We start from the raw sequence: 114,785 nt of genomic DNA on the forward strand, positions 1-114,785 counted from the left end.
GGGGGTTGACAGGGGTGGTTGTACATGGGCCCCCACACACGGAGGGGCCTACACTAGCGGCCCCTCTCTTCACCTGCCGCTAGTGTCCACTCTGCTTGTGTAATGTAGAGCGCAGGGGGCGAGGCCACACTACACAGTGACATACACACAGCCACCAGCTGCCCCGCATTCTGGCTCCGACGCAGCGGGTAATGGGAGAAATGTCATGACGTCTCACCCATACTGTAGTGCAGGAGAAGAGCTGGGTCTCGGAGCGGTCAGCGGCGTTTGCGTCAGGAGCGGGGATTCAGGTAATTTTTTTTAAAACAGCTTTTTGGGTGATAAGTAGGCACTGTCACTGCATAGGGGGGGGAGTGCAAACAGGCGTCACTGTATAGGGTGCCTGCTACAGGGCTGACTGTATAGGGGGGCCACTTCATGGGGGCACTGTATAGGGGGGGTGTGCTACTAGGGGCTATGCATAGGGTGGGAACACTACTGGGGGCACTGCATAGGGGGGACTACTACTGGGGGCACTGCATAGGGGGGGGGACTACTACTGGTTGCACTGTATAGGGGGGGAACTACTGTGGGCACTACATAGGGGGGACCACTACTGGGGGCACTGCATAAGGGGCACTACTACAGGGGGCACTGCATAGGGGGACTACTACAGGAGGCACTATATAGGGTGGACCATTACTGATGAAATTGCATAAGGGGCACTTCTACAGTGGTCATTACTACTGGAGGCATTGAGGTGAATAGAAATAACACATATTTCCTTTTGGAGACTGTCCTAAGGCTGCACGGGGGTTCCCAAAGTTTTCAAACCCCCAAACACAAAATCGGCACTTTTTTCATAACTCCGTTCAGACGCAAATCTATTGGGTCAAGTAAATTGCAATGATTTACCTCACAACAAATACTCTTCAGATTTTAATACGGGGATACATTTTGCCAGCGACAAATAACGTCACCGGCTAAAGTTTACCACAAAAAAAATTATTTCTGCAATTGATTGAAAATATGCCCCACAGTGCATCAATGCATGCATTTATCTGAGAGCATAATGTGCAAATTTAACTTACCTTTAAAGACTTGAGGGCCTTGTATATGGCCTTACACGTCTCGGGTATGATGACGCCCAAAGCCTGCGGTGAAATGAGGGAACCAAACTTAAGGTCAGCCAATGATCTTCCGGTAGCTAAAAAGCGTAAGGTAACCACCAGCCTCTCCTCAGCCGATATCGCCCTCCTCATATTGGTATCCTGTCGCTGGACAACAGGGGTTACAAGCCGCAACAAACCCTGAAAGACCACCTCGTCCATCCGCAAAATATTCCGGTAGTCATCTGGATTATTCTCACGGATTTCCATCAACAAAGGCATATGGGACAGGGTATCCCTACGCAGCAGCCATTCCTTTGTCCAGCAAGAGCGAGGCCTCCTCCTCCTCTCGGCCCTCTCCCTTTCAGACAAGATTGCGACTCCTGCGTATGCCAACATGATTCGCTGATGAATGGGTTCCATGTCAGAATAGCACAATACACACACTTTGTAAAAGGCAAGCCAAAAACAAAGCGGAGCAAATTGGCAATGCAACGACGTTTAGCTGGTATAAACCAAACCAAACTAGCCACAGAGTAAGAAATGCAACGTTTTAAAATGGCCCCCACCTTTTTATTCCCTCATGGTAGCCCCACCCACCATATAACACACACACCCCTCAATAATTGTTTGGACCAATCATTGTCATTGGATCTTTTTGTCATTTAAATACTGTCAGATTTGTCCAATGTCGTTCATCGTTCATGAAAAATCGTTCAAATCGTTTACAAAATCGTTGACAAAATTGTTTGAATCGTTCATCATTCATCTGACATCTGACCGTGTGTATGCACCATTACTCAGATTCCCCTCCAGCGTATCCCGATCACTACTGGCCACAGTGATCGGGCACCCAGCCGGACCCCCTCCAAAGCAGCTGCTGCTGCTCCTGATAGCCAAGGCTGCTACCTGCGTGAACTCCCTCCCAGCACGGCTGCACTGTTGTCTTACCGACCCGGGCAGCCGGCGGGATCACCACCTCCTTCTCCACTGGCGTGGCTGTGATCCGCACCAGCTGCTCCTCGGCTGCTCCCACCCCTTTCTTCCCCGGCGCTGCCGTAAGATGACAGAAGCAGCAGCTGGCTCTGTCCCCGGCCGCTCCCACCCAGGGCTGGCGCATCCATTAGGCAGCTGCCTAGGGTGCCAGCCACGAGAGGGCGCTATATAGTCCTCTCAGGGAAAAAAAACAATGAAATAAATAAAATAATAATGTCGTTCTTTTATAAGGTATAAGCGGTGGCTGCAGGTCTTAACAGTCACAGCCGCCGCTATGCCTGGCCCCACTGTAACCCCATCACCCCACACTGGCCTGTCCTTAGCTGTTAGCAGCACCGCCCAGGCTGTCCAGTACTAGCATTCACTGTGAAAGCAGCATGGGTGCCGGTGCTCTTCCCCACGGCTCTCCTCCCCTCTACCCTGGGGAAGACAATATGACTGACAACAAGGAGGCGGGCTGAGAATGATCAGGGCTACAATGTGCTCGTACACTTGGTATGTACTAATGCAAATGTACAAGTGAAACTATGTACAATATATGAGTGTATGTGTGTGTTTATCTGTGTGTCTGTCTATGTAGTTAACCATACACAAACAAGCAGCAGAATGTTTTACTAGATATATATATATATATATATCTATATATGTGTGTGTGTATATGTACAGGTAGAGAGTTTCCCATATCCAAAATGCTTGGGACCAGGAGCATTCGGATATGGGATTTTTCTCAGTATTTAGAATACCAGGGGGTCCGGCGGCGTAGGATGGCGTGCATGGGAGTCCGGCTTTGTTCGCAAGGGTTCCGGCTTGCGTTGCAGGGGTTCTTTGGCGTCCATGGCTGGGTGCGGGGGTCCAGCGTTGTTCGCGGCGGGGTGGTCCGCCAGGGGTGTAGGAGGGTCCAGTGGCATCTGCAGGGGGCTCTGGTGTTGTGGAAGAGAAGTAGCCGGTGAGAGAATGACTGCAAAGCCACTCCAACCTCTGCAGTCATTGGACAGTGACGTCATCACACCAGGTCACGTCACATCCAAAATATTTCAGTTTTATTTATTTTTAACATTGATGTAATAGGTCATTTTATTTTTATTATGGCGGTGACTCGATACAGGACCTCCGATTAGGGATGGTATACTATACAGTATACTAGGGATGGCCACTGATGGTTTGCAAACCGATGTTAAGGAAACATCAGTTTCTATTGATGTTTGAACCCATCGGCCATAGATGGTACAGCTGCCAATGGCCATCATTACAGTATACCATAAAATTACTATTTTTATGGTGTACGGTGTTTAAAAACAATTTTTTTTATAAAGTCGTGTTGGATAAGTTTTAAAAATATATTCTTGATCTAATTCAGTCAGAAAAAAACCCGACAATTTCGGAGCAGGTTTTGGAAAAAAATGGTCAGTTAAGTGGTTAAAGCTTTCCAGCATTAAAATAATCTCTACAAAGAGGACCCTGTTATATTGAATAATAGGCAAAATTGGAGGTAAATGAAGTGATGGAAACTATTATAACAGTGTGTTCTGATCTGTTTTGGTTTTTCATTATTACAAGGTCGGGGTCAATTTTCTATTATTAAGGGAAAGCATATGATCCAAAAACTGAGACAATATCTACCACCCATGGTTTAGACTTAAGGTTGCAGCAATGCTATTAATGTAGTTAAATATTTCTAAATTATGCTATAATTAACCATGCCATAATAACTCAGTCATTTTAATATCAATATATTATTTTATATTACATTTTAAAAACAAAAAATTATTTCAGTTTGATATTAATCAGTAATATACAATAAAACAGCACTACTTGTAGGAGATATTCATTTAAATTGACGTGCAAGTAAAATGTTAACATGTTAAATATCATCACAAGCTACAATATAAACAAATATTATACCTCACTAGAATATGTACCAAAAATCACTATAATTATTGTACATATCTGTCAGATGCTGGTGAAATATCATCACCAGTAACCTTACATTAGTACAGCCAGAAAAAAAATATATTCAAAAATTATAATGATTAAAAAAAATATTATGCTAAACTTTCATTTGGATCAATTCAATATATTTTGCAGACTGGTAGAATTACCTGGACTTTGTGGGTAAAATATTCTCTCTGTGACCTCTCTTACACCCCTTTTACACCAGAGCTAAAACAGTGGGTTATTGTAGGATTAACCCGGGTAGCTCCTTGGTTTAAAAGGGGAAAGGGTTGGACTGCCAGGTCGAGTGACCCGGCAATCCAACCCAGGTAACTAGCAGGGTTTAACATGGGAATAACCCATGAAACCCTGCAGTGTAAACGGCACAATCCGGGTCACGGTGACTTGGATCGTGCCGCATGCCTGCCGATTGGCCGGCTTTAGTGGCGCTTGGAGGTGACGTCATCTCCAAGCGTCCACTTCAATGCCAGAAAAGCCTGGTCTATGCAGACCCGGCTCCGGTGTGAACAGCGCCGGCTAAATTCTGTGCCTGATCCGGATTGGAACCCTGTTCCAACCTCCGGGTCAGACCCGGAATTTTGGTGTAAAAGTGGTATTAGAAACATTGCAGAGTCCCAATTTTCCTATGAGGTAGTGAGCTTGCAGCACATTAAGTTTACAGTATATTAATAGCTTCTGCACAAGCAGTGTGTCACCGCACAACCCCGTCTCAATTAGAGAAGCATGTATCTGGTACTGTAGCCTGATTGTCTAGCATTAATAGACAGAAGCAACTAAAATATGTAGTAAATGTATCAAATTGATGTCTCACCATTCCAATATAGGGCCTGATTCAGAGGCTTGTCCTGGTTGATAATCTAGTAGCGCACCTGTGAAATTTATAGCTGCTTCTGTTGTCACTACTCGAAATAGTGTAAAAAGTGGTTAATGCAAGAAGCGCTTATTTTGGGGGGGGATTTGTATGTACTAATTACTATTGATACCTGCTGGTCCACAGAAAAATGAATAAATGAATAAATAATCAAACTGCAAACCAAACGAACAAATAAAAAGGAGGTATGTAAATACTTAAATAAAATAAAAAAGAAGAAGAGGATGAGTTACTTTGAATAGAAATTAAGATAAAATAAAATAAAAATAAAATCAAACAACAAAAACGAAATGTGGCTAGTGCAAAATTAAATTAAATTGATAAAGTACCAGTGATATTTAAGCATAAATGTTTACACCCCTTTTGTGGGAATGATAGGTGCCCGCTGCTTTGGTGCAGTGCAAACGGGTAACTGTCCCTATCTTACCCTAAAAGTGGCGTTGTCCTTTGTTGCTGGTGAACATGTGCCGCTTGATGCTGTACTCGCTCCCACTCTGCTGTCAGCGGACTGTACCCAGTCTGTTAGCGGGAGTTGCAGCTCAGCATGCAGCGATCTCCGCTGTGCCTCCTGCAATCTTTCTGGCCTCTGGCTCTATTGATGAAAGGTGGCTGGTGGCTTGTGTAGTGGTCTGGGCTCCAACATGTTTCGTCCACAACGGACTTTTTCAAGGCGCTCGCTCTGAATCAGGGCATTTTTTTTTGTTTGTTTCGGCCTCCAGGCCACTTGCAGAGCTGTGGGTGACCACCCACAGCTAGGGCGAGAGGCCTGGCGATGGCCGCGATTATCGCGACCATCGGGATTGCGTCGAGACCCTGCGGGAGGGTCTCGGCTCTCGCTAGCCCGAGTGGACTTCCTGCTCTGATAGAGCAGGAAGTCCACTACTGACATCACGAGTGATGTCAGTAGGGCCGCCAACAAACGGCAGGCGTTCCAAAGGGATATCGTTACAAAGAGCTTTCCCTCTAAAAAGTCGAGGAATAAGTGGATGAAAATGTAAAACACAATAAAAGAACAAATAATGAAACAGCCAGGCATCAGAGACCACAAAATTCTATGTGAAAATTGGAAGTTCCAGAATGACTGATGAAATTGCTAATATTTCTGGCACCAGAACATTAGATGAACATTGATTACATCTCTGGTACGCAGTTCTATTTACATATTTGCACATTTTTTTCCACGTTATGTAGCACTGATATATAATTCTTTCATCACGGAGTTGAGATTTGTTTGCAGTTTTGAAGTGCTGTGTTTTTATATACTTTACACGGTATGCGATTGGGAAGCCGTCGGACCTAATCCCGACAACGGGCTTCCCGACTGCTTAATCCCGGCAGGGGCTAAATGACGCCTGTCATTTTTACCGACGCCGGGAGACCAGCGCCCGGCATCCCGATTGTAGGGACACCGGGCGCGGATAGCTGCGGGGGTTTAGGGTTCCCGGGGTGGACTTAAGGTTAGGCACCCCCCCTGGGAGATTAGGGTTAGGCTAGGGGGAGGGAGGGTTAGGCACCCCCGTGGGGGACTTAGGGTTAGGCATCCCCCCAGGGGGCTTAGGTTTAGGTGGCGGAGAAGGGTAGGTTAGGTTTAGGCACTTAGAGGGGGGGATTAGGGTTAGGCACTGGGGGGGAAGGTTAGGGGGTAGAATATGTTAGTGAATACTTACCTGGGGACGATCGGAATTTTCATTCTTGTCGGGCTGCCACTGGCGGTAAATCCTACAGATTCCACTTCACACTATTGTCCATGTTTAGATTATACAGATAAGCCTAATTACTTTATATATATGGTATGCACATTATAATGTTCATGAAATTGTCAACACTAAAGACACTTTTTCTTACACCTTGTTACAAAATGTTATAAACGACTGGAATAGCAGTTTTATTAGAAGAATTAGCGGCCACCTGAAATTAATGGAGTACGCTTTTCAGAAGAGACATTTATGGAAATACCTTGTGTAATATTTATCTGTTATTTATAGAAGTATAGCACTTACTACCAAAATTTGTTCACAAATATATCTATACATTTGCAACTATTACAGGATACCTTTTTAAATTAGATCATTTTGTATTTTTGGTGAGTGGCCCTGGATGTGGAATGGAGTAATACGATTGAATTTAGTAGATAGAACTGTGAAATAATGCAACAACAGACCCTCAATTACATGCCAAAATCCCCAATTTAATATCAGGCATCTAACAAGATCTTGTACTATTGTGCTGTGTTGGACAGTTATGTTGCTCATTTGAAGCATGCTTCAAATGTCATCGTTCTCTCTATTCAACAGCAAAACTGGGGGTAGAGAAAGAATTATTTGTCTTATTGTGAAATTCCACTTGCTTGACATACAGTAGATGAAAGCAAATGCCAGAAAACATGCTTAAGAGGGAGACTAATCCATTTAGAAAAAAAAGAGTTCATACAGTATGATTAAACCTAAAGGTGGATTAAGGGAGACCATGGTGTGATATTATTGAGGAACAAAGCCTTGTGAGCTGCATTCCAGGCACAAGCAAGCACACATACATTATTCAAAATTGGCAGAAATATGTATTAAAGGGGTTCTTCACAGATGATCATTTGTAAATGACTTTCCTTTAAGTAGTGTGTGCGGTGTAATTAAGTTCCAACTGAAAGGCTTCCAGATTCCAGACACTGTGGTTATTATGCTGGAACACCTAAAAAAAAATTAGAAATCACTTGGAGAATGTCCTGGCAGGCTTGCAAGAATAGCTGGGACAGTCAGAAGGAAAGTCCTAACGCTTGTAACTGGCAGGTCATGCTTTCATGGACAGAAAACGTTTTTATATGCAACAATTTTTTTTTTAATCATATTTGCAAAAGCTGCGGTGGCAGGGTAAAGCTGAAAATGAAATCCTCTAGCACAGGGGTGGCCAACCAGTCGCAGGCAAAGAGCCCAAAAATATATAGTCAAGCGAAAAAGCAGTTAGCATGCGCGTGCCTGCGGCGCGCAGGCAAAAAATGGGGCGTGGTCTAGCTGTCACATGTGAGGAGACACACTGTCTCCTCACATCGCGGGTGACGTCACCTGCGCACTGCATTACTGGGAACGCTGGCCTCTGAAGCTATCAGAGGCTTCTTTAGTCTCTGATGGCTTCAGAGATCAGTATTTTCAGTAATAATGGGGTTCTACCGAGCCATGAGTCGCATTAGAAGCTCAAAAGAGCCTCACGCGGCTCAAGAGCCGTGGGTTGGCCACCCCTGCTCTAGCGGCTCATCTATAAAAGTGATGTGTACAATAGCATTACAGCTAGTAGGTCACTGCACAGCAGCTTCAGAAGTCCCTTTTACAGAGTTTGGTTGTAGAAACAGTTCATCTGCAGTTGGTTGTGCTTTCTGCTGCCAAGTGAAAACTTAATCAGAGATGTGCCTTCCTCTGCATTGTTTTTGGCAAACTTTACTTAAAAGTAGAATATTCTGCCATTATATCTTGTATTTGTTAGAAATATATATTTTTTGGCAATTAAACGGTTTTTTTAATGTAGTCACATCCTATGGGATCAATTAAATTAGGAGCGAGTTTGCGAAAGTTTGTTTCATGTATACTCGCAGATATTGCGTGAATGCGCGCACCTGAGAAATGTGAGATTCAATTAGGAATGGCAATTTGCGGTGATGTTGCGCAATTTTTCTACAAAAAAGCAACCTGGGAAAATTCCCTGAAAATGTGGAGAAACCATACTTGACCCCCAAAAAGTGGCAACTGAGAGAGAAGAACCATATAGAAGGCTGTTAGTGGCCATTAGGAGAGTACAGGATGTCCCTTGAAAGGTGTCAAATGGCTGATTTTTGCACTTTTTATTAATGCTTGAAATATAACATCAAGCGTTTTTCAGAGTACAGAAAACACCTCCACATACCTATCCATCATCATGTACACCTCCACATACCGGTCCCACATCATTTACACCTCCATATACCTGTCCATCATCATTTACACCTCCACATACCTGTCCATCATCATTTACACCTCCACATACCTGTCCATCATCATGTACACCTCCTCATACCGGTCCCACATCATTTACACCTCCACATACCGGTCCCACATCATTTACACCTCCACATACCGGTCCCACATCATGTACACCTCCACATACCTGTCCCACATCATTTACACCTCCACATACCTGTCCCACATCATTTACACCTCCACATACCTGTCCCACATCATTTACACCTCCACATACCTGTCCCACATCATTTACACCTCCACATACCTGTCCCACATCATTTACACCTCCACATACCTGTCCCACATCATGTACACCTCCACATACTGGTCCCATATCATTTACACCTCCACATACTGGTCCCACATCATTTACACCTCTACATACCTGTTCCACATCATTTACACCTCTACATATCTGTCCCACATCATTTACACCTCACCATACCTCTCACATCATTTACACTTCACCATACCTGTCCCACATCATTTACACCTCCACATACCTGTCCCACAGGCTCAGCTCCTCCTCTTCCTGGAGAAAGCTTCACTCCTCCAGCCACTGGCAGACTCTACAGGCAGCAGCGCTCCAGCTGTGACTCATTGATTCACCAATCGTGGAGCCCGTCCTTGAAGGAGAAGGCACACATCTCCCGCAGCAGCCACAGCCTCCTTGCTTTCCAGACTTCTGTTTATTTGCAAAATCAGATACTGCTGCATCTAGTCCAATCGCAGATAGGGTGGAGCGCGCTCGGAATGGCAGCCAGAACGGGAGCAAGTTCATCAAGAGGCGTTGTGCCACAGACACGTTGAAGCCAGCGGGGCACTGTGGTGCATCCATAAGGGCAGGGCGCATTTTAAATTCAGGCAGAACGCTGCACCCTGCTAAAAAGCCTAGCAAGAATGCTAACCATATACACCATATACAGTATCACATATACATAAATCAGTCACAAACACATATTGACATTGGACTAAGGCTGCGGAGGTGGTAAGCCAAACCTTCGAGCTGACTCCTTCATGCATGGCAAATGTGTATTATACAACGCATTCTCATCATCACCACGTAAATTATCAGGTTACTTAGATTGACTGAACATAAAAGATTTTTATTTTATAAAAATTTCTCAACAAGAAAACTGTAAATTCCAATGAAAATAAATATGCAACAAAGGCTGAAACAGAAAATGTTGCATATTAACCTCTAAAGAGCAAAAGCAAGCAATTTATGCCTATTGAAATACCTGGCTTACACGAGCATTAGGACAGAACTTTTAACTCCAACCTGAAGTGACACAGGTAACGTGGCCACAAAAGCTAGTTTAAATAATGTCCTGTCGAAACCGAATAATTGGGTAGGACAGAATCTGTTTGCCAATCAGGAAAACCTGCACGACGCCATCTTGTGAATGGCAGCAAGACTCCATTTTAGAAAGGAAAGCTTACACAAGCGCCATTTTGTCAAAAATGCATAGTACACAATCCACAGTGCAAAATTGATAAAAGTAGCAATTTTGCTACTCACAACGCAAAGTTGCTAAAAAGTAGCACGAACAGCTTTTTAACAATCTTCCCCTAACACCTACCGACGGTGTTTAGCAGACATAAAATAACTTCCCAACACATTAAAATCACCACAGACTTATATTTGAGCAGTAGCAAAGTAGTGGTGTTTTCCCCTGCATTCACATTAACACATACGCGATGTAGCAAAAAGTAGCAAATTAGTGGTGTTTTCCCTGCACTTCATGTTAAACATAGGACAACGCAAAGTAGCTATTTAGAGGCACAGCCAGCTTTTTAGTGACCTTTCCCAAACCCATACTGGCATGCTCACACACATACACAGAAGCCTTTCCAACTTAGTGCTGGTCGCTAAGTGCCCCACAGACCCTCAAACACACAACACAAGTTAGTGTCATTTCTCCCCGCATACACATTTAAAAGCAATGGTCCCGAGCGCGAAAGGAATGATTATTACTTGGTTTAATCGCAATGTCAGCATATAAAGAAATTAATGTTTTCTGTAACTATGGCTTAGTAAATGACAATTGGACCGTGTTTGGTGCCGTACTGATCTACTCTGTTCCCACAGCATTCCAGTGGCATCGGTGAGGAGATCAGAACATATGGCTATGAAATATGAATGTTAGAGAGAATAACTCCTTGAAATGTTGTATGCCATAGTTAGATTAGATTTATTATGCAGCGGGAAGGTGAACACAATCAGGCTGTTAGAGGCTGGGTTGAGTCTTTGCACTGACCTATGAATTGTACCGTAACGGAAGAAGCAAGAAGAGGAACCAATGAGAACCTGCCAACGTATTCTATTGTTTTGCTTATCCCAGTAGGGGTATATATGTAAGTGCTCTGAAACAAGATGCCAGTCTGCGGTGTTCCTGTTATGCTGTTCGACGAAGGTCTCATTATTGATGCCGGTATCTGGTCCCAGAGCGCACACGTATGTATTGACTGTACCTTATGACCTAATGTTTGTACAATTTAGTTTGCGCTCATTGTTAGATCATAGCGTGGTAACATCTGTACTTTTACCTGAATAATAATCTTTAGCGCGTTGGACCGCTATTCAACTGTCTTAGAGTTTTATTAATGGTATAATTAAACACAACGCTAATTAGCGACATCTTGTGGTCTTAGAGGTTTATAGGCAGGAATGTACTAAAGGTTTATTTACGATTCAACAGTCCTAATAACAGATACATTCTTTCCCTGGTTCTGAATCAGAATTGGTCATAAAAACAAGCCAATGAAGAACCACACCATATGTTTTCCAGAATAAATATTTATTATAAATGAACCTTAACAAAGAAAATAAATCTTTGCATTACAGTCTGAAGTGACACACTGCAGCAGGAAATAAACCACAGAAGGAACAATAAAGTGACTTTTTTTTTAACTTCACTATAGAATAGGTATATATATTTTTTTAATCCAAATCAGAAAAGTACAATTAATTAATGGAATTTGTTGGTATTTACTAATACAAATACTAAAGCAGAGTGCATAGATATGTTAAACTGCTGTCCTGAATGGGAACAAAGACCCCCTAAAAATGTAACCGGAATGTACTAATGAACCCAACCAATTACGAATTTCCCAGTTGTTGGTTTGCCCAGGAAAGTTATACTGCAGCAAAAACATCTGTGTGATACGAATGACAAAATTTGTTTAGTGGCATGTCTACAGCACACTAACATAGTGCCCGAAAGAGGACAGTGCTAACTGCCTCAGGAAGCCAAAACAATGCACTATACGGATTTGTTTTATTAGAGTAAATTATTTACAGACCCATTGCAAATACATATATCAATTTAACAATGGCCACATTGTAACTGTATTTCTAATGTTATAGCTGTAAAGGGCATATTGATGGAGCATATATTGCTTGGACAATTGATGAAATCAGGAGTGTACCAAGGAGATCAAAGTAAACTAGCTTAAATACCCTGTATAGTCCATTGTAAGGCAATAAGTGCAGCATGGATAGAGGCCAGTGCTGGATTGATACTATCGCACGGTTTATCTAAGTTAAATGTACTCCTGATGTAAGTTTTTATTTATTTATCCTGTTACTATTTGTGTTTTCTTGGTTATATTTTTCCCAGTTCTGCTCGGGGAAACCCTGAACCAAATTAATCTTCAGACCCAACACAAAACTAATATTTTATCTCTACTTCTCCCTGCAGTGTTTGCAGTCAAAACACTAAGATCTGTACACTAGAAACTATGGACTATAAATATATATAAACTAACAAATACCTTTGTATAGAATAGTAACTCTGAGTGCTATCTATGGAACATTAAATATTCAGCTTAATTGTTCCTTCATGATTTTTTTCTCATTGTTCTGGGAGGAGCAGTGATCAAACCCAATACACAACTCATAACTGATATATAAACATGCAGTCTTGTCTCCTAAGTCAGTGGCTGTGATAGAGGTTTTCCTTCTTGGGTGGTATTATATGATTTACAACTTTCACATTTCATTCCCAAAATGTGGAATGGTGCAGTAGATCTTGCACTGCAGTCATTGCAGAGAATCTGTGTGAATTGAAGAAAATAAGAAAAGCAAGTTACAACATATTAACTTAATTCTACAAATGTACACACTAATATTGTTTTGTTTTTTATTATGCAGAGGAAAAACAAAAACGATTTTAGAGGCCATAGAGTACAAAGTTACTGATCAGCAATAATACACTGATTTTATCTCTTGGACTAATGCTGTGAGGTGTGTTCATGAGGTAAATGGACTATATGCTATAAATAACTGCTGCTAAAGGGTTTCGTGTTCTATTGCCCTTAGGCAATCTAGGAACAACATAGCAGCTAGGACAAACAGATGTCAGCCTGCATGCCATGTATTGTACTGTACATTCATGTGTTCATTTCATTTAATCTACTATTTTTATTAACCAGCTAGTATTGTAGCTATGGATTCATCATAGAGCATATACTGTACTTCATAAAGCGGGTGGAGCTTATTTGCAGAGTAATTGATAACAGGCAGGTGGATTGGGAAAACACAATACTTATTTATTACATTTGAAAAAACTCACCTAAAATAGAGTTTTAATAAAATGTTGTAATGAATATATGTGTAAACTATATATTTGTGCTGTATATGAAATATGATTTTTTTTAAAATAAACTACAACATACAGTCTATAGGACTTATAACACGGTTATATATTTGAAATGTATATACTACAGTATATAATTAGATTAATAATCAGTGCTTTCAGTTCCTTTGTACATCTCTTCCCATAATCATCAGCCTCTGTCCTACCACATTTTCACCTAATAATGATCTCTTCCACCTACAGTATCATCATTATTCTTTCCCTCCTCTCTCATGCCTCCCTCATCAACTCACTTCTATCTTGTATCCCTTTATCAGCAACCTCTTATATTATCATCTTCATTCTTCATCTACCTTTCTATCATTATTGTGTCCTGTGTTTACTGCAGAAGAGGCTGATGATGACACCTTTGTGTGCAGAGCTCCATGCAGCGGAGTGGGAACTGCAAGACAGTGATCAGAGAGAAACTTCAATTCCCCTCTGAGCAGTTCTGTGTTTGCAGCATTCTGGGGAACGAAACGAGTGTTACTTAAATAATCAGTTGTGTGCATGTGCTGAGAAAGGAACAGCAGGTGCCTTTCATGACATCTTAAGTAATGCTAAAGCTTTACTTAAGGGTAGTAATGGACATTACTTTCTGTAGCCCATTTTCATTCAGCATAGCTGGTCTGGTGTGCGATGTGGCTGATGTTGCCTTATCAGATTGCTGATGCTTTCCCCAGTCACAAAACTGTTTATGGGATTCTTATCATTTGAATTTACGTAACCTCTTGTGCTGTAGTGTCACTGGAGAACGCCACAATATCTGCTTGGTTTAGAGATAAATAACAGACTCTGCAGTACACTATAGATATGTCCTGATACACTATTAGGGGTATTCAATATGGAGCGAAAACGCTGTTTCTGCGATGTTTTAACTCGGATGATGTCATTTTCGCCGCTTTTACTTTTACATCCGAATTCAATTTGAAAACTTTTCGCCGGTGCAAAAAGTATATTGCATTCAATCCTGCAAAAAAGTATCACCAAGGAATGGGTGGCGAAAAAAAGTGCAGAATTGGGGTTTTGGCGTGCAACATTTCGAAAACCACCCTGCAACCTTCAGACAGTCCCCCAAAGGTAAACTGTGTCAAAAAATAAAAAAAAAATACCTCAGAAGACCCCAAAAAAAGCACTTTCATTTTGGGTGCAAAAAAAAATTGGGAGGTACAAAGTTAAAAACTAGCAAACTACAATCTAGGGGGGGGGGAGGCCAAGTATGCCCCAAGTGTTTTTTTCATTGCAGGTGTTTGCGGCAGGTGGATTTTTCACGTTTTTTTAAAACTTCACTTTAGCAACTTTTAAATATGCTCACCCCCATTTTAAAGTACCCCAAATTTGCTGGGACTACTTATTTTCTGCAAAAAAACCTTCTAAATGCTATTCTTCACCACCTTCCCAAATCCCCAAAATAGCAGCTATTGAGCCCGTTTAAAGACCCCAAAAACCTTCAGCAGGGCTAATCGGGGGTATCCAGAGTGATCCCCCATGTCAGGGCATCTTTTTGGGGGGTGTTAGGGTGATTTCAACAAAAATCAGCGAAGTTTTCGCTGATTTCACTTTCGCCGGGTGCCGTTTTTGACAATTTCATATTGAATACGGGTATAATTGGGGGCGCGCGCGATATTTTTTCGCCAGCAAAAGCTCCGATGTGCGGCGAAAACTTCGACACGCATAGATGGCAAAGTTTACGTTTAATATTGAATACCCCTCTATGTCTTCAATTGCTCCAAACAGCCCCTCTCAGTGTGCCAGTCCCTGAATGACTTTTTAGCTGAAAATGTGCATCTTATTTACACAAATAAAACAACTGGAAGCAACAAAACTACTTTGCTAGATTGCAATGACCAATTTCATGTGAGACTTGATATCTGTGTGTGAATGATTCTAAAACTGTATACCAAGTGCTATAATGCAGCAGCTGCTGCTTTTTATCACACCAAGTTCCGATGTGCTTCATCTGCGACTTCGTACAGGTTTAAAACTAATTCCTGTGTGGTTAAAGCTATGATGTTTCACATTTGCCATGTAAAAATGAATGTAGGGGCGGCGCCAACTGGTACCCAATCTCTGAGACCTAAGGAGAACAAGTGAGTTTCCCAACTTAACCCAAAAGAGAATATAAAACAAGAGACTATTTCCAGCACTGAGAAGGGTACTTTATAGATGAAAACTTCACTGTGACACTTCCGCTCTGCAACACTAGTCCCTTACTCGCCATAAATGGGAGCCTAGTAATAGGCAGTGCTGAATAATTCATTCAAAACTGTCTGGGGAAGCGGCCAGGTGCTGTGCTTTAATTATTTGTATTTTTAATTATTTTTCTAACCATTGTTAGTAATACATCATGTGAGTATTGATTATCCGGTTTTTGTTGGGTCATCCCTTACTTGCCATTTGCAGCCCATATTTCATGTTAGGGTAAGAGGGTGTTTGACCACTTACATCTTAAGTACTGACACTTTATCTTAAGTGCTGACATTCCCTTTATCAGTCCTATAATGCTCAGCTCCCATTTATGGAGAGTAAGGGACTAGCTTTGCATAGCGGAAGTGTCAAATGAAGTTTTGATCTTTGAAGTACCCTTCTCAGCGCTGGAGTTACTCTCCATGTTGTCAATGTGAATGGCGGCTTCAGCTTGAACACATTGCAGTGTGCAGTCAGAGTACACGAGCTGTAGAAATCTGCCGCTAATTCATTTGTCAAGAACATTTCCTCTCTTATTATTCATATGCACTGCTACAAACACTAGCACAGGACGTGGTCGGTCTGTTGCCATTCTGGTACTTTCATAGTAAGGATTTTTTTCTCCTAATACAAACACGTCATGGAGTGACACTGGATTGGAGTGTGGACATATTCCTTGCTATAATTACTCCTTTGAAGTCCAGCATCTGTCTAGTGTGTAAAGCTGGGTGTACACTATGTAGTTATCAGCTACTTATATAGCACCAGCATATTCCGTTGCGTTTTACAATTGGGAACAAACAGTACAGGATTTGTCGTGTAATCATGGTACCTGCTGACCATCATATAGTGTGTACTCCCAAATCTGTGCTTTCTGCACATTGCTCATCTCATCCTTCCATCTGATGTGACAATGTGATGTATGATGTGGAATACACACAGGCCTCATTCACGATGGCTGCACTTTGTGTTCATACACACGATCGCACTGTCAAAAGGAGCATTGGATAATGGGCGCGTTGTTCACGTGTTCCTTTTCTGGATAATGGACTGCTACATATATATGTTCCAGATTGAGATTACAGATTTATGCCTGTCTGGTGACACACTAAACATTGCTAGCGAAGTATTGTCTAATGAGTTTCCTACTATTTGTGATTGGGATATGTCATTTTTTATGTTGGTTCAAGATTATAACATTTATCAACAAATATAAAAGTGTGTGATAGTACTATGGTTAGTCTCCACCATTCTACATTAGACATATTGTCCTTACTTCTTTCCAGCAGTCTGACTGCAGTTACTCACTGAACTGCTGCAGTAGTTGCTTTATAACATAGCCTTACATCCTGGACACGTGTGGTAACACACTTTATACACTCTACGGTCATCTGGGGGCTTGTCTTATGATGCATGCTGATTGAGGTTAGCTGCTTTAAATAGCTGCGACAGTGGGAGATTATTGCCAGTCATACAGAAAAACAGAGGTAGGCGGGAGCCTTATATGGCAATGAGCAAACAGAGTATACATGAGTATAAAACTAGGCGTTACTCACATAAACAGTCATATTTTGATATTCAGAGGGCATCGGAGTCTGAGCGACTTCTTCATCTAGTTGGCGCCAGTACCGTGACATATCCAGTGCAGAACGCATGCATAGTGGACACCTGTATCCTCTGCAATTGATGAAAACAGACATTACCTGACCAGGGGAAACATTGACTTAGTACAAAGTACGATGATTATCAACATTATCAAATTCATTTAGATATATATCCTTTTTCCCACAAACTACTTGCATAATCGTTTTAAGGAAGGAATGGTATTGTTTTTAAAGGTTCCTCTAGAATTAATAACAATGTTTTTTGAAAAACAAGATGGTAGTTTTTCAGTTACTGGTGAAGTTCCAAAAATAGTTTTCCATTTTTAAGAGGTGAAACAATACAATACCAACCTTGTTCCCTTCCATGCCAAACCTATGACTGTTTAGGACAATGGGGGAGGAATTCAATTAGCCGTGATAAGCCGCTTTTCTCACGAAAAACAAATTTGTACTTTTTGCACAATCCTATTAGACGCGACTTTTTTCGCGGTTGCGAATTCTTCATACCATTTACAGGTTTAGAATTTTATGGAGACCCTTCCTTTATAGCGCAAAAAGGAGAGCTGCACTTTCTATAACTTTAGTCTACCCAGGACTTAGAACAATGAGATAAAAAGTGACTGTCTAGTAAGATCGCTACCTTATACAATGGTATTCAAAAATTGGTGAAAGTGTGATATGGTCTATATGGTATCTAATATACATACATAAACTCTGTATGGTTTAAATATACTTATTTAATGGACACATAACTTATAGACAAAATTCATATAATTTTTGAATACCATCGTATAAGGTAGCGGGGTTGGGGTGAAAAAGTGCAGAAAAATGGGTTAATTGATGTGGGACATGTATAATTACGATTGAAGATGGCTGTTAGAGGCATACTTTCAAGGTTTTTTTTTTAAAAGCGTCTTTAAATTACACAAATATATACGTACTTGCTTTCTATCATTATTTAACTTTTTAAAAACATGCATATAATAGCCATCTGACACATTTTAAGAACCTGAAATTCTTCTATTACGGACACTAAGAAACTTTTATATTGTTATCTTATATCAGTTTGGCTTTCTCGGGGTACACGCAGATTTCCTCATTGTTACCAATACTGAACGAGGCAAAATACATAAATAATCACGCGAATGCCACTTTGCGACTTTTGTAATGGGATTGTGCGGAAACCGCAGTAAGCAGTATAACCAGGCAATGGGTCTGAAAACTTAGCACACAATAACTTATTATCGCGGCTAATTGAATTCCCTTCAGTGTTGGAAAGTAATATGAATTGATGTCAAGAAGTATAAATTAAATAGATTTCAGTGAAACAAAAATTAATAATAAGAGTTAGGTATAACATACCTTTGTTAACTCTTTTTCTTCGAGGTCCTTAGGGTCCACAGGAATAACCTTGGAGGTATGTGGTTGGAGTGATCCAGGCACCAAACAGTTACAAGCTTTAGCTCCCAGGATGCACTGGGTCCTCCTCCATATAAACCCCGCCCCTGGATACAGGCACTTAGTTTGTTACCAAGCCCAAGGCAGGAGAAGGAAAGAGGAGAAGGAAGGACCACTGTACACCAGAAACACTGTAAGAAGAGGGAATCATTGAAATACAAAAGAAACAAAGATTACTCAAGAACACCAGGTGTGTTAGGGTGAGTGCCCTGTGGACCCGAAGAAAAAAAAGAGTTAACAAAGGTATGTTATACCATAACTCTTATTTTCTTCTTCGGGTTCCATACAGTCCACAAGAATTACCTTGGGGATGACCCAAAGCAGTTCCCCTACGGGTGGGCTCCTGTTTAGCAGAAAGGAAAATCCGGTGCCCAAAGGAAGCAATCTGAGAGGCAAAAGCATCAAAGGCAAAAAATTTGAGAAAAGTGTGGACGGAAGACCATGTGGCTGCCTTGCACAATTGTTCAGCAGAGGCACTACGACAAAACGCCCACAATGGTCCCACAGATCGAGTAGAATGTGTTGTCACCATGTTTGGAACAGGGAGATCAGCCTGTGAATACCTGAGAGATAGGCATACGTAACCATCTAGCTAGAGTCTATTTGTTAACTGGACATCCTCGTTTGTGAAAACCATATAACACAAAGAGTATCTGATTTTCTAAAGGAGTTGGTACGATCCACATGGATACGTAGGGCATGCACCACATCCAGAGAAGCTTCACCTAGAGAGAGGTCTGAAGACTGGAAGGCTGGAACCAATATTTCTTCATTTACATGAAACCGGGATACTACCTTAGGAAGGTAACCCGCCCTGGTACGAAGAACGGCTCTATCCTGGTGAAAAATCAGAGGGAGAGCGACAAAAAAGAGCTGCCAAATCAGAGACACTGCAGGCAGAAGAGATAAGAATAAAAATTGTCTTCGCTGTCAACCACTTGAGGTCTACTGATTTCAGGGGTTCAAATGGGGGGAGCCTGTAGAGCCCTGAGAACCAAAGACAAATCCCCTTGAGCTACTGGAGGGACAAAGGGTGGCTGAACCCTCAGAACATCCTGAAAAAACGTCCTAACATCAGTCAGAGGGGCGATCCTTCGCTGAAACCAAACTGAGAGCGCAGACACCTGAACTCTCAGGGTAGCCAGGCGGAGACCCAGGTATAACCCAGCCTGGAAAAAAGCAAGCACTCGTGAGACCCTAAAACTTCAGAATCATATTTTCTATGTCTACACCATTGAAAATACGAGTGCCAAATTCTGTAATAGATGTGGGCAGAGGAAGGCTTTTGTGCCCTAAGCATCGTCTGAATTACAGAGGCAGTAAAACCCTTGGCTCTTAAAATGGAAGATTCAAGAGCCATGCCGTCAAAGACAGACAGTTAAGGTCCGAATGAAGGCAGGGACCCTGTGTTAACAGGTCCGACCTTAGAGGAAGAGGCCATGTAGTGTTTATGGAGAGATTCTGAAGGTAGGTGAACCAATGGCGGCTGGGCCAAGCAGGGGCTATCAGTATTACTGTGCCACCCTCCTGCTTGAATCTCCTGATGACCCTTGGGAGGAGGGAGGTTGGAGGAAAGAGATACACTAGCTTGAAGTCCCACTTCACTGCTAGATCGTCCACAAAATCGGCTTGAAGGATCCCTGGTTCTGGACCAGTACCTGAGGACTTTGGGACTAGCAGAGGTAGGCCTCAGGCCACAACCCAATTTGTCCACTAGGATCTGAAAGACATCCGGATGAAGAGCCCATTCCCCGGCATGTATATCCTGATGACTTAGGAAGTCTGCTTCCCAGTTGAGGACTTCTGGTATGAATACTGCCGAGATTTCTGGAAAATTACATTCTGCCCAGACCAGGATATTTGTCACTTCCGCCATGGCTCCCAGACTTCAAGTGCTTTCCTGATGGTTGAGGGAGGCTACTGCGGTCGCATTGTCGGACTGTATCTGGACAGGCTTGCCCTTCAGTATATCTTGTGCCTGAACGAGTGCCCTGAATACTGCACAAAGTTCCAGGATGTTTATGGATAGGTGACTCTCCTTGGTCATCTATCTTCCGTGAAAAGTGTGACAACCCGTCATTGCGCCCCATCCGCGGAGGCTGGCATGCGTAGTGAGGAGGACCCAATCTGGAATCTAGAAGAGGCAACCAATGTTCAGACAAAACGTCTGCAGCCACCATGACAGGGAAAGCCGAACCTCTGGAGAAAGTCTGTGACTTTATTAACTGATACTCCCCGCTCCACCAGGAGAGGATCAGCTGTTGCAGTGGTCTGGAATGGAACTGATCATATTCCACCATGTCGAAGGTGGACACCATGGACCCCAGAACCTGCATCACTGAGTGGATAGACACCCACTGATTGTGGAAAAATCTGCGAACCCGTAATTGAAGGGCCAAAATCTTGTCTCCTGGCAGAAATATCCTCTGTGCCAGAGTATCCAGGAGTGCACCTAAATGCACCATCTGCTGTACTGGAGAAAGAGACAACTTTTTCCAATTTATGATCCAGCCGTGCCTGTGTAGGCAGGCAATCGTCAGTCTGAGATGATGTTGTAATACAACTGGAGACTTTGTCGGTATCAGTAGGTCATCCAAGTATGGCAGTATTCTGACTCCCTGACGCCTCGGGTAGGCCGTCATTACTGCCATTATTTTGGCAAAGGCCCGCGGGGCCATTGACAAACCAAAAGGCAGTGCCTGAATTTGGAAATGTCGCTGCAGAACAACAAACCCCAGAAACCTTTGGTGGGAAGGCGTAATTGGCACATGCAGATACGCATCCTGAATGTCCAAGGACACCATAAAATCCCCCGGTTCCTTTGCCAGAACAATTGACCGAAGAGTTTCCATACAGATCTTGGGCACCCGGATAAATCTGATGAGGCCTTCCAGATTCAGAATAGGCCGGTGGGACCCATTGGGCTTCTGGATCAAAATTAGATTTGAATAATAACTCTTTCTTTGCTGATCCAACGGAACTGGTATTATCACCTCTGAACCGAGCATGGAACGAATGGCCTACTGGAGGGCTAAGGCCTTGGTAGGCTCCCTACGGAGGAGCTGTGCAAAAAAACATTTGCGGGGGACCCTTCCAGAAAGTCAGGGTGTACCCTTGAGAGACCACTGCTCGGACCCAGGCATCTGTTGTTGTCTGATGCCAGGTATCCAAAAATTGAAGGAGTCGGCCTCCCACCCTGGGATTCCCCAGAAGGAGGCCCGCCTCATCAGGCCGAGGGTTTGTCGTCTGACTTGGAAGCCAAATGTCTGATTGCCCAAGATCTCTTAGTTTGTGGTCTCCTACAAGAACTGGATTGTCTAAAGAAAGACTGTCCTTTTGCTTTTCCTTGCGGGTAAAATGCTTGAAAAGATGACTGCCTAGGCCTAGGGGTAGTCATCGAAGGCAGACCGGCCGTTTAGAAGCTGCCAGAGTAGCCACAATCTTATGCAATCCTGTGCCAAACAGTATGCCTTCAGCAAACGACAAGGATTCCAGAGCCTTCTTGGAACCTGCATCTGCTTTCAAGGCCCTTTGCCACAGGGCTCTGTGAGCAACAACTGAGGTATCTGATGCCTTAGAAGCTAAAATGCCGGTGTCTAGCATCCACCAAATAGGAGGCTGCCTCCTTGATATAGGAGATAAATGTCAGCTGCTCCCTAAAGGCCTCTGGAAGAGTATTTTCCAGTGCCCCTGTCCATTCTTCAAAGGCCTTGGACAGCCAGGCCGTAGCCATGGCCGGATGGGTAACAGCTCCTGATAGAGAAAGAAACACCTTGAGATAGGCCTCAAGTCTTCTGTCTGTAGGATCCTTAAGGGAGGATGCAGATGGTATGGGCAATGTGGAGCTCTTAACCAGATGTGCCACATAAGCATCCACAGTAGGCGGAACTTCCCATTTAACACATTCGCCAGGTGAGGGGGGTATAAAGCTGTAACCTTCCTTGTAACATGGAATCGTCTATCAGGAGAACTCCATGCTTCCCCGATAAGTTCAGACAGTTGCTGAGATTAGGGAAACTCAGCCTTAACGACCTTGTGGCGCTTGAACACTGGAGCCTTCCTAGGTGTTGACTCTTCACTATCTATGTTTAAAATAGTTTTGACCGCCCTAACCAAGGAGGTAACATCCACTGCTGCCAGCTGGTCCTCCTCTCCTGAGAGAGACTCCCGAGAGGAGCCCTGTACCTCTTCAACATATCAGAATCTACAGGCTGGACGACCGCCTTTTGCTTTATGTACTACCGGCCTGCCTCCTTGCAGCCTTTGCTGAAATGCAATAGGAGACGGAGCCATACTCTGGCTTGAGTGGACATAAATATCCATCCAGGACGATTGCATAGGAGGCATAAACATAGCAGGTTGTAGCTGCTGAGGATACACCATAGTAGGGGTCAGCGTGGGTGTAGATAAATGGTTCACAACCTGCGCCATAACCGGAGAAAAAGTAGCCCAGGATGGTTCCTGCCACTGGTAGGCTGGAATGATGCTGGTGGCTGGAATGGAGCTGGTAGGCTGGAATGATGTGGTGGCTCCTTATAACAGCAACCACACAATCCATCCTGTATGAAATCCTGAGGTGACAAGCCCGCCTGACAGGCCACACATGAAACCAGCACATGGGCTTTAGCCTCCTGTTTCTCCTTATCTTTAGACATAAAAGTAATGTTATGCAATGCAATACAATGTGACAGTGTTCAACCCCAAAATACCCACCACACCTGTTGCAGAGGGTTATGAGGAGAATAGTGATAGTTATAACTGACAGTTATTCAAGAATAAAAAAGGCAGAACTTACATAAGTCACATACAATGCAATTATTTATACATATATATATATATATATATATATATATATATATATATATATACACACACACACACACACACACACACACATATATCTATATATGAATGCAATAGGCTCTTAGTCAACTACATAAAGCACAAAAGCTTAGTAGGATATTGTGCTCCGTATAACCTAGCCACCAAGGAAGAGGTATACAGGGACATTGACCAAACCTCATGAGATCCACAGCTACAGTAGTGCACCTGAAAGTGTCTCTGGGCGTCTCATATACCAGGAAGCAACCCAGACAAGAGAAACCTCGTCTCTGGATCGGCGTCGAAACCTTGTCTCTGGATCGGCGTCTGGGCTGGGGCCGGGGAGCTACCTCCCCTAGGCTGTATCAATCCACCGCGTGCACTGGCTTTTTAGATGGCCGCCGCCACTGTCCCCGGCACCAGAATTATATGCCCCGGTGGTCTAGTGGGAGAAGCAGTCGTCCCTAGGTCCCCATTACAGCGACCTCCAGCAGGTCTCCACTGCCGGAGGTACAGACTGCCACATGGTTCCCCGCAAGCTGGGAACCACCTTACCTGCATCCCAGTGTCTTCCAGCTGCAGCCCCAGGCCCAGCGTCTAGTGAAACTCCACTGGCGCCCGCCAAAATCACCAGTTCCCTGAATGGTGTTGCGGCGCCGGTCGGGGTGGAGCAGCAGCACGGGCGTACCTGGATGCCTAGCGCTGCTTACTCATTTAAAAAACAAACAAAGCTTGGGTGCACTGATCCTGCGCACCAAACAAAAAACTAAGTGCCTGTAGCCAGGGGTGCGGTATATATGGAGGAGGACCCAGTGTATCCTGAGAGGTAAAGCTTGTAAATGTTTGGTGGCTGGATCACTCCAACCACATACTTCCAAGGTAGTTTTTGTGGACACTATGGAACCCGAAGAAGAAAGAATGTACTGTATAACTATAAATGTTTGAATTAAGGGAGTTCTGGAAAAAATTGAACCATGTTTTCTGAAAATCAAAAAGATTAATTTTTTTTAAGCACATCAAACAGCAATATGAATCCAGCATCCTAATGTGGAAATTCAATTGTGCAGACCAGGCAAGCCAAATGAAGGTCAAGCCCAAATCAAAACCGAGGTCAGCAGAAATGATCATCTGAAATCAGATTATAAAAATGTATGTCATGGCTTTGGTATGCAGAAACAGCCCAATTTAAAACAAAGACACAAATGACAGTGTGCATTTGCTTGGACGCTGCTTACTGTATGCAGTGTACAATACTATGATTTACTTTTAAACATTCTGTCAGGAAGCACAAATGTAATTTAGAGTAATGCGTAATACACTTACTGTTTTAGCATATCCTCATAACATGTACTGGTGGGAAGCAAAAAAGACAAGAAATTAGGTTTCACAATGCTCAAAGTATAATAATAAACATCTGCACAAAAGCTGAAAACACACAAAAATAGTGCAGTAAATACGATGTATTTCCTAGCTCCGAAAGTGCTGGAAATGACTGCTTGGGGCTGTATTACAGTCACAGATACTAGAAATTGTACATGCTTTAAGTATGCAAAATGTGTCTTCTGAATTGTCAAAGGCAATATTCTGCAGTTACGGAATTAAGGGGCTGATTCAACAAGGAACGCACGGATGCAGACGCACGTAATCGGTCGATTATTTTGCATTGCGCATGCATCGTAGTGCGCGTGCGTGAACTAGCTATTGCGATGGGAATGGTTTGCAGAGGCTACGCAGACCCAGAGCACAGTGATTGACAGGAAGTGCCGGTTGTGGGTAGTGACGGCACTGGCCATTAGTAGTTAACCATCGATGTTTGTTAACTATCGATGGTTGATGGCCATCCCTACCCCCACCTTGTCCAGTCTCTCCCCTCTCTTCTATTCTGACACTCCCCACTGCTCCTTCCTGCAAACTTCACAATATGCAATTTTGAGCCAAATTAAGCTACTATAAGCCAAGCAGTTCCTTCCACCAATGTAGCCTTACAAAAGTCAGGATTATCTAATACATGAATTCTTACTTTCATCGTTATATTACTCTGTATTTTTTCCTCCATGATTCTTATATGTATCACATTTATTTAACTTATTGTCATTAGTGAATTTGAGGGATTTATTTTAAAGATTAATTTGTGGTTGTCAGTGCTTTGTTGAACTTAGGTTAAATGACTCCTATTGGTTTTATCCATTTATTTTGTGTTAATCCATTCTCTTTTTCCTTGCTTGGTCTTAATTTTCTGTGTGTCTCATTGGGCTCTCAATGCTTTCAGTTTGTTTTCCAGGGGTACTGTGATTGTTTTGGCCACTGATGCTCCAAGCATGAATAAGCATTCTCTTCAGACATCTCATGTTGTTTTGGTCATGTTTGCAAATTTTTCTAATTATGATGCTTTTGTAGCTGCACTCACCTTCTTTGCTTCTTAAAAACCTTTGAAATAATTTGTAGTTATATTTTCTTTAAATCCATGGTTGAAGGTGCTAAGTCTCCTTTATTCAAATCTTCCTTTTTTTGCACAATTTTTTTCGTTTCCATACTTATTCTTTATTTTGAGTTCTATTTAATCTCCATTTGTTCAGATTTACATTCTTTCTTGCTCTTCTATCAAATAAATATGGGTTTCCAACTTTCCATTCAGAATTGTTGATTACAGTAGGTGTTGTAGTTTCTCTTGTTCATATCTTTGTGTTTTTGTTGTGAGTATTGAACTGTCTATCTTTGTCTCTGCCGAGTCCATGGCTTTTCTTTTCCTCTGACTGATATAATGTAAGGATTTTTTATATGACTGATCTTATGGTTTTGTGTTCCTCTTTGGGTTTTCATTTATCTTATTTCCTTTTTGCACTGATGTTTTAGGCTCTGTAGTTATCCTTGTAATCTTTAAGGTGTCTGATATACTTTATTTCGTATTGATGACTTAATCTTCATTAATTTTCGTTAAATGTATTTGGGTTATTTCCTCTAATGTCTTGTAATCCTCCATATATTGGATTGGAGTTTGCCCTAGACAAGCGCGATTTCCTTCTCCATCTCCTTCCAGGAATTTTGCCTGTATTTTACAAGTAATGCCATTAATTTGGCTGAGCATTTATCCAGGATGTTATTCCATTGCTTTAGAAAATTCTGATCTTTTGAGATATATGTTTATACTCGTATATATTCTTTAATAATTCTAAGAACTTTTGGGATGAGATTGTGCTCTATATATTTAGTAAGAGTGGTAGTGTCCCACCATTGTTTTATTTCAGCAATGAATAGGTCGACACCAAAAGGTCGACATGTTCAAATGGTCAACACATCAGTAGCCGACACAAAACTGGTTGACATTACTTTAAAAAAAATTCTACATTTTTGAGGTTAGGGAGAGAGTTGGGCACTTGGGGGAGGGTTAGGTTGCCAGAGGGGATGGTTAGGCACTAGGGAAAGGGTTAGGTTGCAGTTAGGTTTAGGCAACCTAACCTTGTGTCAACCCTTGGTGTCGATCATGCGAGCATGTCGACCTTTTAACCCTGTCGACCTATTTGCCTCCACTGCTCAAACTTGTTTTTCCAGCACATCCCACAGATGCTTGATCGGATTGAGATCTGCTGAATTTGGAGGCCAAGTCATCACCTTGATCTCTTTGTCATGTTCCTTAAACCATTCCTGAGCATTTTTTGCAGTGCAGCAGGGTGCATTTTCCTGCTGAATCAGGAAATACCGTTGTCATGACGGAGTGTACTTAGTCTGCAACAATATTTAGGTAGGTGGTAAAATTATGCACACGAATGCCAGGCCCCAAGGTTTCTCAGCAGAACATTGCTAATCACAATTTGTGCTGCAGTAGCTCTTCTGTGGGATAGGACCAGATGGGGCTAGCCTTCGCTCCCCACACACATCATTGAGTCTTAGGCGCCCATGATCCCATCACTGGTTAACCAGTTGTCCGTCCTTGGACCACTTTTTGTAGGTGCTATCCACTGCATGGCGGGAACATCCGACAAGACCTGCCGTTTTGGAGATGTGCTGACCTAGTCGTCTATCCCACCTTGAATATGCACCCCCTGTCTTCTTGAGCCACATGACCTGAAGAGAGGGCTTCCAGAATCCACTAGAAGCCTCTTCTCAGCACAATTAACTAATCCCTCTATATAAATATAATCATACATTTGCCTAACACAAAATAAATTCACTGAACCACATTGAGAAAGGGGGTTACATAAAAAACGGTGTGTGTGTGTGTCTATATATATATATATATATATATATATATATATAAAAAATGAGGGGCACTCACCAGTATTGCACATATAATAAAATCAAACTTTATTCCTCACATAGTCCATAAGTGAATAATTCTCCTCAACGTTTCGGTCCCATCCGGACAATCTTCAAGAGATACATCAATGCAGCCTCTACAGCAAAATCCAACCAATCCTTATGGATCCCAAGTTACTATATATATATATATATATATATATATATATATACATATACACACACACACACACATACATATATAAACACTATCGTTCAAAAGTTTGGGGTCACTTAGAAATTTCCATATTTTTTTCAATGAAGATAACATTAAATTAATCAGAGATACTCTTTATACATTGTTAATGTGGTAAATGACTCTACTAGCTGCAAACGTCCGGTTTTTAAAGGAATATCTACATAGGTGTATAGAGGCCCATTTCCAGCAACCATCACTCCAGTGTTCTAATGGTACATTGTGTTTGCTAAGCGCGTTAGAAGACTAATGGATAATTAGAAAACCCTTGTGCAATTATGTTAGTACAGCTGAAAATGGGTTTGCTCATTAGAGAAGCTATAAAACTGGCCTTCCTTTTAGCTAGTTGAGTATCTGGAGCATCACATTTGTGGGTTCGATTATACTCTCCAAATGGCCAGAAAAAGAGAACTTTCATGTGAAACTCGACAGTCTATTTTTGTTCTTAGAAATGAAAGCTATTCCATGCGAGAAATTGCCAAGAAACTGAACATTTCCTACAACGGTGTGTACTACTCCCTTCAGAGAACAGCACAAACAGGCTCTAATCAGAGCAGAAAGAGAAGTGGGAGGCCCCGGTGAACAACTGTGCAAGAAGACAAGTACATTAGAGTCTCTAGTTTGAGAAATAGATGCTTCACAAGTCCTCAACTGACAGCTTCATTAAATGGTACCCGCAAAACGCCAGTGTCAATGTCTATGGTGAAGAGGCGACTCCGGGATGCTGGTCCTCTAGGCAGAGTGGCCAAGAAAAAGCCATATATGAGACTGGCCTATAAAAGGAAAAAAATTAATATGGGCAAAAAAACACAGACATTGGACAGAGGAAGACTGGAAAAAAGTGTTATGGACAGACGAATCGAAGTTTGAGGTGTTTGGATCACACAAAAGAACATTTGTGAGATGCAGAACAAGCGAAAAGATGCTGGAAGAGTGCCTGACGCCATCTGTCAAGCATGGTGGAAGTAATGTGATGGTCTGGGGCTGCTTTGGTGCTGGTAAAGCCATGCCATACCCTGTGGACTGCGCTTGATTGGAGCCAATTTCCTCCTCCAACAGGACAATGACCCAAAGCACACCTTCAAATTATGCAAGAACTATTTAGGGAAGAAGAAGGTAGCTGGTATTCTGTCTGCAATGGAATGGCCAGCGCAGTCACCAGATCTCAACCCCATTGAGCTGTTGTGGGAGCAGCTTGACCGTATGGTACATAAGAACTGCCCATCAAGCCAATCCAACTTGTGGGAGGTGCTTCAGGAAGCGTGGTGTGAAATTTCTTCAGATTACCTCAACAAATTACCGTATATATTCGAGTATAAGCCGAGTTTTTCAGCACATTTTTTGTGCTGAAAAAGCACCCCCTCGGCTTATACTCGAGTCATGCCCGCATGGTACGCTGCTGAGCAGCGTACCATGCGGGCCGCGGTGCAGACTGTGTCACTGTGACACAGCCTGCACCGTGTGTGTAGCGCTGACCGGACGGAGTTCGGTCAGCACTACACACTGCTAAACACACAGCCGCCGGAGCCGGCAGCTATGTGTTTGGTGTAATCAGCAGCCGCTGAGAGTGTGTCAGACTCTCAGCGGCTACTGCTGCTCCCACTGCGGGAGCCATCTTCCGGCTCCCGCAGTGGGTAATGGGAGAGACGTCGTCATGACGACGTCTCTCCCATTATTCAAAGCGGCGGAGGAGCCTGTAGCAGCGTCGGGACCAGGAGCGGGGTTACAGGTAAGTGTTTTTTTTTTTTACATTTCTTTCTACTGGGGGGCTACTACCGGGGGGTACTACCAGGGGGGATATCGCTACTGGGGGCACTACCAGAGGGGGGATTAATAATGGGGGAACTACCAGGGGGGGGATGTTGCTACTGGGGGCACTACCAGGGAGAGGGGGAATACTGGGGGCACTACAAGGGGGGATGTTGCTACTGGGGGCACTACCAGGGGGGGTTAATACTGGGGGCACTACCAGGGGGGGATATTGCTACTGTGGGCACTACCAGGGTGGGGGATTAATACTGGGGGCACTACCAGGGGGGGGATGTTGCTACTGGGGGCACTACCAGGGGGGGATATTGCTACTGGGGGCACTACCAGGGGGGGGATTAATATTGGGGGCACTACCAGGGGGGATGTGCTACTGGGGGCACTACCGGGGGGGTGGATTAATACTGGGGGCACTACCAGGGGGGGATATTGCTACTGGGGGCACTACCAGGGGGGGTATTACTACTGGGGGCACTACCAGGGGGGGATTACTACTGGGGACAGTACCAGAGGGGGGATTACTACCAGTAGCTGCTGCATTTCCCACCCTAGGCTTATACTCGAGTCAATAAGTTTTCCCAGTTTTTTGTGGTAAAATTAGGTACCTCGGCTTATATTCGGGTCGACTTATACTCGATACAGCTAGAATGCCAAAAGTCTGGAATGCTGTAATTGCTGCAAAAGGAGCATTCTTTGACGAAAGCAAAGTTTGAAGGACAAAATTATTATATCAAATAAAAATCATTATTTCTAACTTTGCCAATGTCTTCACTATATGCTCTACTCATTTTGCAACTGATTTGATAAATAAAAGTCAGATTTCATGTAACACACGAAATTGTCTGGGTGATATATATATAAACATACATATACAGTGTGTGTGTATATATATATATATATATATATATGCACACACACACCGTTCGTACATATAAACACACACACTATATATATATATATATATATATATATATATATATACACATACATACACACACACGCAGCAGTGGTGCTTAGCTAGTGAAATGTCTAATATTTTAAACAGTGCAACACCCTCCAAATTATGAGAGTGGCAGCCCCAACTTGAAATGCCTTGCCATAACATTGTGAATCTAAAAATAAACAAAAAGAGAGGCGCCTCCTTGTGCAATAATGTTGTCATCACACCCAGTGATGGAATTAAAAATATGTGCTGGCTCTATACCAATAATAAATTAAGGTAAAATTATATTTTTTGCTTACAAAAATCAACATGGGATGTCAAAGTGGAGAGTTTACCTTCAAGAGTGGAGATACAATGTTCTGCCTAACACAGTCTCTGCTTCATTTTTTGAAGGCCAGTTGCAGATGCAGGGGGTGACTTCCACTGTGTAGATGTTAGCTCTGGATTTGCCCATCATGACATATAGAAACTAATAGGAAGGTGTCAGAGACAGAGCTCAGTGGTAGTAGAAATAGTACAGAGGGCAGTTTATGGATATAAACTTTCATACTACACATGAGTAGGGCCAGGAGGCGCTCATAATAATAAAATGACAGGCATAACGATGCAGACAGGGCTACATCTCATAGCAGACCCAAAGCAAAGCTGGCTATCTAGATAAAGGTATCTACACTCCTTTCCGTTGGTTTTCAGATATGCAGCGCTTAGAATAGAATCACCGGATCATAAACAGGAGGGGCAATCAGCACGCTGCAGTGGAGACAGACGTCCTATTCAAAAGCCGAGACCTCAGCATTTGTTAAGGGATGTATTTACAAAATGTAGGCTCCAGCTGCAAACGTGCCATTGCCTAAAGTGGGATATCAGCTGCACAGTCCATCTGAATGATATATCCTCCATCGATCCAGGGTCCAGACTGGAAGGCCAAGGGGAAAAAAAAAGACACAGGCTGCTGAAAGCAGAGGGAGCTGGTTTGCAGGTCAGGGCTAGAAAGAGCAGGCCAGTTTATACCAACAGAGCGAAGGGTAAGGAGCGGTACCCCAGGTTCAGCACATTGGAGCAGCAGAGTCCATAACAGGTAAGCAAGCAACGTCCACAATCTGGACCAAGTGCGCAGCACTAAATACCATGCAGGCAGCAGACTAGGGACTACTTTCACACACTAAGTCCTTGGAGTCTTCAAAGGCCATAATGAAGGGCAAGAGTATTTGTTTACACAGGTGATTAGCTTCCCAAAACAAAAGGTGAGACATTCTACCTGAAAACAGATGATAGGTCAGATTATTGCAGGGGATCATTGTCCATGTTATTTATTCCATACTAAACCAGGCCTTAGCCCCTGCCACTAGATGTATTTAAGGTGATTATTGTGAGAAATAACAGTTTTTCAGATAGCCCCTGAAAAGGTGCAGGGCACCGAAAAGGCAGCCGGGCACTGCTTACCACATTGATTTGACTTTTTGTATGTTATTTTTTGGCAATTCTGTTAATATATCATGGAGTGCTAGGTTCATAGTTATTTCTGACTGGTGACTTTGCTAGACAGACAGACATATACACATTGTATTTTCCTACATAAATACATTCATACATGGAAGCATAAACACTCAAGAATGGACATTAATTATTATTCAAAAGTTTAACAGTTCCAAATACCAGAAAGAAAAAGAAAATAATTGCTGCTCAGTTATATCATACAAACAGCTAAGCTCACTGAGCATTTTCTCCTACAGTCACTGAGGAGCACTACTAAACAATTTAATGACAAGAGAAACATTGTTGGCAGTGTATAGAAATATAGGTCACATTTCAGTGTAATATATATATAATGCATGTGTGAGCAAGTGGATCAATGGAGACCCGTGTTCCACTTCAGGCATAAGCAAATTCAGATAAAACACTTGTCTAAATGAGTCCTAAACGGAAGTACAAGGACACTAGAACAAATAAATTGATTTTAAACAAGTCTCTCACCTGTGCAAGAGATGTCCACAAGGGAGAACACGTGCTCCGACCCGGGAAGTATGTATATCCTGTAACGTAAATGCACATTTCGGAGGATTATTTGTTTATTCTCCTATTTGTCAAACAAATACAATAATGAATACATAACACACATTTCGGAGGATTATTTGTTTATTCTCCTATTTGTCAAACAAATACAATAATGAATACATAACAATCAACAGATGCTAAAGTTAAAGCATGTTACGCTGGCCACACACAACACAATATTCACATGATCAGAATTCAATATGGCCACACATGGTTGAGCAGCTAAAGCTCTTTGCTAATCAGACTGATATTACTGGACATAGGGGTCATCGTCAGCATTTATGTCTTCTAGTAAACTGAACATTTTCACCAGAAGATAAAATAATTACATATATAAGCTGGGCTTGTTTTATTAAATATAAAACCTAGATATCCAAATCATATATATCCATCCATTAAAAACCATCCTACAGTATATCGTTGTGGATAATAAAATAAACCTCACGCACTGTACCGCCATCTTTGTCTATTAGACTTCTTAGAATATTTAAAAATGTTTTCAGTGAAAACGAAAATAAGGATAAAATGTAACAAGAATGTTAAAGGACATTGTATATTATACTAACAGTATATATATATATATATATATATATATAGTCTTTCCAAAAAAATAAATACAAAAAGATGATATTCTGTTGCCAGGTTGCAGACAAATCTGCAAATTACTGCCTTATAGACAGTCAGAGGGTCCTTATTAAGCTTCCTAAAAGGAATGGGCATATCTATAATCACTACTACAGTGATACACAGTAATGAATGCAGATTCAAACGTATCGTTCATGCTATAGACTTTGCTTGGACAAGTGCTAGTTATTATATTATTATGATATTTCTTGTCAAAGTAAGTGTGGTGTTTCTAAATGAAGCTGGGTACACACTACTAGACAATAAATTGGATGAGTTGTCGTTGTGGACAATTTGTCATTCCAATTCGGCTTAAATCATTTATGTAAATGCACTATTGCGTTCTCCAGTAGGTCGTTCATCGCATCTTCTGATCTGCCTGCAGTGCAGACAGATCTGAATATATTGCATGCGGTGCAGTGCATATTAATAAAGGACAGAACGACACATCGTTCCCTCGTTCATTAAATCTTCTAGTGTGTACCGGCATTCTTGCATGGTCCAGGGCAAAGGTAAATTGCCCCGACAATCGACAAGCTTGCCGGGTCGTCTAGGGTGTACCCAGCTTTAATGCAGGTATCACCATGCCTGACAGGTTATGATTTATGGGCGGCACCAGAAGACACCCAGAAAGCGGCCTAAGGCGAATGGGGTGATCCCAACTCACCCCACAACTTGAGACTGGAAAATTTGTATTATAAATCAGTCTATCCATGACAGTAGTTGATGTTTGTTTTACTAGTAAAAGAATACATTTTATTTATATACTCTTGTCATTTTTTTATTAAAATGTTAGCTCACATCCTAAGTGAGTACAAAGGCTCAGACCTTGGTGAGTTGGAAGGCGGTGATAACTTACTGCACTGATCCATTATAAATGTTGCTCTACCCTTTGGTAAGGTACGGTCTATGGGCCTGATTCAGAGATGGATGGATTTGCACAACCGAACACAAGTGGCTGTGCATATCTGTCCACCTCCGATGTAAATGCAGAAGGTGTCAGACACCTCCTTGATGCATTAGCAATCCCAGCACGTTAGGCTGCTGGAGCTGAAGCTTCCCACAGCCTTACCGGGTGCTGGCCACGTAAGAGGCCAGGAATCTGTCTGTCAATGCAGACTCTGGCCTCCCGTTTCCGGAAACGGTGACTAGGCATGCCCCATTCCATCCCTCAAATGGGGGGTCTGCGAGCGAGATCGCAGGACCTGTTCTGCACATGAACAGAATGGGTCTTGCGCAGACACCTAACAATCGGAAGGGATCGGTATGAAATACCGGCGCTCAATAGCTGCCTGTTCAAATCCCAACGCCGAATCCCTGAAGACTGAATATCCCGACAGGGGTGGTAAGTATACTATTCCTACCCTTCTTCCCCCCTAACCCTATCCTCCCCCCCTTGTGCCTAACTCTAACCTTCCCCCGGGGGGTGCCTATACCTAACCCCCCTCCCTGCACCCTAAAGCTAACCCTTCCCTGGGGGGTGCCTAACCCTGATCTCCACCCGGGGGTGCCTAAAGCTTACCCCCTATCCCCGGGGACAGTGCGCTACTTACTTGACACTAGACGTTCGGGATGCCGATGCCGGTATCCTGATCTCCTTCAAGATGACGGCATTATGCCAGGCGGCACAATTCCGGCGTCGTTATATCGACGTCCGGGATCCTGTCCACCGGCAAATTAACTACATTTTGGACGAACATACATCTCTGAATTAGGCCCCATACACAGTACTTCTATTGCAAGCATATAGACCACTATCTAGGGTCTAAACAGACATTTAAGCGCTGGAGATATATTACTTTTCTTCAGGTTCTGATATTGGCATTACATGAGAACAGGCATTTCAGAACATTATTGCAATCACTTAGATCAGAGAGAGAACAGAGAAAAAAATAGGACATTAAATCGATAGAAGAAGATACTTTCTGACAAGAACTTCGTGAGTTTGGAAAAGCAATCCTGTGTAAATTGTGGGTTTGCTGCTATTGGCATTTTCCAATCTTTCCATTCAGGCAGTCTGGCCAATTGTTTTTGTCTTCTACACTTACCAAAGACAATAATCTTGCTAAATTTCTCTAAATGAAAGTTCAGAGGTAGTTGAATAGGGAACATATCTGCTGCACAGGGAATACTATAAAGCTCTTCTTATTTCTCATTTCCAGTTATTGTTCCCTTGTCTATGCAGAAGTCGTACTAAATAACATGTTTGTTCCAGAGCACAACACAAGAATATTAAAAAGCCATTCGAGGATAATGTTATTTATGGTCTATTTCACCAGAATAGTCCCTAGATGAATTTAAAGTCAGGACACTTTAATTATAAAGTCAGTAATGGGGTCAGACTTTTTTTGGGGGGGGTTCAAATTTATCTTTATATTCAGCTGCTTTTATTCCCCCGGGGTGTTCATTATTTTGAAGTTTCTTGTTCCTGTGTGGCGTCATCAGTTAAATAAAGTTACTTTTGCAACAACTGTAATGTTTTTCTTTACAGTAGGGATCATTTCCTAATTTTATACACAGATAACCAAATTGGTCAACTTTGACTGCAATGACTAAGGCCGGTATCCAATTAGCGCAGTAATTTACCGCGGCTAATTATCTCGCCCCGGGCTAGGCTATCCAATTAGCCCCGATGCCGGCACCTATCAGGGATTTTGTTTTGCCTGCCTCAGTCAGGTGAAACCAAATCCATGATAAGAAGCCATTTATCTCCCGATCGCAGCAGTGAAAATACATAAGTCAGTGAGATTTCATGATCCTATATGTTTTCGTGAGAAAGAGAGTTATGGTATACTTACCTTCGTTAACTCTTTTTCTTCGAGTTCCATAGGAACTACCTTGGGGTATGTGGTTGGAGAGATCCAGGCACCAAACAGACAAAGCTTTAGCTCCCAGAATGCACTGGTCCTCCTCCATATATACCCCGCCCCGCCCCCAGCCACAGGCATTCAGTTTGTAAACAAGCCTAAAGTGGAGAAGGAAGTACAAATTACACTAGAAACACTCTCACAAAGATGAGGGAATCAGTGACAAGACGGAACATATCCCAACTGAGGCCAGGTGCGTCAGGGTGGGCACCCTGTGGATCCTATGGACCTCGAAAAAAAGAGAGTTAACAAAGGTAAGTCTACCATAACTCTTATTGTTTTCTTCAGGTTCCATAGTGTCCACAGGAACTACCTTGGGGATGTACTAAGCAGTTCCCTTAAGGGTGGGGACGCTCCTGAGCAGAGATGAGAATCCACCGCCCAAAGGAAGCATCCTGGAAGGCAAAAGTGTCAAATGCATAAAATTTGATGAAAGTGTGGTCAGAAGACCAGGTGGCCGCCTTGCACAACTGTTCCACAAGAGGCTCCATGCCCCTGATGGTCCCACAGACCAAGTCGAATATGCCGTCACCGTGTTAGGGACAGGGAGATCAGCATGTGTATAAACCTGAGAAATAGTCATACGCAGCCAGCAATGCAAAGAAAAAAGTCTATTTGCGCTGATAAGACACCATTAATTTATAAAGTAGAATAGAATAATCAGGGGGTCTGATGTTCAATAACAAAATATACAGTATATATTTAATGATATGTAACCCAATTAGAATTATAAAGGAGTATTGTGTTGAAGTTACACAATATGGAATATGTGCCTTCACCCAAGCTATTAGAGGTTAGCCTGGGAAACCTACAACTAAATTATATAAAGTATTGTTTTCAGTAGGCTGTTCTTCAATGTACGTGTACAGATGTTCAATATGCAAATTTATTTTATAGCAATAACTTTATTTTAAATTTACCACCTGCATCCTTTCTTCCTTGTTCAGGAAATCTTTGTCCTGGTACTCCCCCGAATATCTGCTTAAGTATTACTCAATGACAGTTATACTGTAAGTTATTTCCTTTTATAGCAGATAATGACAACAAGTATACACAGGGTATTCATGCATTACAATAGTTGCATATATCATACAAACAGTATACATTTACTATAGAATACCACGTAGGGTGTAGAAATATAGTATAAGTTCATAGGATGTCAATATCGTCTTTATATGTTATTAAGTTATCCTCGTTTTAACTCGGTTGTGGAGTTCCTGTATATAACTTTACAGTCACTATTGAACTCCAATCTCCTATAAATGCAACTTTTAGTGTGTCCTGAAAGTTCAATTCCTGCAAAGGAACTAAGTTGCTATTTCTGCTAAATACTTTGCCTCACACTTTAATAATATGTCTCCTGTGAGGTTAGGCAATACCGGGGCATAAGACGGTGTGCAGTATATTATCCTGACTCACATAGGCTGCTGGGGAATTTACTGTAGATAAGAATTTTATAGCCAGAAAGTCTAATAATATCCCTCTTCTGATCTTCCCTATTCACTTTGAATTATGGCAATACACTGCGTCGTCCCTCAGATGACACTGCTTGCTATTCAGTTACTTGACAGTTCTTTAGGACAAGATAAGTAACTTCCCTTCCTAGAGAATGTCCCTGAATTCTCCTCTCTCTAAATAAACTTAAGTCCTTCTGATACCAGTCTATTGTGCTATGGCAACTCAGTATATAATATGAATATCTTACATATCCCCACTGCTTATCAATTTGTTACTCTGCTAGGGTGAGGTAAGGACTTATATTCCGGTAATGTATTTTTACAATCCTCCAGGGACCCCCTTTATGTTGACTGAGTGGGTCTGTGTGAGTGCCGAATAGTGGTTACTAACTGTAGTCTTACTACTGCGGCATTACTCAGCGCTGCTCCTGCCGTTCCTGTACCTCAGCGCTGCTTTGATTACCAGCGCTGCTGTGTCCAGCCTCTCAGGCACTAAGCCAGCTCCGCCTCCTTTTTCGATCCTCTCCCCCAATGAGGGAAGTGGCTTATGGATGATTGCTTCTGCTGCCAAAAACCAGGAAGCGTCTTCTTCAATGGTCGGGACCAACCAGGCACTACCTACATCCGGAGCCCGCTCACCAGGCACTAACAGCCGGAATGTCCCTTAAGACAGTGCCCAGCTCCGGCGCCCACACTGGCCTCACTATCGCTGATCGGGCACACCGCTCCGGGCAGGTCAGTACGATGTGGGCTCTGGAGGGGGGAACAGCAGTCTGCTGCCAAGCGCTAGCGCAGCCTATTTATACTACCTACCGCTGCGTGACCTCCCTCCTTCCCGCTCACAGCTCGAGCTCTCCTACTTACTGACAGCTCGCGCTGCTTCTGGCACCTTCTACTCCTACAGTCCCCTATTGCAGTCACTAGTATGTGCTAAAAAAAAAAAGTCATGCTGTGGCCTTGCCCACTCCCTCACATTCTACACAATAAGTATATACATTACAATAAATACATATATATATATATCATTTATATTCTACCACATATTATTAGGTATATATACACTAAGGTGCCACACAGCACTCTCAATGTAATTTTAGTACCTCCTCCTAAAATATGCCTACTCTGATGTTATCCTTATGTTAATATGGCTACAGATATATTCTATATGCAATATATATTTATTTATTCAGACTAGGACATGCCTAGCCAAATTGAAAACATTTATATTTGAACATGTAACACATATGTAACATTATATGTACCAACAAATACTACATATAAAAATACATAAAACTAATTGAACAACAATAGTGATCACAATGACCCCATGGAGATCTCCAAGTCTAATCTATAAATGTTAGTGGTCAGCACTCAGTATGCTGTGCAGGATTAGACAGTCCTGAATGTCTCCCATGCTGTAAAGAGTGGTGCAGCGGCTGCGCTTGCACGCCGCCCGTATATCCACCTGCGGGTGTCTGCCTGGGCCACAAATGCTGATGACAGAATTGAACGTCAGTAACCTCTATATTTCAGATGGTATGGAGGATTCCCCAAGTGGACAATGGAAAGTGTATGGCAACCAGTGCCAGCGATGGCGAAGGGGTGAATGCACTAAGATAACGATTGTCCTGACGTGCATTCGCATAGGGCTTTGGATCTCCAGAGCATCCAAAGCCCTATGCGAATGCACGTCTGGACATTTTTATATGTAGTATTTGTTGGTACATATGTATGTGTTACATGTTCAAATATAAATGTTTGCAATTTGGCTAGTCATATCCTAGTCTGAATAAATAAATATATATTGCATATAGAATATATAATTAAATATATATATATATATATTTTTATTGAACATCAGACCCGCTGATTATTCTATTCTACTTTATAAATTAATGGTGTCTTATCAGCGCAAATAGACTTTTTTCTGTGCATGTCTTTGTTACACCATAGTATGTGATAGTGTAGGTGTGTATTCACAAGCACACATGTCATTTTGCTGCTATTAACAAAAAATATTTTGGTCATTTGACTGCAAGATTATAGAGATATATATGTATATATTTTTATTCATTAGTGCCAAATCTCTTGTTTTTATAATAAATGCCAGCGAGCCAGTCTGCTTGTTAGCTGGCCACCCTCACTTGTGAAATCCATATAACACAAAAAGCGCATTTGATTTCCTGATGGAGTTGGTTTTATTCTGATGAACAATAAAATATGGGAAGCGACATGAAAGTGCTGCCAAATCAGAAACTCTGCGAGCTGAGGAGATAGCAAGGAGAAAAAGTGTCTTTGCTGTCAACCATTTCAGGACCACTGTGTCCAAGGGCTCAAAGGGAGGAGCCTGCAGCGCCCTGAGAACCAAGGATAAATCCCATGGTGCCACTGGTGGGACAAACGGAGGTTGAATACGGAGAACACCCTGCAATTCTGCGCTGGAACCAAACTGACAATGCGGAAACCTGAACTCTCAAGGTAGCCAGGCAAAAGACCTAAATCTAGTCCAGCCTGGAGAAAATCAAGAACTCGGGAGACCCTGAAAACCTCAGTCATACTTTCTGTGGGAACACCACTGAAAAAAGGAATGCCATATCCTGTAATAGATGCGGGCAGAGGAAGGTTTTCTTGCCCTGAGCATCGTCTGAATGACATAAGTAGAAAAACTCTTGGCTTTTAAGACAGAAAACTCAAGAGCCACGCCGTCAAAGCCAGACGAGATAGGTCCGGATGTAGGCAGGCACCCCGCCCTAACAAATCTGGCCGTGGATTGTCTATGGATATACATGTCAGATCGGTGAACCAATGTCGCCTGGGCCAAGCCGGGGCTATTAGTATCACCCTGCTGTCTTCTTGCTTGAACTTTCTGAGAACCCTTGGTAGGAGGGTGATTGGAGGAAACCGGTATGGCAACCTGAAATTCCACCTCACCGCCAGAGCGTCCACAAAGGCGGCTGAGAGGTCTCTTGTCCTGGACCCGTACCTGGGGACCTTGTGGTTGTGATGTAATGCCATGAGGTCTACATCCGGTAGTCCCCACTTGTCCACCAGGAGCTGAAAGAAGTCGGGGTGGAGAGCCCATTCTCCGGCATGTATGTCCTGACGACTTAGGAAATCCGCTTCCTAGTTGAGGACTCCTGAGATGAATATTGCAGAGATTGTTGGAAGATGGCGTACTGCCCAAACCAGAATGTTCGCCACTTCCCTCATGGCTGCCTGACTTCATATGCCTCCCTGATGGTTGATGTAGGCCAATGTGGACTGAATCTGGACTGGCCTGCCCTGAAGGAGGTCCTTTGCCAGAATGAGTGCCTTGTGCACTGCACGAAGCTACAAAATGTTTATGGGCAGGTGACCTTCCTGAGCCATCCATCTTCCCTGAAGGGTGTGATGACCTGTCACCGCGCCGAATCCTCTTTTTCCAATTGACTATCCAGCCTCGGTCCTGTAGACAGGCAATGGTCAGCTGGAGATGACGTTGTAACTTCTCCGGAGACTGCGTCAATATCAGGAGGTCGTCCAAGTATGGCAGTATCCTGACTCCGTGGTAAACACTCGAGGGGCTGTGGACAGACCAAAGGGCAGAGCCTGAAACTGGTAATTTTGCTGATGAACAGCAGACCTCAGAAACCTTTAATGAAATACACATCCTGTATGTCCAGGGAAACCATGAAACTTGGGCACATGGATAAACCAGTTGAGAGATTTCTGATTCAGAATAGGGCGATGAGACCCATTTGGCTTCTTAATCCAAAATAAATTTGAATAACCACCACCTTCTTTGTTAGGCCAGAGGAGTGGGGATTATTACCCCTGAAACCAGCAGGGCACATACAGCCTCTTGAAGGGCCAGGGCCTTCACCGAGTCTGATGGGGGAGTTGTACAAAAAAACTTCTGAGGGGGATGCCTCTGAAACGTAAGGGCATGTCCTTGAGAGACCACTTCTCAAACCCAAGCATCCAGTGTTGTCTGATGCCAGGCGTAGGAAAACTGGAGAAGTAGGCCTCCCACCCGAGAGTCCCCAGCGGGAGCTGCACCATCAGGCAGATGGCTTATCGTCTGTCTTGGAAGCTGGACGTCTGGCCGACCATGATTTCTTGGTCTGCGGTCTGACCTTCCTACGGGAATTATCTTGTCTGGAAAAAGACTGTCCCTTTCCCCTTCCATGCGGGCGAAAGGTCTGAAACGAAGACTGCATATATTTAGAGGTAGTCGCAGATGGCAATCCGGCAGATTTTGCTGCTGCCAAGGTAGCCACTATGTTATCCAATTCTGGACCAAACAACATTTAAAAGGCAGAGATTGAAAGGCTCTCTTAGATCCAGTATCTGCCTTCCAGGACCTTAACCAAAGAGTTCTGCGAGCCACAACCGAAGTTGCCGATACTCTAGAAGTCCTGCGTCAATAACCGGTTCTCCCACATATGCAGCTGCTTCTTGCATCTGGGACAGATAGGACAGTTGTTCTCTGGTAGCCTGTGGCATACTGTTTTCCAGAGCTTTTGCCCATTCCTCAATCGCCTTGGCTACCCAGACTACGGCCATAGCCGGCTGGGTAATAGCTCCAGACAATGAGAAAACTGATTTCAAACATTTCAAGTTTTCTATCTGTAACATCCTTGAGTGAGGATGCAGATGAAATAGGTAATGTAGAGCTCCTGATCAATCGTGTCACTTGAGCATCTACAGCCGGAGGGACTTCGCACTTAGGCCCTCATTCAGAGCCGTACGCTCTGAGCAGAGCGCACGCTCTGAATGAGGGCCGCCCTCCATAAAAATGGAGCGTCCTCCTGGACGCTCGTATAGCTGTGGGTCACCACCCACAGCCTATACGAGCGTGCAGTTTGATGGTCGCGATGGTCGTGACCATCGCGACCATCGAAACTGCGAGCCGGAGCCTGCGGTTGAGGTTTTCAACCGCAAGCCCCGGAGTGATTTTGGCTCTATCCGAGCCAAAATCACTCCCACTGACATCACTAGTGATGTCAGTGGGCCGGCTTCTGACGGGAGGCGTTCCCGTGGGAACGCCCCCGTCAGGGAGGCCCGCCCCTGGCCCGCCCACCAAAGGGGGCGTGCTGTCAATCAACATCGACAGCACGCCCCCTTTGATCAGACACAACGAGCGAAGGACTTTCCTTCGCTCGTCGCGTCTGGCGCATGCGCACGACGGAGCTCCCGCCGTCGTGCGCATGCGCAGAGCACAACATCGACCCACTTGCGAGCGGACAGCCGCTTGTGAGTGGGTCTGAATCAGGCCCTTAGTACATTCACCAGGTGACAACTGGTACAGAGATGTTAACTCCCTTGTAGCATGAAAACGTCTATCACGAGTGCTCCATGCTTCAGCCATGAGGCCTGTAAGCTGTTCAGACTTAGGAAAGTAATCTTTACCACATTCTGATGCCTAAAGACCGGAGTCTTAGATTTAGGCAAAACCTCCTCTTCCTCTATACTAAGGAGGATATAACCGCTCTCATCAGAGAGGGGACATCCACAGAGGATTGGTGGTCTTCCCCAGTTGAGAGAGACTCGGAAGAGGAACCATGTGTATCATAATCTGAAGTGTTAGAATCCCCAGGCTGCACCTGATGGGATCCTCTCTTATGCCCATGCTTAACAGTAACTCGTCTATTCGTTTGCACCACTTGCTGAGCAGCGGTAGATTGTTGAACCATACTCTGATTTGAGTGAGCATAGGCATCCAGAAAGGATGCATGGGGGCCATATACATAGCAGGTTGTAACTGCTACGGAAAACCCACAGTGGGAGGAAGTACTAGAGCTGCTGTACGGTCCACTAAATGCGACATAATCTGATACCAAGAGGACGCCCAGGATGGCTCTTGTACAGGAACTGGTGTACTAGATTGGTGAGGTAGCTGTCTCCTATAACAGGCAGCACACAAACCATCCTGTATGAAACCCTGAGCCGACGGACCTGCTAGACAGGATATACATGATACGAGCACAGGAGCTTCAACCTCCTGATTATCCTTAACCTTTGACATATCAATGTATAAAAGGTACAAGGTATACATGCAATGCAACAGTCTTCACAATTGCCAGTATTTGTGAAGTACATAGAAAACGCCACACACCATGTACAGAGGGGTGAGGAGAAAAACAGTGATAGTTATAATAACTGACAGTCAGAAATAAACAGCAGTATCAAACAGCAGCTAGCACAAGTCACAAACAATGCACATGCAATTAAATTGCAATGAGCTCTGAATCAATTGACCAACACCCAAGGCTTGGTAGGATGTAGAGCACTATATACCTGACCCAGGGGAAAGGTATACAGGGAGACAAACCCAAACCTTCTGAGAACAAACACCGATGGTGGACTGTGGGCGTCTAATATACATGAGGCGGGTTGGAGGAGCAACCCAGACGCGGGAATACTTTCATAGGGTCTGCATCTGGGTCTAGGGAGAGCCTACCTTCCCTAAGCTGCATCAACCTGCCGGGTACACTGGGCTCATGGCAGTAGATGAGTCTACTGCCGATCCTCGATGTCATACGATAGGGCCCCAGTGGTCTAGTGAGGACGCGGGGGAGCGGCCAAGCCTTCACTGCAGCGGCTTCCGGTGTGTCTCCAGCTCCAGAAGCAAGGACTGCCTTGCGCAATTCCCCGTAAATGAGGAATCATCTTACCCAACAACTCCTTGCAGTCCGGGCCCCCAGCGTCTCTGCTAGCTAAGCTCCGCTGTGACCCGCCAAAATCACCATAGAAGTTACATGTGTTGCGGCATCGGCGGCGGTAGAAGGAGTCGCAGTGCATGCGTCTTATTAGGATGCTCAGAACTGCTAACCTAGTAAAATAGTAAGCTAAAACAAATCATAAAATTAAAGCTTGGGACTGCCAGAGCAGTCCCCTGTTCAAAAGGTGTGTCTGAACTCCTGCTGAGCAACATACAAAAAACTGAATGCCTGTGGCTGGGGGCGGGGTATATATGGAGGAGGAACAGTACATGCTGGGAGCTAAAGCTTTGACTGTTTGGTGCCTAGATCTCTCCAACCACATACCACAAGGTAGTTCCTGTGGACCCTGAAGAAGAAAATAAAGAGTTATGTTAGGCTTACCATTGATAACTCTTTTTCTTCAAGGTCCATAGTGTCAGGGCCAGGGGTTCTCAGCATGGTAGTCACCGGGTATTACCTGTGAGGTCGTTATGGCGGGGGGTCTCTGGCAGCGGTGCTGGTGTTTGGCGAGGGGCATTGGCTGCACGTGGTTCTGTGCGGGCACATTGTCACTAGGCCTGGTGAGGTCTGGCTGTGTTTCTTTTCCGTTGGCATGGGCGCCGCCTTCTTGCCTGCGGCCATGTGATCCCAGCTGTCCAATTCTGGTCATGGTAGGTCATGTGCTCATTCCAGCCAGTCACAGTGTGGCACTGAGTATTTAGGAAGGTCCAGGGCTTTCCTTCCTTTGCCAGTGCAACGTTTCTCAGCTGCGGCTGAGAGAGTACCTGTGCCTTACCTGCCTGCTTGTAATACGCTCTTAGCCTGAACCTTGCCTGCTCCAACCTGCTGGACTTACCCTGCACCCTCCTTATACCTTCTAACCTGCTTGGTTACCTGAACCGACTGTTTCCCTGCACCTTGCCTCATTTCACTCCCAGCTGGACTTCACTACCTCTGCCTGCATCAGTTACAGCTCACCTTACCTGCATTCAGTTACAGCTCATCATACCTGCATTCTGTTTCAGCTCACCATACTTGTATACTGGACTGTTCCTGGCTGTCACTATCTGGACATTTTCTCATTAACCCCCACTACAGTTATCAAGTGCACTTTAGTGCTATACCTGGACTTTTCATTTGCCATTCCCATGTCTTTTAAGTCTCCTATTAAAACCCCCACTTTTTCATTTAAGTCTGCTTCTGTGTCTGCTCCTATCACCACCCCGGGTCCACAACAAATTCAGAACCTCACACATAGGGTCCACAGGGATACCATGTGGATAATGTGGTTGGAGTGATCAAGGTACCAGTTAAAGCTTTTAGCTCCCAGGATGCCTCTGGTCCTCCTCCACATATATCCAGTCCATGGCCACAGGCATTCAGTTTTGTAAACAAGTCCAAGGCAGGAGAAGGAAAGAGGAGAAGGAAGAACAATCGTACACCAGAAACACTCTCATACAAGATGAGGGGATCCGTGACCGATAGAAAAATGACCCAACGCAGCCAGGTGCATCAAGGTGGGTGCCCTGTGGACCCTATGGACCTCGAAGAAAAAGAGTTATCAATGGTAAGTCTACAATAACTCTCATTTTCTTCTTCAGGTTCCATAGGGATCCACAGGGATACCATGGGGATGTCCTAAAGCAGTTCCCCTAAAGGTGAGGGCACTCTTGAGCAGAAAGGAGAACTCGTCACCCAAAGGAAGCATCCTGAGAGGCAAAAGTATCAAAGGCGTAGAACCTGAGAAAAGTGTGGACAGAAGACTATGTTGCTGCCTTGCACAATTGCTCAACAGAGGCACCACGACTAAACACCCATGATGGCCCTACAGACCGAGTAGAATGTGCTGTCACCATGTTTGGAACAGGGAGATCAGCCTGTGTATACCTGAGAGATAGGCATACGTAACCATCTAGCTAGAGTCTATTTGTTAACTGGACATCCTCGTTTGTGAAAACCATATAACACAAAAAGAGTATCTGAATTTCTAAAAGAGTTTGTACGAACTACATCCAGGGAGGCTTCATCTACAGAAAGGTCTGAAGACTGAAAAACTGGAACCACAATCTCTTCATTGACATGAAAATGGGACACTACCTTAGGAAGGTAACCCTCCCCTGTGTGGAGAACAGCTCTATCCTGGTGAAAAATCAAAAATGGGGAGCTTCAAGAGAGCGCTGTCAAGTCATAGACTCTGTGTGCAGAATAGATAGCAAGGAGAAAAAGTGTCTTCGCTGTCAGCCATTTAAAATCTACAGAGTCCAGAAGTTCAAATGGGGGAGCTTGTAGCCCCTTGAGAAACAAAGACAAATCCCAAGGTGCTACCGGAGGGACAAAATAAGGCTGAACTCGGAGAATCCCCAGAAAACAAATTCTAACATCTGGTAAAGAAGCAATCTTTCTCTGGAACCAAAAAGACAGTGCAGAAACCTACACTCTCAAAGTGGCCAAGTGGAGACCAAGATCCAATCCAGCCTGGAGAAAAGCCAGTACCCGGGAAACCCTAAACACCTTAGGGTCATATTTTCTTTGGGAACACCATTGACCAAAAGAATGCCAAACTCTGTAATAGATGCGGGCAGAGGAAGGCTTTCGTGCCCTAAGCATCGTTTCAAACACAGAGCTGGAGAAACCCTTGGCTCTTAGGATGGAAGACTAAAGAGCCACACCATCAAAGACAGACGAGGTAAGTCCGGATGCAGGCAGGGACCCTGCGCTAACAGATCCGGCCATAGAGGAAGAGGATACGGACTGTCTATGGATAGATTGCGTACGTTGGTGAACCAATTACGTCTGGGCCAAGCAGGATCCACTAGTATTACTGTTCTGCCTTCCTGCTTTAATTTCCTGAGAACCCTTGGGAGAAGGGAAATTGGAGGAAAGTGATACACCAGCTTTAAGTCCCATCTTACCACTAGTGCATCCATGAAGGCTGCTGAGGGAGCTCTGGTCCTGGACCCATATCTTGTGGTTGTGACATGATGCCATGAGGTCTATGTCTGGTAGGCCCCATTTGTTCACCAGGAGTTGAAAAACCCCTGCTTCTCAATTGAGGACTCCCAGGATGAATATTGCCTAGATCACCGAAAGATGATGTTTTGCCCAAATCAGAATGTTTGTCACTTCCCTCATGGCTGCATGACTTTGCGTGCCTCCCTGATGATTGAGATAGGCAACTGTGGTCACGTTGTCGGACTGGATCTGGACCGGCCTGCCCTGGAGCAAGTCCTGTGCCACGATGAGTGCTTTGTATACTGCTCGAAGCTCCAGAATGTTTTTAGGCAGATGACTTTCCTGATTTGTCCATCTTCCCTGAAAGGTGTGATGACCTGTCACTGCCCCCCATCCGCTAAGACTGGCGTCCGTGGTGAGATGCACCCAATTTGGAATCCAGAATGGACACTCTTTGTCCAAATTATCCTTTTGTAGCCAACACGAGACAGAGAGACGAACCTCTGGAGTGGGAAGGATCCTATGGGACCTTATTAGATGATACTGTCCTTTCCACCTGGAAAGAATCAAGTTTTGCAGAAGCCTGGTATGGAACTGAGCATATCCCACCATGTCAAAGGTGGATACAATCGACCCCAGGACCTGCATCGCTGACAGAATGGATAGCCTTGGCTTGTGTATTTACAATGATAGGGCCACAATCTTGTCCTCTGGCAGAAACACCCTTTGTGCTGAGAATCCAGAAGTACCCCCAGATGTACCATCTGCTGTGCTTGAGAAAGAGGGGATTTCTGCCAATTGATGATCCAGCCGTGCTTCTGTAGGCAGGCAATGGTCAGTTGGAGATGGTGTTGTAAAACAGCTGGAGACTGTGCCAATATCAGAAGGTCATCCAGATATGGTAGTATGCTGATTCCATGACACCTGAGGTAGGCCGTCATAACTGCCATTATTTTGGTAAAGACCTGAGGGGCCGTTGATAGACCTAAGGGTAGTGTCTGAAATTGGTAATGTTGTGCAGGACAGCAAACCGTAGAAATTGTTGGTGAGATGGCATAATAGGCACATGCAGATATGCTTTCTGAATGTCCAGGGAAACCATAAAATCCCCAGGCTCCATTGCCATAATAATTGACCGAAGAGTTTCCATACGGAACTTGGGTACAAGGATAAACTTGTTGGGGGTTTTTAGATTTAGAACAGGGCGATGAGATCCATTCGGTTTCTGAACCAAAAATAGATTGGAACTATAACCCCTTCCTTGCTGAAACACAGGAATCGGGATTATCACCCCTTCCTGCAGCAGGGAGTAAATGGCCTCCTGAAGAGCCAAGGCCTTGATCGCATCTGATGGGGGATTTGTACAAAAAAAAAAAAAAAACTTATGGGGAGGATGCCTCCGGAAAGTGAGTACATACCCCTGAGAGACCACTTCTCGGACCCAGACGTCTGTTGTTGTTTGATGCCAGCAATCCACAAACTGAAGAAGTCAGCCTTCCCTCCCTGGGATCCCCCAGGAGGAGACCTTCCACATCAGGCAGAAGGTTTGTTGTCCGGCATAGAAGCTGGACGTCTGGCCCGGCCCAGACCTCTTGGTTTGTTGCCTGGTTGTCCTGCGAAAATTAGACAGCCTGGAAGAAGACTGTTTCCTTGCTTGTCCTGGGGACGAAAGGACCGAAAAGAAAACTGCCTAGACTTTAATGTAGCCGTAGATGGCAGACCTGCTGCCCCAAAATGTATATTTCCATAGAAAGGTAAGGATTCCAGAGCCTTCTTTGATCCTGTATCAGCTTTCCAGGACCTTAACCAAAGGACCCTACGAGCCACCACTGAGGCTGCTGATGCTTTAGAAGCTAAGAGTCCCCCATCTATTGCAGCTCCTCTCAAATAGGAGGCTGCTTCCCGTATGTGGGAGATATAGGTGAGCTGTTTTCTGGTAGTATCTGGTAGAGAATCCTCCAATGCCCCCGTCTATTCTTCAACCGCTTTGGCTACCAAAGCCCCAGCCATGGCTGGATGAGTAACAGCTCCAGATGATGAAAAAATTGCCTTAACACAGGAAAATTTAAGCATATCTGTAGGATCCCTAAGAGAAGATGCTGACGGAATAGGCAACGTAGCATTCCTGCCTAAGTGTGTCACATGAGCATCCACTATAGGAGGGATTTCCCACTTAGTACATTCAGAAGCTGGGAAAGGATACAACTATGCCAATCTTTTAGTAATATAACCGTCTATCCGGGTTACCCCATGCCTCTTCCATAAGTTCAGTGAGCTGCTCGGATCTAGGAAACTCAGCTTTTACCACCTACCGGTGTTTAAACACTGGAGCTTTCTTACTAGGAGCTGGTTCGTCATCCTGTATATCTAGGATTGATTTGACCGCCCTCACCAAAGAAGGAATAACCACTGCAGAAGGATGATGATGATGATGCATCTGGATCCATATGCTGAACAAGACCTATAAAAAGATAACTTCCGTTTAGGTGCCTTAGTGACTACCGGTCTGTTCGCAACAGCTGACTGACTTGAGTGTGCATAAGCATCCATCCAGGAAGGATGTATAGGAGGTGCAAACATAGTATGCTGTGGGTACCCCATACAAAGAGATAACGTGGGTGTAGCCATACGATCCACAAACTGTTTAATTACCTGAGACAAGGACACCCAAGATGGCTCCTGTACAGAGATTGGTATACTGGACTGGTGAGGTGGCTCTTTATAACAGACAGCACACAAAACCATCCTTTATAAAGTTCTGAGAGGACAAGCCCGCCAAACAGGATTTACATGAAACCAGCACAAGGGCCTCCCCCTCCTGAATCCCTTTACTTTTTGACATATCAATTATAAGGTAACAAAGCAAAGTAATGTAATTTAACAGCCTTCACAAATAACAAGTAAATGTAACGTATAAAGAAAAAAAAAACCACACACCTTGTACAGAGGGATGAGGAGAAAAACAGTGATAGTTATAACTGACAGTCAGAAATAAAAGGCAGAATCAACACAGCAGCTAGTAAACAGTCACATACAATACATATGCAATTTAGTTGCAAAGGGCTCTGAATTAACTACTCAAAACATGATGCTTGGTAGGATATAGAGCACTATATACCTGACCCATGGGAGAGGTATACAGGGAGACTGTATACAGCAGCGCACCAATAGTGGACTGTGAACGTCTCATATACATGAGGCGGGTTGGAGGAGCGACCCAGAGCCTACCTCTCCTAAGCTGCATCAACCATCAGGATACGCTAGCCTCATGGCAGCAGAAGCACCTGCTGCCGATCCCCGGCATCAGACGATAAGGCCCCGGTGGTCTAGTGAGGATGCGGACACTCCGGGCCCTCAATGCAGCGGCTTCCGGTGTCTCTCCGGCACCGGAAGCGAGGAATCGCCTTCCCTGACATCTCTGTGCAGCCAGTTACAGTCCGGGCCACAGCATTACTGCTAGCTAGCTCTGCTGTGACACACCAAAATCACCAGAGATGTTACTGGTGTTGCGGCACGGCGGAGGTAGCCGGAGTCGAAATGCATACGTCTTAATTCAGACGCTCAGCACTGCTAACTCAAAAACATAGAAAATAAAATAAAAGCTTAGCTTACAACAGTGCGTCTGAATCCTGCAGCACCAAACGAACAACTGAATGCCTGTGGCCAGGGGCGGGGTATATGTGGAGGAGGACCAGAGGCATCCTGTGAGCTGAAAGCTTTAACTGTTTGGTGCGTGGATCACTCCAACCACATTATCCCCATGGTATCCCTGTGGATCCCTATGGAACCTGCAGAAGAAAAAGAACATTTTCAGATGTAAACAATGGGATTTATCTGGATACCACGAAAAAGAAATCGCTGGAAAAGATCCGAAAATCGACGAAAAAACCTTGTTTTTTGTGTCCGAAAATTTTTACGCTGCTAATTGGATACCGGCCTAAGATGGATGTCGACAGAAAAATAATACGATTAAAAGAAAAATAAAAAATTCTGTCATAGCTTCCAATTTTAAATATGAATTTTCTTTCCGATAAACCTAGGTTCCAGGGAGTTCGTCTACTCCACAGCTGCATAGTGTAATTCAAAACACACTAAAGTAGAGAGGGTGAAATAGATAAATAACGGTATTTTTGTACTTACTGTTAAATCCATCTTGGGGACACTGGACCACGGGTAGCTCGAGGGACCATAGGAACGGGCACTTATTAGACTAATAAACCTTTTAGAGAGTAGCTCCTACACTCTGCAAGTGACCCTAAACCAAGCATGAACAAACCAGCAAGAACCAACCAATGGACAAAAACTGAGCATATGGGTGGGAACGCAGTGTCTCCCAGATGGAATCATAGAAATGGATTTAACAGTAAATAAAAAATCCCATTTTCTCTTTCTTCTAATCTGGGGGACACTGGACCATGGGACACTTAAAAGCTGCCCCTAAGGGAGGGTATGCTCAGAAAAACCTGAACACACCCCCTTCTGTCTGAAACTGGATGTGAAAACTGGAAACAATAACAATAGGTGAAGGTGTGGACAGAGAACCAGGCGGCCGCACAACAAACTGTTCCGCAGAAGCCCCATGCCGCGCATCCCAGAAAACACTCACCACCCTAGTAGAGTGCGCTGGCTCCCTCTCCAGAGCTGGCCATCCCACAGCCTGGGTGATAGCAGTGCGGATCCAACTTGCAATAGTTGGCCATCCACGTTTAATCACGTCATAAAGCAACAGAGAGATTCCATGCGCCTAGATCAGAGGTCTTGTCCGGAATCGTTATGATATACCGGCGGTTCAAATCCCGACAGCGGCATCCCGATATGTCAAGATCCCGACAGAGCTGGTAAGTATGCTAACCCTACCCCTCTCCCCCCCCTAACCCTCTCTTAGAGGTGCCTAACCCCCCATCCCGGTCGTGCCTAAACACCTCCCCATAGCCTAACCCTCACCAGGGGGTGCCTAAACCTAACACTCTATCCCCATGGCTAAGACCTACGAAGCCCGCTTACCATCGTTTGGGATGCCGGCTGTCGGATTTTCGCCGTGGGGCTAAAGACAGGCGTCAGGATTTCGACGCCTATCTTTAGTCCCGGGTCGAGCTTCCACTGCCGGCATCCCGGCCGCCGGTAATCTCACTGCATCCCGTCTTATCCATATACAGATGAAGGGCCCGGACCACATCCAAAAGAGCCAAAACTTATGCATTCCTGGAGGAAGAAGGATGAAAAATGGGTAGAACAATTTCCTGGTTAATGTGAAGAGACAACACAACTTTGGTCTGGAACAACAAAACTGTACACAAAACCGCCTGATCCTTATGCAAGCCAAGAAAAGGTGACTTGCAAGGCCAGGCCCCAAGCTCTGAAACAAACTTCCAGCTCAACAGATTACAAAGGCTCAAACAAAGAAAGCCCTCTGAAAGGCCGAAAGGATCAGATTCAGATCACATGGAACCACTGAAGGGACAAAAGGTTCAACCCGTAAAATGCCCTGCAAAAAACTAAAACGTACGGAAGAAGGGCCAACCAGAATTGAAAATAAAGGTATAGCGCAGAAACCTGAACTTTCAGTGAGCTCAGAACATCCTGAAGAAACGCAAAGAACAGTGGAATGTGAAAAAAAGAAATATGGAGCCCCTTCCTTTCACACCACAGAATGTAAATACCTCAGACTCTACCATGGCATTGTCAGATTGGAACTGGATGAGGCAGTCCGCGAGAATCGACAGAAATCTGGCCATCGCAAGGTAGATGGTCTGGAATTCCAAAACATTGATGGGAAGGGCAGACTCCTGCGCAGACCAAAGGCCCTGCAGACAAAGGAGCAAAATTACCATCCCCAACCCAGAAGGCTGGCATCCGTGGTTACAATGAAACAGGATGAAGTGGCCAGATACCGGTCTTTGCTGATATTCTTTGGAATCAACCACCAATGCAGTGAGTGACATGTGCAGAGCGAAAGGCTGTGCAGCTGACACAAGTGATCACTGGACCCGGACCAACCCAGTAGAATCTTCCATTGAAACTCCCAGTAGTGGGACATAGAGTACTGTATAGCCCTGAAGAGAACAGTAGATCTTGTCCAGCGGAAGGAACACCCGCTAAAGGTTGGTGTCAAAGATCAATTCCAGAAACAGCAAGCGGTAACAGGGTACCAAATAGGACTTCCTGAAGTTCAGGATCCAACCATGCTCCTGCAACAGCTGAACCATGCGATCAAGGTGACTTTTCAGCAAAAGAACCGAGATCTCTTTGATAAGGAGATTGTTCAAGTAAAGTACAATCATACCCTCCTTGCGCAAGACGGATGCCATCACTGCCATGATCATCGTAAAAATTTGTTGAGCTCTAGCCAGACCGAATGGCATAGCCTGAAACTGATAGCGTAGAGTAATTCTGAGTAGTACATGGTGCCCCTCCCAGATGGTGATGTGGAGGTATGCACCCCTTGATGTCTATGAAGTCAAAAAATTTCTGGCCTCCATGCCAGAGATCACCGACCTCTAGGATTCCAACAGGAACCATTCTCCCACAGACTGGGGTTTAGGGCCCTGAGGTTGAGAATGGGTCGAAACGATCAACGTGGCTTCTGGACAAGAGGCATATTTTAATAAAAAACCTTGGTCCACCAAGAACTGGAACTACTCCTCTGCCTGACAGAAGAGTAGCAATGGCCTAATCCAAAGATGCCCATCTTGCATCATCCCTTGGATGAGCAGTGGAGAGAAATCTCCAGGGTGGGGGACCTTTGAGGTTGATGACATAGCCCCATTGTATGACCCCTCAACACCCAGCAATTAATGGAGGTCCTCTACAAACCTGTCTCTGAAGTGGACCAGACAGAGGGGAACCCACCTTGTCAGATGCTAGGCTTTTCAGGCTATTTAGGTCCCAACCGTCTACTTGACCAGGAGGATCTACCATGCTGCGTGATACTCCAGCCAGGACATCGCCTACCTCAAGTTGCTTTTGTTCTGGCCGGCCCGCCCTGAAAGGAAGGACAAAAAGGATGTAACGGAAGATCCTTAGCTTTCCGTGCAGACACTTGGAGGGAAGTACTGTTACCATACTAAGCTAACACAACCACTTTGTCCAATTCTGGCCGAAATAAAACACCTCCCATGAAGGGAGGCACTTCAAGGGAATGTTTGGACTCCAAGTTTACCACCCAGGAATGCAACCACAGTGCCTGTCTGGCAGAGATAGCCATTGTTGAGACCATGGAAGCTACTTGTACCGCATCCTACCCTGCCTCATAAATGTACTCCGCAGCATTTCATATTTGTTCTGCTAAATCTAGCAAACTCCTTGGAAGCATCATTCTAAAGTCCAGCAATAAGCTGTACTGACCAACGCTCCAAGGCTCTCACCACCCATGCCGTAGCCCATAAAAATAGACCGGAGGCACCCCTCTTTTGTCTAAAGGGTCCGTGATAGATACAGACCCTGGGAAAGGAGCTGTGGTCTTTACCAAAAGTGCCACCAGAACATCCACCTTAGGACACTGCTCTAACTTCAGCGTGTGATCCACACGCAGCGGAGAGAGAGAGATGCAAACCTTTAGGTTACTGTGAAATTTTTATCTGGGGCTTTCCAAGTCTCCTCGACTAAATCAGAGATCTAAACGTTGCCTTTTTCTTACACTTATAAGGGCCTGGACTCTCGGGCTGGAGATACCATGTCCAAGCAGTACTAGAACGACAAACCATCATAATCGGGTCCTCAATCCACTGACCACAGGATGGTTCCAAAATATCCTAAAGAGACATGTCATAAGGAAGCTTACCCTCCTCTTCCTCCAACTCCTCCAAGGGAATTCAGTGATGACATTTCTGCGAGTCCCTGTAATGTGGTTACTCAAAGAACTTCTCCAAACCCAGAAGCCAAGAGCTCCATGGAATAAACCTAAGCTGGTTCCCAACAAGGACAAAGAGAGACCCCACCATCCACCGGAAGTCCTGCCGAGACAGCAGATGCAGGAGGTGTCCTAGCTTGTTACTCCTGCTGGTGAGCCACCAACTTAACCAATTCAGCAAAGGACCACATCAGCTCCGCCATGACAAGTATTGCGCATAGGGCCCATGTGTCCAACTGTCCACAAGGCAAATTGACCGCTCCACCCATAGATTTAGTGGACTTAGGGTCTGATTCAGCAAGGATCGCTATTACATTCGCCTCTGCGAATTTGTACGGAATGCAGCGGTGAAAAGAAACCCACTACTGCTTACTCGCATCTGTCCAATGTCGCTCTTCTGTGTAAATATCGGTACCATCAACGCACATCGCACAGGTACGCGGCATTTACATTAAGCCTGTCCAGCCGCAGAAACTGCATGTCTCCTCGCACACAGTGGGCTCTCAATTGCAGTGGTTAATTTATGAATGCCCAAGCAACGGCATTCAAACAGACAGGCGCGCCTGCGTTTTTCCGACCACTCCCCCATCACCGCCCCCAAATGCTGACAGCCTGTCACTCACTCTGCGATGGATTCCTTTGTGCATATGTAGTCGCAGTGCGATTGCAGCGCATGTGCAATGCGGCTTATAAACACGTGCAATGGCTAACAATTGCGCAATCTGCATACGTAACTGCATTTGAGATCCTTACTGAAATCAGGCCTTTAAATGTATCCGCCATAAGAAAGACCGTGAATAACAAGGAAGGTAGTGGGATTGCAGATTACATTTACACACGGGATAGCCATGCAACACACAGCTGGAAACGAATTACAGTGGTGTAACAATAATACAGATATGTAGCAGAACAGCCATGCAAAACACAGCTGCAAAGCAGAAACATACACTATAGGTAGAGGTTGCAGCGCAGCTACCAGCGCTTAAAACACACTGGCGACCAGTGGTTGCAAAAGTGAGGTGCTTCTCTCTTAAAGGTATATTATTCTTATAAGTGCCATCTCCTATGGACTCCTCGAGCAACTTATGGTCCAGTGTCCCAGAGACTGGAAAAAAATAAATATAGTGAAATCTTAAAACATACTTTGCCACCAAGTACCACTTAGTGATCATTTCCCAGTTCAGACCAGGCTTCCACAAAATAAGGCTGCCAAACTAAATCAAGTATTTATTATTATTATTATTATTATTATTATTATTAGACATCTCCCGTGGCTCCAAGTTTAGATTGTGGCATCACTCTATACCTGTAAAGTCTTGATGTAATGATTTGCACAGATCTTAGGACCCCTGCAGTGCCAAGGCTGTGTGGGATCACTTATCTGCACTCATCTATCAACATGTTATAGCTTCTAAAATAATCATAATATTAATTACATTAGATCTGTTAGTAATACAAAAAAAAGAGTTGTGATTCAGACAATCCTAAAAGTCTTCCTTCAGCATGGTTTTGTCTGTAGAAAAATTGCTGCTTTATATCTCAATGCAAAAAATCTGCATTTTTACAAACTTTTGATTATTACATCTCTACTGTAACCAGTTAAAAGTATATATATTGATAGCATATGATCTACCAGACACTTTACATAATCTACACAGCATGAGGTGTTACTATAATAAATGCCCTGTTACACCCTAGCCATTCATTATCGAACAAAGGATGCTCAAGGCTTCAGGCACGCAATGCATGCTAGGAGATTTATACTTTGATCTAAAGATGCTTTTATGTTCTGTAATCCACATTATATTTATGAACCCAATGTAGAAAACATTAATTTTCTGAAAACAGTAGTTATTACTGGGCAACACACTATAAGAAAAAGTAGGAGGATTAAACATCCAATATGACAGTCGAGAGAGAAATAAAAGCACTGGTATGAAGCTGGACTTTACAGTCATGCCTATATTCTTTTTTTGAGATTCTATAATGATGCTTGGAAAATATATGTGGTTCTTCATCTGTATTCAGAGATGGCCCTACATCCACTTGATCAATCCATGGTGGAAGAAATGTGTCTGAAATCAGACACGTTATGGATCCACTTATGTGTGTGAACTTCATTGACATTATCACTTTTAACACTACACCTAGAAGGTACATTTCTTTTACTCCTGACAGGTATGGTAATTAGCAAATATAATATAAAGTACAACTGGGTGCTATAAGAATCGGTTGCCGCCCACGATAAAAGGGAGGGTGTTCTCCACTTTATATTATATAGAAGCTGAGCTCCGTATTCAACACTGAGGTTCAACATACTGTATGTGTGTGTGTGTGTGTGTGCGCCATTTTTCTACAACTTATCATCTGACTAAATAAGTGCCATAAAAACCTTCTGGAATGCTTTGTCATTGACATTTACAATGATTCCATTACTAGACAATTACAGCATGTTCTCATAGTGATAATACTAGAATGGACAACACAATAATATAGTATACCCTCTATGCTAGTGCTTACCTCCAGACATATTGGACAGTCTTGTCGCGACACATTTTCAATGCACTAAAGAAGAGAAGAATAACTTGTATTTAAAAAAACAAAAAACTGAGAGATTCCCAATGCTACATGGACTTCAGTTACCACTGCTGGCTTAATGCACAATATAATGTCTAGAGCGTGGATTTTTATGTTGTGATCATCAGATTTTTCCTTTGTATTATATCTCCTAGATAGCAAAACATAACACATCATCTGTGTTTGTCGCTACAAAATCAAAGAAAATTATTTAATATTACAAACAAGTGCATTTAATTCAACTGCAATATGGGGGACACAGACAATGGGATATTCCAAAGATATTCTCACGAGTAATGAAGGATGTTTAAAAATATAAAAAGTCACCTGAGAGGAAATTCCTGCCAAAGACAGTCTCCAAACAGCCAGTAACATCCACCTTGTAAAATTGGAAAAGGTATACAAGGATGAGCAGGTAGCTGCTCCACAGACCTTGCCCACTGAGAGCCTGTGCTGCTTTCCCCAAAAGGACCAACAACCCTGGTGAATGTGAATTTCCTGTAGTCCAGTTGTTTAACTTGTAGAGTACCAAAAGGGAATCGGAATGCTGGAATGCCCAAATCCTGGAGAGGAGCACTAACAAGCAGTGAATCACATTGCAGCCTTCTTCACGTTTTGAAGACAGGGACAAAAAGATAGCACCAACAATTCTTGAATCATAAAACCTAGAATCGTTCTTTTGGATGGAAAAAGGATAATGTTCAAAGTGCTGCCTTGTAGTATATATGGAGACTGATGAAAAAAGACAACAAAAGGTAAGAGAAAGATTCTTCTACAGTAAGTGAGGAAGGAAAAGGCGACAGAACAGAGGGTCTCAAAAAGGACCATGAAAAAGGGAGACCAAATGTGGTCTATATTTTGCAAGAAAGCCATTGTTTCTGCGATAAGAGCCAGCAGACGCTGAAGATGTACTGCTGGGCAGAAATCTTCATCTTGAGATACAGTATATCAAAGCCACTGCTTACTCAGGAATCAATTGTAGAAATAGAAGATGAGAAGACTGGAAAACCTCAGGTGTTCCTCGCAACAGACAATATATATCTTGTAAACCCAAATGTAGAGGATGGTTCCTACTGTATACTCTGAGCATAGCCGGAATTAGAGCTACTGAAGCCTTCACTATTAGGAAACCGTTTCAAGAGTTAAGGTGCATACACACACAATGAGTTTTTAAACGATTATCGTTAAACAATATTGTTTAACGATAATCATTTGTAAAAATTGTTCACTTTCTGAGTCAAACGATGAACGATTTTCGTTCATGCGCGTTCACGTTTGTAGTTCAGTCAGACTTGTCAACTCAACGATTTTCAGTAAGGGAATATGCAAAAATCGTTTGTAGTTCTAAAAAATCGTTCATTACATTTAAATGAACATAGTAAATGAACAACTTTAGTAAACAAATTTAGTTCATTTTTTCAAGGGAGAAAATCGTTTACTAAAATCGTTCATTAACTAAATCGTTGTGTGTGTATGCAACTTTACACTAATAAAGACAACTATAAAAGGAATCTGGGAAATTAGGGCTGGCTGAAGAGTGAGATGCTCTGACTCTTTGTAATGGCATAACCTAGGGCCATAACTATTGACACTACACTTAGAATTATAGGAGTTGAGGGAAAGCGGTAAATGAAACAAAAGGCTACATAACATCCAGTGCCACTAGAATTTAAGGAGGGAGTTTTCTATTGAGCCATAATGGATAAGAGTAGAATTTGGCAGGATTGAGGAAGCTTGGTAGAACATTTTGCATATATGGTAGGGGGTTTGAGCCTCTCTGACAAATTTGTGCAGAAAAAAATTACTCAGGCAACAGTAAGTATAAACAGTGATACCCTATATGTTTGGGCCATCTACTAGACTGTTGGGAGCTATTATACTTTATCATATTTGGGCTACTGGCTGGCTTCTGGGGCTACTTGAGTGACAAACTGGAGAAAACATGTGAGCGGACTCTCATTGGCTTTGCGCCTTCCAGAGAGCATCTCCAGGGGATGTCAAAGATTTACTTAATATTAATATACACATAAATACAATTATGGGAAAAAAATAAGTCAAAACTTCCTATAAATGGTACTGGAAAAATCTCAGGAGAAGCAACAGAGAAAATAGTTTATAGGAGAAGTTGACAGGTTTTTTTATTCTTCTAATGGCTTATCTATAACCCAAAGTCTGTGTCCTCCTACTGGAGACTAATCCAATCGTCACAAAGAATACAGTAGGTCATAAACCAATAATGAGAAGACAAAGGCTTTTGGCTACAAGGAAGTTTATCACAGTAATATAAAAAAAGCCTCCATAAATGTACTGGAGTATAATATTTTGTATTTGTCTCAAAACAACATTCAAAATCATATTTAATACTAAATACATTTTTTGCACCCATTAGTATGTAGAAAACAATATAAATTTGATACATTTGAGTGAACATGCACATAAAAGAGATTGCTTAATTATGATTGTTTTGTACCACACAGAAAACAATAGCAGCAAATAATTTCCCTTTGGTTCTCAACAAGTGAAACATCTAGACTACACTTGTTATGTGTTGTGTGTGGACTGCTTAATAGCTGCATTTGGTCTACAAATGCAGTATCAGTGTAAATTTGTCCAAATGTCATACAGTGGGTTTATTTCTGTTTACATTTGGGAGATCATGATCCCATATTCTTGCATGCTCAAGCTAAGGATTTTTATTTTATTTTCCATGAATTGTAACTCTACCTTAAGGTGGCCATACACAGTGAGATTCAAAAATCGGTCAGATCAGTTGTACGATTTCCCTTGAAAATTGTTCCCTTCAGATACAGGACGATTTGTATTTAAAATGCAACTATTTCACATAAGACCATACGATTTGATCAATCACATCACATAATGTGTGTCAATTCCTACATGATCAGTTGAGATCTCTGCAAAAAAATCTGATCTGTGGATCCAACTAAACGACGGCGGGGACGCGCATCGGGGTCACAGAAGACTCAAAATACAACTATTTTCAAATGATTGGTCTGTCCAACCTGTAGAAACTGCCCAAATCATGTGATCAATCATCCCGTGTATGGCCAGCATTAGAAGGTTAGTATTTGAACAACTAAAAAACAGTGACAATTTTTTTGGAGTGCCTAAAATAGATGGCTGTTTATTTTATCTGGACACAGGTGGATCTTTGGTTGCAATATTGAATGCATGCACCATGCATTATTCTTAACCACTTAACTGACGTGGTCGCATTGGATGCAAACGCAGTCAACTGTGCTTCAGATAACAAGATGCGACTGCACCTCCCCCTGTGTTTTTGAAGAGAAAAATCTTTCTACACATGTGCAGAACGATCCCCTCTGACTCCCCTATGGACCCAGCAATTTCTGACCGGTTTTGCTGGAAAAAAATCATCAGTTAAGTGGTTAAAGAATAGGCATATGATTCAGTTTGGGGCAGAGTAAGTAATATAGATATGCATCAGTTCAATATGCCATTAAGTGCTTATGGCACATTTGAATATTATAATTACTATGGCTAATGTTGATTACATTTTTTTTTTACTTAACTATTTAATTTAAGGCACCAAAATAACAATTGCAAAAAAAGTTGTGTATATACAGTACTGTGCAAAAGTTTTAGGCAGGTGTGGAAAAAATGCTGCAAAGTAAGAATGCTTTCAAAAATAGAAGTGTTAATAGTTTGTTTCTATCAATTAACAAAATGCTAAGTGAATAAACAGAAGAATAAATATAAATCAAATCAATATTTGGTGTGACCACCCTTTGCCTTCAAAACAGCATCAATTCTAGGTACACTTGCATACAGTTTTTGAAGGAACTTGACAGGGAGGTTGTTCCAAACATCTTGGCGAACTATCCACAGATCTTGTGTGGATGTAGGCTTGCTCAAATCCTTCTGTCTCTTCATGCAATCCCAGACAGACTCGATGATGTTGAGATCAGGGCTCGGTGGGGGCCATGTCATTACTTCCAGGACAATTTCTTCTTCTTTATCCTGAATATAGTTCTTAATTATATTGGCTGTATGTTTGGGGCCGTTGCCCTGCTGCAGAATAAATTTGGAGCCAATCAGACGCGTCCCTGATGGCATTGCATGATGGATAAGTACCTGCCTGGATTTCTCTGCATTGAAAACACCATTAATCCTGAGCAAATCCCCAACTCCATTTGCTAAATGCAGCCTCAAACTTGCAAGGAACCTCCACCATGCTTCATTGTTGAATGTATACACTCATTATTGTACCGCTCTCCAGCCCTTTAGCGAACAAACTGCCTTCTGTTACAGCCATATATTTAAAATTTTGACTCATTAGCCCAGAGCACCTGCTGCCATTTTTCTGCACCCCAGTTTCTATTTTTTTCTGCATACTTGAGGCGTTTGGCCTTGCTTCCAAGTCAAAGGTATGGCTTTTTGGCCGCAATTCATCCATGAAGACCACTTCTGGCCAGACTTCTCCGAACAGTAGATGGTTTTACCTGGGTCCCACTGGTTTCTGTCAGTCCTGAGCTTAATGCACTGCTGGACATCTTCCAATTTCGAAGGGAAGTAAGCATGATGTGTCTTTCATCTGATGCACTAAGTTTCCTTTGCCGACCACTGCATCTACGGTCCTCAATGTTGCCCTTTTCTTTCTGCTTCTACAAAACAGCTTGAACATCACATCTTGAAACCGCAGTCTGCTTTGAAATCTTTGCCTGGGAGAGACCTTGCTGATGCAGTTTAACTACTTTGTGTCTTGTTGTTGTGCTCAGTTTTGCCATGGTGTACTGTACAGTATGACCTGTGACATGAAACGGTCTTCCAAAACCTCACGTTTGTAGCAGAGTTTGACTGTTCCTCACCCAGTTTTAAGCCTCCTACACAGCTGTTTCGGTTTCAGTTAATGACGGTGTTTCAACCTACATATGAAAATGACCATTATCACCTGTTTTGTATGATTGATTAATCATACACCTAGCTATAATCCTACAAAATCCCTGACTTTGTGCAAGTGTACCTAGAAGAATTGATGCTGTTTTGAAGGCAAAAGGTGATCACACCAAATATTGATTACATTTAGATTTTCTACTGTTCATTCACTTTGCATTTTGTTAATTGATAAAAATAAGCTAATAACACTTATATTTTTGAAAGCATTCTTACCTTGCAGCATTTTTTCCACACCTGGCTAAAACTTTTGCACAGTACTGTATACTGGGCCGCCATCAGGGGGGGACTGCCGGGCCCATAGTCTCGGGCCCGGAGAGAGCGGGGGCCCGGGTTGCAGTGGTGCAGAATCAGATATGCCCTGGCAGCCAGTGGGAAACAGCGTAGCCACCGGCACTTCATATGTACGTCACAGCGCTGGCCGCGATCAATCACAACTCGTGGACTAGCAGCGGCCGCTCCTGATTGGCGCTGACCAGCAGCAGCCGCTCCTGATTGGAGTTGTGATCAATCACAACTCATGGACCAGCAGCCAATCAGGAGCGGCCGCTCCTGATTGGCTGCCGGTCCGCGAGTTGTGATTGGCTCGCGGCCAGCACCATATATCTGAGGTGTCGTCGGCAGCGCTGTTTATTTCTCCATGGTTGCAGGAGCCCCGGAACAAGAGGGTATTCTACCTCAAGCTCAACGACCCCTATAGGACGGGCCAGATGGTGAGGAGGGGGCCACACTAGGAGTGTAACACTGAGGAGGGGGGCATCACACTCAGGGGGGTGGAGGGTAGAGGGGGAGAGGAGACAGTAATGTGATAAGGTGGGGCCCTGCCTATTGGATCCCACAATTTCTGGTGGCAGGCCTGACTTTATACACACACACACACACACACACATATATATATACACACACACATATACATACAGTCAGGTGCATAAATATTGGGACATTGACAGAATTTTCAGATTTTAGCCTCTATTCACCACCACAATGGCTTTGAAATGAAACAAACAAGATGTGCTTTAACTGCAGACTTTCAGATTTAATTTGAGGGTAATTACATCCAAATCAGGTGAACGGTGTAGGAATTACAACGGTTTCTATATGTGCCTCCCACTTTTTAAGGGGCCAAAAGTAATGGGACAAACTAAATAATCCTAAATCTAACTTTCACTTTTTAATACTTTGCAGGCAATTACAGCCTGAAGTCTGGAACGCATAGACATCACAAGACACTGGGTTTCATCCCTGGTGATGCTCTGCCAGGCCTCTACTGCAAATGTCTTCAGTTCCTGCTTGTTCTTGGGGCATTTTCCCTTCAGTTTGGTCTTCATCAAGTGAAATGCATGCTCAATCGGAATCAGGTCAGGGGATTGACTTGGCCATTGCATAACATTCCACTTTTTAGCCTTAAAAAACTCTTTGGTTGCTTTTGCAGTATGCTTCGGGTCATTGTCCATCTACACTGTGAAGCGCCGTCCAATGAGTTCTGAAGCATTTGACTGAATATGAGCATATAATATTGCCTGAAACAATTCAGAATTCATTTTGCTTCTTTTGTAAGCAGTCTCATCATCAATAAATGCAAGGGAACCAGTTCCATTGGCAGCCATACATGCCCACACCATGACACTACCACCACCATGCTTCACTGATGAGGTGGTATGTTTTGGATCATGAGCAGTTCCTTTCCTTCTCCATACTCTTCTCTTCCCATCACTCTGGTACAAGTTGATCTTTGCCTCATCTGTCCATAGGATGTTGTTCCAGAACTGTAATGGCTTTTTTAGATGTTGTTTGGCAAACTCTAATCTGGTCTTCCTGTTTTTGAGGCTCACCAATGGTTCACATCTTGTGGTGAACCCTCTATATTCACTCTTGTGAAGTCTTCTCTTGATTGTTGACTTTGACACATATACACCTACCTCCTGGAGAGTGTTCTTGATTTGGCCAACTGTAGTGAAGGGGTTTTTCTTCACCAGGGTAATAACTCTTCTGTCATCCACCACAGTTGTTTTCCGTGGTCTTCCGGGTCTTTTAGTGTTGCTGAGCTCTCCAGTGCATTCTTTCTTTTTAAGAATGCTCCAAACAGTTGATTTGGCCACACCTAATGTTTTTGCTATCTCTTTGATGGTTTTTTTTGCTTTTTTAGCCTAATGATGGCTTGCTTCACTGATAGTGACAGCTCTTTGGATCTCATATTGAGAGTCGACAGCAACTGATTCCAAATGCAAATGTCACACCTAGAATCAACTCCAGACCTTTTACCTGCTTAATTGATAATGAAATAATGAGGGAATAGCCCACACCTGTCCATGAAATAGCTTTTGAGCTGATAGTCCCATTACTTTTGGCCCCTTAAAAAGTGGGAGGCACATATAGAAACCGTTGTAATTCCTATACCGTTCACCTGATTTGGATGTAATTACCATCAAATTAAATCTGAAAGTCTGCAGTTAAAGCACATCTTGTTTGTTTCATTTCAAAGCCATTGTGGTGGTGAATAGAGGCCAAAATATGAAAATTCTGTCAATGTCCCAATATTTATGCACCTGACTGTATATATATATTTATTACAGTCTCAGAAAGACAAACCAAATATTGATCTCTTACCTTATGGTTTCCTCTGAAGCTTAAAGGCAGACATAAATTACATTTCGTACAATGTTCAAACAGTTCCCTTGGACCAATCCTAAAAAAAAAAAAATATGAAAAATGTAATGATCTGAAATGACAGAACTTAAAATATTTAGATCTAAAGGAAATGAAAGTGCTGTACATTACAAATATAGTACAAAGTAAAATCCCTGGCGCTGATCTGGAACACCTGAAGATATTGTGTGGAATATAAACCAGCAGCCAAAGACAAGTGGGGAATGCCAATCCTCACAACAAAATACAGAAATATGAAAAAATGTCTGGTGCTATAAAGCATAGAGATTCCACACAATATCAATAAAAATATAAATTTTAAAAAGCGCTCCAAATCAACATAAAAAGACCAATGGTGATATCAATGATCGCCTATACAGCATAGGATTAGATAATCAGTACATCCAGCAAAGTGAAAATAATAAATAGAACAATGCCCAAGGTATACTGGAGAATATCCGTAAGAGGTCAGGTAAATAGAGTCATAATAAAATCAGGATTTTGGTACTTACCGATAAATCCCTTTCTCCGATTCCACAGGGGACACTGGAGTTCAAGACAGTGGGGTATAGACGGTGGTAGAGTAGAGCCTGGCACTTTAAATAATTTAGAAGTGTTACTGACTCCTCCCCCTCTATGCCCCATCAGCCCCAGTTTAAGAACTGAGCCCGAGAGGAGACGGAGGACAATAGGAAAATGAGAAGGAGAGGACCACAGAACGGAACAATACCGACTGAAGGAGAACAGAGGAACTCACTGCAGGGAACACATGCAGTCACACAACCATATAACGAACCAAACAACACAGCAGGTACGCAGCGCTGGGCGGGCGTGCAGTGTCCCCTGTGGAATCGGAGAAAGGGATTTATCGGTAAGTACCAAAATCCTGATTTCTCCTTCATCCACTAGGGGACACTGGAGTTCAAGACAGTGGGGACGTCCCAAAGCCAACCTCCCGGGTGGGAAGCGCGGAGAACTCGCCGACCCTTTGGCAAACCCGAAAACCAGGAGCGCCAAGAACTGTAGGCCCAATGGAAAGGCAAGAGCTGAGGATCAAGAGTCGCAGAGGAGACAATCACAACTCCCTGCTAAACAGCGGAAGAATTCCACAACTTACGGCGTAATTCGAACGTAATAACGGCTAATGTAAGCTCAGCTGAAAACAGACCCAGGCCAAACTAGAGTCGAACATAGGAAGCTGTATAATTCGCAGACAGCAGCAACCCAGCACTGCTGGACAGAATTCATATAGATATACGTATATAATACCAATCTACAGATACAGAGCTGATCCTGTCCACAGACTCCTAATAAGGAGTATACAACGAGGCAAAAGTCAAGACCGAACAATCGCCGAGGCCCAAGTACTACCAGGTTGACAACCAGCGGAAGGGGTTAAACCATAGAAGTTTTCAACAATGGAGATCCCGCTGGGTATGATGCAGAGGCGGCTGTGAAAGAATTGAAACCACAATTCCTTTCAGAGGGTCAGACCGCAGTACAACCACTCTGAAACAGAGGGATCAAACAGCAACTGAAACCCTGCAGCTATAATTCCCCATAGCAGACTACTGGCAGTGTGTCACTACCGCTTGGGGCGGGTCTCAAACTCGTGTATTGGGCGCCCCATACGGGGACTTTACGGCACACCCCCTGTGCCGGCCTAAAAAGAAAACCATAGCAACAACCCCAAACAACAGACATGTCCATCATGATGGAAGTGCGTAGTCAGTACAAACTGCTGGTCCGAACATAGTATGAAAACAACTCGGATACCCTGGCAGTTAAAGAGCACGGATGCAACAGCCACCCAAGGAGAGCTACCAATATAGGGAAGCATCCCGTACAACAAGGCTAGGACAACCATAAAGGTACACATCAGGAACCTGTCAGTGTGATGAAAATATCCACAGATACTGAACAGGAATCAGGCTCCCAGCGCAGAACATAATGACTGTCACACTTTAATGTAAAGATGTGCCGTAGCCCATAGATGCGCTACAGTCCTTTATCACCCCAACAGAGTCTAGTAGAAGAAAGTGATAATTAAATATGGAATGCTTCACGAATTTGCGTGTCATCCTTGCGTTTCAATTTTTAGTATATGTGCTGCAGAAGCGAGCACTCTCAATGTTGGAACTATGCACCCACACACCAGGAAAGCTCTAAAGTGTAGTAGAGCCAACTGATTACGAGAGCGGATGGCTGCTAGGACGGCAGCTAGGGTGCGGAAGGGAGACTTGTAATGTCAGGTTGCATGAAATTGGAGCATCTTCCGAGGCATTAGTGAGGTACCGCTTACCTGTGAGCAACCAGAAGCCCTCTAGACGAGATGTAGGTCACTAACCTTTTCCATCTCACAGCAACCCGTCACGTCAGGTATAGAGAGTAGTTCAGTGGGCTAAGAACCAATGCTCTACAGCACAGACTTCAGTCTGGCGATGTTGTCTGGGAAAACACTGTAGAAAACTAGCAAATTGTTAGGAGACAAGAAGGTTGTACAACAGGACTCTATACCTGAGCATGTAACAGTAGGGATGAGTAGACATCTAGAGTTTATACATATACTCCAAATACAGTCTGCTAGTGTATCAGTACATTATCACTTATAATGGTGAAGTGCGTATTAGTTAACAGGCGGATTTAAGTAAGACCTTGAATAGGTCAAGATACACACAGAATATTAAATATTTGATGATGGATCCCCACCAGTGACCCTTGAAAGTTATAGTGTTCACAACGAGAGGGATTCAAAAGTGAACACCAGGGCCAAGGATTTACCTGATACTCACCAATCTAATCAAGCCAGGCCTGACCCTGCCTTTTCGGCGGGTGGCCGTAGGCCTTCAGGGACAGGAGCAGTAACTGCAGTCTGTTGTCATTTAAACAATTAGGTCCTGAGGATGGAATAGAACCTGCATTCTCTATGTACTGATAGGAAGAGAACCTAGGGACACTTATAGCCTCATTTTATTGAGATAATATTGAGTACTGGAACCTATACTGAGAAGGTACCTGTACATAGACATTGCATTAGGCTATAGTGATACCCCCAGTTAGGGTTAAAACAGGTTTTCCCATTATTAGGAAATATTCATACAAGGAATGTGAATATATATTATACATATACACACGCACACCTGGACAAACATAGTTGCATGAGAAGGCAATCTGTTAGTACCAACCAAGGAAGCTTACCTGTCAAGACTCCTGCCCAGGAGATTAGCATATATACAGCATATCTGATGCATTCTTAGAATGCCACAAGTTTGCTCCATTATATACATGTGTGGACATCATATATGGATATCGCCTACAGTTTCTGGTAATCCCAGGCGGCTTCCCATCCATGGACTTATAGGTAAACCTAATGATTGTGGAAGTATAGACACACCTATACAATTCCCAACATATTTTATTAATATACATATACATAGATATATATATATACATATATACACATACACACATTACACATACCTACACATACACAGGCACCCATGTAAAGCGGAGTTATTGTACCAAACAACCGCATCAGGAGAGTCCAGCCTCCAATCGCAGGATGCTTCTTTTAAAATATGTAGGTATGAGACAAGACGGATAACAGATCCTCCTCTGCCCTTACGGTAAGGATAAGAAGCGATACATACATTCATACATATATATATATATATATATATATATACACACACATATATACATATACCAAATACTAACCAGGCCTGACCCTGCTTAGCTTCCAAGATCAGACGAGATCGGGCGTGTTCAGGGTGGTGTGGCCGTAGGGACCACGTACCCACACATATTTAACATGAGCAACAGTAAGAGCCAAGAACTGAGCAAAGACCTTGGTTGAGCCCAGGACAAAATTCATATGCATAAAATACAAATATCTACATACATGTGGCTTACCTCCACGCAGGGAGACTGCTCATGTGTCGCGTGTGGCCGTCAATCTGCTACGGCGTATGGGCCTGGATATTTGAACAGCGTGATGACCCAGATTGGTTTCGATCCTGGGACCCTTCTGTCACTGGAGTACCCGCCTTTTCGAGTGAGCCATTTGAGCTCCAGTTGAACCCGCTTTTTTAAAGTGGGAATCAAGGAGACGACCTTAGTGCAATGAAAATTACTGCAGTATACTTGATGTATATAGGCCCATCTGACACAGACATAGATCAATCGGCAGATCATGCGGAGGGTAAGTGACATGGACACATCCTCTGTATTAGGCTGCGGCATGTTCCTCCCTGAGCTAGTGTCAGGGGCCCGTACACTCACTCTATAATAGTGGCGGCGGGTCCCATGATATGTAGAGGTGTTGCTCTTCAATATGAGTACTGATTAATACTTAATCAAACAGTGCAGCCATTTTGATAGACAATTTTAAAATAGACATAACTATCCTCTACACAGTAACATCACAATGACGTAGGGCAGCAGTTAGGAGAGTTGTGGCTGACTGTTTTGCGGTGCTCTCCCCTCTACAAGATCATTGTGGAATCTGACCACCATATAGGAACTACCGAGATGAGTCAAGTTCAATATGGACCTTGTTGCTGCGTAACTCAGTAAGCAGGAAGACTGCTACACTGCGCTCAGTATGCATCAGCATAATCTATCTCAGCATTTACCAAACTAGGTTCTATCTAGTTCTGCAGCTGCCCAGATATTCCAAGTACTGACCAGGCCTATTAAGGGTGGTGTAGTAACAGTTTCTTACACAGCACAGCGTATTCTAAGTTATCCTAGCATGCGTGAACCACATGAAGGTGGAGTGCACTCTCTATAACTGAACTTCCCGCGGTGCAGTCACTCCAGGGGCTCAGACCTCTCGCTGCTCTAGCAGGCACAGTCCACACTGCATTCACCCTGCACTAAACTGCGTTTGCGCAGGTAATATACTGTACCCAATGCTGCCCTTAAGAGGAAGCTGGATATAAAACTCTCCTTACTGGGAGATCTCATGAAGTGCGCAGCCCAAGGGGAGACTGTGTAGAATTAAGCGGCGCACTTCCGGGCGCAGCAATGGACTAAGCCCCGCCCCTACATCGCCGAGAACGGAGCCCACCGGCTAAAGCTGTTGACTCTTAGGGTCCTTACCTTTGGCTGCTCTGTAAGGAGCCGCAACCAGGGCCGCACCCCATGCCTCCTACAGCGAGCCCAACTTCGGCAGCCCGCCTAACCGGAAGCCAGCACCTCCTTGAGAACGCCGCTGCTTAGGAGCTCTCCACTGGAACCGGAGATCGCTATATAGCAGCAGCGCTGTTTTACAGTGAAGCGCACAGAAGAGGGAGAGCCCGCCTACAGATGGCGCCGCTAGAATGCGAGACGCGCCCTAATAAGCTCCGCCCCCGCTCACTCCGGTATACTGACCGGGATTGTCTCTTTAGTTCGGGGAGAAGGTAGTGCGGCAGGCGCGGGGGGTGGGGGTTGCAGCAACAGACCGCCTCTATTGCAGAGAGAGTTGTCTCACTGTAAACGACAGCCGCAGCAAGGCACCGCGCTGTCACAGATGCAGGATAGCAGTGTCCCTGCATGGAGAGTGCAGGGATGTTATTACAGTCCTTCTCTGAGGGAGATTTTGACTGGGAAGCGCGACTTTATGCGCAGTGGCTCCGCCCCCTTGTTAACCGGCATAAGGAATATTTTCTATGCCGGGCATAGAACCGGGGACCTTCTAAAATAAGGACCCAGGTTGGTAGTTTGCTGAGCTCAGTAGTTCAGCTATATGGGGGCGGAGGGGCCGCAGATCTAGTCCCCCGCTAGTCAGGGGAAGAGATTATACTTACCACTGCTGGCATCAGGGCTGCGGCTAGGCATTCGGAAGCACGGACACAGCCTCTATATTAAGCTGTGGCGTGTCCTCCCTGAGCTACTGCCAGGGTGCCTGGGACTCCGACACGCACTCTTTTTTAGTGGTGGCGGGTCTCCTGATGCCTCCATGTAGCAGGCTGACAGACGCAGTTCTCTGTCAGTCTGTCCTCAATGCTTTGTGAAAGCTATAAAATAAAATAAAGTGAAAATAAAGATAAAAATACTAAGTGTGGGCTGGAGCTCAGCCCTATGTGACCGGCTCTCTCGGGCACATTCTAAAAACTGGGGCTGATGGGGCATAGAGGGGGAGGAGCCAGTCACACTTCTAAATTATTTAAAGTGCCAGGCTCTACTCTACCACCGTCTATACCCCACTGTCTTAAACTCCAGTGTCCCCTAGTGGATGAAGGAGAAAACCTGTAAACCGGGGGGGCGTAGCCACGGCAGCAATAGTGTAGGACACAGGGACTCTGAGCTCTCCGGCTGATAATCCTGCTTAACCCTCCTGAGACCCCTATATCAACGTTACTACCCTGCTGTCTCTCACATACCTTGCCAGGAACCTGCTGACTTGGTTGGAGCTGTGTGGAGTGAGGAGAGTGGCTCTTGAGGGCCTCCATTGCATTCCCTGGGCCTGCCTATCTGTGATTCCAGAGCTGCACCCAGGCCTCTCCTCTCCTGTTGTCTTCTGTATTATGCAGCCTGTCTGTGCCTGACAATAGGGCTTTGCTGGGAGCTTCTGGTCTGCTTCTCCTGCCTGGCTTGTGTTTAGAGTCAGGGTCAGGGAGGTTATCTCTGAGTCTGATACTGCCGGAGTTCTGCCAGACATCACTATTTCTCCCTGCTCTGTGTGGAGAACTGTCAGCTCTGCAACTGTGGGACTCAGCAACACTTCTTTCCTTGTAAGTGATTTCTAAGTTTGGAGGAATCTCTGCCTGTTGCTGCTGCTGTGTCACTACCTGTGCATTTATATATTATAACTAGTCTCCTACATTATTCTCCTACATTATATTAATACTATGGGGAAAACAGGTCATGCTGCTGCTGCAAAACTGGAACGCTTTGCCCGTTCCTCTACTCCTGTGCCCCCAGTGTGTTGTGATCCCCAGGGTACATCCAAGTCTGTGACCCTACCTCCCCCTGCTGCATCTGGGTCAGATTCATCACCAGAAGTTACGCTGCAACAAGTGCTGGAAGCAGTTACCTCCTGCGAGACTAAATTGGCAGATAAGATTGAGAAAGTTCAATCCGATATATCTTCTCTTCATCAAGGTCTCCAGCAGGTCCGCGAAAGAGTCGGGGAGGCAGAAACACGTCTATCTAATCTGGAAGATTCCCAGACCCCACTACGGGCTCAAGTGGCCTCCCTGACATCCCAAATGTCCGCAATGCAGCATAAAATTTCCGATATGGAGGGCAGGCTGCGCCGCAATAACGTGCGGTTCGTTGGTCTCCCGGAAAGAGAGGAGGGGTCTTCACCTGAAACATTCCTTGAGAAGTGGTTGGGGGATACATATGGCAGAGACTCATTTACTAACCAATTTGCTGTGGAGAGAGCGCATCGGATCCCTACCCGTCCCCTGCCGCCTGGCGCTCCACCGCGCACATTTATAGCCAAATTTCTTCATTACCAGGATCGTGATACTGTGCTTCGATTGGCTCGAGTTAAAGGGCCACTGGAACGCAACGGTGTAAAAATTTCTATGTTTCCTGATTTCGCAATGGATGTCCAAAAAGACAGAGCTAAATTCCTTCCAATAAAGCGTCGTCTCCGGGATTTAAATCTTCAGTACGCTATGATTTTTCCATCTAAGCTGCGAGTGGTTGCGGATGGAGAGTCAAAATTTTTCTCTACACCACGGGAGGCTGCGGCGTGGCTGGACCGGAGATCTCCTGGGAACAGGCAAATGGCACCGGAATGACTGTACTGATTGCATTTGCTGATTATATTTGTTTATGGCCAGAAATTGCTAGTGTCATTACGACATTAAATAGGCCTTTTTCTGATATTCCAATATTTATATTTCTATAATAATATTTATGTTGTGATATTGGTTGGATATTGTTCTATGTCCCGCTCCCCTTACTGGGTATATTTTTTTTTTTTTCCTGGTAGGGTTTTTCTTTTTCTTTTGTTGTTTATGTTGATATTTCGGTCAAAATATGGCCGGAGAGTTCCGTTGCATTGGTGGTTATTTTTATTCCAGTGCCTTTTACGCCTATAAGGATCAAGTAGTTGTATCCTGTGGGTTTTAGTGTAGTTTAGTTTAGTTTTGGGTTTAAGTATGCCTAAGTTCGGGTGGGTATACAGGGTGGGGGGTGGTTTTGGATGGGTTGTCCAGTCTTTTTCTTACAAATGTTTTTTTTTATTTTTTCTGTACCACACTATTTTTAAGGTAACTTCAATTATGCTTTATAGTTCAATGTATTACAATGGTGAAACTTTTAACATGGAATGTCCGGGGGGTTAATGATCGTTTAAAGCGCTCTTTGGTCTTTAAAATGATTAAGCAATATGGGCCTGATATTTCTTGTCTAATGGAGACGCATTTGGTCGGGAGTAAGGTACTAGCTCTAAAAAGACCATGGGTGGGATGGGCTTATCACTCCTCGCATACTTCATCATCCAGGGGTGTCTCCATTCTTATTAATAAATCTGTCCCTTTTTCTTTTACTGCGGTCCAAACTGACCCTTATGGCAGATATGTGTTTCTGGATTGTGTACTGTATTCTCAGCCCATTTTATTGTTAGCGGTGTACATCCCCCCTCCTTTTTCATATGACGTTTTAAAAAAAGCTGCTGAATTTGTGGCCCGTTCTCCAGATACGCCAGTGCTCTGTTTGGGAGACTTCAATAATATAATGGACCAGTCTATGGATAAGTGGCGTGAGTCTTCAAGTTCTCTTTCTAAAGGTGGTGAGGGCTTTGCTAAGTTTGTAACTGACTTGGGATGGGTTGATGCGTGGCGAGTTAAACACCCTGGAGTACAACAATTCTCCTGTTTTTCCTCCGCGCATCACTCTTTCTCTAGATTGGATTTGGCCCTGGTGTCCCCATCTATTGTACCTAATATAACTAACATTGAATATAAAGCCAGAAGAATCTCAGATCACTCCCCACTTCTAGTAGAATTGAATATGTGTAGTCCTAGAGGTCTCCGTTTATGGAAACTACACCCCTCTTGGCTTCTTCAAATGGGTGCAGGTTCAGAGCTGGAAGTTATGTGGGATGGCTATTTCACTGACAATGTGGGATCTGCCTCTGTAGCTAATGTTTGGGACGCCTTCAAGGCCTATTTACGTGGGTCTCTGATCAAAAGGGTAGCAGAATTAAAAACATTTTATAGGGAAAAAGAACGTGTTTTGGAGATGGCCTGTAGAAATCTTGAGTTGGATTACTTGGGGGACAGGTTGCAATCTTCACGTTTAAAATGGTTGACTGCACAGACAGAGTGGACTGATCATTTGACAGATAGAATGAACCGTAGACTGTTATTCCGTTCTCATTTATATTATATGCAGGCTGACAGAACTGGTAGTTTTTTGGCACACTTGGTTCAAGCTGATCGTCCTTCTGCTGTTGTCTCGGAACTAATTGGGCCTGAGGGTTCTATGGTCACATCTACACAAGATATTGCAGAGGTTTTTAGTTTATTTTATAAAAACTTATATCAAACACAGTTGACTGAGGACGTGAATGCTTTGTCATTATATGTTGCTTCTGCTAGGCTTCCAAAATTGTCATCCGAGGCTCGGGCATATTTAGATGCCCCGTTGACCCTGGAGGAGGTAGATGCTGCGATTAGTTCCTTTCCCGGTAACAAGGCACCCGGATCTGATGGGATTCCCATAGAGATATATAAAAAACATGCTCATATCTTTGTTCCAAGACTTTTAGATCTGTTTAATGGGCTCTATGAAGATAATTTGTTCTCTCCATCTAAGTCTGAAGCCATAATTGTTGTGCTCCCTAAACCCGGGAAGGACCCTAGATACCCTGATTCCTATAGGCCAATTTCTCTAATTCCCACAGATGCCAAAATTTTGGCTAAAATCCTTTCTATTCGGCTAAACACTGTTATTACTTCGATTGTTCACCCAGACCAATCAGGATTTATGCCAGGCAAGTCGACGTCGGAGAATATTAGAAGGCTGCACACTCACTAACAGGCCTCCCATGGCGAAGAATCGTCCTCTGTTATTGTGTCATTAGATGCTGCAAAAGCATTTGACTCTGTGGAGTGGCCCTTTCTGTGGGAGGTCATGTTATGTTTTGGGTTTGGGCCGGTGTTCTTGAAATGGGTAAAGCTTATGTATGCGAACCCTACTGCCAGGGTGTCAGTGAATGGGTTTATCTCCCCATCCTTCCCCCTGTCTCGGGGCACAAGACAGGGTTGCCCCTTGTCCCCAACCCTTTTTGCATTGGCTATTGAGCCGTTAGCCTGTATTATACGTTCTCACCATGATATTATAGGTCTACAATTGGGTAATAGAATGGACAAAGTTTCCTTATATGCAGATGATTTATTACTTTTTTTGTCTGACTATGTAACAGCTATGCCTGTGGTTCTTCAAGTCATAGAACAATTTGGTATTTTTTCTGGTCTTAAGATAAACTGGGACAAATCATCTATCCTTCCTCTTAGGGGGTTGTATCCGACTGTTCCCATTGTCACTCTCCCTCTCTGTTGGGTAAATAAATTTAAATATTTAGGTATCTGGATAACTAATTCCCCAAAGGACTATATAGTATTGAATGTTGAGCCCCTGCTTGTCTACTTAAAGGGCAAACTTCAGTCCTGGCGCCGGCTCCCTCTTACCGTTACTGGTAGAATTAACTTAATAAAGATGGTGGTGCAGCCAAAATTTGTGTACGTTTTGCAGCATTCTCCTGTTTTTATTACAGATACATTGTTTAGGCGTTTGAATAGTCTTCTTTCTTCATTGGTCTGGGTGAATCGTCGACCACGTATTCAATTGGCAGCTCTGACCCGATCTAGGTCTGGGGGAGGTTTGGCTCTTCCAAATTTTAAATTTTATTATTATGCGACGCAGATGGCACATATACGGTTATGGCTTCAAGATGACTCCCCTAATGCCCTGCACGTTTTGTTGGTTTCTCAGATTTTCCCTAACTTTACACCATTGCAGGCCTTGCTTGCGGGTAGAATTATACAGAAAGGCCCTCCCCTGTTGATGCAAGCTATTAAGATATGGAAATTGGTATCTAGTATTCTACAGTTTACGGGATTAGATCCAGACACTTCTCTATGTAGTTATCGTATATTACCTGAACTGGCCTCTTTACAGCTTGAGGTGACATGGGGTTCTAACGGTGTAACTACATTGGGTCATTTATATGACACTTCAATTCTTAAATCATTTGCACAACTCCAAGAAGCTCATCATCTCCCTCAATCATATTTCTATAGATATTTACAATTACGGCATGCTCTCTCGGCTCAATTTTCAGATGGCCCTCCTCTAATTCAAATATCCCCATTGAAGTCATTCCTTTTATCTTTAGGTCCCCGGAAGACGCTTTCTTACTTATACTCCTATATATTGTCTTCTTATCATAAGGATAGTTTACCACATCTTAGATCAAAGTGGGAGAGAGATATTGGCCTTATAAGTGATGCGGAATGGGATAATGCTCTAGAAGCTCCTCGTATTTCCACAACTTCTATAAGATTTCAACAGATTCAACTGTTTATTTTACACCGTACCTATTTAACTCCTGTCCGTTTGCTGAGATTTGGGGGGAGAGCATCTGACATATGCCCTAAGTGTAAAATTAGTAGCGGTACTTTCTGGCACCTTCTATGGGATTGTCCGGTGGTTAGCATTTTTTGGAATAAGGTTCTGAGAGTTTTGTCCAATACAGGTATTGCTCCCACTATAGCTACGCCATTGACGTGCTGTTTAGGCTCTATGGACGATGAGGTAGTGGACAGATATCTTAAACAATACATTGTCAATATGTGTACACTAGCTAAGGTATGTGTGGCTCGGTCGTGGATGGCTCCTACAGGACCAGATTATAATGCTTGGCTGTCCTTGGTCCGTACCACTGTTGAACATGAAAAACATGTGTTTATTTGTCGCAAAGCTGAGAAGAAGTATGAACGTATCTGGAGCAGTTGGCTTAAATCCTGTTATGCCCGTGCATTGCCTAATGATTGACCGGTATATTATTGTTAGGATAATTAGGTAGATTATTACTTTGTTGGAGGTAATGTGCTGTGTGATAAGTTGAGAATTTGTTGGGATCTAGTTGATTTTGCCAATTTTTTCAGGTTTTATTTTTGACAATATTCCAATATTTGTATAGTGTGGTATTTTTTTTTTTTTTTTTTTATATATATGTTTTATGTGTATGTGTATATATATTTTGTTTGGTTATTTGTTAATGTATTTCTATAAACCAATAAAAATTTACTCAATTTAAAAAAAAAAAAAAAAAAACCTGTAAACCGACAAATATATACCAATGATGTACACGATCTCCTAAGGGCATAAGTAGAAATGTTCTTTATCCAGATATTATAGGAGAAAATATAAAAGGACTGTCTCTGACCGTTTAAGTGTTAATGGTAAATACACCACAATATCGATTCTCCTGTAAGATGTTTACTTTGAACCTCCGATGGCAGCTGTATATGGTAATACTTTATATAGCGCTATAGTAAAAGATGCAAACAGTTGGGAGCTCCTGCTGGATTATTTACTCACTATTTGTATGCAAGTCCTATATGTAACTGTATCCAAGGAGAGTTGCAGCTCCACTGTGAACATGTATCCGTCCAGTCCGTGAGTATGATCAGCATGACCGAGAATGATGAGTGCAGAAGGCTTTTTCACACATACCTGTAGCCTTCTAGTAAGGAGACACGTGTTGAAGTGACAGGTGATAGGCACCCTGCCTGGACTCATCATGCTTGGATGTCCGCTGTCCACTCCTGTCTGAACCTCCGTATAACACTTCTGCTACTGCCGGCTGTCGCTGGGCTGTGATTACGGCTCTCTTGCATCAGCTTTTTACACGGAACAGGTCTGAACACTGTGTGCTGCAGGGACTCATGCAGAGACCAGGCCCTCTCTCCGTTTTACATGGTGGTCATACTCACAGACCGGACGGATACAAGTTATATATACACTCACACACACAGTCATTTGTTCTGGCCCCCTGAGGTTAGCATATCTGGCTAGCAGGGTGCCTAGAATGGCACCCTGCAGCCAGAATCTATGCAGTAGTGCCGTCTGGACGCTTCAGATGGTCACACCGCTGCCCTGCTCCGGCATTGCACATGCGCGTCGTGCACATGCGCGAGACCCGAATAGTGACGGCCAAGCCGTCGTTATGGATCTCGCACCAAAGGGGGCGTGCTGTCGATGGTGAGTGACAGCACTCCCCCTTTGGTGGTCGTGCCGGGGGCGTAGCTGCCCAGACGGAGGCGTTCCCATGGGAACGCCTACCATCTGGGGCCGGCCCCACTGACATCACTAGTGATGTCAGTGGGAGTGCTTTTGCCTCTGATAGAGCCAAAAGCACTCCTGGGCTTGCGGCAGCAAGACCCTACCGCAGGGTCTCGTCGCAAGCCCGATGATCGCGATGGTCTTGACCATCGCGACCATCTTTTTGGCCGCTCGCATAAGCTGTGGGTGGTCACCCACAGCTATGCGAGCGGCCCGGAGGCCGCTACAATATTAGGTAGGAGGGCCCTGATTCAGAGCGAGCACTCTTGTCAGAGCGTCCGGCTCTGAATCAGGCACAGAGGTCACTGGAGAGTCGCAATATTCTAAAACTACAAGAGTGGTCTGCGACAGCAGAAGAGTTTTGACCGACTGCAAGATGCTTTCGGGGTGGAAGCATCTTGAGTGTGTGAGTGGTTTGCAGAATTTTGGCGTGGGAGACAGTCCATGGAAGATGCAGAGCGCTGCGGCCCACTTGTGTCCTCTATCACCGAGGACAATGTTGCTGCCGTGCGGGCCATAGTTGACGTGGATGACAAAGTAACGGTGGCCCAGTTAGAGAAGCAGATAGGCATCTCATTGGGCTCTATCCACTCGAAACTCCACAAAAATCTAGGCCTGAGCAAGGTTTCTGCACGCTGGATGCCTCATCAGCTGACTAGAGGAGGCTTGGGTGATTTGGAGCCGCAACATGCTGGCCAGGTTTGATGGCGGTTGCTCAAACTCTGTCTGGGAGAACATCAGTGGTGATGAATCATGGATCTCCAGTTTCGACCCCGAAACCAAACAGTTGGCCCAGTGGACCCCAGTTGAAGATGCGCCACCACAGAAGCTCCGATGTGAGCACAGCGTATCCATGAAAATGGTATATGTATTTGTGCCAGGACTGGTCATGTAGCTACCATACCACTCCTGCAGCAGCGCATTGTCACTGGGGAATGTACACCAACCAATGCCTGCTGCAAGTGCTGGAAGCCATTTCCAGACGCCGTCCAAAAACTCGCACTCCTGGTGCCCTTCTCCATCACAACAATGAACCTGCCCACAAGTCCAGGAAAGTGGTGGATTTTGTGGCCGATGAACGCATCCAGGGACTCCCGGTGGGACGTATGGTTAGGCATCCCACCAGGAGGGTCAGGCTTAGGCTAGTGGAAGGTGGGTTAGGGTGAGGTACCACTGGTGGTAGGTTAGGTTTAGGCGCCCCCCCCCGAGAGGGTTAAGTTTAGGGTGCGGGGAGGGGGTGGTTAGGTTAAGGCACCCCTGGGGGGAGATTAGGGTTAGGCACTCCTAAGGGAGGGTTAGGCACTCCTAAGGGAGGGTTAGGGGGGGGAGGGGGTAGGGATAGCCTACTTATCTCCCGTCGGGATCTTCAGCTGTCGGCCTTCCGGCATCAGTATTTAATCCGCCGAGTTTAGGTCCAGCCGTGATTCATACCGATTCCTAATAAACTAATACTTAGAGATTGCTTTTAAAACTACTTTAATATTAGAATTAATATATCTAAAAATCTTTACCAAGATATCATTATAGACTATCCATAACGGATTGTCACCAAGAGTTTATATAATTAAAAATAACATTAAAAATATTTATAAATGATAAATAATACAAAATAAAAAAAAAGTTGCAGTGAATGCATGGCAGGACTTGTATACTTGCAGATATTGAAATAATTACATTTAAAAACCTTTGGTATTGTTGACCCAAGTGTTATCATCATTAGAAATGTGTTTCAGCATGCTAGGTGATTTTTTAATTTCCTTGACTTTCTAAAAACTATTTGTGGTTTATCTGGCAAAATAATATAAGGACAGGGTCTGTTTTTAATATGCCCCAGTACTTACTAAATACTGTTCTTATAAATTGAACGGTGTGATAAAAAGTATAGAGTCTTGTTTCTCCTTATTTTATCTTACATTCAAGTAGGCTTTTATGTTCCATATTACTATCTCCAGCTTCTGCTTGTTTGAGGGGAGGGGAGAAAGATACAAGATTTAGAAATTAAGATATGTATTCCTTCTTCTTTTGGGTCTCTCATTTTACTCAGTAGTTATAGATCCAATGCAAACTGAATCGAACCGAATGTATAGAGTATGTTGTCATAAGGTCGACATTCAGAATGTCAATATCTATTTCTAGGGTCAGGATGCGGTTACGTTTAGGGATAAATCGCACCGTCGACATTCATGACTTCAATATTCTGGCAATGTCGACATTCTGAATGTCTACATACCACATCCATAAATAGAATGGTTGCTAGTTACATACATTTTAGCATGGATCTATTAGTAATGGGTTTGGTATGCTTTGTTGACAATCAAAATGTTGACAGTCATTATATAAACACCATGATGTTGAGACGTACATTAAGTTTACAGACAAAATGTCAACTGGTACATAATGTCTACACCCTAAAATCTGCATTGTTAGCATTTTGACTGTGTTGGCATTTCATATGTTGACCTTTTAACTATGTCGACATGTAGTAAGGTCTTGTATGGAAAGTATAATAGTACCTAGTGATGTCCGAAGATGATTACCCATAACTGCCAATTATAGATGAGAAAGAAGCTCAAATATCAATGAGTTGCATATCAACTGGAATGAAGGGAACCTAGAGTAAAGGTATGTGACTTATGTATTACACATTGGAGAGAGATGGGGCAGATGTACTAAGCTCTGGAACGTGATCAATTGGAAAGTGATGAACCACCAACCAATCACCTCCTGTAATTTTTCAAATACAGACTATAGCATGATAGTTAGGAGCTGAGCGGCTGGTAGCTTATCACTCTCCATAGCTTAGTACATCTCCCCCTATTAGTACCAACCAATCAGCTCTGTCACTTTACAGGCTGTGTTTGAAAAATGACAGTTAGGAGCTGATTGGTTGGTAGTTTCTCTCTCTCCACGGCTTAGTAGATCTATCCACTGGATCAGACAGGCATCAATAACCGGACCTAACAAGAAGGCACAGAAGATTGTAGCTGCTGTATTTGACTTTAGGTTTGTACCAATTTAAAGCTATAAAAAAAGTTTAAATGATCATGAGAAACTGATTTTGAAATACTTTTTTTTACCATTTACTACTAGCTATTACCTAACATTACTGTTACATGTGAAAGAAAACATTATCTGGGCATTACCTGCATATACCACACCCATCACAGTGATACTGCTTCTTGTCCTTGTCATACAGATGGCATATATTGCAGTAATAGTCTCCAAAAATGTTGTTGCAATGCTCACATGTCTGCTGAGCCTACAAACAAAGACTGATTATGAGAATGCATCAATATTTCCAACATAAGTATAATATAATTAATAAGGTTGCTATAGAAACTACATTGTACTGCATGGCAGAGTAGCTACTTTCTAGAGCTTGCAAATCACTCCATTGTCATTTTCTTTTCACAAAACAAGACCTGTGGACCTACTGTCCACTAGTAAATTAAACCTTAATGTAATAACACACATTTATAACTATTAGTAGTATACAGATATGTCCTTCCTAGTCTATCCTCCCTGCGTTACAAGTCGTGTTACGCAGGGCGCATGAGAGCCCCCGGCTTCAGCGCAACTCGGGCAGCGCCTTGCGATGCAAATAAGACGCACAATCAGACTTTGCTGGTTAATATGATATGCGGCATGTGTATGTTCTGTGTGTGGCAGAGGCTGTAAAATCACAACAAAACGTGGTGTAGAAAACAGCCGCTGACACTGTAACATAGCTTTTCGTATGCAGATACCGCCACAGTCGCACACAAAACACACACATACCGCATATCATTTTAATCAGCAAAGTCTCCTTGTGTGTCTTATTCACATCAAGAATAAGACGCATTTGTGGTAAAAAGACGTGAAAAGATGCTTGACATTCGTTAACTTGCACGGGAGTAGGCGCAACTAGAAGGGCTGTTTAACGCAACTGCAGTAACGACAACGGAGTACACATCTGTACCTTCATTAAACATAGCGGAACACATTTATATGAGATCAAAGGAGCTCTGAATAATACTAATACATTCTGTTATCTTATTCTTGTACTGTATGTGCAGCACAAGGCTATGATTCCCAGGCTAAAAGCTTATATGCCATATTAGTGTAACGTTGCCACAAGATGGTATAATATACTGTATGTCCTCACAAGGAAAGTGAGTAGTGCCTTAATGAAGATTTACATTTCTGCTCGCTCACTCTGCATGCTTCTACACAGTAACCCCATAAGTCTCACCACTGACAGTCTGCATCACAAAAAGGGAGCAATGAAACCCTTTCTAATGCTGGGTACATATCGGGCTTTCAATTGAACGGCCGATATATCCTGTGTGTTTTGGCCATGTATACAGACAATATGTCTGTGAACGACGTTGTTCACAGACATATTGCGTCGGCTGTGCAGCACTACCGATGGCAGATATACAGTACCTGCAAATATATCTGCACATTGTGCTGTGTGTATGAGCGGTCAGCCGACCACCCGTACACTTGCTGCACAGGCCACCTGTGACAACACAACTGGCAGGGCAGTGTGTATGCACTTACCAATCGTCAGATAGGTTGGCGGAATGGTCGATCCGACTTCCTAATGTGTACCCATCTTAACATGTATGCTCCTAATCCACTTATCAGACTCTCACTTGACTCCAATCTCTGCAAGGCTAGGCTTAGCCTCTTCTTTGGCCTTATTCTGGGTCTCTATACCTAAGCACTCAGCCGAGTCTCTCTACAGTCCTGCCACCTGCAAGACATAAAACTCCTGCCACCAGCAAATCTCTACTGTACTGCTTGAGCTCCAGTCTAGGGCTACAGATAGAAGTGTGTTCACACTCTTTAACTGTGTAGGGCAGGATCCACACTCCAGAGCTTGATCAGATGGTCAATTCACACCACCTGCCTGTAACTACCACAATACATAAATGCCATGTTTCTATTATTAGAAAAATATGACAGAACAGTCATTTAAGTGAAAAAGTTCATGAAAAAGGGTATGCAATATATTTTACCAAAATATGAAGCTATATGCCTAATATATTACTTGTTTCTATCAAGTTTTAGTATACGGTGTGTTAAGGTTAATGCTGATTTTGCTTGTTACTAATGATTGCATGGATAGCCTCACAACTTAACTTTTCCATTGCTTAATGTTATTTATTACTCTTTAAAATTGAGACAGAGGCTTAAAAATTGATCCTAGTTAAAAGGGTACGCCACCCAAAACTAAAAATCTTGTCCAGCGAAGTTAAAGGAGTAAACATAAAAGTATTTATCATGGATCTGCTGAAGTCCCCAATCGCTCTAACCATTCTACTATGCATGTTCATTCTCCTGGTCATGCAAATAGGAAGCTAACCTGGGAAGGACATAGACAACCACATAACCTGCTTAAAACAGGCCAAGCAGTGGAAGTTGGGAACAGAACACCACTGTAACCGTATGTAAGGCATGTCTTTGGAATAATGAAAGTAATAGAGTAAAATATTGGCAGACTGAACCACTGCTTTATAACAGATCTGCATTGCATTTAAGTATTTGGTCCAAGTCTGCAATCTACAGGAAAACTATTACATTGTGCCAATTAAGCTATTTAGGGGCATATGTATCAAAGCTTGATGTGAGATAAAATTGTGAGACATATATCACCAACCAATCAGCTTCTAACTTACATTTTTCAGGCTGTGTTTAAGAAATGATAGTTAGGAGCTGATTGGTTGGTTGATATATATTTCACAATTTTATCTCACATCAAGCTTTGATACATATGCCCCTTAGTCCAACAAAAAACCATCACTATATAACCAACAAGACAGTAATGGGAGAAAACTACAAGCTACACAGAGGTGAAGGCAAAGTCATGTAAGTCTTATTGTTGCAAATGCTGAATTCTCATTTCAGAGGCAACAATTTAAACAGGTATTATTATCAAATGTTTATACTCCTGTAAATGTCACTGGTGTATTACATTAATAATCTCTGATGTGTAATAAAAGAGCAACTGTTTATATTGACAATCAAAACCAGATTATAGGCGGGGCGAACGGGGCGGTCATCCAGGGGCCCCCACACTTTGGTGGCCCCCACAGTGCCGCTAACATTGGCCGGAATCTGGGCACTCTAAAAATTCACTGGCTGGCTCCCGCCACCCGGCAGCATCACGCAGCACACAGCAGCCACAGTCAGTGCAGCAGCATCCTTGATGACCATGGCTGACTGTAAAACCCCTGCCCCTTTTGATGAACTAATGCCGTGATTCGCGAGTGGGAAAGGGGCGGGGCCTAATTCCGCGAAGTGCCCGCCCCTTTTAGAAAAGCTGGTAATGTGGACTGCTTGTACTACACCAGGTAAGAGTTTGGTACTGAGAGAGCGTGCACACACTCCATTACTCCCTCTCAATCTCTCTCTCTTCCTCACTACCTCCACTGCTCTCTCTGTCCCCTAATCCTGTCCACCTCCCTCTCTCTTCCTTTATCTCACTCTCTGTCCTATTCTCCCCCTTCTCCCTCCCTGTCCCTTCCTCCCTCCCTCTCTCCCCTGTTTCCCTCTCTAACCCTCTGTTAGGGGTCTATTCACGATGTTAATTATCAGGGTCCAAATGGACCCCGATAATTAGCATTCTAACTCTACGCGAGCGCCGGAGCAATTCATCAGTGCTCCAATGCGGAGACAGCTGATCCAAAAATCAGCTGTCTCCCCAACGTGTTTCACTGCTCCTTTCGGAGCAGTGAGACAAGTGCGCATGCATGACCTACGGGTCACGCATGCACACCAGAGCCCCAAAGTCCGGTGGAAGGAGACGGACAGGGGGCCTGATTCAGATCCACTCGCAAGTGCACAGCGCTCGCAAGCGGGTCGATGGTCCCCCACTGTGCATGCGCCGCCTCCGGCGCGCGCATGCGCGACACCCACCGAGCGACTGAACTTCAGTTGCTGTGGGTCTTGCTACAAGACGGGGCGGCTGTCGATTGTGAGTGACGGCTCGCCCGGTTTTGTAGACGGGGAGGGGGGCAGCTGCACCAACGCAGGCGTTCCCTTAGGAACGCCTGGCATTTGCGGGCGGCCCTAATGACATCACTTGTGATGTCAGTAGTGGACTTCCTGCTGTATTAGAGCAGGGAGTCCACTCAGGCTTGTGAGAGCTGAGACCCTACCATGGTCTCCTCGCAAGCTCGATGGCCGCGATAATCGCGACGGGCTCCAGGCCGCTCGCAAAAGCTGTAGGTGGTCTCCCACAGCTTAGCCAGCGGCCTGAAGAAAAAAAAAACCTGCCCTCATTTAGAGCGAGCGGCTCTGAATCAGGCCCAGAGTCCTCTTCACAACCCGGGACTCCTCTCATAGGGAAGGAGCGTGTTGTGAGCCCCAAGCGGGAGCAATAGCCATCTGAAGATGGCAAATGCTCCCGCACTCAAGCTCTGAAAATATTGTAATATTGTAATTGTAATATGAATTCTGCCCCCATACTAGTGTATGGGGACAGCGGGCCATTCCGCCATTCTTGATGAATGGCCCGATAACGTAATTTCTACAATTCCAGGTGAAAATTTTAATTTTCCTCTGCTTTTGTAAAAATTAAGTGACATTGAATAGACCCCTATATATCTCACTCCATCCCTCTCTCTCTCTCTATCTATCTCCCTGTCCCTCCCTCTCTTTCTCTCTCCCTCCCTGTCTGTCTCTCTCTCCCTTCCCCTAATCCCCCTGGCAATTTTATTGATGGGGCCCCCACAACTCAGTTGCCCTGGGGCCTCCACAAGTCTTAATCCAGCCCTGTTGACAATCATTATGACATAACAATAATCTAGAAAGCACTGTATTTCCCTGTACCCTGAAACAGCACCCAGCCTTGCAGCTGACAGTATCACTGCACAACAGGATTGTTGATGGAAGGTAGAGACCATTGTTTAGTAGACATATCAATATGGCAGACTTAATAGCAACTTAACTAAACTTTGCTGATTTATCACAATCAGGCAATTACTTTTCCGACAGGCACAATGTCAACAATCATTATGTCGGCAGAATGATGTCAAGCACACTGTGCCGACATGGCACTAATGTTAGTTAAAGCACTGAAACTGTGTCAGCAGCATAAGTTTAAAAATATTGCTTTACCAATATGTTTGGTAAAGCAAACATATTGGCATACCGTGCTCGACATCACACTGCCGGCAAGCTGATTGTCGACATTGTGACTGTGGGCAGAGCTTACCCATCCTGAAAATTAAACTTTATAAAAAATAAAAAAAAAAGGTCATATTCCAAGTAATGGATTTTACAGTATACATTTTGCCCAATTATTAGTGGACTGCCCTACTCACTGCCCAAAACAGTAAACTAACTTCAAAAAACAAAAAGTACCTTTTGAATGAACTTGCACTTCATACACTGGACTTGTGTGACCTTGAAACGATCCATTTTGTGTGTCTCTTTGTTGTCATGGCAAAGGCGGCAGATGTAAAATTTACCACAGCAAGGAGCCTGAAGGACACAAGAAGCAGAAAAGTTTTACTTGAAAAAAAATATATATATTTCAGTAAATGAGTTAGGAAGCTACAGTACACTTACATAACATCAGGTCATATACCAGCCTCCGTGATCGAAAAAGCAACAGGCATATACAATATGTTAAAAGAACATCAATACACCAGCACGATGATGGCTCAGATTCAGGCATTGGAATACAATGCTAGTTTAACCATGGACAAAACCCTGTACTCTGTCATTGCTTATAAGAGTGATTGAAGGCATTTAAATAAGGTGTTTTGCTTCAAACCCTCCTGAAACATGCTATGCACTTGTTGTGAACACAGCATTCACTTGTAGACTATCAGTATCGCTACACACAATCTTAATATATATATATATATATATATATATATACACACACACATATACAAACACACACATATTAGCTGATGGAACAGCGTTGAACAGGCTCCCCGGGTCAAAGTTCTGCCAATACACACTATGAAGTCCGACCGGGACCCCAACCACTACATTAGGCATCCGAGACCAATTGATGCCAGTGAAGTTTTCATCCAAATCCATCCAGTGGAAGGCCCAGAACAGGCTCCACGGGTCAAAGTTCTGCCCAGCGTCCCCGCGTCATAGGTCTGCCCAGCGTACACCAATGGGAGGTCCGAGAGGGACCACAACCCCTTAGTATGTCTTCTGGGATCCAATGTTACCAATCTGTGCAGTTTTTGTCCAAATCCATCCAGTGTAAAGCTCAGAACAGGTTCTCCGGGTCAAAGTTCTACCAAGCGTACACCGGACCCTAACCCCCCTAAAACCTGGCCAGGATCCAACTGGGCCACCTTGTGTCGGTTTTATCCCAATCGGTGCAGGCGGGGGTGTACGAATGCATATATAAGATACAGTGTGTGTGTGTGTGTGTGTGTATATATATTATATACACACATACACGTATACACACACATACACACACACATCCAAATTCCTTATTTAAATTATATGTGAGTGCCAGTTCTAATATATGTATGTTGTGTATAAAAATCAACTGTAAATTGGCTTACTTCACTGCATCTCAGAATTTAGTTCTAAACAGTGCTCTCTGGGGGAGGCAGACTGTACCAATTTGCAAACAGTGAAAAGGGTAACACAACACCATCTGGGGGTGGCATTATGCTAACTTACAGGCTGATATCTGGACTCTCCAGGAGATTCTGCAGTAATGTAACCTGCATGCGCGACCTCTTCAGCTCGCGCATGTGCAATACGGAAAGGAGGTAAAGAAGAATGAGGGGAGAATTTATCATCCAGATATTGTGGAGTGGTTTAAATATATGTGTGCAACTTTTTCATTTAGCTCATATGACGTATACGGGATAATGAAAGAAGTATGGCCAGATGATTTCAACTACGGAGACTGTGGTTTAATGCAGTTATGATTTTATTTAACTCATGCATATGTAAGTACAGAGGAAAAAGTCAAGTAGTATGGTCGAAAGATTTCATAGGCAGCATTACACTGACTGCAGAAGGTAAAACTACATCACCAGAGAGGTGGTTTTTACACCACATCGCCCAGCACTTCAACTTTGATGCAGAGCAACTACTTTCTGTATAGCTGCTATAAGTGGCAATGCAGATTGCAAGTAAATAATGATATTACAATGATAAATATACCCTTTCATCTCTTTAAATTTGAAAATAATACATTTAAATCAAAGAATTACATTTTATCAGCAAAGAAGGAAGGAGCTGAGGCCAAGGGATGCTTGTTGTCTATCAGGAATCAGTATGATGTACCGCCAGCCGCACGGTTCAAATCCCGATCGTCCTAAGGTAAGTAGTAAATAACCTAATTCTACTCCCTAACCCTCCCTTAGGGATGTCTAACCCTAACCTCCCCCCCAAGTGCCTAAACCTAACCCCCCTTTCCCCTCAGCCTAAACCTAAGTCCCCCCGGGGGTGCCTAACCCTAACCCCCCCTTCCTCTAGCCTAAATCCCCCGGGGGGTGCCTAACCCTAACCTCCCCCCGGAGGTGCCTAACCCTAACCCCCCCCCTTCCCCTAGCCTAAGCCTAACATCCTGGGGGGTGTCTAACCTTAAGTCCCCCCGGGAACCCTAAACCTAAAGCAGCTGTCCGCGCCCAGCTTACCTTCGATCGGTAAGCCGGGTGTCGGGCTCCCGGCGTAGGTCTAATGACAGGCGTCAGGATTTCGACGCCTGTCATTAGTGCCTTGCCGGGATTAGACAGTCGGGAAGCCGACGGTCGGGATTACGTCCGTCAGTTTCCCGTCTATCACTGGTGTAGTATCAATGGGGGAGATTCTACTGTTGGCGATATGAAGCTGCGCATATTGCTTAGAATTACGGTAGAGCAGTGTTGCTCATTTTCCAATACACCCCTATAGGGGTTGTAAGGCAACATTAGCAATGTTGCTGGAGTGATTTTATAGATTTCCAATTGCACATCTACCACAACTGAATCGCCTCCATTGTGTGCAGTCAGTTAGTTATTGCTCAGACATGTTAACAACTATCTATGGGCCGTATTCAATCAGTCACGAAAAGTGCCGCTTGGAGAATAGTTTTCTCCGATTTGCACTTTTCGCCTATTTGCAAAGTATCTCCGTATTCAATTCCCCAGAGTTTTCAGCTAAGCAAAAACTTCATAGGCAAACACACGTGAAAAAGTTTCTCCAGCAAAAGGCAGGAGAAAAGAAGTGCAAAATCCATATTTTGGGGTACAAATGTGAGGACTTGGTTCAGAACCGTTTGGGCACCCCCCTTTATGGCTAATAGGGGTAAAAAAATAACTTAATTCACCCCAAAAAAAGACATGTCATTTTTGGGGCGAAAATTAAAAAAAAGTGTTGGAAAATGAAAAAAAAGTGGGGGGCCTGGTACTTTGGGGGGCTATATGGTGGGGACAGGTGTTTTTGGGATTGCATGAGGATGCAGCAGGTGTATTTTGTAGATTTTTTAAATCTTCATTTTAAAGATAGCAAAATATAAATTTTCAGGTTCCCCAAATTTGACCTCGGTACTTATTTTTCAGAAAAAAAACATTGATTTCTCGCATTTTCCCACACATATGCAAATATGCATATAACAGGCCATTGCAACAAAATAAGTTCACTAAATACTGTTATTAGGGCTACGACTACTATTCTATATTGATTCCCAGGGTCACTAAAGCTTTTTATGGGGTACAGACTGATTTCACCCAAAAAAGATGTACTTTTCGCTTTGTAAAACATTCGTCTATCCGCGTTTTCACCTGTTTTACAACTGAATAGGGCGAAAAACAGGGACACGCATGGAGAAAATATCGCGTCAAAACAGGCGAATGAGGCAAATTCAATCCGTTTTTCGCAGCAAATTGAATTCGGCCCTATGTCAGACTGATATGTTGGCTATTATCTTCTACATGAGTTGTTCCCCAGCAGTCCCGTAACAGAAAAATCTACTAATTGTAGTTTGGTAGATGAAGAATATTAAAATAAATGAGAAACTCTTGTAAAATACTTTATAGTAAAACATGTGGCAACATTTCAGTGACATCCATGCTAATAATAAGAATTTTCTTAAAGTAAACAATTTGATATTAGCAAGTTTTTTAGAGTATTTAAAATTTACATATTCCTCTAAATTCTAATATAATTGCATTTGAAAACACAAAAAGGGTAATTACCAAAAACGGACATCTACTGGGAATCGGTATGTAATCCCGGCGGCTAAACAGCCGGCAGATCAAATACCGACAGCGGCAGCCCGACGGGTCAGAATCCCGACAGCATCAGGTAAGTACCCTAACCCTCCCCCCCTAACCCTCACCTCCCCCCTTAGTGCCTAACCCTAACCTCCCCCCATTAGGGCCTAACCCTCACCTCCCCCCTTAGTGCCTAATCCTAACCTCCCCCCATTAGGGCCTAACCCTAACCTCCCCCCATTAGTGCATAATCCTAACCCCCCTCCCCGCACCCTAAACCTAACCCTCCCAAGTGGTGCCTAACCCTAACCCCCCTTTCCAAACCCTAACTCTCTCCAGGGGGGTGCCTAACACTAAGACACCCGACTTGTCTCCGTTCGGCAAGCCGGGTCTCGGGATTTAGTAGTGGGGCTAATGATAGGTGTCAGGATTTCGACGCCTACCTTTAGTCCCATGTCGGGTTGTGGCTGTCGGGATGTCGGCGGGCGGGAAAGCCTGACTACATCCCCATCTACTGAATATAACAGGTCCAAAATAAATAAGATATTTGCAACTTGAAGGTTTAATGGTGGAAAACTGAGACAGGACTGCTAATTGCCCATTGTATTTCTGCCACTATAATGCAAGCAGACATAGGAGCTGATTCAGCATTACACATGGTGCGGGGGCGGCCATCGTTTCCGGAAACGGGGGCGTGTATGCCCCGTTTTCCAGGAGTGGCAAGGCCAGGGACGCAGTTTGCTGGCCTCGCAAGCCAGCCAGCCTGAGTAAGCTGAGGCCTACTCAGCTGGCCAGCGGCCCGGCGCCTGCAACCTTGGTCGCAGTGCTGGGATCGCAAATATAGCGGGGGTGTCAAACACCTCCTGCTGCATTTGCATATTTACAGTGACAGAATTGCAAATCTGCCTGCGTGCAGCTTCGCAATTCCATTCCAACCTGAATCAGCCTTATAATCGGAATGATATGATGAAATACAGACGCAGGAAGGCCGGCAGATGGAGAGCCCAACAAGATAAGTATAGAGGCTATCCCTAACTCTCTCCCCCCACTCACCCTAGCCCTCCCTTAGGGGTGCCTAAACCTAACCCCCCCTGCACGCACCCTAAACCTAACCCTCTCGGGGGTGTGCCTACCCCTAACCTCCCCCGGGGGGTGCCTGACCCAACCCCCTCCTTCCCCTAGCCTAATCGTAACCATTCCAGGGGGGATGGGGGGGTCCCTTCCCCCCCCCCTGCGGCTATCTGCTCCCGTCACCTGACTTACCTACAATCGGTATGCCAGGCGTCAGGATTTTGGCATGGAGCTAATGATAGGCGTCGGTATTTAGATGCCTATCATTAGTCCCATGCTGGGATTTCACTGTCGGGAAGCCGGCGGTCGGCATTTCAACCGCCGGCTTCCTGACTACATACTCTATAATCTGGATTGTTTTTCTTCCCAGATGAGTGTTGTGAGCTTTGGTCTCAAGTAGTTTGCTAATGGCCCACATAGGAGACTTGTGGGAAATATGTAATACTTTTGGCAAGAGGACCTACTTTCAGCTGAATTTGTCACGATCCCGTGTATATTGGTAATAGTTTGTGACGGAAAGGTCACCTAAAGAACAACTGAAAGATCATATTTAAGTACTGACTCATTTTCATACAGAAGAAACCTTCTAGTGTATCGCACTAACAACGCACATGTTGCTCCATAGCGCCTACGAGTGCCTTAAGAATTTCCTTCTAGTGAGACAAAGTACTCTCTACAACCAACATAAATCATTCACAAATGAACACTTCGTAGCACACAGCTAATATATATCAAGCATGAAGCAAGGAACATGGATAACATTGAAGTTACCTAGATAACCTTTGATGAACAAGGCATCCTTGCATGACCTCAAAACAAGCGCATTCTGAATATAATTTAAAGATATTTTTACTTTTAAAAAAACATATCCACATTAGCTATGAGTGACGTGTCTAATAGCAGATTAGAAATTAGAACATTAACTCTTTATATCATAAATATAATTTAACTGCTGCTACGGTTTACATACTACTGCTGCTCTGTACAAAGTAATGAGTTACCTCCCACTTCACTACAGATAGCTGAAAGGTATCCCACATCTTTAGGCACCGCATACAGGTTGACAATCTGAATCTGCAGCCATACGAGATGGTGTTGACACCATTCGCACTGCCCTGGGTATGAGTCATCAATATGGGGTTTGTGCAGAGTGAGTACTGTGCAAGTTGGGGTAGCATGTCGTGCGTGAATTTGCACTGCACATATTGTGCATGCAAGTACAGTCAGGTGCAGAAATATTGGGACATTGACAGAATTTTCATATTTTGGCCTCTATTCACCACCACAATGGCTTTGAAATGAAACAAACAAGATGTGCTTTAACTGCAGACTTTCAGATTTAATTTGAGGGTAATTACATCCAAATCAGGTGAACGGTATAGGAATTACAACGGTTTCTATATGTGCCTCCCACTTTTTAAGGGGCCACAAGTAATGGGACTATCAACTCAAAAGCTATTTCATGGACAGGTGTGGGCTATTCCCTCATTATTTCATTATCAATTAAGCAGGTAAAAGGTCTGGAATTGATTCTAGGTGTGACATTTGCATTTTCAATCAGTTGCTGTCGACTCTCAATATGAGATCCAAAGAGCTGTCACTATCAGTGAAGCAAGCCATCATTAGGCTAAAAAAGCAAAAAAAAACCATCAAAGAGATAGCAAAAACATTAGGTGTGGCCAAATCAACTGTTTGGAGCATTCTTAAAAAGAAAGAACGCACCGGAGAGCTCAGCAACACCAAAAGACCCGGAAGACCACGGAAAACAACTGTGGTGGATGACAGAAGAGTTATTACCCTGGTGAAGAAAAACCCCTTCACTACAGTTGGCCAAATCAAGGACACTCTCCAGGAGGTAGGGGTATGTGTGTCAAGGTCAACAATCAAGAGAAGACTTCACAAGAGTGAATATAGAGGGTTCACCACAAGATGTAAACCATTGGTGAGCCACAAAAACAGAAAGACCAGATTAGAGTTTGCCAAACAACATCTAAAAATATGAGATATGGTAAGAACTTACCCTTGTTATCTCTATTTCTACGAAGTCCATAGGGTTCCACAGGATACCTTGGGGTATAGGTGTGACGTCAGTCGCAGGGCACCAAAGAGTTAAGCTTTCAGCCTCCCAGGATGCACTAGGTCCCCCTCCTATACCCCGCCCCCAGGCCAAGGCACCTCAGTTAGTTACCAAGCCATAGGCCGGAGGAGGAGAAGGAAGAGAGAGAACAAAGATCTGGACACATACAAGAATCACATTCTCACCAGAGGGAGACGGAAAACCGGTGACCAGAGCAAAGCCCATCTGCAGCACAGGTGCGACAGGGCGGGAGTCCTGTGGAACCCTATGGACTTCGTAGAAATAGAGATAACAAGGGTAAGTTCTTACCATATCTCATATTTTCTACTTCAGGGTCCATAGGGTATCCACAGGATACCTTGGGGATGTCCCAAAGCAGTATCCTTTAAGGGTGGGGACGCTCCTGTGCAGAAAGGAGAATCCGCCGCCCGAAGGAAGCATCCTGAGAGGCGAAGGTGTCAAACCTGTAATACCTCACGAAGGTATGGACAGAAGACCACGTAGCAGCCTTGCAGATCTGAACTGCCGAGGCACCATGTCAAGCTGCCCACGAAGGACCCACAGACCTAGTGGAATGAGCCTTCAGAGAAGGAGGGACCGGTAGGCCTTCATGAAGATAAGCTTCAGAAATAGCCATACGGATCCAGGCTGCCAAAGTTTGCTTTGAAGCAGGCCAACCCTTTTTACAGAAGCCATAGAGGACAACAAAGCGTCCGACTTCCTAAACAAAGAAGTGCGGTCCACATAAGTCCTTAAGGCCCGCACAACATCCAAAGAGGCCTCACCCACGGAAAGACCCGGTGAGTTAAAGGCCGGAACAACTATTTCCTCGTTAACCTGAAACTGGGAAACAACTTTGGGGAGAAACTCGGGCCGAGTGCGGAGCACTGCCCTGTTCCCATGAAAAAAACCAAGAAAGGGGGTCTACAAGAAAGAGCCCCTAACTCAGAAACACGTCTGGCTGAAGCAACGGCCAGAAGGAAAACAGTCTTAGCTGTTAGCCATTTAATATCCACTGAGCCCAGTGGTTCAAACGGCGGTCCTTGGAGAGTCCTCAGGACCACAGCCAAATCCCAAGGCGCCACAGGTGGAACAAAGGGCGGCTGAATACGGAGAACACCTTGCATAAAGGTGCGCACATCCGGGATTGTAGCAATCCTACGGTGAAACCAGACAGATAGGGCCGAAACCTGTACCTTCAAAGAAGCAAGGCGAAGCCCATGATCTAGTCCCGCTTGCAGGAAGGCGAGAATCCGAGACAGACGAAACTCCCGCGGTGCATAACCTCTCGGTCGACACCACTGGAAGAACGTATGCCACACGCGATGGTATATCCTCGCGGAAGACGGTTTCCGAGCTCGTAACATGGTACACAGCATAGAGCTGGCAAACCCCCAGGACCTCAGCATGGCCGTCTCAACAGCCACGCCGCCAAAGACAGCCGAGTCAGGTCCGGGTGAAGACAAGGACCCTGAGACAGAAGGTCCGGTCGTAGCGGCAACCGCAGAGGACTGTCCACGGACAGACCCTGAAGGTCTGAGAACCAGTGCCGTCTGGGCCACGCGGGAGCTATCAACAGGAGCGTCCCTCCTTCCTGTTTGAATTTCCGGATTACCCGTGGAAGAAGGGAGACCGGAGGGAACAGGTATGCGAACCTGAACGTCCACCGGACGGACAGAGCATCCACCAGAGACGCCCCTTCGTCTCTTGTGCGAGACCCGTACACCGGCAACTTGTTGTTGTGCCGGGACGCCATGAGGTCGATTTCTGGAAGACCCCACCTGTCCACCAGTAGTTGAAAAACGTCCGGGTGCAGAGACCATTCCCCTGGATGAACGTCCTGGCGACTTAGAAAGTCCGCCTCCCAATTTAGCACTCCCGGGATGAAGACCGCTGATATGGCCGGAAGATTGCGCTCCGCCCAAACCAGGATCCGAGAGACCTCTACGAGAGCCGCCCGACTGCGAGTTCCTCCTTGCCTGTTTATGTAGGCCACGGTGGTAGCATTGTCCGACTGGACCTGCACCGGGTGACCCTGGAGAAACCGCTGTGCCTGCAGGAGAGCATTGAAGACCGCACGGAATTCCAAGATATTTATTGGAAGCTCCGCTTCTGTCGGTGTCCACCTGCCCTGGAACAAGTGTGGACCCGAAACTGCTCCCCAGCCTCGAAGACTGGCGTCCGTTGTCAACAGGACCCAATTTGGAACCCAGAACGGACGTCCCTTGTTGAGGTGGGTCATCTTTAACCACCACGCAAGGGACAGGCGAACCTCCGGGGTGAGCACAATCGTCTGGAACTTCAGAGACTGAGGCAGCCCGTTCCACTTGGACAGGATCAGGTGCTGCAGAGGTCTAGAGTGAAACTGGGCGTATTCCACCATGTCGAACACCGACACCATGGAGCCCAGTAACCTCATCGCCGAGTGTAAGGACACCCGGCGGCTGTGCAGACAACTGCGCACCCTTGACTGTAAAGCAGAGATCTTGTCCTCCGTCACGAAGATCCTTTGCTGTCCCGAGTCCAATAAGACTCCAAGATGCAGAATCCTCCGAGACGGGATTAGAGTGGACTTCTGCCAGTTAATTAGCCAGCCGTGCCGTTGCAGCAGTGCAATGGTCAGGTCCAAGTGGTGTAACAGGAGCTCTGGAGATCCTGCCACCAATAACAGGTCGTCCAAGTACGGCAACATGCGGACTCCTTGCAGCCGCAGAGAAGCCGCCATGACCGCCATAGCGTCCTGTATGTCCAATGACACCATGTAGTCCCCAGGTTCCAGCGCCAGAATGATGGACCGTAGGGTCTCCATCCGAAACTTCGGGACCCGCAAAGACTTGTTGAGTGCTTTGAGGTTGAGAATCGGACGATATGACCCATTGGGTTTCTGTACCAAAAATAGATTTGAATAGAAACCCTGGCCCCTCTGGGAGAATGGAACAGGCACTATAACTCCAGCCTGGAGCATAGTGTGCAATACCTTCCGCAGCTCCGTAGCCTTGTTCCGGTCTGATGGTAGACCCGTGGTGAAGAATCGAGCCGGGGGTCTGTGCCGGAAGGAGAGGGCGTACCCGTGAGAGACCACCTCCAGAACCCAAGTGTCTGTCGTAGTGAACGACCAACACCGGGAGAACTGCAGCAGGCGGCCTCCCACCCTGGGATCCCCCAAGGGGAGACCCGGACCGTCAGGCCGCAGGCTTGTCATCTGGCTTGGGGGCCGGACGTCTGGTACTCCATGCCTGTTTCCGGGGCTTGCCCGATTTCTTAGGGCCAGCCTGTCGAGGAAACGACTGTGGTTTGGGCCTGCCCTGGGCCCTAGATGACCGAAAGGACGATGGTCCAGAACCAGAAGGAGCAGCGGCCGACGGGAGACAAGCAGATTTGGCTGCCGCCAGCGTGGCCACAATCTTATCCAGATCCGGACCGAAGAGAACTTCTCCGGTAAACGGCAACGCTTCCAGACCTTTCTTGGATCTGCGTCCGCCTTCCAGGATCGCAGCCACAAGGTGCGACGAGCAGCTACCGCTGCTGAAGAAATTCTAGACACCAGAGTACTAATGTCTAGAGCCGCCTCGTTGATGTAGGTGGCCGAATCACGGAGATTGCCAATCAACTCCGCTTGTTCGGCCGGACAGTCGGATTCAAAAGAAGCCTCTAATGAATCCGCCCAGCGCTCCATCGCTCTGGCAACCCAGCAAATGGCCATAGCCGGCCGTGCTGCCCCCCCTGCAAGGGAATAAGCGGACTTCAGGCAGATTTCTACCTTGCGGTCCGTAGCATCCTTAAGGGAGGACATGGATGGCATCGGCAATGTGGCACTACGGACAAGACGGGTCACGTGAGAATCCACCTGTGGAGGGGATTCACACTTAGCAAAATAATTATCCGCGAACGGATAAGCCACCGCCAGGCGTCTCTGCGGCTGGTATCTTTTGCCAGGTTGTTTCCACGCCTCCTCTAAATGGTCCACCAACTGACCCGAAAGAGGAAAGACTGTGGCATCGCCCTTCACATCTTTGAAAAAGGCATACTTAGATTTAGCCGCTGGGGGAACTTCGTCCTCAATCACCAAGGCTGTGCGGACCGCCCGAATAAGTCCAGGAATATATACTTTGGACTTAGCATCAGCGTCCTTAGTATGGAAAGGTTCCTGATCGTAAGGATCCAGAATCTCCCCATCATCAGACGTCCCTTCGTCATCCTCATAAGGAGCGGACAGAGACGCCACCGGCCTTTTATGAGGCCGCATCACAGACTCCCCTTGCAATACATCCGACAAGTGCTGTAAAGAACTCGTCAGGGAGTTAACCCACGCTGGCTCCTGAGAACCCGGGAGCGGGGAAATAGGGAGACTGTGGGGTACCACCAATTGTCGTGGGAACCCCTGCATGGGTGACGACACCACAGACTGCTGGGACAAACCCATCGGAGTAAACGCGGGCTGCGGAGCTAACTGGCCCACTAAAGCTGTTAACGCCTGAGCGAAACAAGCCCAGGGCGGCTCCTGTACCGGTGCTGTAACCGTAATAGGCCGCGCCATGGACAACACTGCCGGCAAAGGCCCTCCGCGCTACCCTCCCCCTCCGCTAACGGTACTTTGCACGTGGTACACTGTAGCCGGAGGGGAAAATCACTTTCAGACATGATGGCACCACGTATGTGACCTCTCTCACCAATTAAGTATTAAATAGGCGAGAGACCACCCTGCAGCACCGCACCGCAAGGGCTTTAGCAGAAAGAACAGGGACAGTAATAAAGCTGACAGTTTAGTGAAGAATAGTTACAGGCAGCGCTAGCACAGTCACATACAATGCAGAGAAATAACAATTCCTGCACTAACAGCGCTGATCACTCAACTACACAGACACAGGGCCTGGTAGGACACAGCGCTGCATACACAGACCTGAGCCACAGCGGAGGAGAGGTATGCGGGGGGACCCAGACCACGATGCTTCCTTCCAGCGCTTCCAGCAGCGTTCACCATGCGTTGCAGAGAAGATGGCCGCCGAGGAGCAGAGAGAAGCTGGCCTGGGGGAGGAGCGCTGACACAGGACCAGTCAGCACAGTGCAGAGAGGGCTGTGTGCAGCGGGGGAGGCGCCGGCTGTGAGACAGGGAAGGCGCGCTCCCCTGGCATGCATTTAACCCCTGGGACGCCGCAGCGCTACCGCTCTGCTGCGGTCCGCTGTCCCAGGGGGTAGTGGAAGCGCAGGTTGGTCGCCTGGCTCCACGCTGCAGCCAGTCCCCAGGGAGCCCCCTGCCTGGGGACTTAGGACCATGTGATCAGCGGGGACCCACCGCGGGACCCCGCTGCTTACCTCTGTCCCCCTTGAATCCGGCCATGGTCCGGAGCATCTGGGGTCACCGCTAGCTGTGACCCCAGACGCCCACCAGCATCCCCGGATCAGTACCGGCGTTCTGGTACCGGCGGGGTGTAGGGAAGACAGCATGGACGTCAGGACTGACTGTCCATGCTGTTCATCCAGTTGTGCAGCCACAGCTGCATGAAGAATAAGCTTCAGGGGCTCTTCTAGCCCCCACTCCAACAGGTGCACCCGACTCCGGCCGGGCACCAAACTAAACTGAGGTGCCTTGGCCTGGGGGCGGGGTATAGGAGGGGGACCTAGTGCATCCTGGGAGGCTGAAAGCTTAACTCTTTGGTGCCCTGCGACTGACGTCACACCTATACCCCAAGGTATCCTGTGGATACCCTATGGACCCTGAAGTAGAAAAAGCCATTACAGTTATGGAACAGATGAGACAAAGATCAACTTGTACCAGAGTGATGGGAAGAGAAGAGTATGGAGAAGGAAAGGAACTGCTCATGATCCCAAACATACCACCTCATCAGTGAAGCATGGTGGTGGTAGTGTTATGGCGTGGGAATGTATGGCTGCCAATTGCACTGGTTCCCTTGAATTTATTGATATGACTGCTGACAAAAGCAGCAGAATGAATTCTGAAGTGTTTCGGGCAATATTATATGCTCATATTCAGTCAAATGCTTCAGAACTCATTGGACGGCGCTTCACAATGCAGATGGACAATGACCCGAAGCATACTGCAAAAGCAACCAAAGAGTTTTTAAGGCTAAAAAGTGGAATGTTATGCAATGGCCAAGTCAATCCCCTGACCAGAATCCGATTGAGCATGCATTTCACTTGATGAAGACAAAACTGAAGGGAAAATGCCCCAAGAACAAGCAGGAACTGAAGACATTTGCAGTAGAGGCCTGGCAGAGCATCACCAGGGTTGAAACCCAGCGTCTGGTGATGTCTATGCGTTCCAGACTTCAGGCTGTAATTGCCTGCAAAGGATTTGCAACAAAGTATTAAAAAGTGAAAGTTAGATTTAGGATTGTTTAGTTTGTCCCATTACTTTTGGCCCCTTAAAAAGTGGGAGGCACATATAGAAACTGTTGTAATTCCTACACTGTTCACCTGATTTGGATGTAATTACCCTCAAATTAAATCTGAAAGTCTGCAGTTAAAGCACATCTTGTTTGTTTCATTTCAAAGCCATTGTGGTGGTGAATAGAGGCCAAAGTATGAAAATTCTGTCAATGTCACAATATTTATGCACCTGACTGTAGAAGCACCTATGCAGATTTACCAGATTCTGCCACTTTCGCCTACCTGCATCCGGATGGGCAGAGTGAAGTAGGTTAATGTAAGTAAGGGCATGGTCAAACAACTGTAAACACATGCAAATCTAGAAAAAGATACTTTTACACCTGGGAAAGTCATATTATTTGCAGCTGGTCATGGGCAGGTGCAAATACTGTGACAATAGTGAACTGCTTGTGACTGGCTGTTTAAGAACGCTCAGCCAACACTGGGGCTTTTTATGTCACTCAGGAATGGTTTCTGCTCTTCTGAGCAAAATGTATATTGCATATGTGAGATGAAGAGTTATTAATTGATGCTAAAAGCAAAAGCCGACAACATAAGCAAAAATGGGATGTATCCACCACAGAATATACTTACACTGAAGTGCCAAAAGTCATGGGATAGACGCCTAGTAACGTGTAGGACTCCTCCTACCCTAGGAAAATTGCAGCAACACAACGTGGAATCGATTCCACAAGTGGAGAGAAGTTAACCCATGCCGCCTGGATAGCTTCCTACAGCTCCATGATATTTGTGGGTGCTGGATCTTGGGTGCGAATGGACCACACCACTACGTCCCATAAATGCTCGATTTGATTCATGGCTGGCGAACGTGCTGGCCACGCCATTCATCAGAACTCTCCAGGATGCTCCTCGAACCAATGCTGAACAACTTGGGACCGATGACACTGTGCATTTTCTGCTGGAATATTCCATCTTTGTGGGGAGTACATGAAGGGCTGCAAATGGACATCAAGTAGTGCAACATAACGGTTACCGATCAATGATGTGTTCATGCTCACCAGCGGGCCCAACCCATGCTACGTGAACACACACCACACAATTATGGAACCACCACCAGCCTGCACAGTGCCTTGTACACAACAGGGGTACATGGCCTCTCGGGGTCTGCGCCACTCATGAATCCTACCATCAGTTCAAAACAACTGAAAACGTGACTCATCGGACCATGCCACATGTTGCCAGTCCTCCAGGGTCCAAGTAACCAGGTCACGAGCCCAGGTAAGGAGTTGTGTCTGGTGTCGTGGTGTTAACAAGGGCACTCTGGCAGGTCTGTTCCCATATCCCATGGAAGCTAAAGAACGCTGCACTAATCTGCTGGATATGCGTCTGGAACCTCCTGCATTATATGTGGATGTGATTTGAACCAGTGTCGCTTGTCTGTTACCATGGACAATTCTGGCCAGACGCCGCTGGTCATGATCATTAAGCAACCAAGGTCGGCCACTACGCTGTTCACGGTGGGTGGTAATGTCTGCCATGAGGTATTCCTGGTATACACGTGACACCGTAGATAGAGGAAAGCGGAATGTCTGCACAACTTCGGACATGGAATGTCCCATCTGTCGGGCACCCACTATCATGCCCCATTCGAACTCCAATAATTCATGACGCCTTGCCATGAGCAGCCTAGCCGGTATTCAAATTGACTCACGAGATGTCAGATTACAACTGATGCAGGTGTGGGCATTTCCAAGACATCACAGTATGGTGACGCCACCTACAGATATGTCAACATACATCTATCCTCCGTGCGCTACAAGTCACGTTACACAATGTGTGAGTGACATGTGACTTCAGGAGCGACAAGCGTCTTTTCGTCTAACTTTTCTCCTTAAAATACGTCTTATTTGCAAAAGTGTTAGTTACAGTGATAGCGGCTGGGACACTGTAATGTAGCATTTTACATGCATATACAGCCATAGCCCCACACAGAATATAGGCAAGTCGCATATCATTTTAATCAGTATAAGCTGCTTGTGTGTCTTATTTGTATCACTTTGCAAATAAGATGCATTTTAAGGGAAAAGGATCGCACAAAAAAATAATCTGCATTACCGAGTCGCGCCAGGACATAGTGCATCTAGAAGGGTTGTTTAACGTGCAAGGAGGCTAGATGTATGTGGACACATCTGTACCATTACCTTTGCATACTGTTGTCCCATGACTTTTGGCACTTCAGTGTCTAAAAGGCATGATTCAGCAAGGAACACAAGCGTGCACACGCACTCGGCCGCTGCAAATATATGCTAATCAATGCACACGCACGGCAACCGCAGCATAAGATGCAGACGCCCAGCACTACACAATGCAGCCCACTTCCCTTTATTCAAAGCCTGAGTAGTACGCAAGACAGCAGAAACATCCGTAACATCAGGAACCATACGCACAATAGAGGTTGACCTGATGTCATGCAGGATTTTGACCACTTCCTGTGTGCATCGAGTCGCCTGGCTGCGTATGCTGCCGCACTGCCTTAATGATGCACTCCCCTATAACGGCATCCCAACACACAGGCACGCCTGCGTTCGCCCGACCACCCCCTGTTACCACCCACAAACGGCACTTCCTGTCAATCAATATCAGCAGGGTCTGTGTACACACTGCGTGTAGTCTGCATACCCTTACCCGATCGCACTGGCTAGTTCGTGCACGCGCAGTGTGATGCAGATGCATGCAAAGTGCGAAAACATTATACAGTACTCCATCATGGCCCTCTTCCTTCTCTTATCACTATTCACTCATGAGCATATCCCGTGTCCATTTTTCCCCACCTGTGACTCCAATCCTGTCTATATGCCCACTAACTGGGTACAGGGTCATTGAATGCTGTTTGATTCCTACTCCTACACTGCGCAACCCACCATTATTTGCTTTTACAATACTTAGTGGGTCTCTCTAACCTCTGCTCCACTGCCTTTATTTTATTTATTTGCTGTGGTTTTTTTTGTTATCACTGTATTGCACTGAAGACATTGTGGTGGCCGATAAATAAAAGGTAATAATAATAATTATAAAAATGTTAGTGTGTATGACCTACAGTATGTCTGGAGTAAATAAGATGAATATGGTGCTTTTATTCGACTGAAATGCATCTTGAGATCTAGATACGGGCACAGATTTACTATTATTCTATGTGCCTTCCCACCATTGTATCCTGCAACAGAGGAGTAAAAGAGAACATATGGGAATATTTAGTTAATTATAAACTATGATTATTTTGTATATTTATTTCAAAGAGTGGCTTTGCGTAAATTCCAAATAAAAAAAAGGGGGGGCTATATTTAATTTTTAACTTTATTCACAATACACCACCATGATCGTGAACCTGGCCTTGTGCCCCCGACTCTGATCCTACTCCCACCTGAAAGGACTGGTCCTTGATGCCTTGCACATCTACCCATGCTGTGTATCTCCAGACCTCATCTGGCCTCACTGTGTCTTTTAAGGTTGATGTATCAAGCAGTGAAAAGAGATGAGAAGTGGACCAGTGGAGAAGTTGTCCATAGCAACGAATCAGCTTCTACTTATAATTTTATAGAATGTACTTGATAAAAGCTGACTCTAAGCTGATTGGTTGCCATGAAAAAATCCTCTTTGTTGCTAACTTGCTATAGGCAACTTCTTCCCTGTCTTATCACACCCTCCCTTTAGAATGTTAGCTGTCACTGTCTCAGGCAGAGGCCCCTGCTTCAGAGCCAGTCGCTCTGACAGAGCGCTCGCTCTGAATCAGGGCCGGTCTTTTTTTTTTTTTTTTTTTTTTTTTTAAGAACGGCCACCTGGCCGCTCGCATAGCTGTGAGTGACCACCCACAGCTATAGCGAGCGGCCAGGAAGATGGTCGCGATGGTCAAGACCATCGGGCTTGCGACCCTTGTGGTAGGGTCTCGTTGCCGCAAGCCCCAGAGAGATTTCGGCTCTAACAGAGCCAAAATCTCTCCCACTGACATCACTTGTGATGTCAGTGGGGCCGGCCCCAAACAGAGGCGTTCACATGGGAACGCCTCTGTTTGGCCAGCCACTCCCCTGGCCCGCTCACCAAAGGGGGCATGCTGTCACTCAACATCGACAGCACGCCCCCTTTGGTACGAGACCCGGAGCAACGGATTGCCCGTCGCTATCCGGGTCTCGCGCATGCGCTAGACGGAGCCGGCTCCGTCGTGCACATGCGCTCTGGGCCACCATCGACTCTGTTGCGAGCACTCAGCGCTTGCGACCGGGTCTGAATCAGGCCCAGAGTCCTCTACCTTATATCTCACGTCTGTCCTCTCTCCATCATCCTCACATGCCTCTGTCATGTCTTAATCTTGAATTGGTTCTGTATACATTTTGCTCAACCTGCATTCTTCTTCTGCATAACTGTTATGTTCTGGTCTGTCTTCAGTGTATTAAGCTGGGTACACACCTAACAGATACATCTGCAGATGATTGTTAATACACAGTGAACAACCATCATCTGTCATCTGGCCATAGGTCCTGCTGGCCGGAGACGTGTTATGCCCCCCTCCCCATGGCCTCTGCAGCAAGAGTATGGGCGGCCGACTAACCGCCCGTAAATACAGCACAATGCCCCAACATATCTGCAGCTATATTGGGCATCAGCTGTGCAGCACAGCTGAAGCAGTATGACTGTGAACGACGCAGTTCACAGACATATCGCTGGTACACACTGACCGACACAGACAAGAAATACTGGCCGATCAATTCATCGACCAATATATGTGCCAGTGTGTACCCAGCATTAGGCCAAATTCCTATCTGCCATGCGTTTTGGTTGAAATTGCATCCATTCATTCTTATTCTGCCTATTTAAGGTCATCATTATATCATCTTGTATGCACTTGTCTCTTTCCTACTGCGCGTTGTTACAGTAATGCTTTTAATTTTGCTCTGTACTTGCATTATGATTTGCTGTCAAGTATAGTACTCATGCTTTGTAATTCTGCTTTGTCTATGGTTATTAATTGTATAGCAGACACTTTGTGGTGCAGTATATATAATAATAATAATAATAATAATAATAATAATAATAATAATACACACACTTTGGCAGGGGGGTTAAATTACTAGGTAGTAACTGGTCCTTTAAATAAAAATGATTATACTTGCAATATAATGGCATTTTCCTGCATTGACAGGAAAACCTGACCAGTGACCACAACAGCTTACAGTGATGCCATGACCAAACTGAAAAGATATTACAATTTAACAGCTGAATTTTCCCATTCTGGTACAGAAATCTAATTGATGCATGTATGTGTTACTGAAATAACAAACATTGCAAATATACTTTTTCCCTAACATACAGCAGCCTGGAAAATCAACTTTGAAGTGTCTTTATGTGCCAGGAGCATATATTAATATCCGTCATTGCGCCAAACTAAATCATTTTCTATTCTGTTCCTCAATAGTGAATTAACACAAGGACATTATTAAAATTATTGCTTTTGAAACATCTAAAAAAAATGGACTGACTACAAATATTGAATTCACATTCTAGTTGCCTGAAAAATGCTAAATATAAAGTGCAAAATGCATTAAAAAGCAAATACTCATACAACATAAAATGTACTGAACCTATGCTTACTTTGGTTACTATACAAAAATGGAACCTGTTTCTAAGCTGAAGTGGGTGCAGTGTGTGTACTGTATCAAGAGAGCAATGGCTATAATGCTTGCACCTCAGGGTGTATCTGTGTTATACATCCAATAAAACAGTTTAACTGTAACTCAGATATAGCTAGAACTAATATATAAATTTGAACAATCTCGTGATTAGTTACTAAAACTTTCCTTTTATTATCAGTTGCTGCTCAGAGCTCATTATAGTGTAACACAACTGCATAGAGGTGAGAGGCTGCGGAGACGGGGACAGCTAGACAGTGCAGGTAACATACACACAAGCGCCTCTCTCTCCCCGGTGTATTCCCTTCTACAGTACTACTGTATATCACATCATGGACCCCAACGCCCCTCACCCTCAGCTCACAGCCCCGAATGTAGTGCTCACAGCCAACCGGCACCTCCATGTCCCCGGAGACGGAGCCTGCAGCAGCCATGTGTGACACGAGGAAGCGGAAACACCGGGGAGGAGACTGCGAGGCAGCAGGGAAGGTTGTGGCTCTCACAGACAGTCATCAGAATCAGAGACAGATTACTATACATGAAGCAATGTTGCTCTAATGTTATACTCACAGTCACTACATGCTGCAATTAGTTACCACACTACTTAAAGAACAACAGTGTTATACTCACTGTCACTACATGCTGCAGTATTTTACACACTGTCACTACATGCTGCAATGTTATATGTTATACTTACTGTACCTACAGACAGCAATGTTATACTCACTGTACCTACAGGCAGCAGTGTTATACTCACTGTCACTACAGGCAGCAATGTTATACTTACGGTCACTACAGTCAGCAATGTTATACTCACTGTCACTATAGGCAGCAGTGTTATACTCACTGTTACTACAGGCAGCAATGTTATACAGTACTCACTGTTACTACAGGCAGCAATGTTATACTCACTGTCGCTAGAGGCAGCAGTGTTATACTCACTACAGGCAGCAATGTTATACTCACTGTCCCTACAGGCAGCAATGTTAAAGTCACTGTCACTACAGACAGCAGTGTTAAACTCACTAACTACAGGCAGCAATGTTATACTCACTGTCACTACAGGCAGCAGTGTTATACTCACTGTCACTACAGGCAGCAATGTTATACTGTACTCACTGTTACTACAGGCAACAGTGTTATACTCACTGCCACTACAGGCAGCAGTGTTATTCTCACTGTCACTACAGGCAGCAATGTTATACTCACTGTCAATACAGACAGCAGTGTTAAACTCACTCACTACAGGCAACAGTGTTATACTCACTGCCACTACAGGCAGCAGTGTTATTCTCACTGTCACTACAGGCAGCAATGTTATACTCACTGTCAATACAGACAGCAGTGTTAAACTCACTCACTACAGGCAGCAATGTTATACTCACTGTCACTACAGGCAGCAGTGTTATAGTCACTGTCACTACAGGCAACAGTGTTATACTCACTGTCACAGGCAGCAATGTTCTACTCACTGTCACAGGCAGCAATGTTCTACTCACTGTCACTACAGGCAGCAGTGTTATACTCACTGTCACAGGAAGCAATGATATACTCACTGTCACTACAGGCAGCAGTGTTATACTCACTGTCACTACAGGCAGCAATGTTATACTGTACTCACTGTCACTACAGGCAGCAGTGTTATACTCACTGCCAATACAGGCAGCAGTGTTATACTGTGCTCACTGTCACTACAGGCAGCAATGTTATACTCCCTGTACCTACAGGCAGCAGTGTTATACTCACTGTCACTAGAGGCAGCAGTGTTATACTCACTCACTACAGGCAGCAATGTTATACTCACTGTCACTACAGGCAGCAGTGTTATACTCACTGTCACTACAGGCAGCAGTGTTATACTCACTGTCACAGGCAGCAATGTTCTACTCACTGTCACTACTAGGGATGAGCGGATTCGGCTTTCTGAAATCTGAACCCCCCGATCCGAGTCGTATCCGAGTCAGGCTCGACTTTTCCCGCCTGACTCGGAATTGAAATCGAGGCAAAACGTCATCATCCCGCCTTCCGGATCTCGCGGGTTTTGGATTCTATAAAAGGTCCCCGCGTCGGCGCCCTTTCTCACTCCGGCTGTGGACAGTGAAGAGGGAGGGTGGGAGCTAGGGCTGGCTGGGCTGTGATGTGCTGCTGTTGTCCATAGGGGCTGTGACCACTCAGTCCATAGGGGCTAACTGGGCTGTGTTGTGCTGCTGTTGTCCATAGGGGCTAGCTGGGCTGTGTTGTGCTGCTGTTATAGGGGCTGGCTGGGCTGTGTTGTGCAGTCAGTTATCCATAGGGGCTGTGTCCACTCTAAAGTCTATAGGGGCTGGCTGGACTGTGTTGTGCAGTGTCCCATAAAGGCTGTAGTCCTAGAGGGGTGCTGTAGTGTTGTCCATGGGGTGATCTGTGCATCAGGGGTGCTCCCCCAAAGTGCACTCCAAACATTTTTTTTTGTGTTTGTTAATTGTGTGCGCAATAGCTGCACGTGCATCAAGCGTGCGCCGGTGTCATAAGTGAAGGGCCGGTTGGCTTGACCATTAAAGGGTGCTGTAACCCCCAAAGTGCACTCCAAACAAAATAAAAAAATATTTTCTGTGTTTGTGAATTGTGTGCACTGTAGCTGCACGTGCATCAACAAAGAAGCAGCGCCAAGCGTGCGCCTGTGTCCCATAAGTAAAGAGCCAGCTGGCTCATTTCTTAAAGGGTGGTGTAACTAACAAAGTGCACTAGTCTCCAAAAAAAAAAAAATATTTTCTGTGTTTGTGTGCGCCTTAGCCACACGTATATATCAATATAACATAAATGGAGGACCAAACTTTCTCTGATAAAAATAAAATAGGGAAAGATCAAGAACCACCTCCTCCTAGTGCTGAAGCTGCTGCCACTAGTCATGACATAGACGAAAACATGCCATCAACGTAGTCTGCCAAGGCCGATGCCCAATGTCATAGTAGAGGGCACATACAATCCCAAATGACAAAGTTCAGGAAAATGACCTTAAAAAAAACCATTTAAATCATCTGAGGAGAAACGTAAACTTGCCAATATGCCATTTACGACACGGAGTGGCAAGGAACGGCTAAGGTCTTTCCCAATGTTCATGACTAGTGGTTCAGCTTCACATGACGATGGAAGCCCTCCTTCCACTAAAAAAATCAAACGAGTTAAGCTGGCAAAAGTACAGCGAAGAACTGTGCGTTCTAAGAAGATATTACAAATCCCCAAGGAGAGTCCAAGTGTGGTGGCGGTTGCGATGCCTGACCTTCCCAGCACTGGACGGGAAGAGGTGGCTCTTTCCACCATTTGCACGCCCCCTGCAAGTGCTGAAAGGAGCACCCACAGTCCACTTGCTGATATGCAAATTGAAGATGTCACTATTGAAGTACAACAGGATGAGGATACTGGTGTAGCTGGCGCTGAGGAGGAAGTTGGCGAGGAGGATTCTGATGGTGATGTGGTTTGTTTAAATCAGGCTCCGGGGGAGACAGTTGTTGTCCGTGGGATGAAAAAGCCCATCACGGTCATGCCTGGGCAGAAGACCAAACATTCCTCCTCTTTGTCTGGCAATATTTCTATCCAAATCTGGACAACAACTGTCTTGCCATATGTACCATATGTAAAGGTGAAATAAGTAGGGGTAGGGACGTTAACCACCTAGGAACATCCTCCCTATATATTTCACCTGCAGCGCGTTCATAAAAAGTTACTGTCAAGTTCAGAAACTTTGGCTAAGACCGTAAGCAGCCCAGGGACACCTAAATCCCTTTGTCCTATTGTATCCAAGCGCCTGCAAACCACACCGTCAACTCCCTCCTCATCAATTTCCTCCTTAGTCAGGATCGGAAGTAGTCCTGCAGGCCATGTCACTGGCATGACTGACTCTCCTATCCGGGATTCCTCCGGAGGATCCTGCATTGCTACGCCTACTGCTGCTGTTGCTGCTGGGAGTCGTTCATCATCCCATAGAGGAAGTAGGAACGCCACTACTTTTTCTAAACAATTGACCCTCTTAGCGAGGAGGATAAAGTATGACAGCAGTCATCCTGAAGCAAAACGTATAACTGAGGCCTTGACTGCTATGTTGGTGTTAGACGTGCATCCGGTATCCGCCATTAGTGCAGTGGGATTTAGACTATTGATGGAGGTAGTGTGTCTCGGTTCCAAATCCCGTCTAGATTCCATTTCACTAGGCAGGCGATACCGAGACTGTACAGAAACATCAGAAAAAGTGTCCTGAAGAATGCGGTTGTACCCAATGTCCACTTAACCACGGACATGTGGACAAGTGGAACAGGGCAGACTAAGGACTATATGACTGTGACAGCCCACTGGCCCACTATATGACTGTGACAACCCAGAGGGTGAGGAATCGGTGGATGAGGACGACATCTTGCCTACGTAGAGCCAGTTTGTGCAGGGACAGATTAATTGCCAGCTTGTTTTGTGGGGGCCCAAACGAACCAATCATTTCAGCCACCATCGTGTGGCAGACCCTGGCGCTGAATTGATTGGTTTGTTAAAGTGTGCATGTCCTGTTTATACAACATAAGGGTGGGTGGGAGGGCCCAAGGACAGTTCCATCTTGCACCTCTTTTTTTTCTTTGCATTATGTAGTGTTTGGGGCCTAGTTTTTCAAACTGCCATCCTGTCTGCCTCTGCAGTGTCACTCCTAGATGGGCCACGTGTTTGTGCCACCCACACGTATCGCTTAGCATAGGCACCCAGCTACCTCGGTGCAACCTTTTCGACATAAAAACACTATTGTGAGGTGTTCAGAATAGACTGGAAATGATGGAAAAATAAAGGTGATTGAGGTTAATAATAGCATAGGAGCAGAAAAACCCACAAATTCTGTGATTTTAGCTGTTTTTATGCTTTTTTAAAAAAAAATACAGATCCAAAACACGGAAGGGTGGTTTTGGCAAAACCAATCCAGATCCAAAACACGAAGAAAGATCCAGATCCAAAACACAAAACACGAACAGTGGCCGGTGCACACCCCTAGTCACTACAAGCAGCAGTGTTATACTCAGTGCCACTACAGGCAGCAATGTTATACTCACTGTCACTACAGGCAGCAATGTTATACTCACTCACTACAGGCAGCAATGTTATACTCACTGTCACTACAAGCAGCAGTGGTATACTCACTGTCACTACAGGCAGCAGTGTTATACTCACTGTCACTACAGGCAGCAGTGTTATACTCACTGCCACTACAGGCAGCAATGTTATACTCACTGTCACTACAGGCAGCAATGTTATACTCACTGTCACTACAGGCAGCAGTGTTATACTCACAGGCAGCAATGTTATACTCACTGTCACTACAGGCAGCAATGTTATACTCACTGTCACTACAGGCAGCAATGTTATACTCACTGTCACTACAGGCAGCAGTGGTATACTCACTGTCACTACAGGCAGCAATGTTATACTTACGGTCACTACAGTCAGCAATGTTATACCCAGTGCAGCTGGAGGAGGACCTGTTCACAGCCACTGAAAGCAGGTGTGTATATTGCACTGCTACACAAGCTGCTGTGTACACAGCAGCATGTGAAGCCCTTTAGGGGCTGTACGCCATCTGACAATGGGGCACAGTAACACAGCCAATTTCCAAAAATCATATATATATCATGAATTGCATAATTTCTACATCCCCGTACTAAAGTATGGAGTGTGGAAATTATTGTGGCAGGATAAGTGACCTAGAGATATCAGTGATATATCTTGTGTTATTAGGTTAATAAATTGGGCTGTCACTATAAAAAACATTTTTATGAAAGTTACATAAAAATACGGTATTTATAGCAAGGCTTGATACGTTTTTGTAAAATCTAGGAGCCAGCTTAAATGTTTAGGAGCCAGACCATTAGCCGGGACCAAAATATTTAAAAACTTGTATAAACCACCACATGTGCCCCATTCAATGGTCATCAGATTTGCCCACATGCCCATACCTGCCTCCAATTCATATTATGTCATACCCTAGAGCCCAAATTATATTATGCCACACTGTAGTGCCCAAATCCATATTATTCCACAACGTAGGGCACAAATCATATTATGCCAAACCGTAGGGCCCAAATCCATATTATACCACACATTATGCTTCTCCTGCTCCCCAGTATATAGCAGAACACAATGATGGTATTTAAATTCATGTAAAGTAGGCGCCTTCAAATTATGGCCCATGGTATAAATGTATCCTACCACCTGCTGCAATCTGTCCCACATCACACCGGATGCCCCCTGATTGAGTAGGAGATGGAGACTAAATATAATTAGCCCAAACCTCAGATCCTTGGATTATAGTCAGATAATACACTCAGTAAATATACTTCCTGATGTGTAAAAAGATACACGGCTGGGACACATTATTGCTATGTACACAGGTATCCTGCTTTCCTGCCAGCCAGGTTCTTACATGGCCAATATGTAATCTATAATAGGTCTTGTACACCTGCCCAGCGGGTGACATCATAGATCTGTCCCCGCCTTCCTGACTAATCTCCAAGATACTCTATTATATGGCTTTATGTGACTAATAGTATGTGGCCAGTGTAGGTATACAAGAGAGCAGTGCCAGGGGCGGTTGTGAAGTGTGCCACAGTGCTAGAGCCACTGGTCAAGAACTGCGGTCCGGGCAGTGCTGCCGCTGAGCTCCTCTGGGAGGCTCAGGCATGCTGTGACCTGCCTAAACGCGGTGGCTTGACATCAGAGGTCACGCATGCTGTGTTGCCTGCCTGGCCTTCCCGCCCGCCCCAACAGAGACTCGCCATCCCTTCCCTCCTGCCCACGGCCCGCCAGTCACCCAGGTAGCCCTGTCCCTCCCATCCGCCTGTGGTAAGCCAGCCAGCCCTTCCTTCCCACCAGCGGACAGTCACCCAGACAGCCCTTCTCTCACGCCAGCCAGTACTTCCGTTCCGTCTGCGGCCAGTCACCCAGCCAGCCCTTCCCTTCCAGCCGCCCGTGGCCAGCCAGCCAGCCACTGCTGACAGCTCTGCACTGTGGGAACCTGCAGCCGATGACGGACAGGTAAGTCTAGAAAAATGTAAATTTATTTTTGATGTGGGAGCCAGTATGATTTGATTTTGGGGGGAGCAATGTGGGGTTTTTTTTCTTTGGGGGCCAGCCAATGGTTTTATTTTTTTGTTGGGAGCAATGTGTGTGTCCTGCAATGTGGTTTTTTTTTTGTTTCTGTGAGCGCCAATGTTATTTTTTTTCTATGGATGCCAATGTTATTTTTTTTTCTGTGGGGGCCAATGTTACTTTTTTTCTGTGGGGGCCAATGTTATTTTTATTCTTTGGGGGCCTACGTTATTTTTTTTCTATGGACGCCAATATTATTTTTTTTTCTGTGGGTGCCAATGTTATTTTTTTCTGTAGGGGGCCACTATTTTTTTCTGTGGGGGCCAATGTTATTTTTTTTGTGGGGGCCTTGTTTTTTTTCTTGGGGGACAATGTATGTGTGTTTTATTCCTGAGGAGACCAAAGTAGTGTGTTTTATTTCTGTCCAATTAATGTGTTTTTTTTATGTGGGAGCCTATATGTATGTTTTTTCACAGGTCGCGCACGCCGCATCACTGGAAGGTGAGCCTTGGCAATTTTGAAATCTTGCGTAGTGTGCCTCGAGTTGAAAAAGGTTGAAAATCACTGCCATAGAGGCCTCTTTCTTCATGGAAATAATGGGACAGCTATGGTGGAAACCATAAGAAAATCCCAGTTCTTGTCATTCCATTTCTTTATGTGCTATAACAATATAATTAATCACATTGTCACTGTATTGCTTTACCTTTTTTATGGCAGACTTATGTTTCCTTTTCATCCCTTTCAGACTTATGTTCCATTCTGTTTCCTGAAGGGATGCTACCAATTTGCTAATTTAACAAAGTAGCAATTTTCATTATATATCTCCTTATCATTAGCTATACAGGTTGAGTCTCCCATATCCGTAATTCTATTAACCGAAATATTCCAAAAACCGAAGTTTTTTGGGGCAGCTGTGACGTCATGACGTGACCTGGCGTCATGACGTCACAGATCAATGACCAATCATTAGCGGCGTGGGCATGGTCTATATGCCGCGCTCCCCCCACTGCAGTGCAAGCCAGGCACTTTGTGACACCCGCTGGACTCCCCCGCAGCACCTGATGTACCCTATTGCAGGACCTACCCCCGCCGCACATGCCGGGTCTCACGTGACACCTGCCGGACTTCATCCGACACCCGCCGGATCACTCACGATATCCACCGGACACCCCAGCAGCACACACCAGGCCTCCTGTGACACCTGCCGGACCCCTCCGCTGCACGCGCCAGGCCTCCTGTGACATCTCCTGGACCCCCCTGCAATGTATTCTATTAACCGAAATTATCCAAAATCCGAAATGCTCCCGGTCCCGAGCATTTCGGATATGGGAGACTCAACCTGTAGTAATATTAATATTATTATTATTGTTGTTTTTGTTATCTTTTGTTGTTAAGGTGCCACAAGGTTCCTGCAGCGCTGTATAAGGAATATACATAGTAACAGTGTAACTTTACATGTCATAAGTACAACACAGAGTACCATAACATATCTAGGAACACTATAGTGCAATAAAATGATGGCATGGGTAGGACAAGGACACGGTATGGTTAGGGAAGCTCACTATCCCGTAGGGGTAGTGGTGGTATGTTGCAAGGAGGGGA

The 114,785-nt window shown here is 44.6% G+C and overlaps 1 protein-coding gene across 1 annotated transcript; it reads right to left on the bottom strand.

Annotated features, from left to right (window-relative positions):
* Window positions 1-11,683: 11,683 nt before the first annotated feature.
* RCHY1 (ring finger and CHY zinc finger domain containing 1) lies at window positions 11,684-106,589 on the bottom strand. Its single transcript, XM_088448902.1, has 9 exons — window positions 106,445-106,589; window positions 87,091-87,210; window positions 81,882-81,997; window positions 65,404-65,482; window positions 57,808-57,852; window positions 32,775-32,833; window positions 24,925-24,951; window positions 17,275-17,395; window positions 11,684-12,950 (listed from the first exon to the last, which is right to left on the bottom strand). The coding sequence occupies exons 1-9, from the start codon at window positions 106,523-106,525 to the stop codon at window positions 12,825-12,827; spliced, it is 774 nt and encodes a 257-aa protein (XP_088305028.1). The 5' UTR covers window positions 106,526-106,589; the 3' UTR covers window positions 11,684-12,824.
* Between the last annotated feature and the right edge of the window lie 8,196 nt (window positions 106,590-114,785).

Source organism: Taudactylus pleione, unplaced genomic scaffold (genome assembly GCF_031769625.1).
Source record: "Taudactylus pleione unplaced genomic scaffold, aTauple2 ptg000471l, whole genome shotgun sequence".
NCBI lineage: Eukaryota > Metazoa > Chordata > Amphibia > Anura > Myobatrachidae > Taudactylus > Taudactylus pleione.

Excerpts from the sequence above, each read along its gene's own strand:
- RCHY1 (XM_088448902.1), bottom strand. The coding sequence starts at position 106,525 with ATGGCTGCTGCAGGCTCCGTCTCCGGGGACATGGAGGTGCCGGTTGGC. Across the intron at positions 57,853-65,403 it reads GCTTCAGAGGAAACCATAAG|TGCATTGAAAATGTGTCGCG; the intron begins GTAAGAGATCAA and ends TCTCTTCTTTAG. Across the intron at positions 12,951-17,274 it reads ATCAAAATATGACTGTTTAT|ATTCTCTGCAATGACTGCAG; the intron begins GTGAGTAACGCC and ends CAATTCACACAG.